Raw genomic sequence first — 144,179 nt, forward strand, 5'->3', positions numbered from 1 at the left:
TGGATGAAGTATATTTTATGTTTCTTTTTAGCTTCTCTTAAAATCAGAATATTGAACAGAATTCTGATACGCTGAATATATATAGTGCATGGCTGAAACTCCAGCACCAACTGGGTGCTTCAAATGAAGTCATAGAATAATTCTATCTAGAGCTGACAGAAATCTTTTCAGAGCCTTCATTATTAAATTTGTTATAGATTTAGTTATCAAAGACAGAGTTCTCTAATCTTTTTTTTAAGGCTAAAGTTCTCTTTATTTACATGTATAGGAAAACATTCTGCCTAAATCATGATGTTAATGAAAATCATATTGAGGAGAACTTGAACCTTATTAAATATGAGCTTCTAACGTAATTGACTAAAATGTGATTGTCATATATGACACAGATGCCGTGTGCAGATGATATCAAACCTAAAACCACTTAGCAATGTGAGAAGAAACAGAAAACATTCCAGTTACACTGGTGTAAAATTTATACTATTTATTAATGGCCCATAAGGGTCTCATTACTAAAACACTGAAGTGGGATTGTATTTTTGTAATCGTCTAATATTTACAGTAATAAACCTGTATCAGAATACTTTCAAATACTAGCTTTTGTGCTTTTAAAATAGGTAACAGTGAATGTTAGTATTGGGTGTGGAATGCATCAAGGACACAGGTTTGTAAACCATGACAATTCGGTTGTAAAACTAAGCCAAGTGCACCTATAGTGCCAGCTGCTGGGGAAGATCACTTGAGCCTAGGAGGTGAAAATTGCAGTGAACCGATATTGCACCATTGCACTCCAGACTGGGTGACATAGTGGGACCCTGTCTCTACCAATAATAATAATAAAAAAAAAAACCTAAAGCCAAAACGTTGAAATAAGTCACTGACATGCAAATTTGGAACTGAAACTACAACACAGTGCTGTATATCTCACTGTTCTGAAAATACACAGCTTCCAGAAATTCTAAGAATGGCCAAGATAACTCAAATAGGGGATTGGCTATATCCAGTAAAACAAAATCACTTGCAGTCATGTCTAAGGGAGATGACGGTCATCTGTTAGGCCATAGTCATAGACTTATAAAGAATACCACTTAGGATTCTGTTTGTAGCAATCAACTCTAGCTAACCTAAGCAATAAAGAACTTATTTGAAGGATGTAAGATCAAACGGAAGCTAAAGAACCAGACTCAGGTTAGAAACTTAGCTCCCAAAGATTTTTTAAAGCAGAAATTGCCCAATAATCTTGCTTTTATTCCTCATGGATTAAATTAACTCCAGCTGCTTAAAATGCCCATTCAAGATTTAAATGCCTGGACATGAGTGTGCAAACCTAGGTCAAAAATCACCCCTGGCAGTCTTGGAGCTCTGAGAGGACTCTACAGGAACTACTTTGGCTTAAATGGTTTGAGGCAAAGCAGCTGGGTTTACTGATTCATCAAGACTAAATGTGAAAGGAGAGGTAATTTATTCAAAGGAAATTGTGGGAAAGACTGTTAGACAAACAAAATCTGACAAATGACCAGGTGGTTACTTGAAGCCATAACATTGAAATATATTGGGTGTTGGGTATATACTAAATGAAGGGCAATATTATAACAAGTGGACATGCTGGAAGTATGAGCAACTTACGTATGTACTTTGTGTGGATGGGCCTTTAGGGACTGCTTCTTCAGATCCCGTAAGCTCCACTTCCGCTTGATGATGAATGCTACTTGGCTTGCCCAACTCTGCCTAGATGGATGATGAGCAACTCTGCATGGTAAGCAAAGGCTGTCTTGTGCAATTGAAATCTCTTAGGCAACAGCTATCAGAAGAATAGGTGACTGCCTGTGGTATTCTCTGTTTTAGGGAGGTGTCAGAGCTTTATCTTTAGGCAGATAAAGGGGCTTCAGAGCGAAACCTCTGCTTGCGTCCTGTTTACTTTAGTAAGGTAGATAGATGTAAATTTCCTTTAGAAATGGACAGCTTTTCAGAGCTATTCCTGCCTGCAGTTCTCGGAATAATCAACTTGAAATATGCCAAAGAAGTATATTCTGAGGTGGCATATTGTGGCTTCCTCTCATTCCATCAAACATTTAGACGTAAGAATAATTGACTGACCTGGTGTCTATCCAGCTTGCTGGTTTCCTACCTATAAGGAATGTTATGTTGCAGATCAGTGGTAGACCTGAAAGTTACATAATAGAACAAAAGGAGGATAAGGAGAAAATGAATTGCTGTTCCCAAGTAATCGAGATTTGTTTCTTCTTGCAGGGAAGATGATTGGGAAAATATTGTGACCTGATAAAAGTGTTGATACATTTAATAAGGGTTTGCCACCATCTGACTAAATGATAACATATGCCTTTCAGGGTCTTTTCTGAAAAATATCCTGAAACAGTTTGGCATACTCCCTCAGCAACACTGACATCTTCATGTGTTTACATAGACATATCCCGCCCACTTTGCCCTACTAATTGGCACTAGGAGCCACCAAGTAACATGTGGGGAGAAAAAAGGGGGCTACAAATGGCAGCTTTGAATTGGCTTTTTAAACCAGTTTTACTTGGGGTGAGGATCAGTAGCAAAAAATGCATGAAGCCTTCAGGATAGAAGAGAAGGAGGGGCTCACGGAAAAAAGCTGCAGGCCTGAAGGCTGCTGAAAGTTTTGGTGGGAACAGGTAACCCTTTCTGCATTAGTATAGGTACAGGGGTTGCTGAGAGAAAAACCCAACTGCTTCCAGCCCTGCTGGTAAAACTCCTTAGGGGCACTTAGAGAATAAGATCTGTTCCTTTGAAGAAAAGGGAACAAAGTAGCTTCATCTCAAAAAAAAAAAAAAAAAAAACCTGCTGGGCAACCCAGTAACTACCGAAAATGTCATTAAGTGCTTGGCTGAGACCATGTATCTTACACAGCTAGAGCACAATTTAGAATATGACAAGAATAGGCTGGGCATGGTGGCTCACATTTGTAATCCCAGCACTTTGGGAGGCTGAGGCGGGCAGATTGCTTGAGCTCAGGAGTTCCAGACCAGCCTGGACCACATGGTGAAACCCCATCTCTGCCAAAAAAAAAATACAAAAATTAGCCAGGTGTGGTATCGCACACCTGTAAGCCCAGCTACTCTTAAAAAAAATTCTTCTAAAAAAAAAATGGATACATATGCAGAACATGCAGGTTTGTTTCATAGGTATATGTGTGCCATTGTGGTTTGTTGTACCTATTTGACCCATCCTCTATGTTCCCTCCCCTCAGCAGCCCGCAACAGGCCCCGGTGTGTGATGTTCCCCTCTGTGTGTTCATGTGTTCTCATTGTTCACCTCCCACTTATGAGTGGGAACATGCAGTGTTTGGTTTTCTGTTCCTGTGTTAGTTTGTTGAAGATGATAGCTTCCAGCTTCATCCGTGTCCCTGCAAAGGACATGATCTCATTCCCTTTTGTGGCTGCATAGTATTCCATGGTGCATATGTACCACATTTTCTTTATCCAGTCTATCATCGATGGGCATTTGGGTTGGTTCCATGTCTTTGCTATTGTAAACAGTGCTGCAGTAAACGTGTACATGTGTCATTATAGCAGAATGATTTATATTCCTTTGGGTATGTACCCAGTAATGAATCCCAGCTACTCTTGCTTGAACCCAGGAGGCAGAGGTTGCAGTGAGCCAAGATTGCACCACTGCACTCAAAACAACAAAACAAAACAAAAACAGGGTGCAGTGGGCCTGTAATCCCAGCACTTTGGGAGGCCGAGGCAGGTGGATCACAAGGTCAGGAGTTCAAGAACAGCCTGGCCAACATGGTGAAACCCCGTCTCTACTGAAAATACAAAAATTAGCCTGGCGTGGTGGTGCATGCCTGTAATCCCAGCTACTCAGGAGGCTGAGGCAGGCGAATCACTTGAATCCAGGAGGTGGAGGTTGCAGTGAGCCAAGATCGTGCCATGACATTCCAGCCCGGGTGACACAGCAAGACTCCGTCTTTAAAAAATAAAAATAAAAAAGACATGAATAAGGGTAAATAGTCTCAATTACGATGTTCAAGAGAGTTGCTGCTGTCTCACTCCAATTATACAAAGTCACAAAGCCCTTAAAAGTTGTGTGATCAACCCACACCCAATGTTACAGGCAGAAAAAAAGCCTTCACTCTGATAAATTTATTAAAATAAGAACAAGCATCAGTTGTACATAGAAATAATCATTTGCACTAAGCATGGTACTAGAGCAGAAGAGCAGCTTTAAATGTATTATTTTTTAAATCACAAAATATATCGGTTAAGGCACTATAATCCTGTCTCATGTTTTCAATAAATATGCTGGGTTTTTTTAAAGGCAATAGTGAGTAACTGATTACATGAGTATAGGCACTATACTATTAAAGACAAACTGCTGTGGCCATTGTGTGTAACTTATTCTCAAAAGAACTTTTGTTAAGATTAGCATTTTTAAAAAATTAGAATATGAAAATTGTCAGTTTTCTCTTTCCAATTTAGGTCTCTTCCAGAGAGACCTGTATATTAAAAGGTGCTGTTTCTTCACATATTCCTTGGCAACAATGAATTATGCATAAAGTAAAAACATTGCCTCTCAGGAAGTAAAGCCATCAGAAGATGTCTCAGAACAGCTTGAAATCTTTGGAATAGCTTTTTTTTTTTTTTTCCAACTGCAATAAAATCAGTGCAGTTCAGAAAACTCGACCTTTCAGCATCCGAGAAGGCAGCTTTGTAAGCACTTTCTGTTCAAGGAACTTTGTTAAGCAGCTGAGGGGAGTCTGACCCAGCTCCTGTGTTGTCTGGTGTAGACAGGGCACCAGACTGGGAGTCAAGTGGCCTGGGTGATTCTTCACTGCCACCAGCACTTCCTAATAATGGAAAATTTACATTTTGTTCCGGTGCTCAGCAGTTTACAAAGCACATACATGTGCATCATCACAGTTTGTTCACCTGTAAGATGAAAGGGTTGAATTCTTTGTTTTCTGTGGTCTTTTCCAGTTCTAGTGCCTTGCTAGTCTGATAGTGTAAATTATTTTTTATTACAGCTGACGCTGTTGCTGCAGTCAAGGCTATCCTTTCTGCAGGACACAATGACCACAGCAAAGAGCGGGAAAGATAACTTTCCACGACATCGCCACATTTTTTGACGTCCTTTCATCAAATCACTGTATGCTATTAAAAGTCACCATGTAACTGGAGTTACATTATTCACAGAGGCCATTAAGACTTCTCTTCTTATTGGACAATATAACTTTTGTGACAGAAATAGTCTGCACAGATCTCTAAGATTAAATTCACGTTATTGCACATTTTGCTTCTCCAGTCAGGTCTTCAGCACGTAAGATAGGATTACAACATTAAGGCTTTGTACAGCATGAGGTAAAATATCAGGAAGAATCTTGATGTGAGCCACACCTCTTTCTTTTAGAGTGAGGAAAAAAAAATTTTTTTTTTGGGTCAATTGTACAGAAGAGGATGCTTAATCTGATGATATATTTTACAACTGATAAATGACATTGGAAGAGTACAGGTTGGCAAGACATGCTGGAAAATATATTCACTTTTCAGCAGGTAACTAGACACATGGTCAAACAAAGCCTTAAGAAATCTGGGACCTGCCTGCTCAGATGCAGTAGAAAATACACAGAGCTAATTTTATTCTGAACTGTTTAAGAATATTGCTTTTACCTGCTAAGATTTGGTCTTCAGTTTGACTTTGTATGTATATGTGTGTGTATATTTTTTTTATTATAGACACAACTTTTACTTCATTATAAAAGATTAAAATGCATCATTGAGAAGCAATTTAATACAAAGCATCTAATCATAAAAATAGAAAAGGTAATCAAAGAGCACTTCAGAAAGAAACTCTGGAGCCAAAGGCATTAGTTCTTCTCCAGGGACCTGTAATAATCTGTCAGGACCTTCCATGCTTTGGGGGCCATGAAGCCATCTGGGGGATTCTCTCCTTCCCGGGCGAGCTTCCTCATTCGAGTTCCTGAGATGAAGTCAAACTCATTGTGCCTGTTACAGGGTGGCAACAAAGAACTCAGTGTAGGTAAATGATATCTGCCTTAAGGATTCCTGGAGTAGGTTATAGTTTTTGAGACCCATGTTCTTTCTGTAAAATGCTGCATCTTCAAAAGTGGGCGGTCCTCTAAATAAATCTTCAGGAACTTGCAGAAGAAAAGGGAAATAATGGCAGCTATCTATCTATTTAGTATTTACCATGCACCTATACTGTTACTGGGAAGTGTCTTGAGGCCAGAGTCTGTCTTCTGTTTCTCTGCCTACTTCTGTGAGCCCTCAGCAAGGGGAGCAAGTGCGCCATAAATATTCATTGCAATCTCTTTCTATGTTGCTTCCTTTCGCTTAGTGTGCCAGGCACTCCGTGCATGCTCGAGAATGCATGTTGAAAGAGAAATATTTGTGGACCATCTACTATATGCAAAAGACTGTAGTACAATTATAGGGTTCATAAGATGTATAAGACCATGTCTTGACTCTCAAGGGACTCAGTCCACTTGGGAGCATGTGGCAATGCACTGGAGAGTTTTTCAAAGGGCCCAAATTCTGCCTCATCATTTCTATTATACAGATGTTGATAAAAGAATTTTCCTCTGAAAACCTACCTTGCTGGATCATAGAAGTCCATGGCTTTTTTGGCTTTGTTGTAGGCAGCCACTCGGAATGGAATGATTTCCACAGAGGTGAGGCCAGGGGCCATGCTCAAGACCTTGCCCCCATGAGTGGGTTCATACAGATCCTTCTTGGTTTCAGGATGGGGCATTCCTGCAGGGTCCCTCCCCACAATGTAGAAATTGGCCCCCGCAATCATCCGGGACCTGCAGTGCCACTGGACCTAGAAAATGTCCATAAGGGACATGCTGGTCATTGTGGGTCAAATCTGTAGGTCATGGTTTATGGAGACACCTTTATTCTGCTTTAAAAGTAATTCAGCAATGTGAGTCTACTAAGAATTGCAAGAAAATCACTGAGGTTCTAAGACTCCATGCACTCTTCATGCTTTGTTATATTAGGTAGGATAGGAGCTCTAAAGATAAGATTCCTCCCTCATAACTCAAGGTTGTATTTCTTCATCTCCAAACAGGCTAGCAGGACAAGAACACTCAAATCTTACTATTCTACAGAACTATGTGGATTTTACTTTCCAGTGCCTCCCTATTCACAATAAATTGCAGTTTAAAGGAAATTACAAACTCCAGTATCTCATTATCAGACTGCCATTAATGAGCTAATTACCTTTCACATGCAGATGCCGATTTCAGTTCAACATAACACTTGCCCTCTTTAAAGCTCAGATAGTGATACAAAGGATGGAAAGGAGAGCTAGGGGCCTGGAACTTTGATCTGATTGAAGAGAATTAATTCATTAAACTCAGTTTGGGGCATTCCAAAGGGTTGAGACCCTTTCTATTCATCATACTTGCGGCCAACTCGTTCAAATCCACTACACTGGTGGTGCAGTGGGACAAAGAAAATATCTGTTTGATAAGCTCACTGTGTTATGATAAAAGGGTGACATTTATCTTTTAAAGATATCTCTCCTAATGAAGCTCACAGGGCATGGAGAGTAACTGGAACTTCTGAAATTGAATATTAGGTTAGATACAACTTGCCCTATAGCCCAGTTAAGTTTCATTAGCCACCTCATTCACTTGCCAACTTCCATATTCTCAAAGGCAATGTATAATAGGTTTGATTTGATGTTTCTAGCATTTTTCTTTTTTTTTTTTTTTTTTTTGGAGACGGAGTCTCGCTCTGTTGCCCAGGCTGGAGTGGAGTGGCATGATCTCGGCTCACTGCAACCTCCACCTCCCAGGTTGAAGCAATTCTCCTGCCTCAGCTTCCCAAGTAGCTGGGATTGCAGGGGCATGCCACCACACCCGGCTAATTTTTGTATTTTTAGTAGAGACAGGGTTTCATTATGTTGGTCAGGCTGGCCTGGAACTCCTGACCTTGTGATCTGCCCACCTTGGCCCCCCAAAGTGCTGGGATTACAGGTGAGAGCCACTGCGCCTGGCCTTCTAGCATTTTTCAAATACTAAGTGGAAACATAATTAAGCTGGATAAAGAAGAGACACCAGAACATTCCAGAATCTGCTCATGAGGAAGCAGAAAGGATCCCAGAGACTCATTTACTCTTCTGTGTAAAGTCTGAGTCTGAATTCCTGAGTCTCAAAGCCCAGCTCTGGGAATTGCTCACCTCTGTGGGGCCAGCATATAACATGGGAGACGGAAAGATGGCAACAATGGTTGACTTGGGATCCAGGACCCCTTCCTCGAGCACAGCCGCGTGCTGCTTCATCCGCCAGTCCAGAGGCACATCGTCATCCTTGGTCCAGCCGCCCAGAGGGTGTAGCAGGAGGACCGGGTGCTTGTAGCCCCTCTCTAGGAGCCTGCGGCGAGTGTCCTGCATCAACAGAGCATGGCCATTGTGGACAGGATTGCGCAACTGGAATGCAAACACCGCATCTGGGAGAGGAAAGCAGAAGAAGGAAGGTCACAGAAACACATGGTGTCATTTCTCCACAAGAACAGAAAGGACAGAGCTCTGTTAATTGTTCCGTGCATTCATTATCCACTGGCTTTTTTTTTTTTTTTTTTTTTTTTTAAATAATCTCACTCTGTTGCCCAGGCTGGAGTGCAGTGAGCAATCTCGGGTCACTGCAACCTCCGCCTCCAGGATTCAAGAGATTCTCCTGCCTTAGCCTCCTGAGTAGCTGGGATTACAGGCATGTGCCACCACACCCGGCTAATTTTTGTATTTTTAGTAGACTTAGGGTTTCGCCATGTTGGCCAGGCTGGTCTCAAACTCCTAACCTCAAGTGATCTGCCTGCCTCAGCCTCCCAAAGTGTTGGGATTACAGGCGTGAGCCACTGCACCCAGCCTATCCACTGGCTTCTGATAATCAGCTGGAGAATACACCTGGGTCTTTAGAGGTGTTAATCCAGCACTAACCAACACCAGACAGCTGAGACAGGGCTGAGATGCAGAGGCAGGAAGCTGCTTAGGGAGAGCCTAACTCAGGAATGAAAAGATTTGTTGCCAGGACCTTTCCTGTACACCAAGGCTCAGGCAGGGCCGGTGTTAATTAGTCCTCTTGTACCAAGAAGCCTAGAGGGAGGTGAATAACTGTAAGGAATGTTTTCTGGGGCCTGTGGAAGGGGCAACAATCTAAAGATATAAAAAAATTTTGCCTTTAAAGAAATCTCCAAAACTACTCCACTTAGTGATGGACTCCTGAGAGCCTTAATTTTTTTTTCTGATAATGAAATAATTTTTATGTCTATAATATTGAAAATGAATACTTTCCATATTATAATGAAAAACAAGAAATACAGAAAAGCCCAAAATAGAATATAAAAATCACCAATCCTGTTATTACTTTTTCTCCCTCTTTTTCAAAATGTATACAATAAAGAGTAAAAATCTCTTAGTCCAAACTCCATCCCCAAGAGGTAGCCACTGTAATCTGCAGTTTGGAGCATGTGCTGCCACAGACTTTTCTGCCTCTATACACAGAAGTAGGTTAGGGATTTTAGAATTATGACTATATTTCATTTTGTTTTCCAGAACATGATTATGCTCTACATATTGTTCTGCAATTTGCTTTTTCACTTAATAAATACACTTTAGGTATCTCTATCAGTGAATATTTTGAACTGTTGAATAGTGTTCTAATATATGGTTCTAATATATAGTACAACTTTATAAAACTGTTTCCATATTATAGACATACCAATAGAAGATGTTTTCAGGTATTTTTAACTATAAAAATGCTGAAGCCAGGCATGATGGTGGCTCATGCCTGTAATCCCAGCACTTTGGGAGGCTGAGGCGGGGAGATTGCTTGAGCCCAGGAGTTCAAGACCAGCCTGGAAAACATAGTGAGACCCATTTCTACAAAAATATGTAAAAATTAGCAGAGTATGGTGGCATGTGCCTTGTAGTCCCAACTACTTGTGAGGTTAAGGCGGGAGGATTACTTGAGCCCAGGAGGTTGAGGCTGCAGTGAGCTATTGTCATGCCACTGCACTCCAGCCTGGGTGACAGGGTGAGACCTGTCTCTTAAAAAAAGAAAATGCTGATTCCTGGTATCCTTAATTCTTTAATCAGAGGGTGGTAAGGGAATATTAATAAATGCACTAGGGGCCGGGTGCAGTGGCTCACACCTGTAATGCCAGCACTTTGGGAGGCCAAGGTAGGTGGATCACCTGAGGTCAGGAGTTTGAGACCAGCCTGACCAACATGTTGAAACTCTGTCTCTACTAAAAATACAAAAATTAGCTGGGCGTGGTGGCAGGCGCCTGTAATCCGAGCTACTCAGGAGGCTGAGGCAGCAGAATTACTTGAACCTGGGAGGCAGAGGTTGCAGTGAGCTGAGATCGCACCATTGCACTCCAGCCTGGGTGACAGAGCAAGACACCATCTCAAATAAATAAATAAATAAAATGCACTAAGGCCAGCTTACATACCAGCATTCATTTCTTTACATTTCTGTTTGAGCTCCAGAGGTGTCAGACGGTATTGGTCCAGCCCATCATTCCACCTTATTTTCTCCAGCACCTGAAGGTCTCCACCAACTAGCCAGTCCCCACTTTCCATTACCATCTAGAAAGAACATTGTTATGATTGCTAATGATTAATTGTGATTTCTATTTTATCTGAAAATTTTTCTCCTTTTAGACCAATCTAGGGTTACAGTTAAAGAACTGCCTTCAGTTCTTTAGTATTTCTGGCACAGTATTTCTCAAACTTTTTGGTCTGTAGGACCTGTTATGTTCTTAAAAAATTATTGAGTATCCCCCACCATGAGCTTTCATTTATGTGGGTTATAGCTATCATTACTTTTCATATTAGAAATTTAAACTGAGAACCTTTAAAAATATTTATCAATCCATCTAAAGCTAACATTAATAAACCTATTGCCTATTAACATATATAACATTTTTAGTGAAAAATAAGCGAAATGTAGGGAAGTATGGTATTGTTTTACATATTTGCAATATTTTTAATACCTGACTTAATAGAAGACAGCTGGATTCTCATATCTATGTCTACATTTAATCTGTAGTAATACATTGTTTTGGCTGAAGTATAAAAAGGAAATCCAACTATAGGTAGGTAGCTGGAAAAGGGAAGAGGATTTGGATAGCCTTTTTGCACAATTATGGATATTCTTATTTGATACTACACCAAAACTCAACAAGTGTCAGTTTCTTAAAGGTTTAAGTTGCACTGTGGAATCTGAAGCCATATTAATGCACTTTTCATACTCCGTTACATTAAAAATCCATTGTGCTTTGGATGAATCATTTACCCATGAATGATTTTGCAATACCGTATATTGGCTAATTAGAAACTATGAGTTCACTGAGTTTGTAAGTCTTCCAAATGTTGACGTATTTCATTACAGGATTTTTAAACACACACATGTGTTAATATCACTACTAGTCTCATCACATGTGTTAATATCACTACTAGTCTCATCAAAAAGTTTTCTAAGTATTGGGAATCTGCCAAGTTTATGGTGGTGAATAAAAATTTTCCAAAACTGTTTTTCTTGAAACCTCAAGATTTATCATTGGCAATGAATACTCTTAGCAGTTTTCCTTGAATTATCAGGTTCACTTTGTTCATTTTGAAAAATATCTACCAAATAGTCATATCTGAATAACCATAGTTTATCACTCATGCTTTCAAGTAAACATGGTGATCCATGAAAAAAAATAGTGGCTAGTATTGCTTGTAGCACAAACCATTGTACAAGTACTTTTCCTTAAGACAACCATTGTACATTGGTATATGTAGCAGAAGTACTTTAATGTGTACTTCCTATTTTGTAATGGAATACTAAAAAGACGTGGACTCAAGGGCCAAGATTTAATAATCGCTTTTACAGCTTCATCAAGAACACTCTTGTGAAGCTAGCATTGCTTTCACTGCAAGTGCATGATGATGAATAGTGCAGTGACTATGGATATAGTTGTCATTGTCTCGAGTCTAAAGTTACAGCAGTTTTAGCCACTATTGCTTTTGTACCAGCAATTCAAATGTCAACACAGAGAAAAAGGCAAAGAATGTCTTACTATTATGAACACAGTTTTGAGCTTGGGGATTCACTAGAAAGGTCTTGGGGACACTCAGTTTTGTAAACCATACTTGAGAACTGCTGCTAGTACATTCCTAATACAGTCTGATGTATCTTAGACTATTTCCAATAAAGACCTAAATTAGAGACCCTGGGGGAAAAATCGGACAACTTGTTTTCTTCTGGTTAATTATTGTTGGGCACAATTTCTATGGAAATTCTCAAAAGAAGCAGCCTTCTTCAATTATGTCTGATTTTAAAACAAAAGGAAATCTCCAAAGAGCAGCAAAATGTAGCCAAATTCAAGTCTAAGGCTAAACATAGACTATAAGCTAAAACCCTATTTTTTAAAAATAATCTTTGACAAGGGTACCAGGACCGCTCAATGGGGGAAAGGACAGTCTCTTCAACAAATAATGTTGGGGAAACTGGATATCCACATGCAGAGGAATGAAGTTGGACCCTTATCTTACACCATATACAAAATTTAACTCAAAATGGATGAAAGACCTAAAAGTAAGACCTAAAACTATTAAACTCTTACAAAAAATATAAGGGAAAAAGCTTTATGACATTGGAGTTGGAAATGATTTATTAGACATGACATCAAAAACATGGGCAACAAAAGCAAAAAAAATTGCAACTACTTCAAACATATGTGCATCAAAGAACACAACAGTGAAAAAGCAACCTATAGAAAGTGAGAAAATATTTGAAAATCATATTTTCTGATAAGGGGTTAATATCCAGAATATATAAAAACTCCTACAACTCAATGACAAAAAAATTAACCCAATTAAGAAATGGGCAAAAGACTTGAATAGACATAACTTGAGATGATCTACAAATGGCCAAAAGCATGTAAGATGCTCAGCATCATTAATTATGAGAAATGCAAATCAAAACCACAATGAGATATCATCTCCCATCCATTAGGATGGCCACTATTAAAAAAACAGAAAATGACTGGGCACAGTGGCTCACGCCTGTAATCCCAGCATGAGCCAAGTCGGGTGGATTGCTTAAGCCCAGAGTTTGAGACCAGCCTGGGCAACATGGTAAAACCCCATCTCTTCATAAAATATAAAAATTAGTCTGGCATGGTGGTGCATGCCTGTAGTCCCAGTTACTCAGCAGGCTGAGGTGGGAGGATTACCTGAGCCTGGGAAGGTTGAGGCTGCAGTGAGCCATGATTGCGTCACTTCACTTCAGCCTGGGTGACAGAGACCCTGTCACACACACACACACACACAGAAAAGAAAAAAAACAAGTGTTGGTGTTGGCAAGGATGTAGAAAAATGAAAATTGGAACCCTTGTACACTGTTAGTGGGATTGTAAAAGGTGCAACCACTATGGAAAACAGTATGGAGGTTCCTCAGTGAATTAAAAATGGAACTACTATATGCTCCAGCAATCCTACTTATGGGTATATATTCAAAGGAAATGAAAGAGTCTTGAAGAAATATTGGTATACTCATGTTCATAGCAGCACTATTCAAATAGCCGAGGTGGAAGCAACCCAAATGCCCATAGACGGATGAATGGGTAAATAAAATGTGGTATACACATACAAGGGAAGATCATTCATCCTTTAAAAGGAAGGAAATCCTGTCACATGCTGTAACATAGCTGAACCTTGAGGACATTAGGCTAAGTAAAATAAGCCAGTCACAAAAAAGCAAATATTACATGATTCCACTTATATGAGGTATCTAAAGTAGTCGAATTCATAGAAACAGAGAGTGCAATGGTAGTTACCAGGGGCTGGAGGAAGGATGGTAGTTACCAGGGGCTGGAGGACAGAAGAAGAGGGGAGTTGTTTTTGTTTTTGTTTGAGACAGGTCTCACTCTGTCACCAGGCTGACATGCAGTAGCTCACTGCAGCCTCTACCTCCGGGGCTTACGCAGTTCTCCCACCTCAACCTCCCAAGTAGCTGGGACTACAAGCATGCCACCACAACTGGCTAATTTTTAAATTATTTTTGTAGAGACAGGGTCTCACTATGATAACCAGATAGGTCTCAACTCCTGGGCTCAAGCAATCCTCCAACTTTGGCCTTCCAAAGTGTTGGGATTACAAGCGTGAGCCACCATGCCTGACCATGGGAGTTGTTTAATGGGTATAGAGTTTCCATTTTGCAAGATGACAAAGTTCTGGAGATTTGGTTCACAACAATGTGAATATGCTTAACATTACTGAGTTGCACACTTAGAAGAAGGTTAAGATGATAAATTTTATGTTCTGTTTTTTACCCTAATTTTTTTTTTTAGAGGAACTACCATTTTTTAACTCACCAAGGATTTCACTGAGGTTAGTAGCAATCACTTTTCTATTCCCAGTCTCAGCTGAAAATGTGACTTCAGGAAAGGGTGGGTGTGAAGAGCACCTGGAGACCTCTAGGAGAACCATCTTCATAATGTCCCACACATTAGATGGCCCAACTCAGGCCCCCTTTGGTTGTGTCTATCTCATAAAGGCAAGGAGACCCTTGGTGGGAAGACCCACCCAGAGTCATCACCTACTCTTTCGATCATAATCAGGGTACCCAGAACTCTAGAGTTTCCTGCCCAATCAACTCTGAGCTTGCTGCTAGGGCCTGGGAGAGCTTCATCTCCCAAACTGTCTTTCCAGGGTGGACCACACACTCAGAGCAGCCCTAGTTCTGAGGGCGGGCCAAGCAGGGAGGGTCTGCAGAGGTTGTGGAGAGAGCTCAGCCATGCAGCCTGGGGTGCCCACAAATCAATCCAGAGGACCCACATAGCATAGGAAGAGGCCAAGCATAGAAGGAGAAGGGAGAGTTGGTGAAAGGCCAAGGGCCAACTCTCCACACACTACCATATTCTGATGCAGAACCCAGAAGTCTATATTTGAACCTGGCTTTCCAGTTTGTGATCAAGGCATAGTTGTCAAAGTGGAAGGATCAAACACATTTTATTTAGCAGTTTGTTAGTTATACATGTAACTTTTAAATATGATGTATGGATCTCCATTTGTATTCTTGCTCTGGGCTCCACAAATGTTAGGGGTGAGCCAGGGTTGAAGAATGGTCAAACTAATGAAAAAGAAAAACATGGCCAGGCATGGTGGCTCACTCCTGTAATCCCAGTACTTTGAGAGGCTGAGGTGGGTGGATCACGAAGTCAGGAGTTCAAGACCAGCCTGGCCAATATGGTGAAACCCTGTCTCTACTAAAAATATAAAAAATAGCCAGGCATGGTGGCGGGCACCTGTAATCCCAGCTACTCAGGAGGTTGAGGCAGGAGAATCACTTGAACCTGGGAGGCGGAGGTTGCAGTGAGCCGGGATCACACCACTGCACTCCAGCCTGGTCAACAGAGTAAGACTCTGTCTCAAAAAAAAAAAAAAAAAAAAAAAAAAGAAAAGAAAAGAAAAAAGAAAAGAAAAATATGGCAACCTTTGTTTTTTCTCTATAAGTTTAAATATTTTCCATCTGGTATTGAAGTATAATCAATTACAGAGCTGTGTCTGTCCTAGTCACTGACACAAATACAGCCCATCTTATTCCTCAGTCAAACATGTAATGGTTTTACAATCCTTCCCCTAATCAAACCCCATGTACCTTTCACCACTTTCCAAACACAACTTGGTTACCCGAAATGTTAGCAGAAAAGAGGGAGGCAAGAGTGAGTGAGAGAAAGCTGATTTGAAACACCTAGTAGGAAGACACGAAGATAGTGATGGTGGACCTGGTTCACAGTCCCCATTATGGCCAGATATTGGGGTTTACCATGACCTACATTCCAGAGAGGTTCAGAGAGTGGGGGATTGGGATAGAGCAGTGGCTCTAAACAGAGGCTGATTTAGTCACTCCTGGTGACATTTGACAATATCTGAAGATAATTTTGATTGTGACGACTGAAGTGCTATTGGCATCTGGTGAACAGAGGCTAGGGATGCTGCTAAATATCCTACATTGCACAGAACTGCCCTCTCAATGAAGAATTATCTAGTCCAAAATGTCAACAGTGCTGAGGCTGAGAAACCCTGGGGTAGACAGAAGGCAATTATGCAAGGTTTTTGGTTGTGTTTTCATGGCCTCTTTTCTAAACTCTGTGCTCAGTCAAATAATTCAACACGAATATTTTCAAATATCCATACCTATACATATACTTTCTCCTCATTGCTTAGAGTTGGACACAGCACAATTTTGAGAATTGACCTCCAAACCCCTAAGGATGCAGTAATTTATTCTGGACACTAGGGGTCCACCATATATTGCTCTTATCTATTGGTGAAGGGGGCATCAAACCAAATTCATCCACCATCCAGCCTAAAAACCTGTCTGTTTGAAGAGAAATGTTAAAACTATGTGTTTGGCATTTCTGGGATGGGGAGGGACAAGGGGCATCTCTATCCCTAAGGTGGTCCAATTATCGCCAGAACTGTGTCCAGCTGTCAGGAAGGGAGATCCAGAGGCTCTGCTTAATTTCCCAGGGTTTTGTGGCCTAGAAGTCCCCACCCCCTTCCAAGCGTCCTGCCAAAGACAGCAGGGGGGCCACAGCTAGAGGATTTGCAGAACTGGATGCACCAAAAGGAATGAGGAGCAGGCTTCAGGAGCCCAGTGAAGTAGCAAATAGGGAATTGGGCTCAAAATTACACACAAAAATGCATAAAGGAGAGGATAAGCTCAACCACTAGGGTAAAGACTAAGAAAGCTATGATAAATAGGGTCAAAGAGGCCAAGGAGAGGAAGACTCAAAAGAAACAATCTGGAGATGAGGGAATGCACTAATTGGAAAGGGAGGAGCAGCTGAGGGTGGGAAGGTGAAAACGCAAAAAGGGAGCAGAGAGAAGGGAAAGAAACCAGAAAGAAGGAAGGAAATGGTGGATTCAGGAAGATAAGGTCATGATGAAAGGGTGCAGAGAACAGAATCAAAGAGAAGAAAAACTAATGCCTACAAGAGGAGAATATATATATATATATATACACACACATTCATTTCTGTGATATCAGTCATAGTCACAGAATCTGGGGCTTTAAGGAACTTGGAGGTAATGTAGATTTAATGTCCTCATTTTCAGAAGAGAAGGCAGTTTTACAGAGGGGAAGTGGCAGAGTTCAAGTGCACAGAGCTTTCTTACCAAAGCCAAGACCCAAATCTCAGACTTCTGCAAACCAGATTCTTCTCACCACTGCACCCACTGCCTCTCATCAGTGGCCCCCATATTGACATTTCAGCTTCATCTGTCACAGGTGTGAAAGGGGCAAGTCCAAATTACTCTGGGAGGACAAAGATGGGGCACTCAGTCATGCTCATGTGTCATGGGACTCAGCGCTGACTTCTGAAAGGAGGTGATAAGGTCCGGAGGCAGAGGTGGAAGAAACAGCGTGCCAGGTTGAAGGATAAGTATGTGCAAAAGTCAGAGAGCACATGATCGAATGACCAGCTCTGGAAGGACTGGACAAGGGAATGTGTTAGCTGGTGGTGGCAAGAGGCTTTGCGGTAAATCGTATCTTAATAAAGAGGTTTCCAAAGAAAGGTTGAATAATTCACTCTAGCTAAAGAGTGGGAGATTAGGGGGGAGTAAGACATGAGAGAGGAAAGAATTGAAATTTCCTGACCCAAGATGGAATAGAAGAGGAGTGAACGAATTCAAGCAATACCTGAAAGCTACATTTAGCAGGACGTGGTGACTGAATGGACAAGGGGAAAAGAGAGAAGCAAGAATGGCATCCAGGTTTTGGTCACAGGCCACCATTTGGATGGTGAAGCTGTCACTAAGACAGGAGACATAGTAGGGGGAACAGGCTTGGGGGGAGGTTAAACATGTTGAGTTTGAGGTACTTGCAGGATATATGCAGGTGGGGCCATAAAGAAAATAGCTCCAAACAATTATCTAACTCAATAGTTCTCAACCTTCACAGCATATTAGAATCACGGGGAGTTTTAACTACCCACCCCTCAATAATCAGATCTGACTCAAAGCCAATTAAATGAGAATCTGTGAGGATGGGATCCAGTCATGGGTGATTTGTAAAGTTCCTCAGGTGATTCTGTTGATATAACTAACCATATGGTTTTCATTGTGGAGCTAAAGGCTATAAACTCTCATTCCCGTCTTTCATTGAGAAGTCATATTCTGTTCTCTTGGTTTGTACAAGAAAGTGTAGAGTGCAAAACAGGAGTAATGATTCTTACTTTCCTCACCAAGAGCATTGTGAAAAATAATTACTACTTGACAAATCTTTGGGAGACATGGATGAAAGGCAACAAAGCCCCAGCAAGCATTAGTTTTACAAGTTTCACCTGCTCCTCCTGATGATTTCATTTGAGTGCATGTCACATGGTTCTATATTTAGTGACGCCAAAGAGAGGCTTTGATGCCTTGAATGGAAGGTCAAGAATGACGTTGATGATAAGCTCTGTAACAAAGGCAGACCATTTCCTAGTGATTCTATTTTCCTTGCAAATATCACTCCCAGTGCCACATGGAAACAGAATAAGGCCCAGGATTATACTTTTGGAAGTAATTACTTTGGGAAGCTGTGGGGTTCTAAAAACCTATGTTAAAGTGTTTTTGTGGGTTTCAGAGTGCTAAAAAAGGACACAACAAAAAGAATTATTTTGCCAATAAAACTTGTGTGTTTGGTACATGGGACAATCTTCATCAATCTCTCTCACTTTTGCACAAAATGTCTGCAGGGTGAGTGGCTTTCTCTCTCTGGTTATCCAAGGCTCATTTCTCACCATTAGTTCCCGGGGAATGTTTATCGAGTCCTCCTAATAACCTAAAGGTACAGAATCACTGAAAATATTGTCAAAGACACAAGTCATGCCACCTTTCTCCTTGGCTTCTAAGAAATTCTAAAATTCTGAGTTCCATCTGCCAGCATGCATTGTAAGGCATGATGAAAAAAATACAGGCATACCTGAGAAACGTTGCAGGTTCAGTTCCAGACTACTGCAATAAAGTGAATATTGTAATAAATGGAGTCACACAAAATTTTTGGTTTCCCAGTGCATTTTAAAAGTTATGTTTACACTATACCATAGTCTATTAAGTATGCAATGGTATTATGTCTTTAAAATGTAATTTTAACTTTTCTTTTTTTTTGAGAAAGGGTCTCACTCCTATAGCCCAGGTTGGAGTGCACTGATGCAATCACAGCTCACTGCAGCCTCGACTTCCCAGGCTCAGGTGATCCTCCCACCTCAGCCTCCTGAGTAGCTGGTACTACAGGTGCACACTACTATGCCCAGCTAATTTTTTGTATTTTTAGCAGGGAGAGGGTGTCGCCATGTTGCCAAGGCTGATCTCAAACTCCTGGGCTGAAACAATCGGCCTCCCAAGGTGTTGGGATTACAGGGTGAGCCACCGCGCCCAGCCTATCTTAATTTAAAAATACCTTTTGGCTAAAAATGTTAATGATCCTCTGAGCCTTCAGAGTTGTAATCATTCTCCTGGTGGAGGGTCTTGTGTTAATGGCTGCTGACAAATCAGGGTGATGGTTGCTAAAGTCTGGGGTGGCTGTGGCAATTTATTAAAATAAGACAACAGTGAAGTTTGTCATATCAATTGACTCTTTGTTTCATGAAAGATTTCTCTGTAGCATAAGATGCTGTTTGATAGCATTTTACCCATGGTAGAACTTCCTTCAAAATTGGAGTCAATCCACTCAAAGGCTGTCACTGCTTTATCAACTAAGCTTACATAATATTCTAAATACTTTGTTGCCATTTCAAGAGCATCTTCACCAGGAGTAGATTCCATCTCAAAAAAACGATTTATTTGCTCATCCATAGGAAGCAACTCCTCATCCTTTCAAGTTCTATCATGAGATTGCAACAATTCAGTCACTTCTTCAGGCTCCACTTCTAATTCTAGCTCTCTTACTATTTCCACCACATCTGCAGTTACTTCCTCTACTGAAGTCTTGAACCCCTCAAAGTCATCCATGAAGGATGAAATCAACTTCTTCCAAACTCCCATTAGTTTTGATAGTTTAACCTCTTCCCACGAATCGCAAATGTTCTTAATGGCATCCAGAATGATGAATCCCTTCCAGAAGGTTTTCAGTTTACTTTGCCCACATCCATCTGAGGAATCACCATCTAAAGCAGCTATACCCTTACAAAATGTATTTCTTAAACAATAAGACCTGAAAGTTAAAATTACTCTTTGATCCATGAGCTGCAGAATGGATGGTGTTATGCATGAAAACAAATTAATCTCCTTATACATCTTCCTCAGAGTTCTTGGGTAACTAGGTACACGGTCAATTAGCAATGATATTTTGAAATGAATCTTTTTTTGAGTAGTCGGTCTCAATAGTGGGCTTAAAATATTCAGTAAACCACGCTGTAAACAGATGTGCTATCATCCAAGCTTTGTTTTTCCATTTATAGAGCACAGGAAGAGTAAATTCAGCATAATCCTTAAGGACCCTAGGATTTTCGGAATGGCCAATGAGCACTGGCTTCAACTTAAAGTCACCAGCTATACTAGCTCCTAACAGGAGAGTTAGCCTGTCCTTTGAAGCTTTGAAGCCAGGCATTGACTTCCATTCTCTAGCTCTGAAAATCCTAAGTGGCATCTTCTTCCAACAGAAGGTTGTTTCTTCTACACTGATCTGTTGTTAGTGTAGCCACCTTCATCAATGATCTTAGCTAGATCTTCTGGGTAACTTGCTGCAGCTCCTACATCAGCACTTGCTGCATCACCTTGTACTTTTATGTTATGGAGATGGCTTTTTTCCTTAAACCCCCTGAACCAACCTCTGCTAGCTTCCAACTTTTCTTCTGCAGCTTCCTCACCTCTCTCAACCTTCACAGAATTGAAGAGAGTTAGGGCTTTGCTCTGAATTAGGTGTTTTGGCTTAAGGGAATGTTGTAGCTGGTTGGACAAGACCACTCAAACCTTCTCCATATCTGTTAAGGAAACCAAAATATTTTACCCCAAAATATATTTCCTTGACACAGTTCAAGACGGCTATTCAGAAGGGCTGGAAAATACAAAAAGAGCTAAAAATCTGCCTTTTGTGGGGTACATTTGCATTTGAAGAGAAAATCTACATTGATACAGCCAGGCTTTCTCTAAGGGCCTTCCCTTGCTGGATCTAGGAAACATTAACTGAGACTCTGACACATTTAAAGGTCTGAAAGAAACATTTACCTCTAAAATGTCATTTCATCTATATAACAAGATCATCTTTGCTACCCAGGCCTTCTCTTCCCTCCCTCCCATAACCTGTCTTACCAGCATAACCTGATTTACTGCCATAACCTGGTTTTGGCCATCTTCTGAGCCTTCATTTTTTCTATAATCCCAGGATGGTATATAAGCTTCTCTACCCCATTGAGGTAAGGAGTGATCACTCTGCGATCTTCCCCCTGTGTGCACTAATAAATCTGGATGCCTTTTCTCATTAATCTGCCTTTTGTCAGTTGCCTTTTCAGCAAAACTTCAGGGGGCAAAGGGGAAGTTTTCCCTTGACCCCTACGTTGGCAATAAGGCTGCTTTGTTTTCTGATCATTTGTTAGCTCACTGCGTGTAATTTCCTCCGAGAACTTTTCCTTTGCATTTACAACTTGGCTAACTGGCCCAGGAGGCCTATTTCAAATTTCTTTTTCTTTTTTTTTTTTTTTGAGACGGAGTATCACTCTTGTTGCAGGCTGGAGTGCAATGGCGCTACCTCGGCTCAATGCAACCTCCACTTCCTGGGTTCAAACGATTCTCCTACCTCAAGCTCCCGAGTAGCTGGGATTACAGGCATGCACCACCATGCCTGGCTAATTTCGTATTTTTAGTAGAGATGGGGTTTCTCCATGTTGGTCAGGCTGGTCTCGAACTCCTGACTTCAGGTGATCCGCCCACCCTGGCCTCCCAAAGTGCTGGGATTACAAGTGTGAGCCACCGCACCTGGGTCCAGTCTCAGCTTTCTACATGCCTTCCTCACTAAGCTCAATCATTTTGATTTAAAGTGAGAGATGTGTGAGTCTTCCTTTCACTTGAACACTAAGAGGCCATTGCAGGGTTATTAATTGGCCTAATTCAAATATTGTTAGATCTCAGGGAATAGGGAGGCCCAAGGAGAGGGAGAGAGATGGGGGAATGGCCAGTGAGTGGAAAAGGCAGAACATACACAACATTTATCAATTAAGTTTGCCATCATATGGGTGCAATTCGTGGTGCCCCAAAACAATTACAATAGTAACATCAAAGATCACTAACCGTAGATTACCATAACAGGTCATAAGAATAGTGAAGAAATCTGAAATATCGTAAGAATCACCAAAATGTGACACAGAGACACAAAATGAGCACACGCTGCTGGGAAAATGGCACTCACAGACTTTCTCAGTACAGGGTTGACATAAACCTTCAATTTGTTAAAAAAAAAAAAAAAGAAAAGAAAAATCTGTGAAGCACGATAAAATGAAGCATAGTAAAATGAGGTATGCCTCTAACTTAAGAAACTCTTCAGGTTTTTTTAGTGCTAGTCCTGTGTATACGAATATCATTCCCAAAGGGTAGAAATAGCTGAGCTGACATAACCATAACCAAAGGCTGCTATTCTTTCAGTCACTGAGTAAAGATAAAATCCCAAACCTATATGATTATGACAGAGCAAGATTCCATCTCAAAAAATCATAAATAAAAATTTAAAAAAATAAAAATAAATAAATGAAAAAGCTGCTTTGCTTGCCATCGACCTTTTGTGTTCAGATAGAGAAGGTCTTCAGAGCCCACAAACAGGGGCCTTAAAAAGGTCTTTCCTATCTTGGAACATTTTGTAACAAAAATGACCAAAAGAAACCATCTCTTTTGACAGGGTCATGAGGCTGGAAGAGATCTTACAGTTATTTTGAGTCTGGCCTCTCCTTTTTTTTTTTTTTTTTTTTTCAGACAGAGTCTCACTCTGTCACCCAGGTTAGAGCATAGCGGCAGCTTGGCTCACTGCAACCACTGCCTCCTGGGTTCAAGCAATTCTCGTGCTTCAGCCTCCTGAGTAGCTGGGATTACAGGTGCCCACCACCACGTCCAGCTAATTTCTGTATTTTTAGTAGAGACAGGGTTTCACCATGTTGGCCAGGCTGTTCTCAAACTCCTGACCTCAGGTGATCCACTGGCCTCGGCCTCCCAAAGTACTGGGATTACAGGTGTGGGTCATCGAGCCCAGCCTGGCCTCTCCTTTTACACATAAAGAAACTGAGGCCCAGAGGGAGGGCATGGCTTGTCCAATCCCAGGCTTTTTAGAGTCTCCTGGGTCTGACAGTGCTCTCTCTTCCTGTGAACATGCTGAAGGGGACATGCTGGGAGATTTGAGAAGTCAAATTAGTAGTATATGACTTTTTCCATTTCCACCCTACTGCTCTTATCTTGGATGAGGGATGGTTTTAGCATTCAATCTCACATATTTTTCTTTGTGGGAAATGAACCACAGCCAGCAACTTCATAAAACCCCACCTCACCCCATCACCAACAGTAATTAGAAGCTGTGAAGGAAATCTGAGGAGTTAGTGTATTTTCCCTTTAGGCATGATAGACCCTACCTGATCCTATCAGATGAACACATTTTTTTCAATCTTAAAAATATCCACTGACAAAAATGTTATATCGTTCCTCTGGAAACTCTGCCACTATCTGTGCTGATTTTTGTTTACTGAGAGAGTATCATTGACCCCCTCACTGGCCACAGAGCATGAACTCTGAGTTCTTGTTTCAGCATTTGGTTGGGTCCATTCTTTATGAAGATACTTATGTTCCTTGTGCATTTTCAAGATGGACAGGGCTGCAAGCTCTGGTTATGGTTTTGTGCATAGCTACAGCTATGATTTTGTTCCTCTACTCATGTTGTCAGACTAAATTACTTATCTGATCCCATTTAGCTGAGGATGCCAGCCACTGCAGAATCTGTGCACTCAAGAGAACAATGAGACCAGACCTCAAACAGAAAGACATTTCTTTGCACCTTTCTAAAAACATCTCCCGAGGCAAAGCCTGCAAACCCTACCTTAGAAATACATTCTTCCACCTAATCCCAGTTTTTCTAAGTCCTTCACAAAGGAATTAAAAAGAGTTATTTTTCTTCTCAGTTTAAATAGCTCAAGAAAGTCCTTCCAAAGGTTTTGTGACTTACTTTGATATGGGGGTGTTTTGTACATGTTGTCCCCCAAACACGGGAACAGCGCTCCTCTTTTCTGTGTTCATAGAATTCAGCGTCTCGTAAGATAGCTACCCTCCGTCCACCATGTGCCAGGACAAACTTGCTGCACCCTTCCAGCCGTGTCTTATCCTCTGCAGAGACAGGCAGTACAATGGGGATGCTCATGTTGATCACGCCATCTGTGGAAAGAGCCACGTGATGCAAGAAAACTAGATATAAGGTGCGCCATCCTTGAAGCATGACTGAAATGTGCACAATGCCCCTTCCAAACATTGCCTTCAAGAAGCATTAAGACCCAAATCCAAGCAGTTGTGTTAGCTGCACCAGTTTCTCTAGATGCTATAATGACAAGTCCTTGAAGGGCTTCCCAAAGCAAATGGAGCATATGTGAAAAATGGGTTGAGTTTTAAATCATGGAGGTGGCCTCCATAAGTGATCTAACTTTGGAAACGCCTCTTTGTGGGTTCCCTTTTCAAATCTAAGTCCTGACCTCAATGCAGTAGGGAATTTAAAATTTTCCAAAACCCAATTAAATAAAATTAAGCTAGCAAAACAAACCAAAACTTTCTTAGAAATGAACCTTGTAAGAACGTTAAGCAAGTCTCTTATTTCATTATCTGTTTAGGCTCTATCTGCATACCAATACACTGAATTGGAAACAAAGAAAAAAATCAGATAATTGATATGAATCTATGGGAATGAGAATATGCATTTTTTGTATAGTAAGTTACCTATGACAGCTGTGTGTTTGTCTTTTTTAATATTAATCAACTACAATCTGGGTAATACCTCATTCACCTTTTTCTTTAATTTAAAATTTTTAACTTTCTTGGGCACATAGTGTATATGTTTATGGGGTGCATAAGATATTTTGATACAGGAATACAATGCATAATAATCACATCAGGGTAAATGAGGTACCCGTCACCTCAAGCATTTATCCTTTGTGTTACAAAAATCCAATTATCCTCTTAGTTATTTTTGAATGTACCGTTAATTTATTTTATTTTATTTTATTTTTAGACAGTCTTGCTCTGCTGCCAGGCTGGAGTTCACTGGCACGATCTTGGCTCACTGCAACCTCTGCCTCCCGGGTTCAAGCTATTCTCCTGCCTCAGCCTCCCGAGTAGCTGGGATTACAGGCATGCGCCACCATTCCCAGCTAATTTTTGTATTTTTGGTAGAGACAGGGTTTCACCATGTTGGCCAGGATGTTCTCGATCTCTTGACCTCATGATCTGCCCACCTCAGCCTCCCAAAATGCTGGGATTACAGGCATGAGCCACCGTGCCCAGCCGTTAAATTATTATTGACTATAGTCATCCTGTTGTGCTATCAAATACTAGATCTTATTCATTCTATTTTCTGCACCCATCTCATGCACTTGTAAAAAATGTATTTTCAGCCAGGTGCAGCGGCTTACACCTATAATCCCAGCATTTTGGGAGGCCAAGATGGGAGGATTGCTTCAGGCCAAGAGTTTTGGACCAGCCTGGGTAACATGGCAACATCTCATCTCTACCAAAAAATGTGTGTGTGTGTGTGTGTGTGTGTGTGTGTGTATACACACATATTTTTTTAAATTAGCTGGACATGTTGGCACGCACCTGTAGTCCCAGCTACTCAGGAGGCTGAGGCAAGCGGGTCACTTGAGCCCAGGAGTTTGAGGCTGCAATGAGCCCTGATCACTCCACTGTACTCCAGCCTGGGTGATAGAGCAAGACCCTGTCTCAAAAAAAACAAAACGAAACCCACTAATCTATGGGATCCCAAACCAGCAGTCCTCTTGATGTTATTCATGGTGGTTTCGGCATAAAATCACCTTTTTTTCTGCCTCCTGCTCCCTCTTTCCTAAATATTTTTTAGGATACTGGTAATCTCACTTATCTGGGAATCACAGGTCTTGCTAGCGCAACCACAGTTGAGAATCATCTGTCCAAAAACACAGAGGAGTGAAAAATGACATCAAGTCATTAACGCACATGTACTTTCTCTGGAGTATGACCCCCTCTCACCATTATGCTGAGTCTCTTGCTTTAAGAGGAATTTAAATAAACAGGGTGTTCTGATTTCTCAGTATACAGCACAGCAAATTAGAAGGCATCGAATGTGGTATTCAGAGAAGCCACATCTTTAGCAGCAAGAAATGTCAAATGACAGCTGGACCACAAAGGAAGAGACAGGAAAACTACTGAAAAAATACACATAGAAACTGTGATGGTTGATGTTATATGTCAACTTAGCTAGGCCACAGTACTCAGATATTTAGTCAAACATTATTCTAGATGTTTCTGTGGAGGTACTTTTTAGATGGGATTAACATTTAAATCAGTAGACTCTGAGTAAAGTAGAGTACCCTCCAGAATGTGATAGGGCCTCATCCAATCAGTCAAAGGCCTAATTAGAAAAAAGACTCATCTCCCCAGAAAAGGAGAGAATTATGCCAGCAGACCGCCTGTGGACTTGAACCGCAGGTCTTCTCAGGGTCCCCAGCCTCCCAGTTTTCGGACTTGCCAGATTCCACAATCACACGAACAAATTCCTTAAAATAAATCTCTCTCTTTCTGTGTGTGTGTGTGTGTGTGTGTGTGTGTGTCTATATATATAGACAGAGAGAGAGATTTATTATATACCTATATATAATACATAGATATCTATATATAACATACAGATATATTGTTATCTATTCAGATATATTTTTATCTATTCAGATATATATCAGAAATATTAGATAATTTAGATATAATATCTATATATTACATATAGATATCAATGTATAATATATAGAGAGATAAGGCTCTATAATAATAAATAAATAATTTATTAAAATAATGTATATATATAATTAATATATGTATAAATTAATATATGTACCTGCATATATAAATTTATTTAATTAAGTTACACATATTTTTATATCTGTCTATATAGAGAGATGCATATCTATATATAGATAGACACATAGATATGCATTCTGTTGGTTCTGTTTCTCTGGAGAACCCTGACTATGCAAGGTTCTAACACTGAAACTAAAATACAGAGTTATGGGGGTTCTTTAGTGTGGGAGCCAACAATCCCACAGGTCTCCCCATCTTCAGGGCACCATTACATTAGTGCCCAGTTTAATAACTGGTAATACTAATAATGACAGAGTCATTTTTAAAAGTTCCTTTATATTGAACATATTCTCTTTTTTTTTGAGTGAATACTTTTTTATTTTTTAGTAAGACTATTTTGAAATGTTTCTAAATAAGATAGTTAATGTGTAGTTGGTTTTCAGTCTGGGGCTTAAAGTGATAAAATGTGGCTTTCTAAAAACATCTCATTTCTCAATGATTCTAGATAATGTAAAAAGATGTACAAAACGGTGTTCCTCCTACAATGATGCCCTCACAAATATGCTAATCTCTCAATTATACTCTGAGATGAGAAAATGAGGGTTCATGGTTAAGCGTATAACACAAAAGAATATTAGGGACAATTTTGTGAGAGTTCTCAAGTTCAAGATTCAGAAGAGAATGAAAGGAAGGTGAATAAAGAAAACATTTAACTCCAGAGAAAACAAATGCAGTTATTTATGGACTTGAGGGAATGTGCCATAGATTAAGGAAGCCATTTAAACCTAACTTTTCAATGCAACATTTAGAAGGCCTCTGACAGAGTTAAAGATTAGAGTTTATTCCTTCGGGGCATAAGACTCCCCCTAGCAGCTATGAAACTAAACTTTCCAGGCATATCACTTTGCACCTTTTAAACACTCTCCAAAGGTTACTAGAACCTAAAGAATGTCACCGGAAATAGACAGCAACTGCTGGCAATAAAGGAATCCGGTCTATCATAAAATCCTGCAGTATACTTTGAGACCCTTTATAAACCACAAATTAGATACTGTGTACAGAAAGTAATGGTTTGTCATTCAAATAATTCTTTGTTTCAACGTTCTTGGGCAATTAGAGCAGCTAAGTCCTTTGCAGAGAACACTAAATTCAAAGTCAGGAGTTCTCCGTTTTACTATGTGTGTCATTCAACTTTTCTAAACTCAGCTTCCTCACTGGAAAAATGGGCTAATAAATGACATGTATCTCCGTGGGTTGCTGCAGGGGGCAAACTGTAAAGCACTATGTTAACGGAGGTTGCTGATGGAAGATAATTAAATCTACCGCATAGTCTAGTTGAGGAAAAGGGAGAGGGGCTAACAAAGAATAACCCCTTCAGAAATGCTGTTGTTCTCAGTAGAAAGCATGCTTTCTGTGGATTGCTTACTGACCACATTGCTGAAAGAAAGACCATGATATTTGCCTCTGCTTATAAAGAATGACTTGGCCGAAATAAAGCAAAATGCAAAGCAAAACATGGAGCAGGGTGCTGAAAGAACCTAGTGCTGCCTGCAACACGTCTGTAATGTTGCCTTCCATCAAGTACTCTGCCTTGAAATCCAAGGGATGTTTTACTGTTGCAGCCACCTCGTCTTGTCCACTAGATTCCTGACCAATGTAGCCTCTAATCTACCTTCACCTTGGCCTTGAGTGAAAATCTGAAATGAATAAATAACACTCCTTGGCAGGTTGTCTCAATAAGGAAGTGAATCCGTGGGATGTTATAGAAAGGAGTTCTGCCAAGTAATAATGCCAACTGATCTTATAAGCCTGTAGCTACAACACTACACGTGTATACACAGATTTACTGTAGTTTCCCTACCATCTTTATCAACCTTTCTAATACATAAACATATCCAACTATTACTAAGATGTTATACTTGAACTGTGCTGAAACATCACCAATGGCTTTCAACCCTGACTTGAGCTTTCAGCCTTTTCCTTCATGTGCTTCATTTGGCTCTTGTGGGAACTGCCTTGATTATTTTATTGTGGTATATCTTATTTTGAAAAAGAATATTGTGGTTCTTTAACCACAGTAAGTCCAAGAGATAGCTTATTGTTCAATGGAATGATTTTTCTTTTGCTTTCAATAATTTTCAAGCCTTCTGTGTTAGCCTTATAGATCTGCTTCATGGTTGTTTGGGACTGTTTCTATGCAAAACCTAAATTACTCTTTATTGCTTAACCAGGCTTTTAAAGGAAAAACAACAATGATGAAAGTAACACCAAAGATAGATGACATATTCAGAATTTTACCTTTTCATTCTTGTACAATGCAGAAATTTACAGTCACAGCAAATGTATATTTACTCCCAGTTCCATAACAAGCAATCATAATGGCTTGAAATTAAGTTCATGCATAATCATACATTGCAAACAAATGAAGTACAATCATACACAATCCAACCAGGTACATTCAGTTTAAATTGATTTATTCTTCATCAACTTAAAATCTTTTATAAACACCATAGGAAAAAAAATTTCCAGATTTGTGAAACTAAATGAGGACCAACAGTCATTGGAAGAGGACCATAAATGTAAAAGACTCAGGAACAAAATGTGCAATGATAATTTAGAAACAAGTTTACTTTTGTCAGCCAAATACTACGTCATACACAATAGCTACATCTGGTCGAGAAATTTCCTGTTGTTTGGACTCCAATCAAAAGAAAAATACAGTATTATTCTACTATAGCTGGTTGGATCATGAACCAATAGCGATTCCAACTGGTTAATGTAGATTTTCTTTTAGTTATGTTCTTAACCATTTCCATTTAATGTAACATATCTAATTATAATAACTTAGCTACTTGGAAAGTTAAAGTACATACCAGGAAGGGCCATGCCTAGGGAAATATAAACACAATTAAGAAACATTTTCAGCTCTCCACCAAACGAATCTTACAGCAACAATGTCAAAGAACAAATTCCTATTATGACACTTCACATATACAACATACAAATATACTAGCTTTGTCATGCTATTTTTAAAAATAGAGAGTATATAATAGCAAAAAGTTGGTGAAATCAGAACTTGTATGGAATGTTGTTCAATACAATCCAAAAGCATTGTTCAGATGTTTATCTGGTTTTCTAATTATTTATTTATTTATTTTTCTGTCCACTGGGAAGAGATATCTGTTTTAAAATAATTATAACATATGTTAACATCCCTTCCAGCTTCACCAAGAAGTTTTCTGTTGCAAACATGTGATCTTACAACCACTGTTGAATGGTTTCCAAACTAGGCTCTGGGAGCAAGTATAGAAGCAAACTGCCCTAGAACATCCTAGAATCTCACATGGTTACAGGACATGAAAATATGCTCAGCTGAACAAGCACCAGTGTTAGATCCAGGACAACCTGAATTTAAGTCTAGGCTTCAAATAAGTTATTTAACCTTTCTAATACATATTTTCTCAAGTGGACAAAATATCTTCACAGTGGTATTATCCTGATTAAATGTAAAAATCTATGTCAAACTCCAGTGTCAGAACACAGTTGGTGCTCATTAAGTGCTGGTGATATATGCAGAATGCTCTCACACCCTGCCTTGGAAAGTCAGAGCTGCGGAAGAATAGCCATTAAGTGATGGAGTCTCACAAGCCTCCCGTCTTGATCCTACTTGGATGCCATCAGTCAACACAAGCTTGAGCTTCCATTTTTAAATTTAGATGTGACATTTATGATCAAAGGGTATGTGACAACCCTGGAACTATACTTCTAGTGAGAAATAAAGTGATATGATACACTGATATAAAAGTAGATTCTTGAGTAATAATATGGAGTGGCTCATACTATACAATTATCATAAACTTTAACAAGTGATTTGGTTTTTGTTTTAGGTTTTTTTTTGGCTTTTGGACTGAGTAAACAGAACTATTTCATTTTTAAATTTAGGGGAAAATATAAACCTTTGAGAAAATTAAAACCAACAAATATTTTTAGGAGACACGGTCAGAATAAAAACAATGTTGCTTGCAGATTGTAGGTAATCAAGAAATTTGAAATTGTTTGAAGAAGACAAAAGTGGGCACATGTCTGTGGCTATAGACATCATTTCCAATTTTCAATGGCAGTGACTCAAACCTTCATAAATTGGTTACAATTAAATGATATCTATATGAATGATATCTTGCCCAACATTCTGACATAGAAATAAATCACTTTTTAGAATTTAACTCTGTCTCCTCAGTCCAAACACCATCAAGCAAGGCACTGTCAGGAGCCTCTGTTGCTGCGTTTCAAATGGCTTCCTCCTGATACCCTCCAGGCTGCTCTCCAGGTGAGAGGGAGCCCAAGCCCCGACTTTCCTTCTACTGGGGGAGTGGGGCAGTTCCATTTTGTTGTATATATTGCCTCTGATTTTTGAAATGAAATAAAGAATTCTCTGGTTTAAAAAAGAAAGTTTCGGCCACGCGCAGTGGCTCATGGCTCTAATCCTAGCACTTTGGGAGGCTGAGGCGGGAGGATCACTTGAGGTCAGGAGTTCAAGACCAGCCTGGCCAATATGGTGAAACCCCATCTCTACTAAAAATACAAAAATTACCTGGGCTAGGTGGCAAGCGCCTGTAATCCCAGCTACTTGGTAGGCTGAGGCAGAAGAATTGCTTGAACTCAGGAGGTGGAGGTTGCAGTGAGCAGAGATCGCACCACTGCACTCCAGCCTGGGCAACAGAGCGAGACTCTGTCTCAAAAAATAACATAAAATAAGAAAAAGAAAATAAAAAAGAAAGTTTCACAGCCACTGATGGGGGGGGCAGGAAGGACCTACTGGACTAGGTCTCAGAAAATGACTGTACTGTGTTTCTCAGCAAGCTCACCTGCCTTCATTACCATTCTATCTCCAGCCGCCAGACAAACCCTGGAACATGGGGGCACTCAGTGTATATCTGTTGGCTAACTGATGAACATCATATTTGTGCTACTTCCAAATTGATGTGACTAGGGATAAAGTCACTTAGTCTCTTCAAGACTCCAAGTTCTTTTATTTATGTATTTATTTTTAGAGACAAAGTTTCCCTATGTTGCCCAGGTGGGACTTTAGCTCCTGGGCTCAAGTGATCCTCCTGCCTTAGGCTCTGAGTAGCTGGGACTACAGTCATGAGCCACCATGCCTGACAAATTCTTTTAACTGTATGCAGAGTGGTTTGTTCATAATAGCTAGTATGTATGAAATACTGACTATTGAATCAGGCATTCTCTTAAACTTTCAACATCCAATGAGGTAGGTACAGTTATTAACATCCCCATTGTACAGATGAAGGAACAAAGCCCAGAGAGTTTAAGTAATTTGGCCCAGGTTCATAGCTAATCACTGACATACAAACCTAGACAGTTTGACTTCACAGCTCACACTCTCATCCACTGTGATATTCTGCCTCTGCTTAGACCCAAACTAAGTTAACATACAGCGAGTGGTAGGGGTGGGTAGCACATCATATCCCTGATTATCTATTTTTATTATCAATTTACACAGGCATTTAGGATGCTTCTGTGGGCTGTGCAGAGCTCTGAATCCTGATTATAACTGGGGTTGCATAAGTATGTCCAGTAGACTCTGTTTGCAGAGGTAGATGGTGGAACCAGCAGATAATTCCCACAGGGAAAAGAAGAATCTTACAGAAAGTTTCAGACACAGGCCCTGCAGCTTGGAAGGGGAAAGGATATGGAAATAGCAAAACATCTGATCTTGAACCCTCCTGACAGAGCCACACTGGAGCCACATGAGAATAAAGGGATCTATACAGCTTACAAGAGTTGCCTCACTCAATTCTCTAATACTGTGGAACTAAAGCAACCTCCTAGACAGTCTAACTGAGGTTAATGCAGAGGAAGGAAACATTTTTCCCACTTGAAGAAGAGTCCATAAACTGCAACAGCTCTACTGGCACCAAAACTTTGGTGGCTGGAGTGACCCAGCAGGATCTGCACTTCTGAGTACAGACAGACCCACAGATACACACAGCAAGTGGCACATGGCTGGGGCCTTGACTTAGGAACACAGGAAACGCACCCCTTGGGGACTCCCCAAAACACTTGGGTAGGCTTTGAAAGAACTGGGCTTTCTGCATGAGCAGGTAGGGGCTTGGAACTAGTAGGCTTCAAGTATTAATGGGAAGGTAACCTCATTTATATCCCCAGGCTGGTGGGTTTGCGGGGACAGATATCTGGATTACATGGAAAGTGGGAGCAATAATAAGTGCTTCATCCACCTCACGGCAGTGAGCATCAAATAAGAAATAGAAAATCAATGGTTTGGCAGGGTACGGTGCCTCACACCTGTAATCTCAGCACTTTGGGAGGCCAAGGCGGGCAGATAATCTGAAGTCAAGGAGTTCAAGACCAGCCTGGCCAACATAGTGAAACCCTGCCTCTACTAAAAATACAAAAATTAGCCATGCATGGTGGCATGCACCTGTAGTCCCAGCTACTCAGGAGAATCGCTGGAACCTGGGAGGCAGAGGTTGCAGTGAGCTGATATCATGCCACTGCACTCCAGCCTGGGTGACAGAGCAAGACTCTGTCTCAAAAAAGAAAAGAAAAGAAAAAAGAAAATCAATGGGTTTTGCAAGTTGCAGAACCCCCATAAAGTGAAATTGAGACAGTGTAAAAGAAAGGCTAGAGATTTTGCCTAAATAATCCAGATGGATTATCTGCATTAGCTGCTCTTCATCTTTTTGGATCGCAGACTCTTTTAAGAATTTGTTGTCTATAATAGCACTTTGCGAGGCCGAGGCAGGAGGATTACTTGAGGAAAGGAATTCAAGATCAGCCTGGGCAATACTGTGAGACCCTATCCCTGGGCAACATAGAGATTTGTCTTATCTCTACAAAACAAATTTAGAAATTTGCCAGGCATGGTGGTACATGCCTGTAGTCCCAGCTACCCAGGAGGCAGAGGTGGAAGGATTGCTTGAATTCAGGAGTTCAAGGCTTCAGTGAGCTATGATCACGCCACTGCACTCCAGCCTGGGTGATGGAGCAAGACCCTGTTTCTAAAAAATAAAAAAAAGGAAAAAACAGAATCTATCAAAAGCTATAAATTCTCAACCCAGGAAAATGCTCCTTCCTTCCCTTATCAAAACACAAACATTTTTACCTCCAGGATTTTTTGTTAGCCCACCCTGAAGTCCTAGATCTCAGGCTAAGGACCTCTGATTTCCATTAACACTGACCTCCGCAACAACTTCCACCACCCTGGTATTTTTCTTTATGAAAGGAACACTTGTCCAAGGTCAACAGCACCTTGTTGTCTGTTATGAGGCCCCCTCGTTCAACGTAGTTCACTTGTCTTTTGGCCACAGCTCTGTTCACATGCTCAAAATCAACCTCTTGCTCATGGCTAGCTGCTAAGTCCAACGACCTTTACTTCAGGCAGTCGGTGTTCAGCATGTGTCAAAATCAAGACATCAAGATAAAAGTCAGCCTTCCTTGTAGACCATCAGGCCTTGTAGATTCTATTGGAAAGGACATCAGGAGAGCAGACTGGTATGTAAGGAGCACTGGGCCAGGAGTCCTAAGATTCTGGACTCTGGTCTTGGGCTTTCACTTATGAATGTTATGAGCAAATCACTTAATCTAAGGCAGTTTCCTCATCTGTAAAGTGGGATAATAATTGCTGCCTGTTTTCTAGGGCTTTTGTGAGGATCAAATGAAATAATGCCTGAGAAAATGCTTTGAAAACAGAGACATGGTATAGAGATATGCATTATTATTTTTGTTGTTAAAGCAAGCTAGAAGTAAACTAAGTGTCTTTGGAGAATATTATTTAATCTGAGAAGTGAAGGATTCAGGTTGTGGGGTGTCATCTGTCACAGCAAAAGAATAAGGGAAGAGGGCCCATGCTGATCAGTCTTTGAGTTCTGATTCTGAGTTCATGCCCCATTCCCCAGGCAAAGGCACAAACACAGGACATGAACATCTTTCCCAAAAAAGGCCATCTTATTTGATTTTTCTTCCTAAAAGGCCTGGAGCCCTGCTCAGTATTACAAATTCAGTGTGACTCTACCCCTACTCCTTCCCCACTTAGCAGCCATTCCCCAAAGGTCTTGAAATAGATAAGTTTATTTGATAAGTTCAGGCAGTTCTAGGAAGGAAATGATCACAGAAGGGTCCGGAAGTCTTCTCAATAACACATGCTTCTGAGCTTGACCAGACTGGTTTTCTAAAAGCCATTCAGCTCGTGGCCAGAAAGCTGCCTTAATGCTCCTTTGTTAGAGTGGAGTGGATGAAACCATTTTAATATATTTCATGTGTGGGCATGAACATTGACACTTTAGCATGCACCAAAGAAAGCAGTTGTTGCAATAATGCTTAACATGAGCAACCTGGAGGGTGGAGGGTGCCATGGAGGTCAGCAACATGTGCTGACCTCATCTTGGCTGCCCTAGGAATGTCCCTAGCAGGTGGCAATGGTACTTCTGAGTGCTACCTTCTGAATATCAGCACCAGCAAAGAGCAAGTGGAAGTGAAACAGACTTGTCTTTCTCTTGGCTTTAGATCATTTTTCAGTTCCTTAGTTTTAAAGGAATAACCTTCGAGAACAACCAAAAAATCCTAAAAATGGAAGCTTAAACATAATAGAATGGAGCACACTGTAAATGATCCAAATAGTTTTGCAATAAGATTTGCAAACCAAAGACTAACTTCCTGTTCCTGCAAAACTTCTGGGAAAGATTTTTTTTTCTTTAACAACAAAGAGTAAGAAACAACAACAAAAACATACCATCTAGCAGGGTGTCAAAGTGCATAACCTGTAAGTACTCCTTCTCCCGCATGAAACCTTTGAGGGGAGTGGCCCAGCCTTCGCTCAAAACCTGGACCCACTGGAGATCCAGCTGCAAAACACAAAAAGTAGTTGAACATTTTCATAAGTTCTGTTTTCCAGGCATCTGGCCCCAGGGAAGTCCTTTCTTACTCAGTTAACAGGAGGATGAGGGCAGAACCTTCTATGTTTTAAGTGTCCCCACCTGTTATGCTAACCCATGATCTAAGGGCCAGAAATATTTAAGTTTGGAAATTTCCTATGAAATAGTGGTGAAAACATTTTGTATTGAGATGACTTATTTGAATATTTTTAGGTTGTATCTATTCTCAAAATGTGCAACTGAGTTGAAAATTCACTGTTTATTCTTTCTTTCTTTTATCCACAAAAATCCTGGTTTGGCTATATTTTCCTACCAGATGTACTTACTGGTACAATGACAGCTATGTAAAATTGTCCAGTGCAAACACAGAAGTTATTTTCCCAGTTACCTCCATACATGGCATTGATCAGCTGCCTTGTGGCAATTCTTGGTGAGAGATTTCTTTGGAGAAGAGGTTAAAAAAAACTTGGAAAAAAAGGAGTGTTTTATTTATGGACATTATGTGCACCTTATTTATACTTTTCTTATTGTTAAGAGTAATTGTAAATAGATTATAATGACTGATATTAAGCCTAATTATTTGACCAGTCTGCACCCACTTACCTTAGTAATTGATAATGAAGGGAGAGTTTCAGCCTCAGCTCGGACGTGGTCAAGTTTGTTTTCCGGCACAAAGAGTTCGTGGATATCTTTGATTATAGTATAGGGTACAATGTTCTGAAATGAAACAGCATCGGTAAAAACTTGAAACTGTAAAAAGAATGCTTCAGTAAAGAGGCATAGATTGTCTTTCATGATCTTATTAAACATATAAAAAAAGACAACCGGTTCACCTACCTGCTCTTGCAGAAGTTCCACTACCTGGTGGACACAGTCACTCACTGTGGACAAATTGGTTTTAAGCACACACTCAGGAGTTTCAGGTTTCTCATAATCAGAATCAATACCTGTAAATCCTGCAAAGCATATGGGTGACAATCATCGCATCTGTATTGACATAATAACCTTTTTAATCAATAAGGCAAAACACTTGTTGGAATAATGTATTAAACTGAAAATTCACATTTTAACAGAAAAGGTCAAACAGCCATCCTTGACTTCTAGCCGTAAGTAAGAAAATATATAGCTGTATTTCCAATATGGAGAGCCCCAAATTGTCAACAAAATCCGGCTGGCTAAGTTGAAGCCCTCTATAGATGATTACAATCAAAAAGGAAGACAAGAATAAGGAAGAACTGTGAAACACTCCTCTACACACACACACTCACATATAAATATCCATTCTAGTTCTCTGAACTTTATTGCATATGGCTGAGATGACAATTCTTAAAAATAAAACCCTACCTTTTAATAAGCCTCTGGGCATACTGAATATATCATGGTGATAAAAAGTTGTGCATGTTATATGCAGTTTTGGAAAACAGAGTTTGAAACTCAAGGCAGATTTCTGAGGACAGAATAAGGACTGACAGCCTACGTAACTGGTAAAGATGCTGCTAGCCAATTCTCTTACCTTTAATCTCCCCAGCTCTGGCCCTTTTGTAGAGGCCTTTTACGTCTCTGCTTTCACAAATATTTAGAGGTGCATCTACAAATATTTCAAAGAATGGCAGCCCTGCTGATTCATGTATTTTGCGGGCATTCTCACGATCCTGAAAAGCAGTATGATTAAGAATGTAAAAAGAGGTTTCACGGTGAAATTCTAAATCACAAAACACTGTGTACTTTGGTTTTCAATAGCCTTGAGATAACAGTGGGGTTTGTGCTTTGCAGAGTGCTTGAGAGAAAGTCCAGAAATTTCACTCTGGTAAACACAGCTCTCTCAAGGACTTTCACAGAAAACCATGGAAAATAGGCCCTCTTAGCAGGAAAGCACTGGCCATATGGGAGCATTTCATTCAAAGGATGTGTTCTAAGCTACATCTGATGTTTGGCTCCCAGAAATTTCCTGATTTAAAAGAAGAGTGACACTCCACCTCGGTGACGTCAGCATTAAACACATAGAACCCGAAGCTTTGGCCGTGAACTGCCCTTTTCTTTAGCTAGATCCTTTTTCCGACAACTAAAATTACAAAGCTTTAGAGTTTCTCTTGTTTAACTTTCTCTTCCCTTCGACTCTGACCAAATGTTCCTTATAATTGTGAACATGGAAGGGTTTATGTCTACTGGTGCCCTGGCATCTGGAAAGGAAGGAACTCTCTTTATGTAACCAATATTAAATAGAGGAAATGAGAGAGCCTGTTACTGGGGGAAGAAATAGTCGGGAAATTGAAAGGAGACATTCTTATGCCCTCCCTCTCTGATTCCTTCCCCTAGCTGTTGGAGAGCACTTGCACTGTGTGTGGGAATCGTGCGCAGTGCCCTTTTTTTTTTTTTTTTTTTTTTTTTACCTTTGCGAATGGAGAAATAAAGCTGGTAATGCAGACCAGACCAGCGTCAGCAAACAGCTTAGCCACCTCAGCAATCCGGCGGATATTTTCCTCTCTGTCCCCAGGAGAGAATCCGAGATTTCTGTTAAGGCCATGACGGACGTTGTCCCCATCCAGGGAGTAACAAGGGATGGCATGCAAGACAAGGTACTCCTCCAGGGCAAAACTTATCGTTGTTTTTCCAGCGCCAGAGAGACCTGTTCAGAACAGATAAAGCAGACTGACATCAGCCTGGATAGTTTAAGATGACAAACTGTGGACTAATCTAGTAATTTTAAATATAACTAAATCTTGAAAAAAAAAAGAAAGAAATCAGTGTAGTTGACTACAAGGCAAGTACTTACATTTCTCTCAAATTTTGAAATAACTATTTGTCCTGTGTTAGGATTATAGCTTTTCAAAGCAAGCAGGCTTCATGAATAGGGAGATTTGGGGGCTACATGTGGTCCTCGATGTGTTCTGTTTGGGCTGCAGAGTGTTTTAAAGATTAGAAAGCTGTCATACAGGCTGGGCATGGTGGTGGCTCATGCCTGTAATCCCAGCATTTTGGGAGGCCAAGGTGGGAGGATCACTTGAGCCCAGGAGTTCAAAACTAGCCTGGGAAACATAGTGAAACCCTGCATCTACAAAAAACAAAAAAAATTAGCGTTGGTGTGGTGGTGCACACCTGTGGTCCCAGCTACTCAGGAGGCTGAGGTAGGAAGACTCCTTGAGCCTGGGAAGTCAAGGCTGCCGTGAGCCGTGATGGCACCACTACACTCCAACCTGTGTAACAGAGCGAGGCTTTGTCTCCAAAGCAAAAAGGACGTTGTGTATACAAATCCAGATTCTGTATTCTCTTGAAAAAATCAAAAGATGTGGTGGCAATGGTCTCATATCACCTTCAAAGTCAGCAATCAGCTGGAATGGAGGGAAACAGCCAGCCCCTGCAGACCGGTAAGTCCACTTCCCTTGTGGATGCCACTGAACAACAGTCTCACAGAGCCCGCATGCTGTCCTTTGGCTTCGAGATGTTTCCAAAATGACTCTCAAAACATAAAGACAGGAAGCCGGCCTGAGCTAGGGAGCAGATGTATTTAGAGCTGCCATATGTCACACTCTAAGGTGTAAAGATTCTCTAGAGTCTTTATATGAGAAAAGAGTTACCATGTGGCTTCCACCATGGTTTCAAAGCACAATGATCAGGAACACACTTTGTAATTTCCATATGAGGAGGAACATAAGAAGAAAGGGAAAGAAACACAACCTGCCAAAATTATTTAACAGTTTAAATCTGAACTACCCTAAAGGCTAGCACTCTAAAAAAAAATGAATCCTTTAGGATTTTAGGATCTTTGTCTTAAAGATCTCTGAACCTAAGAATATTTCATGGTGCCAAGGCTCTGTCCAACAGCACCTGGGCATGACAGAGGAAAAAAGCCAAGAGGTTCATACAGAGAAGACAACAGGAGGAAAGAGGAAAAAAGGCAGAAAAAGCAGGAATGAAGGACAGACAGAGGAAGGAGGATTTGGTGGGGGGGGAAAGGTGATCTGCAAAAGGTAAATAGTCTCCACACTTTTAGTTATATTTTAAAGTCATGCCCTTGGCTTTGACAGAGGACCATTAGAAGAAACGGCTGTATGAAGAACGTGTCAATACTAACTTCATCAAATCATTTTTGAAGGTATTGTCTGTAATTCTGTTATTCCTTTTCATTTAAATAAAGACATAGGTGATAAATTCTTCTTAGTATTTTTGTCAGGTTGTGGGGTAGGGGAAGTGGCACTCCTGAATCTCTGGTGTGTTCTCTCATGTCAGAAAATGAGAGAAATAACAGAATGTCCTTCCATTTTGCTTCAGCTCTCAGGAAACTAAGAGCTCAATTACAGTAAGTATATGTAACCAGATTGTTGGCATGTGTACTTTCATACATTGAGGTAACACTAATTACAGTTACTGACAACTTAACTATGTGCCAGGCACTGTGCAAAGCGCATTTGTCTTTTATTGATTTAGTTCTAGGGACACCTCCATAAGTCAGGTACTGTCTTTATTCTCATTGTACAAATAAGAAAACTGAGGCTTAGAGAGCCTAACTGGCTTGTCCAAAGTCACACAGCTCATGGAGGTGGAGTTGGGGCTAAAATCTGAGTCTATGGATTTAAAGTATTTTGTTTCTTCTGGTCTGCCTGGTCAACAGCCTACCTTTGTAACATAAGAATAAAAAATAAATTAGAAAAAGATGATTTTTTAATGTAATTTAATTTTTTATTTTTATTTTTTGAGATGGAATCTCATTCCGTCACCCAGGCTGGAGTGCAGTGGCGGATCTCCGCTCCCTGCAACTTCCGCCTCCTGTGTTCAAGTGATTCTCCTGCCTCAGCTTCCCGAGCAGCTGGGATTACAGGCGTGCATCACCACGCCTGGCTAATTTTTGTCTTTTTAGTAGAGAAACAGGGTTTTGCTATGTTGGCCAGGCTGGTCTTGAACTCCTGATGTCAGGTGATCCACCCGTCTTGGCCTCCCAAAGTGCTGGGATTACAGGCAAGAGCTACCAAGCCCGGCCTTGATTTTTTTAAATGTGCCATCTATTCTTTTCTTCCTCTAATGAAGAAATAATTCATTTTAAGAGTAAAGAAGGAGAAAGTATACCCTTTAGATATGTTTCTCTTCTAGCAATTCTCTTTTTCTTTTCGAGGGGTGTCACATTAGAGAAAATGGACTTTGTGTGTATAGCCCAACATGAAAGTTGTTTTCACCAGTGATCTTCCCATGAAGGGAAACATATAACAGGAGGGGATCTTCTAGAATACAGCTGTACCTACTGCTCAAATTATGTCTCTTGGGGGGAGCTGAGGTAAACATTTCAGGAGTAATGGCAGAAGGATGGTGCATATTTGAGCACAGCAGGTTCCTTGCTCACTGTCTGTCCTTGCACTGGAGGCTGCAGAAAGTTGTTCTGATGCACAGTCCAGGCATGAATGAAACCAGGAAACCAAAGGCACAAGGCAAAAACTTGAAGAGGACAAGAATGAGGCCAGCTGGGACAGAAAAGGGCAAAGATTTAGGACGGCAAGAAAAGATGCAAGGCACGTCCCCACCTGCCAGATTGTTTAGAATGAGCTCCAGGTTAGAAAACATTATCATTTTATAACCTGAATAAACATAGTTTTGTAGGTGGGCTCATTCCATTTGAAAACTGTTGTCTATGAAATGAACTTGGTTTTTCCTTTTGAGTCCAGAAATAATTTTGTCTACCTTGGACTCAGAGTACAAGGTAACAGCCTAGGGCCAGCTATTGGGAGTCAGGTTCTAATTCCAGTTCTGTCACTAATTCTTAGCTTTGACATTCTGTGGCTATAAAAACACAAGGAAAGGGAGAGTCATTCAGTCACTTCAGCAGCAGCGAGTTATTTCTGTAAACAAGGGCAATCCTCAGCCAAATGGAAATTACTAGTTTTCCTTCTTGTACATATTCTTATGTTTGTTTGTTGTTTATATAGTAAGTGAAATAGTCTCCTAGGATGTCAAAACATTAGGCAACAATAATGAATATCTCTAAATATCCAAAACCTTATGGACAGCCAAATGCTTGATGTCAAATTAGGAAAGCTTCATTCATAACTGCCAGTAAATATGTTTAGGGATGAATATGAGAATTATTGAATCCCTTAGCACTGAAAGGGGATGTCATAATCATCTTGTCCCATCCTTTCCTGCCAAAGAGGAGAAAAGTGACAACTAGAGACTTTCACAGTTGACTTGATCAGACTCTTATTTCTATAGTTGACCTTGACTCTATTTCTCACTGATGGTAGGGTTAGGACTAACACCCAGGCTTTCTACTACATCTCCCAGCCTCCTTCTAATGACAAAACAAGCATGTAATACGTTACACTAATTTCCATAAAATTGTGTCACACATCAGTTTGCAATTTATATATATATATATATATCTGAACATGACATACCTGTTAGCCACACGGTACATCCTCGGAACCCACCCCTTGTTCCAACCACTTGCCCTCTCTTATTCCTGCTCACATGGTGGGCCTGATAGACTACATTGGTGGATTTCTGCTGGTTCTCCTATAAAATAAGACAAAACCAAGCACAGTATTAATAAAACACATATTCTTCACTGGAGCCAATATAAATCCATCTTAAACTTTTAATTGCAAAACTGATACATGTAACAACTTATATAAAAAATATTTTGAAAGAGACTCACCTTTTTCCATTCTAATATAATTTTTTTCATTTCTGCAGATTAACCTGAGCCATTAGCTACATGTATATATATATTTTTCTTAGCTGTGAGTCTACATACCTAAGTTACTCATTCTGCATTCACTTAATGTTATTCATAAGCAGTTTTGCTTCCATAAAATAATTATTTTTAAATTACAGCATCATATCTCATTGATTCATGCAACACAATCTGTTAAATAATACAATTATAATGCAATTGCATATTACATTAATAGTCTTCAACAACTGTATCTCTTCTATCATTGGAAAACAGAATAACATTTATTAATTCTATTAATTTAGAAATAAACATTGCCTTTAGAATACTCATCATGGTCCTTTGAGAGTATAATTCAAACTGGACAATTTTTGATTTTATGTAATAGTTCTGGTTGCATGACCTTTTAACATTTGCACCTTAGAGGAATGTCATCGTTTCAATGAATGCATGTTCTCCCCATATCCTATGGTCTTGAACTGAGAACCCAAATACTCCAGTAGCTGAGGAAATACTAGGGTGGGAGTGGTTGATCCCCAGTCCCTATAGAGCCAGAGAAAGGCCCAGATCGCAGTGAAAAGGGTGAAAGTCAGTAATATCCCTGTTGCTCCCATTCAGACATCAGAGACAAGGCAAGAGTGAAGTCCCTGAACACACAGGGCTACTTCTTCACAAGAACTAAACTCTGTTTCCACTTTCTCAAGGCTCAGTGTATGAACTTTTTAATCTTTCAAAAAGCCCAGCAGAAACGGAAATGTACTAGTTATTAGGTTTGGAAGCTAATTCAAATATCAAATGTCTTTATTTTGGCTGTAATAAAATCAGCTTAGTGAGGTAAGAGACTATCTGATCCTGATTCTAAACTTTGACTAGGAGGTACAAGTCTGATGAATAAAAAAGGTAAAGTGAGCCAACAAACACAGTTTTTGGTAGATTTAAAAGAAAATAACATGTGATCCAAGGGGGAAAAAATCCATAGTAATGGTTAAATTAAAAGGTTAGGAACTACCCATAGATGTCTGCGGTGTGTAATTGAATTTCTAATGACAGACAGAATCCAGGTTTCTGAACTGTAAAAATCTATGAGCCTTTTAAATATTACACTTGCATACCCACCAGAGCTAAGAAACCACCAACTTTTTTTAGCAAGAGCTAGAGGATTTTCGAAAACTCTCTCAGGAGCAGTGGCTTGTAATCCCAGCACTTTGGGAGGTCAAGGCAGGAGGACTGCTTAAGCTCAGGAGTTTGAGATCAGCCTGGGCAACATAGTGAGACCTCATCTCTATGAAAAATAAAAACATATTAGCCAGGCATGGTGGCATATGCCTGTAGTCCCAGCTACTGGAGAGGCTGAGGTGGGAGGATCACTTGAACCCAGGAGGCCAGGGTTGCAGTGAGCCATGATTGCACCACTGTACTCCAGCCTGGGCAACAGAGCAAGACCCTGTCTCAAAAAAAAAAAAAGAAAAGAAAAGAAAAAAAAGAAATGAAAACTCACCTCTTTTTGCTTTGGGAAATAGAAACTTTGGGAAAATAGAAACTAAGGAGGGACACAACTAGAACTGTTTGGCAGTTTACATAAGATGACAGATATGAACATGCAAATGGCAAAGTTCTCTATAAATGTGAATACAGATGATTCACTGTAGACAACCCCCAAACCAGATAGGCTGGAATCTGCTGGATTGGGACCAGGAAAATGGCTTCAAGACTTAGGGGGCCCTACCGGCCTTTCAGTGTCAAATTAGGAAAGCCTCATTTATAACTGCTGATAAATGTCTTTATATGAGAATTATTGAATTCCTTAGAGCTAGAAAGGGATGTCATAATCAACTTGTCCCATCCTTTCTTGCCTGGCCCTTTAGGGGTGCTAAGAAAGGCAGAGCACAGCTTGGGGATGGGCCTGCTAGTGAGACAGAGCCAGGCAGAGGGGCCAATGGTCAGGGAACAGGCATTATCAGTGTCAGAAGGGGCCAAAAGGAAGGTGGTTAAAGGCACAGTGGGATCAGCTAGGTGAAGTTACCTAAAACCCTCTAAAGCTAGATGTTCTGCTCATCCATTAAGCAAATCTGGTCAGAACCCAACACTTGGAAGTGGCTGTGCATAGTCCCAGAATGCAGCAGATGAGACAGCAGTGATGGCTTATACTAGAGGGCTCATAAACGGGGACAAATTAGGCCACTCCATGAGATAGTCTAGCAGTATCTCCCCTGGGTGAACAAATCCCCTGAAGGTATTCTGTTTTGGGCTTTGTTGTTGTTGTTGTTGTTGTTTGAGACAGGGACTTACTCCATCACCCCGACTGAAGTTCAGTGGTGCAATCAGGCCTCACTGCAGCCTTGAACTCCCAGGATCCAGCTATCCTCCAACCCCAGCCCTAAAAGTAGCTGGGACTACAGGTACACATCATCATACCTGGTTAATTTTTTTTTTTTTTTTTTTTTTTTTTTACAGATAGGGTCTCACCTTGTTGCCCAGGCTGATCTCCAATTCCTGGGCCCAAGTGATACTCCCACCTCAGCCTTCCAAAGTACTGGGATTACAGGCATAAGCCACCATGTCCAGTCCCCTGAAGGTATTCTGCGTCCTTGGTGCCAAGCATATGTGATACCTCAAGGATAGCATTTAAATATCCTTTTTTAAATTTCCTTGTTAATTAATGCCATTAAGTTCAAGAACATTGTGTCTGAATATCAGATCCAAAAGTCAGTTCACTTGATTATTCATTGATTCTTTCAGTAAATGTTTATTGAGCTCCTACTCAGTGCCAGTGGCAATCTGAAGCACTGGAAATATCGTACTAAACAAGGAAGAATCCCTGGCATCATTCTGGGGAGAAAGACAAACAAAAAGATGAGGTAACTGGGGCTCCGCTCCCTGAGGGAGAGGGTTTTATACACAAACACACACACACACACACACACACACACACACACACACACACACACATATATACCATGTGAAGAAATGTAAAGCACACTGGCAACTGAGTAATAAAAAGACAACCCGGCTGGACGCGGTGGCTCACGCCTGTAATCCCAGCACTTCGGGAAGCCGAGGCGGGCAGATCATGAGGTCAGGAGTTCGAGAGTAGCCTGGCCAATATGGTGAAACCCCGTCACTACTAAAAATACAAAAATTAGCTGGGCGTGGTGGCACTTGCTTGTAATCCCAGCTACTTGGGAGGCTGAGGCAGAAGTATCGCTTGAACCCGGGAGGCGGAGGTTGCAGTGACCCGAGATCACGCCACTACACTCCAGCCTGGGCGACAGAGCGAGACTCCATCTCAAAAAAAAAAAAGAAAAAAAAAAAGTAAACCCAATGTTTTAAAATGGAAAAAGATTTGAACAGTCACTTTACAAAGGAAGATATACACAAGGCCAGTAAAGAACCATGAAGTGCTTAATGTCATTAGTCATCCAGAAGAATGCAAATTAAAACTAAAATGAGAGGTCACTGATAACATCTAATGGCAGCAAGGATGTGCTCTCATATTTTGATGGTGGAGGTATGAAGTGGGACAATCATCCTGGGAAAAAGCCCTGACATTTACATTTACCTTCCCCATGACTCAGCAATTCCATTGATAGATATCTATACAAGAGAAATAAAATGTGTCCACAAAAAGACTTGCACTAGAATGTTCTTAGCAACTTTATTTGACTCAAAACTGGAAACAGCCAAGTGTCCATCAATAGGAAAATAGAAAATAACCCAACTCAAAGTGTAGAATACTTATATAATGGTTATACTATTCAATAATCAAAAGGAATGGACTATTAATACATGCAATATGGATGATAATGAATGGAAAACATTAGGCTGAGTCAAAGAAGCCTTATCCAAAAAAACTACATATTATATATGATTCTATTTGTATGAAGTCCCAAAATACAGAAAACTAATGCACTAATTCAGAACAGCCGTTGCTTCTGGGGTGATGGCAATGCTTTATGTCTTGATAAGGGTTTGAGGCACTCACGTGTATACATTTATTAGAACTCACTGAATGTATTCTAAATGCATATTTCATTGTAAATTTTACCATGTACACACACACACAGAGCTGTTTTGAAAAGTAAGCAAACAAGGCTGTGTGTGGTGGTTCTCGCCTGTAATCCCAGCACTTTGAGAAGCTGAGGTGGGTGGATCACTTGAGGTCAGGAGTTTGAGATCAGCCTAGCTGACACGGTAAAACCCTGTCTCTACTAAAAATACAAAAATTAGCTGTGCAGGGTGGTGCATGCCTGTAATTCCAGCTACTTGAGAGGCTGACGCAGGAGAATCACTTGAACCCAGGAAGCGGAGGTTGCAGTGAGCCAAGATTATGTGACTGCACTCCATCCTGGGCAACGGAGCGAGACTTTGTCTCAAAAACAAACAAACAAACAAACGAACAAACAAAAAAGTAAGCAAACGAGAAAATATACAGTAAGATTTTAGATGGTGGAATTATATTGTTCAATGCTGCTGCATTTATGGAAAAGGACTCTGATCCCAATCCCAACATACTAGACTAAGGTGCTGCTGCCCACCTGTGCACATGAACATCCACTAAAATTTAATTTGTCTATAGAGACAGTCTGTTTCCTCTGGTTTGGCTGTTTCTTCTCCACACAGGCAGAGATCTACAGTAAACTCCAAGCTCTGTTAATCTTCTAAGGGAACTTTGTAATGATCTTGATAATTGTCTCCCCAGCAAGTTCTTCGTTTTTCGAAAACAGTTCAAAATTAATTAGAAGGAACGACTCTAACATAGTATTTCATCTCTGAACTTTTGGTCTTTTTTTTTTTTTTTTGAGACGGAGTCTCGCTCTGTCACCCAGGCTGGAGTGCAGTGGTGCGATCTCGGCTCAATGCAAGCTCCGCCTCCCGGGTTCACGCCATTCTCCTGCCTCAGCCTCTCCGAGTAGCTGCGACTACAGGCGCCCGCCACCACGCCCGGCTAATTTTTTGTATTTTTAGTAGAGACGGGGTTTCACCGTGGTCTCGATCCCCTGACCTCGTGATCCGCCCGCCTCGGCCTCCCAAAGTGCTTCAGGGCCCATAACGCGGTAATTTTTTGTTTTTTAGTAGAGACAGGGTTTCATTTGGTCTCACTTGTGATCCACCCCTCGTACAAGCGTGAGCCACCGTGCCCGGCCAATAAATACTTTCAGATGGCCAGGTACTGGGCTTTTTTGGTTCAGTCAAATATTTTACTCCTATTTATTTCAAAATCACCCTTGAGATTTTGCAAAAGGCAAACAAATAGAAGCAGATATTTTGAATTATACTTGAACTGCAAGGGGGCAGAGTGGCCAAAAACTTTTCTTTTTCTTGTTGAAAGCTGTACTCTCTGCTAAAGAGCCTATGATGTTCTAAGCTTTGGAAAGAAAGTGACTGTCAGAAAAAGGATTCTCTCTATAGAAAGCAAAACACATGTTAAAGGAACAAATGTCTGTCTTGCTGTGTGTACATAGAGAACACACAGACATCCTCAGCATCCCATCTAACTCTGCCCCTTATCAAGAAGTGGCCCAGAAACCCCAAAGTTAATGGCATACTTCTATACTGGGTCCCTAAGACATATTTTGCAAAAATCCCTACCTTCTTCCCACTACTGGCCCAGAAAAACTCTCTGTAGCATGCATCGGAGTAGCATGAGTATGGATTTTGGAGTCAAGCAAACCTGGATTTGAAACCTGCTTCACAGCTGATTTGCTCTGTGACCTGGAGCAAGTTATTAACATCTCTGAACCTCCATATCTTTCTCTGTAAAATGGGGATAAGAATACTTTCTTCCTAGGATTGTTGAAAGGATTAAATAAGATAATTATCTATATAAAGTAGCAAAGAAAATACCAGACGCATGGTAGGATGTTGGATCTGATCAGTCCAGGTGGCATTTAATCTAGTCTGGAGAAGTGATGGTAGTTTGAATTCTAAATCACCCAGGTTTAAAAGGGTTCTGGGGAACTGGGTCCACTCCAACCCAAGTCTGGGGAGGATGTGGTACTCATGATCGAATCAGACAGTGGATAGGACTGCACCAGTTTTACACACACACACACACACACACACACACACACACACACGCAATGTTGTTGTCATTATTGCTGCTCTGATTATTAAAGCCCAGCCAGGACGTTGCCTACACTAAGGTCCACCAGTTTGCAGTGTCATTCTACTGCAAACCTACTGCCCTTGTCCTGGCTGTCACAGAGTCATGAACACTTCATTACCTAGATGGAGGATGGCCTTTGCCCTGGGTTTGACCCATTAGAGTCCAGGCCTTGTCACAAAGCCCAGGGTGGCATGTGTGTCTTTGCCAGGCCCACCCCTCACTCCCATTGGCGGCACAGAAAGGGAACTGCCGAAGTGGCTCCTAGAACTCAGGTGACATGCTAAGGGTTGTGACAGAGAGCCTCAGCCTTGATTTTGCGTGACTACAAGAGAAGTAACCTGGGGAAAAGACTAGATGGTTTCATGATGGGGCAGGGCATTTCAAGAGCCAAATCCAAGCATGTGTCACAGGGAGGAGTGTCATGGAAGGGAGGAGGAGTCTTGGGGAATGAAAAAGCTCTAAACCAGGTGTCTGGTGGAGCTTACCAAAGCCCAAAGATTTTTTCTTTTGAGATGTTCATAATGTCTCAACTAAAAAAAACAAGCACGTGCCCTTGAATCCCCTCTGCACCCTACTCCTTCCCAGGCAGTGCAAACAAATCCACTTTACTTCTCTCATTACAACTCCACTCTGCCCTATTTTAACTTGGCCCTCATTGCCACTGGTCTCTGCTGTCATTGCTCCCTTGCTGATTAAACGTGTTCCAAATCTTCCCGCTCCTCAGCGTGCAGTTTGAAGATTCATTTAAAGACTCATTTTCAGAAAGTTGCAACCCCAGTGATTGCCCTATCAGGCACATGGTAGGAGCTCCACTTCCACGTGCATTATCTCATTTATTGCTCAAAACCTGGGAGCTATAGAGACTGACCATTGTGATCCATTTACAGATCTGAAAACTACTGCTCAGAGATATTAGGAAGGGGGCTGAAGTCCCACAGCCAGAAGACACAGGATGTAGCCAGGTTTAAGTCTGGGTCTTATTCCTGCATAGACAGGACTCCTAGTTTCCAGTCCCAGTTATGTGAGCCCTTTGTCACAGCTTCCTCCCTGAGGATTGAAGGAGATAATATATAATAAGGCTTTTCATACTACACTATAATGTAAACAATTTAAAAATCATTCTCACTTCATCTTCATTACTTAACATGAGTAGCTTCAAATGTTTCACAACGATATATTTATTCCTTTCAGATTAGTTACTTTGGATATACAACCCAAAGTGAAATTATTGAGTATCAAAACTTATAAACTATTTTGTAGGTCTCATTGTATACTGCCAGTTCATTTTCCAAGTGACAAAACCAAGTTACCAGGCTACCACGATATACCCACTTCTAAATGTTCAATGACTTGTGTGTGTTTGTATTTTTACTGTTTTTCCCCCCAGGTTGATTTGTATATTTTGGTAAGAATATGCCTTTTTCTGTGTAATAAGTTACTTAGGACATTCGTGTGTTTGCCTCTTTGATATTAATTAACTACAATCTGGACAATGATCTCATCTAGTTTTTAAAAATATGTTCTGGGCTGGGTGCGGTGACTCACGCCTATAATCCCGGCACTTTGAGAGGTCAAGGTGAGAGAATCACTTGAGTCCAGGAGATAGGAAGCAGCCTGGGGAACACAGTGAGATACTATCTGTAGAAAAAAATTTAAAAATTAGCCGGGTGTGGTGGCACGTGCCTGTAGTCCCAGCTACACAGGGAACTGAGGTGGGAGGAGATTGCTTGAGCCCAGGAGGTCAAGGGTGCAGTGAGCCCTTATCACACTACTGAACTCCAGCCTTGGCAACAGAGTGAGGAAAGAAAGAAAGAAAAGAAAAGAAAAGAGAAGAGAAGAGAAGAGAAGAGAAGAGAAGAGAAGAAAAGAAAAGAAAAGAAAAGGAGAGAGAGAGAAAGAAGGAAGGGAGGAAGGAAGGAAGGAAGGAAGAAAAGGAAGGAAGGAAGGAGAAAGAGAGAGAGAGAAAGAAAAAGAAAGAAAGAAAGAGAAAGAAAAGAAAGAGAGAGAAAGAGAAAGGACAGAAGCAAGCAAGAAAGAGAAAAGAAAGAAAGAAAGAAAGAAAGAAAGAAAGAAAGAAAGAAAGAAAAAGAGAAAGAAAATTATTATATAAATAAAAACATATTTTGGTGCTTCTTTGTTCTATGCTTTGTATAACATTTTTATTAATTATATAATAATGTATACTTTTTGTTCACTTGCTCCCCACTCGGTATGTACTTTATTATATATCACATTATATCTATTATATCATATTAAAGAGTATTTTATGAATATACAGAAATATTCCTGTTGTTGGTGTCTTCCATTTGATCATTAATCATACATACCTGGGCCAAAAATACTCTTCAAACTTCTAGCTACATGGATACAATTAAACTGTACCAATTTTTAAAATATGAAATTATTATAATTTATTATTGGCTTACATGGATCAATTTTATTTCTTTTCCATCATTACATCCAGCGATCTCAAATATATTATAATTTATTTCCCTTCTACTTTGGATGTCTTTTGATAGTTCGAAACTATTTCTAGAATTCTTATGTAGCTATAATTAACTTTTCTACTTTTAACGTAGACATCTATGGTTCTGATAGCTGTTTTTCTAATGTGTTTTAAAATTTCAAAAATATAAAATTCATTCTTTTTTCTTTCTTTTTTTTTTTTTTTTTTTGGAGACAGAGTCTCACTCTGTCACCCAGGCTGCAGTGCAGTGGTGTGATCCTGGCTCACTGCCGCCTCCACGTCTCCGGCTCGAGCAATCCTCCCACCACAGCCTCCTCAGTAGCTGGGACTACAGGCATAAGCCACTGTGGCTGGCTAATTTTTGTATTATTTTGTAGTGTAGAGCAACTGCCATGTTACCTGGGCTGGTCTAGAACTCCTAGACTCAAGTGATTCTCCTGCCTCAACATCCCAAAGTGCTGGGATTACAGGCCTGAACCACTACACCCAGACAAAAAGCTCATTCTTTAAAAGAAAAGTTTCCATTTTAGTTCATTCCACATTCTCTCATGGAAATGAAATTATGCAAGTTTTGTTGCGAACATACAATGACTCACTATAATTTTCTCTGCCAGTTTCTCTGATTCTCAAATAATCTCAACATTATAATACAGAAAAATGAATCATTATCCAAGGATGTTCATAGCAATATTATCTAAAATAGTGAAATCAGAAACAAGAAAAATGTCCATCAATTAACTAGATTATGGTACATCCACATGATTAATAGGTAAGAAAACAGCTTACAGAGTGAGTTAACATTAATCTCGTTGTTAAAATATATGTATTTAAATGTATAAGGCTATATAGAAAAAAGTCTGGAAAATCATGGAAAAATGCTAATAGTAATAATAATCATCTTGAGGGTTAGGTCATTTTAGGTAACTATTTTCCTTCTCTTCTCTATATTCTAGTTTTCAATATTAAATTTGGAAATAAATATATATTTAAAATATAAAGAATTTCTCAACCAGAAAATGGCGAGGCCAAAATAGTTTGATTCTTTTTTTTTTTTTTAGTGGCATGACCTTGGCTCACTGAAACCTCTGTGTCCCGGGTTCAAGTGATTCTCCTGCCTCAGCCTCCCGAGTAGCTGGGATTACAGGAGCACCACCACGCCCAGCTAATTTTTGTATTTTTAGTAGAGATAGAGTTTCACTATGTTGGCCAGGATGGTCTCACTCTCTTGACCTCGTGATTGGCCTGCCTCAGCCTCCCAAAGTGTTGGGATTACAGGCGTGAGCCACCGCTCCCAGACAATGGTTTGATTCTTAAGGTTCAAGGGGATCGCAGATGTGTGGACACAAGTGAGTCCTGTAAAACAAGTTACAACCAACAGAACAATAACCAAATCAAACCAACAAATAAGAAAATACTATTAGCCAGGGATGGCAACTCATGCCTATAATCCCAGCAACTGGGGAGGCTGAGGTAAAAGGACCCCTCGAGCCCAGGAGGCTGCAGTGAGCCATGAATGCACCATTGCACTCCAGCCTGGGTAACAGAGTGAAACTTTGACTCCAGAAATATATATATATTAACCTTGACATCTTGAGAGCAAATATTTAAGGCAATGAATCCCTTTAAAATATATAATGAAATGCAGTGAGCTCTACACTGATAATCTTTAAAGTATAGTCCGTTTCACTTGATCATGTGGTAATTTGTGTTGGCACTTAAATATCATTCAGAGAATAAATGTCCATGAAGGTATAACAGCTTTTGGAAATTGATATGACAAATGGCAACCTCCCAGAGAAAGCTGCCCTAACAATATTTGTAAATTATCTAAACAGCTGAACAGCAAGAAGGCTGTTATTCAACTTTGATGCAGTCACCACCTACTGGACATTTAAGGTTCAATTCCAATACTATGGTTATTGGTAGATAAGAAAGTCTTAACTGAATAAGGTCATTAAATTAAAATTTCATAACATAGGGGTTTTATTGTTGTTTTTGATTATTTTTTAGAAATGAGGTCTTGCTATGTTGCCCAAGCTGGACTTGAACTCTTGGGCTCAATCAATCCTCTTGCCTCAGCTTCCCCAGTAGCTATGACTACAGATGTGCATCTCTGTGAGATAACATGTTTTAAAAGGGATTTAACATTAAGGAAAATATCGTTCATAAGTATTTTGTGTAAAGAGAGACTGTGAATAAAGGGAGCCAACAACAGATCATGCTAAATCCAATCCCAGGAATATAGTTTCACAATATGCATTTACTTATCATGCAAACAATGCCTCCTGGAAGCCTCCAACACTATAGGATTATACTATAATCCTATAGTGTTAAACTACTCTTGAGTTATAAGGGAAATAACCATATCAGGTAGACAGTGACAAAATATCAGCTGTGAAAATTGAGAGAAATGATTTGAGAAACTCCTGAGAAGAGCAAATTAAATCATTTGTCGAAGTTACTGGGCAACACAAAAATGATCCAAATCTGAAATTTATGAATTAAAATTGTGATCAGATAAAAAAAAAAGCTACAGTAGAATTTCTTTAAAACCAAAAATTATCATTTTCTTCAATTCCTGCTACAGAAGGTTATGTTAGATAGGTTAATGCTGTGAATGAGAAAACACTAAGAGGAAAACATACACACAACCAAGTTGATTTGACTTTTAGAAGCCACTAGTAGGAAATAAACCATAGACTAATGTCAAAGAGATAAGAATTTGAATAGTGTGAAAAAATTGCAACAATGATGACAAAGAAAAAAACAGATGGAGGTCATACTTATGGCATCTTTTTAAAAAAATTCCGCATGACTTTTTACAGTACTTAATTTTTTCCCAAAACATCTGAAAAACATGCAAATTGTTGGAAAACCCTAGAGGGCAAATTCAGACAGTTTGCAAGCATCATTCAGATGTTTGCCAAGAAAAATAAAGAAGCCCCTCTCCTCATGGGACTGTGCATGCTGTTACAGGTCTTGTATACTTCCGGTCCTCTATCTACCACATACGTTAGATGTCAATCCAGAGGTCTGTGCAGTGGTTACAAACAAGTCATTATCCGAAAGAGAAGAGACTACGGAGTTTCCATTGGATGATAAACCACCCAGCTCTGGCTTTTTCAGATACCCTGCAGGAAGGAACAGCTGTTTATGACACTGGAGAGCTTTGGCTGCATCTTTCACTCGGAATCATAATCATATGTTCTGTGCTTTCCATCTTGGTTCTGCTCATATGCTCTGGAATCTGCCTTATTTTCCTTGGACTGCTGCCTCTTAGTAAAATTGCTTGAAGCGGCTCTTCCTCTGGTTCCAGTCTCCAGCTGGTACAATTCTATGTAATCAACCTTGGACACACCCTGACGACAGCTCCTCGCTCCCAGAGCACAGGTGAGCCACCTTTCCTTGGCACCCTCCTTGGTGCCCTCCAGGTCAGCGGTCTGCGTCTGGCTGAGTTGGAACTTCACCTCTCCACAGTGGGTGCAATGCAGGATCGAGTGAACCCAGGTGCCAGGGTGGAAGCCCCGACCCCTCGTTGCCCCTTGCCATCATAGAGACAGTTGCTAGGAGTTGCCAATCGGCTGGGACACACACTAGGTTGACTGGATCCCTGAGCCTGCCTGACCTTCCTATTTGCCATAACCATGTTAGTTTTTTGCCTATTCTAATCACCAGAAAACACCACACAAACTCCAAGAGGGGCATTCTACAAAGTGTCTGACCTGTACTCCTCAAAACTGTCAAGGTCATCAAAACCAAGGAAAGTCTGAGAAATTGTCACTGCCAAGAGGAACCTAAGGAGACAAAACTAAATGTAACATGGGATAGGATCCTTGAACGGAAAAATATTAGGTGAAAATTAAGGAAATCTAAAGAAAGTATGGATTTCAGTTAATGATGATGTATATTTGGTTCATTCATTGTAACAGATGTACCACACTAATGTGAAAGTTACTAATAGAGCAAACTAGGTGTCAGGGTCCATGGGAACTTCTTGCACCATCTTCTGAACTTTTCTGTAAATCTAAAACTTCTAAAAAAAAAATAAAAAGTCTAATTGTTTAAAAAAGTGCATTTTAGTAAGATTTAGCAACAAACAAAATCATGAAAACCTAAACATTTCATAATCACTTCAGTTTCTGCATTGCTGGATTCTTTATCCTTCCTGATCACATTTCTTAAAATAGCTAACTTTATTATTTTACTTTTAATTTAAGGGTTAAAATTGCTTGGAGTTATATGAGAAATCCTTTCATAAGCATATCATGAAATAAAGCAGAAAAAAACACAAAAATTAATGGACAGGACACTGGTAGCAGCTGGGTGTGCATATAACAAGTATGGGCATATCTATGATATTTATGGACAACATTTAAAAATATCACAAGTGAGATTCTGGTTTGAGAGAAAGCCAGTGAGACCTAGCAGTGTTCTCTTCTGAGTCCCTTTTGTCTCTCCAAAGTGGTGGTGAGATTAATTTTCATTCAGCCCTCTGTATGTCCTCAAGCCTCCTATTATAACATACATAGCCTTTAATTTTCCATATAGAGAGAGCCCAGGAAATAAAGAGAAAGGAGGAGAAAGAAGGAGGTTTGAAACTCCACGGAAGGGCAAATACTCAAAAGAGCTATGTTTTTTGCTTCAGGAACAGGACAATGGAAGAAAAGCAATTAGACAGAGAATATTGCAGGGTAAAAGAGCAAATATTTTTGGACCAAATAATCCTGAAATTGCATCCTGCCCTAGAATGGACCCAAGATGGAGAATTTCATAGCTGAAGTTGGGAGTGTATATGCATGTGGAGCTATTCCCCAGGACCTCAGGAGAGGGGTTTCCACACCCATAGATGCTCGCAGATCTTCACACCTGGACCCAAAAGCCATCACGTGAAGCCAGATTTGGATGGAGATAGCAGGTGGAAAGACAGTGAGGCCAGGGGAAGTTTAGATTTCATGGCTATCCTGGGTGTAGCAATACTCCTGACCTGTGAGACTGATATTTTTAAAAAGCATCTCCTTATGGAAAAGGGCTCTTCATGATAAAACTTTTCCAAAGCCCAAATAACTAGTTTCCAAAATTACCCTTGGAACATGGCTTGCTCTTAAAATGATGACGAGGGCTTATAGGACCTACTGCTCTCCTTCCTCTCTATGTATCATTGATATAATTATGTATCAGCACAACCTGTTGAGTCTTTCTTCATGATCTCTATCACATAAGAACTTTCTTGCAATTTCCACTGTCAGCATTCTGACTTAGACCCTTCACGTCTTGGTTCCTGTGACTTCCACTTCAACCTTCAGGCTTATCCCACAGTAGGCGGTAAGCTGGCTGCCAAATGATGTTCAGCCTTGGTCCTGACCCAGGTGCCTCAGTTTGTGTCACATTCTATAGCAGAACTTGTTGCAGGTCCTCCCCTTGCCTTTTGCCCCCTAACCTGCTCAATTTTATGTACAGGCTGCTATGCTCTAATTATTTATGTTCCCTTTGCCCTTTATACTCACTTGTGAAAAACATAATGCCTAACGTGATAGGATTAGGTTGGGCCTTTGGCAGGCAATTAGGTCATGAGGGAGGAGCCCTGATGAATGGAATTAGTGCTCTTATGAAGAGGCCCCACAGAGCCACCTGGCCCTTTTTCCTCCATGTGAGCTTATAGCAAGAAGGCAGCCCTCACCAGACACTGAATCTGTCAGTTCCTTCCTCTTGGACTTCTCAGCCTCCAGACCTGCAAGAAATAACTTTCTGTTGTTTATAAGCCACCAGGGTATGGTATTTTGTGATAGCAGCCTGCATGGACTAAGACATTGCTGCATTTCACTCCTTAGACCCTCCTGATGCTATGAACTGATTTTCCAGCCCTGGCCTTTGCCTCTCTTTGTGACTATGCTTTCCTTCTAGCTACCCTGCCCTCTATTGCTGTGCATAAATATCCCCCTTGGCCTGGCCTAACTTTTTGGACCTATTCCTGAACACAGTCCCCCATGAGCCCTACTCCTTCTGGGTTTCCTCAAGGTTGTAAAGCAGCCAATACATCATTTCCCTGCCTGGCCCAGAGCCCCCTTTTACTGATTTCCAGCTCTATCACCTCTTTTTCTAGTTGACAATCAGGTTAATTTTCTAAAACACCCTTAAATCATGTTACTTTTATATCCAAAACTTGTAATGGCTTCCTATAAACCACAGAACAAAGTCCTAATTCTTAGCTTGGAACTTAAGGCCCTCCGCTAAGCCGGTTCCATTTACCTTTCAGCCATATTTTCTACTCTCAGATAACAGAACTTTTGTTCTCAGCAGCAGGTCTGTTTATGATTTCCTGGACACAGCTTGGTCATTCTGGCTTTGCACCTTTTCTCATTCAGCTCTTCCCACTGGAATCATCTCTCCATGCCCTCAACTATCCACATACCACCTGTTCTCCAAGCAGCACAAACCCCATGGGCGCTGGCTGCCTTCCTTGATGCTTCTTTCCTAAACTCCTGTAGCTATGAGATCCTGTGGCACTTTGCCTGGGTGTTGTAGACTTATGCCTTATGTTTTCTAGATTTATAGACTTAAGTCTGATGTTTTAGATATCATTGTCAACCCCACACAGAAGGGGCCATAGCTTATACAGCTTGGATTTCCTGATAAGATCCAGCTAAGAGGAAGTAATATAGATTTTAATGTTGGACAGTTTAGAAGCAGTTCAAATTCTGCCTCCACTAGAACCTTGAGCAAGCAAAGCCTGACCTCTCTAAATCTCATAAAATTGTGGGATTATAGCTCCTGCTAATGTTTGCAAGGATGAAAAGAGATGATGTGGAATACTTGGACTTATAGTAGGTATTCATTACATATTTGTTGAATGAGTAACAGAAGTTTAATAAATGTTTTGTTGATTTGTTAACTGATGTGAATATTCTTAAACAAACTCCTCTAGGGTCAGTACTCAATAAAATGACATGTTTCAAACTTTGGTAACAGTCACTTTTATGTTCTGTGCTAAAGATTTCTTTAAGTGAGACCTGCTGTGACCTGTCTTCTTACAGGCCCCACCACAGAAAAAGCTAAAGCAGTCCAAATGTTTAAAAGAACGAACTCCCATTCACAAATGCACTTGTAAAATATCCTTTGAAATCAGCATCAAATAATTATGTGCTATTGTAATTATAGTTCTGGTGAGCTCTCCATATTCTATGAGAATTGATTAAGCTAATGTGAACCAATGCATTTCAGTTAGTGCTGAAATCCAAGTTATCAACTAAATCTAAATAAATGACTGAACTGGACACTTATTTAATACACTGCTTTTATATGTCAAACGAGCCACATGCTCTGAGCACATTCTCAAGTAGGTTAGTCCACTGCTTCTTCCTCCACAAATATAAACAATCCAAAGATAGCTAATTAAAATATGTATTATTATGCACTGAAAGAGTCCTTCGGTTGGAAATGACCTGAAATCACCATTCTGAAAAGTCTACATCAAAAAGCTGGCATATGCAAAGGTTGTTCACTCTCTGCTGGGGAACAATTAAATTCAAAATTCATTCAGCTGCTACTCTGTCTAAACACCATGCACTGGAAAGGCAGATTCCTAAGGCTAAGAAAGACCAACAAACTCATCATGCTCTCAGGTAAACAGAATCACAGGACTTTAGCGTGGCCATGCCAGCCTGGCTCAAGACCTCATTTTACGTGTGATATTCTGATGATTCAATTAAAAGAACTCAGGAAACTTGATCAGAAGTCACAGTCTCCCACCCAGTCATCAAAAGTGGACCCAGGGAAGGATTCTGCCCCTTTAAGGGAGAGCAAAGCAAAGGGCATTTTTGGAAGAGTCAGATTAACGCCTTTCTAGAGACCTACTGTCATTATTAGTAGTACAGGACTCAATTCACTGTAATATGACTTCCGTGCTCACCATTATATTCAAACAGATTAAATTAATTACCACATGTAAGGTGTTTAAAACAGTGTCTAATCAACATTGGGGGTTGTTATGATGATTATTGGCAAGATCTTCAGTGTTTATCCTCTTTCCCCTGCACACTCAGTGATCTGCTCAGCCATAGCTACAGACTGAACCTCACGGGCTACCCTCTCTATAAAATGGCTTATTGCACTAGGTTGACCCAAGTGAAATCAACACACAAGATGAACCCATTAGATTCTCTTAGGAATTTAAGCTGTATAAAATCAGACAACCTGTCAGTTATATGGTTGACCGTTTAACTGGAGATTCATGTAGAATCTGGACTGGATTTGGCAAACCAAGGCATTAGAAGCAGAAAAAACAAGCAGCCAATAATCTCTAAAACAGCATCTCTCTTCCATTTCTTCCCATTGACCACTCTTTTCTAGAAAACGCCTCTTTCTTCAGCTTCCAAGATAACGTTGTCTCTCAGAGCTTTTCTGTCTTCTCATCGCTCTTCCAAACACTCCTTGCCATATTCCTCTCTTCCTCCATCTCTCTTTAAGGTCAGGGATCCATAGCTCTGCCTTCAGCACTCTTCTACTCTTCCTCCCTACACCCCTCAGTGATTCGCACCTGCTTCCAAGGCTTTGTCTACCATCCATATGCTGTGGGCTCCCAAATCTCTATCTTCAGATATCCAAATGCCTAGTACGTATGATCCCCCCAGAGCCACTGAAACTCAGCAGGATCAAGATGGAATTCATCTTCCTATCATCACCCTTTGCTCCTCTTCCCATATTCCTCACCACTAGCAAGGACCCACACTTCTCTCCATTTTCTAAGCTAGGAGCCATCCTATTGCTTGTCTCCTTCATTAAAAAAATTAATCTATCAAGTCTTGTAAATTTCAGCTAAACGCCATTCCATCACTGTTAGTTAGCTAATTGCTCCCAGAAATCTTCCTGACAGCCTTTGAACTGGACTCCCTGTCTCTCTTCCATGAAGCCATTCTCTTCTTTGCCAGTAGAGTAAAATTCCCTTTAATTTTGTTTTTCTTTTAGAGACAGGGTCTTGCTTACTCTGTCACACAGGCTGCAGTGCAGTGGCATGTTCATGGCTCACTAAACTCAAGTGATCTTCCCACCTCAGCCTTCCAAGTAGCTGCGACTACAGGTGTGCACCGACCATACCTGGCTAATTTTTAAAATTCTCCTTCCTTGGAAAGTCCTTTCTCCTTGGGCGCTTACTCACTCATTAAGAGGTGCGGCCTAAATATTGCTGTGAGGCTTTGGCTAATCTTCCCACCTACAGACAGACTGAGCAACTTCCTCCTCTGACCCCACAGTATCCTGTTTCTACTGATACCTCATTTCCCAAACTTACCTAATTTAAGACTCTCACGGGCACTTGTTAAAAATACACACTCCCAGGACCATCCCCAAGAAATTCTCATTCAAGTGGTTGGCGGTAGGGCCCAAGAAACTGTAGGGTTTTTATGTTGTTGCCTTTTTTTTTTAAGTGTCTCAAGTGATTTAGGTAACACTAACCAATATCAGAGAACGTAGGTTAAATATGGATTTTTGCTGACATGTCAGCCTCCTTCACCAGATGGGAACACCAGAGAGGCTGCTCTGCTCACGTTTATCTTTGAATCTGTGTGCCTGGAATACTATAGGGGTTCAAAATTTACTGAATGAATGTTTCTTAAACTAATTTGTCATGCCCATGATACTTCATAAACTTGGTTCGTTATTCAAATGTTTGTTATGGTCAAAGGTAGCGAGCCAGATGCTGAGATAGTCTTGGAAGAACATGGGTGCCAAAGTGGTGGATAGGTCATAAGAATGGGAAATATTTAAAAATAATCTTGGCTGAGGCACAGATTTGGGGGCAGCCATACTTGTTAGTACTGTAAGATGAGCTCTACAGAATTAATAAAATTCACTGTGTAGAAAGATAGAAGCTCTTGTCCCTCACCCCACCTCCCTCAGTTGGATGTATGTTCCCTTGAACAAGCAGAATGGTACAAAAGTTAAGAGCATGAACACAGGGTCATGATGGGTTGTGCATACTGATTCCACCAGTGGCCAACTGCTGTGTGCCCTTAAGTAAATTACTTAACCTCTCTGTTCCTTCACTTATAAAATGATTGTAATAACAGCTGCAGCCTTACTGAACTGTTATGAGAATTAAATAAGGAAATGTACATAAAAGCACAGGGCCTGGCTATTAGTTAAGCTCTCAATAAATGTTAGAAAAAGAAAAATAGTTGTTTTTAATGATAATTAAAATGGGTCTTTTCATCTCATCTCTTACCGCTCCACCTTCATATTCTGCACACCTGTCAATCGGACCCCTGAAATTCCCCCAGATATCCCTGTTCTCTCTGGCTTCTGGACCTAGCACATGCTATTCTTCTTTTTAATTATTTAATTATTGCATAAGTCACATCCACATGGCTCAAAAACTGAAAAGATATATACATAAGCAGGTATGCAGAAGACATGCTGCTACTTCTGCCTCCACCCCCATCTCTCTAGCATCCCTCCTCCTCACTTTTAAAAGTAGATGGTCATTTCTATTAGTTCCTTACATGCTCTGTCAGTTTTTTGTGCATAAATTTAAAAATAGGCATTTATTTGCTTAATCCTCCTTTCCACACTATTACACACCTTTTTCAGATCTGTCTTGGCAAATCTTTCCACATCCGTACAGAGAGTTTTCTCATTCATTCTACCCTTCCATAATGTTCCAGTGTATGAATACATATTTAACTAGCTCTTTTTTGATGAATATTTGGATGATTTCCAGTCTTCTATTATTACAAACATTGCAATAATTAATAACCTTATACTTAATTTTTTGCATGTGAAAATATATCTGTGGGATTAACTCCTAGAAGTGGATTACTAGGTCAATCAGTATGAACATTTGTCATATTAATAGATATAACTAAATTGTCCATTAAAGAAGATTACACCAATCTATACTCCTACCAGCGATAGATGGGAGTTTCAGTTCCCAACAGCATTGCCACAGAGTATATCAAGACTTTTGGATTTCTACCAATCTGATGAATGAACAATGGTATTTCAATGTGATTTTAGTTTAAATTTCTATTATAAGCTATATTGTACACCTTACACCTTTTATTATGTCTAGGACTGTATTTTTTCCTTTTTCTTTTTTGGACTCTCATTCATACTCTTTGCCCCTTGTTCTATTCCATTATTGGTCTTTTCTTATGATTTACAGGAGCCCTGAAGATATTAGGTAATCTTCCCATTTTTTTTTTTTTTTTTTTTTTTTGAGACAAGGTTTTGCTCTTTTTGCCCAGGCTGGAGTGCAATGGCACGATCTCGGCTCACCACAAACCTCCACCTCCCAGGTTCAAGCGATTCTCCTGCCTCAGCCTCCCAAGTAGCTGGGATTATAGGCATGCGCCACCACGCCCGGGTAATTTTTTGTATTTAGTAGAGATGGGGTTTCACCATGTTAGGCTGGTCTTGAACTCCTGACTTCGTGATCCACCTGCCTCGGCCTTTAGTTTAGTTTAAACTAAAAACTTTAAACTTTAAACTAATACAAAAAAATAGGCCGGGCGTGGTGGCGGGTACCTGTAGTCCCAGCTACTCGGGAGGCTGAGGCAGGAGAATGGCCTGAACCCGGGAGGCGGAGCTTGCAGTGAGCCGAGACCGCGCCACTGCACTCCAGCCTGGGCAACAGAGAGAGACTCCGTCTCAAAAAATAAATAAATAAATAAAATTAAAAAAAAAAAAGAAATTTCCATAGTTCTTCAGGGTTTTCCTCTGAAGAAGAAAGAGAATATATAATCTCAGTTACAAATGGTATATTTAAGGTTTTACCATCTTGAGATTTGATGAATTTATAATTATATTAAATTTACAGGTGTGTTTTATCATTATCTTTTGAAAAATAATAAACTCTAACGATAAGTTCCATGCCTAATTGTTTTCCACACTATTGCATATAGTCATATATGCCTAATTTTTAACTAGAATATTATATATTAATTAGCTTTTTATTTAGTGTTATTATATGTATTTTAATGAATTATAAATTCCTTAGAAGGCCTACAATAATTTTTACTTTATAGTAAGATTGCAGTTATACCTGACTAGTTAGTACACATCCATTTCTCCTTGATCAAATTCAACCCTGACAGAAATGGATATTAAATATACAGGACTTAATTGATTAGAACATTAGAATAAAAGTGTATATGAAAGAAAATAGGTGGCATTGTCCAATAGCACTGTTTAAATCAGATCATTTAAAAAATCATATCAAATCCAGATAAAACTATGGTTTAATTTCCACTTAATCATGATTTTTTGTATTCTTCTCTCTTGATTCTTTTTTCTTTTTAAGAGTTTTTTAAATTTTTAATTGACAAATAATCGTACACATATATGAAGTACAAGGTGATATTTCGATACATGTATACCTTGTGTAATGATGAAATCAGGGTAAGCATTCCATCACCTCAAACATTTATCATTTCTTCGTGCTGAGAACATTCAACATCCTCTCTTCTAGCTACTATAGGCACTCCACTGTGCAATGGAACACCAGGACTTACCCTCCTATGTAACTGTATTCATCCTCCCCTCCCTTCTATCGTCACCAGCCTCTGGTAACCACTATTCTACTCTCTATTTCTGTGCGATCATCTTCTTTAGAATCCACATATGAGTGAGAGAACATGCTATTTGTCTTTCTGCATCACTTTTTGAAATGGAAATAACCTTTTGTATATTTAGAATTTGAATCCTTCAACCAAGTGGGCTAGTCTATTGAGCAAATTAGCCAGTTAAAATCCAAAATAAGATAGTATTAGTCACAATAACTTTTTAAATATAGGAGCCTGTATTCCCACCTACATTATGAGCATCATCAGTTAGTCATAGTCCATACTTATTTTAACATTTTGATTAATTTTTTCAATATATATTTATTGAGCATCAACTATATGCCAAAGACTGTACTTGGGGCTGTGGGGATAGTGGTGAAAGAGACACACACAAGGCCTGCAACTCCTAAAGTCACCTCTGACTCTAACCATCATGCCCAAAGTACTCAGCAAATACGAACTGTTGAAATCGTGCTGAAAATATATTGCAAACCTAGTTAAAAAGACCAGATTTAACAAATAAAAATACAGGATGCCCCATGCAATATTTGAGACATACTTATATCAAAAAATTATTTCTTGTTTGTCTGAAGTTCAAATTTAGCTGGATGTCCTGTGTTTTATCTAGCATCCTACTAAAGGTTTACTTCTCAGAAAACAAGCCCTAACCTTGCATTTATTCCATGCCTAGGCCATGGGAACCCTGAAGATGTTTCTCACTGTTCCTCGTGCTATTTTGTACTCCATTTATAAAAATTCTCTCTTTAGGAATTCTTTTCAAAGGAATGTCCCTCTTCTCTGATGTTAATCAGAAGGGACGGTTTAAAAGCCTTGGTTCCGAATTGTTAGTCGGTAAAAACAATTAAATCACGGGACAACAGTAAGTGTCATCTCAGGAGTTGATAACCAGTTTTGAAATTGTAGACATAGCAATTTTTCAAAGTTCAGATAATTTTCTCATTAAGACCTAAGCACATTCAGATTTCACACACAACCTTGACATTAGTTATGAGGTGGTCCACTGGCTAGGAGGTGGCTGAATAGGATACAGAATCCCAGGAGCGGGTATGTGGACTGGGTGTGAGGTGAGCTATACAAAGACCTTGGAGGGGGAAGAGAAGGTGATTCCAGACTCCAGAATGACAGGATTCAGATGTTCCTAAATAGCTGCACCCTCCCCCCTATTAACCAATGGGTAAAAGGGCCTTTTTTTTTTTTTGGAAAGTTGCCACTCTCCTCCTGGCTGGCACTACTCACAGATTCCACAGTGGAAAGGAGTGTCTAGAAAAAAAAGGACAAAGTTCGACAGGATAGCTTGCACACTTAACTTTTGTAAAACACTTACAGGAAAAAAATTGTTTTAATCTATCTCTGTACATACATACACAACTACCTTTGCTGCTGAAAAAAAAAACAAACAAACACCTTCCACCCAGATTCAAAGGCTGCCAAAATCACTTCTTATTTTCCAGAGCAGGAAACCAGGTGCATGATTAGTCTTCTTGGGCTAGGGAACATCTGAACTCAGAGAAGGAGCTGGAGACCTCCTTCCTACTCTCTCGTCATCACACCAAAGGCCAGTAATACATTGGAAGATCCAGTAAACTTTGCACTGCTCTAAGATGGTCCAGGTGAGATGCAGAAGTAGAACATCTCATCTCCAATTGACAGCAGAATTTGGCAGTAGGTGACCCTATTTGTACCCTTCTATTTCCGGCCAAGGAGAAGCCAAGAACTGGCCTCACATGGACTCCTGACACAAGGCTAGGAAACTGATCTTTCCTTTTCATGTAAATCTGTACCCTCTACCTGAATGTTTCTGTGGAAACAACAGGAAGAAACATGCATTGTGAAAAAAAATTTTTTTTTGAGACAGGGTCTCACTCTGTCACTCAAGCTGGAGTGCAGTGGTACAATTGTGGCTCACTGTAGCCTCGACCTCCCAGGCTCAAGCGATCCTCCCACCACCGGCTTCCCGAGTAGCTAAGACTGCAGGCATACATCATCATGCCCAGCTAATGTTTTTATTTTTTGTAAGGATGGGGTCTTGCTATGTTGCCCGGGCTGGTCTCAAACTCCCAGGCTCAAGCTGCCTTGTCCTCCGTAAGTGCCAGGATTACAGGCATGAACCACTGCACTCAGCCTGACAATTTTCTAAAAAACATAAAATACGAGTTGGCAGTTCTTTTCCTACAAACATTAAAGAGAAGACTCCATACAGAAAATAAGAATCCTAATACAAGAAAAGCAAAACAAAATAAAAATGTAGTCCTCAGGTTTCCTCATACTCTGCATGAAAAGAGTAGAGCCTGAACAGTTAAAGCCAAAAATATACCAACACAGAGACAAGCTCAACTCTCCTCTCTGGGGTTAATTTGGCTTTTAAATATGCTTTTGAACTGGGGGGCCCAGCTTGAGCCTACAAAGGATTTCCCACGGATTCAGACACAGCAGGTGAATGAATTGGGTCACTGGGGACAGCCCTACCCTAAGCTCAGAAAACTGGATCTGAGAGCCAAGCTTTAGTCCCGGGGTAGAGATGAGTCCCTGTGTAACCTGGTGACCTGGATTTTTCCTTCAGAGGCAGTCCTTTAGAGGGAGAAAAGAAAGAGACAGATCAAAGAAGTGCTTCACTAAATAGCTCAGTCAGACATTGAGGCATAAAAGGGTGAGGATAGAGAGCCTGGGCTACCTTGGCTCAAGGTCTGGCTCAACCACAAAATGACCCATGTGACTTGAGGTAATCAATTCTAAAGCTACTCGGAGCTTCAATCTCCCTGTCAGCAAAATGGATGGAATAACAGCACCTACTTCACACAGTTGCTATAAATATTGAGACACCCAACTGCCCATCAGTGGTAGTCTGGGTAAATAAATTGTGATGTCTTTACTCAATGGAATACCACACGGCAATGAGAATGAACCAAGGACAGCTACGCACAACACTAAGGATGCATCTTACAAACACAGAAGAGTACACACTATACGATTCCACATATCTAAAACACAAAAACAAGCAAAGCAAATAATCTATAGCATTCAAAGACACTGCAGACATCCTGTGTTGGACAAGTCACACTGTGCACTGAACCTGTCATCAGCACATGTGAGCTGCTCCCTGAGGACTTACACAAAGCATTAGCTGTGGGGATGACAGCCTGAGAAATACAGCTTACCTTTGCAACTGCGAAAGAATAATGGCATGGCCTAATCATATTGTCTGACATGGTTTAATCACATACCCCATCACTGCTTTCATACATGAAGATGGAAAGAGGTTCCTGCAGCAATTATCCAGTCAGTCCAGCCAAAAACCTAGCTCCTAAGGGGAAAGACTAGGATTGAAACAAAACAGGATTAACCTGACCGGCTGGCTTCAATTTTCATTGGTCATGCATTAAAATTATCGTGCAACTCTTTATTTTGCCGTATTTTGTTGACAACACGTACTGGTACAGAGTGATTGTAAAAGAATTCAAAAAAGCTATGCAACAGGTGCTGGAGAGAAATAGAAACACTTTTACACAGTTGGTGGGACTGTAAACTACTTCAACCATTGTGGAAGTCAGTGTGGCGATTCCTCAGGGATCTAGAACTAGAAATACCATTTGACCCAGCCATCCCATTACTGGGTATATACCCAAAGGATTATAAATTATGCTGCTATAAAGACATATGTTTATAGCAGCACTATTCACAATAGCAAAGACTTGGAACCAACCTAAATGTCCAACAACGATAGACTAGATTAAGAAAATGTGGCACATATACACCATGGAATACTATGCAGCCACAAAAAATGATGAGTTCATGTCCTTTGTAGGGACATGGATGAATCTGGAAACCACCATTCTCAGCAAACTATTGCAAGGACAAAAAACCAAACACCGCATGTTCTCACTCATAGGTGGGAATTGAACAATGAGAACACATGGACACAGGAAGGGGAACATCGCACATCAGGGACTGTTGTGGGGTGGCGGGAGGGGGGAGGGATAGCATTAGGAGATATACCTAATGCTAAATGACGAGTTAATGGGTGCAGCACACCAACATAGCACATGTATACATATGTAACAAATCTGCACATTGTGCACATGTACCCTAAAACTTAAAGTATAATAATAATAAAATAAAATAAATTTTTAAAAAAAGCTATGCAGGCTACATGTCACTTCTCTATTTTTCTCTAGTATGGAGTAGATGCAGGATATTTCATCTGAGGCCAGGTGTGGTGGCATGCTTCTGTAATCCCAGCATTTTGGGAGGCCAAGGTGGGAGGATCGCTTGAAGCAAGGAGTTCAAGACCAGCTTGGGCAACATAGTGAGACCCCATCTCCACAAAAATTTTAAAAATTAGCCAAGTGTGGTTGGTGGTTTGCACCTGTGGTCCCAACTACTCTGGAGGCTGAGGCCGGAGGATCACTTGAACCTAGGAGGTTGAGGCTGCAGCAAGCCATGATCACACCACTGTATTCCAGCCTGGGTGACAGAGTGAAACCCTGTCTCAAAAAAAAAAAAAAAAAAAGATTTTATCTCAGTAAGTGGAAGAAACATAAAAGAGCTATTAGTGAGTCTGATCCCCTGACCATGTGTTTAAGCCTTCATGAATCCAATAGAAGACAAATGATTTCCAGCAATAATTATGCAGGATCATCATTTCTAGGAACTCTGCACGTGAATGCAAATTTAGACCACTGAGCTCTGTTTGGTCCTTGTCAGGTGATAGAATAGAGGATGAATATAAGGCATATTCCCTTGCACATACACAAGGTCCACATTGTTGAACTCATGTTCAAGAAATAGCTGTGGGCCAGGCACAGTGGCTCACGCCTGTAATCCTAACACTTTGGGAGGCTGAGGTGGGCGGATCACCTGAGGTCAGGAGTTCAAGACCAGCCTGGCGAACATGGTGAAACCCAGTCTCTACTAAAAACACAAAATTTCACCGGGTGAGGTGGTGCACACCTGTAGTCCCAGCTACTCGGGAGGCTGAGGCAGGAGAATCACTTGAACCCGGGAGAGGGAGATTGTGGTGAGCTGAGATCACGCCACTGCACTCCAGTGCCTAGGCAACAAATCAAGACTCTGTCTCAAAAAGAAAAAAAAAGAAAAGAAAGAAAAAAAAAGAAAAAGAAAGAAATAGTAGGGAACTCAAGTGGTTGTGGGCCTAGCTTGCATGTGAGAAGCTACACAACTTGGAATACTGTGCACTGCCCTCAGAATTTATGGGGAAGGCACACGCAGCATCTCCCACTTAAAACCTCCCTTGCTCTCTATGCTCCTTTCCTGGCGGAGAATAAAGGCTTCCAGGTGCTTCACCTTTACTGGCCAGCTCTGCCTTGAAAGGTCTCAAATCACCCATGTTTTTCTACATGCTCCTTCTTTTTATTGTACCGAGTCCCTTCCACCTATCTATGTAGGAAGGGATAAAAGGAAAGCATTGCGGCCACCTGGACTTTATGTGTTCAACATCTCTTTTAATACCTACTGTCAGCAGCAGCTTCATTTGATGCAGATGGGTTGAGGATGGGAATTTTCTTTACCATTTCATGATTATTTTTAGTGAATTTTTTTTCTAACATCTTTTTCGATGCCATGCTTCATAACTTTTCTCTAATACAAAATATCTGTGTTATTATCCTACATGTACTTTCCATTTTATGGACTTAACTAACACTCCAATTCAAGAAGGGAGAACAACTCCCATTGAGGGAAGGTGTTTTATATAGTACCAGGAAATCCTCTCAAATTGTAGATTTTTTAAAGTGCCTTGTTTGAATGTTAGTTATTAAATCTGCCAAAAACCAAGGGTCTTCCTGGTTCAACCGGAAAAATCAGCCTTAAGGCTATGCCAACTGGGTTTGTGCCTGCAAGACTGGGGAGGAGAGTGGGATGTTACCCTTTGCTCCTCTGTAGACCTTTGCTGCTCTATAGCCTAGCCGGCATGGCTATAAAATGCCTTTGAAATACTAGGGTCTGTATGGGTAAATGTCAGAGATCTCCTTTCCCTGTAAGTCTAATACTTCTTGTGTCATTCTTGTCCTTTTCCCTTCGTATTCTATTTTTTCAATCTCTCAAATTATTCCTCTAAACAAAATAGATCATCTGGCCCAGAATCACGTCCCTTCTTCAAAAGCCTACTTGTGCAAATCATTTATCTAGCCACACTTCAAAAATTCTTCGTGTCCATTCTTCGTAATAGCCCCAAAGTATAAGCAACCCAAATGTCCATCAACCTGTTACTGGATAAAAAATGTGGTATATCCATACAATGGAATTGTATTCAGCCATAAAAAGTATGAAGTACTGATACCTGCAGCAACATGAATGAATCTTAAAACATTATGCTAAGTGAAAGAAGCCTGTCACAAAAGACCACATATTTTATCATTCCATTTATAAGAAACATCCAAAAAAGGAAACTATCAGGAGACAGAAAGTAGACTGGTAGCTTCTCGGGACTTGGGGTAGGAATGGGAAGGATTGCGAATGGGCACCACAGATCTTTTTAGCATAATGAAAATGTTCTAAAATTAGAGTGTGGTCATGGTTGTAAAACTCTGTAAATTTTCTAGGAATCTTTAAACTGTACAGTTAAAATGGGTGAATTTTATAGTATATAAATTATTTCTCAATAAAGCTGTTTCTAAGAAAATTCTTTTCATTCTTTGATGAAAACCTTGACTTAGCCCATTTCACTTTCTCACTTAAAACCTCTTCAAATTCTTGTAGTAGTTCCAAAATGTACAATTTTTGTCTATGACCAAGACTATACATGACAGTGTATTTTGACTCTAACAGTTATTGTAAGCATTTAAAACTCCTCCTGTTTGGTAGTCTTTTTATTCTGATGGTGGTAAGCATGGTTTCAAGAACTTCAAAGCCAGGGCTGAGCTGCGTTATGCTCATGAATGCTCAAGTTGAGGCTCTAAGAAATACAGAGAAATAAATAGTGGTATATTCACACGATCCAATGCTATGCACAGCAGGGTTTCTCAAACTTGGCACTATTGACATTTTGAGCCTGAGAATTCTTTGTGTTGGAGGGCTGTCCTGTGGTCCTGTGCATTGTAGGATAATAGCAGCAACACCCCCTTCCCTTACTGTGAGTTGTAACAACTAGAAAAAGGTCTCCAGACATTGCTCAATGTCCCCAAAAGGGCAAAATCACCCCCAGTTGAGAACCACATATTTAATTATTCCAGCAGTGGAATACACTATACAGCAGTGAGAATGAACAAATTCCAATTGCACACAAACAATATGAATGACTCTCACAAATACATCTCGGAGCAAAAGAAACCAAACACAGAAGATTGTATAATGTAGAATTCCATTTCTAAAAGCTCAAAAACCAGCAAGATTAGTCAGGATGGTTACCGAGGAGAAGGAAGTAGTGACTGGAAGGCATTTGTGGGATTCAGGTAGTATTCTGTTTCCTAATCTGTGTGCTAGTTATGAAAGTGTGTTCCAGTACACAGATTAGAAAACAGAATACTACCTGAAATACTATCGCACAAATTCATTGAGCAGCACACTTAAAATTTATATATTTTTCTGTATGGACTTTATACCTTAAAAGTTTAAAAATGTGGGTCATGACTGCTGCGAAAACAGGGAGCATTCAAAGTGACTGAGGAGGGGCCCAGCACCTTTCTAACAGGATGCTAATTCATCTCTCTACAGACCCACCATGGCTCCTTCTGGCCCACCCTGAACTGTAAGACAGAAATCCAGTGTATTCCATTGATGAATGAAAGCTTGTTCCTGGGGTACTTGGTTATCCAGGTGCCAAAGCCAAGAAAGCACCCCACACCACCATTTTCAATTCATACTTGCAAAGCACAGACTTAAAATTGACTTCAGTGTGAAACCAACTTAGAGTGAGACCAAATAAAGGAAGGCTCCCTCCAGTGCTAAAGAAAATCGCAATGGGTCTAGTTCCCAAATCTGAGAGTAAGTCCCTCTTTAGTGCCCAAAGTGACAACTGGACAACTTGTTTGTTACAGAAGCAGATGAGTTGTGCTAATTTGTTTGAGTTCCCGCTCTTGGTTGGAAATCCTCCTGATCAATAACTTGTCCTTGCAGACAGTGGACCAGTACAACAGTGGAGATTGTGATGAGAGTGACTTTTTTTTTTTTTTTTTTTTGAGATAGGTTCTCATGTTGCTCAGGCTGGAGTGCAGTGGCACGATCTTGGTGGCTCACTGCAGCCTTGACCTTCGAGTCTCAAGCGATACTCCCACCTCGGCCTCCCAAGTGCCTGGGACTACAGGCATGCACCACCATACCTGGCTAATTTTTGTATTTTTTGCAGAGATGGGGTTTTGTCATGTTGCCCAGGCTGGTCTGGAACCCCTGGACTCAAGCAATCCACCTGTCTCAGCCTCCTGAAGTGCTGGGATTGCAGACATGAGCCACTGCATCAGACCTGCTGATTTTTAAAAATATTGATTTATAGGAGTTCTATATATTTTGGAAAACAGTCCTATGTCTCTTATGAGTTACAAATTATCCCCTAGGTTTTCGCTTGTCTTTTGACTTTTGTTTAAACATAAAAAAAAAAAAAATTTTGGCATGTAATTTTTAAAATGTTTGGTTTTTTATTGATACATTATATTTTACATACTTATAGGGTACATGTGGTAGTTTGTTACATGCACAGAATATGTAATGATTAAGTCAGGGTATTTGAAGAGTCTATCACTTTGTGCATTTATTATTTTTATGTGTTGAGAAGAATTCCAGTCCTCACTTCCAGCTACTTTGAAATATACGATACATTGTTGTTAACTATAGTTACTCTGCTCTGCTGTAGAACGATAGAACTTATTATAACTTTTATCTAATTGTGTCTGTACCTGTTAACCTATCTTTGTTCATCTCCCCACCCTAACCGATTTTCCCAGCCTCTAGTGTGTATCATTCAACTCTCTACCTTGATGATATCAAGTTTTTTAGCTCCTGTATATGAGGGAAAACATGCAATGTTTGTCCTTCTGTGCCTGGATTATATCACTTAATATAATGATCTCCAGTTGCATCTATGTTGCTGCAAATGACATGATTTCATTCTTTTTTATGGCTGAATAGTATTCCATTGTAAACATATACCACATTTTCTTTATCCATTTGCCTGTTGATGGACACCTGGGTTTATTCCATGTCTTTGCTATTGTGAATAGTGCTGCAATAAACATGTAAATGTAGGTATCTCTTTGATATACTGATTTATTTTCCTTTGAATAGATACCAGTAGTGGAATTGATGGACTGTATCATAGTTCTTTTTTTAGTTTTTTGAGAAATCTCCATTTGTTTTCCATAGTGGCTTTACTAATTTACATTCCCACCAACAGTGTATGAATTCCCTTTGTTCCACATCCTCACCAGTATTACTTTTTTTTGTCTTTTTACATATTAGCCCTTCTACATGAGGTGAGGTAATATCTCATGGTTTTGATTTGAATTTTCCTGACAATTAGTGATGTGGAGCATTTTTTCACATATCTGTTGGCCATTTGCATGTCTTCTTTTGAGAATTGTCTATTCATGTCCTTTGCCCACTTTTTGATGGAATTTTTTTTTTTTTTACACTCCTGGGTTTCTGGTATAGCCTGGATATTAGTCCCTTGTCGGAAAATAGTATGCGATATTTTCTCTCATTCAACTGGTTGTCTCTTCATGCTGTTGACTGTTTCCTTTGTTGTGCAGAAGCTTTTTAGTTTAATATAGTTCAATTGGTCTATTTTCGTTCTAGGTGTCTGTGCTTTTAAGTCTTAACCATAAAATATTTGCCTAGACCAATATCTTGAAGTGTTTTCCCTGTGTTTTCTTCCAGTAGTTTTAAAGTTTGGTGTCTTATATTCACATCTTTAATCCATCTTCAGTTGATTTTTGTATATGGTGGGAGACAAGGGTCCAGTTTCAATCTTCTGTGTATGGATAGTCAATTTTCCCAGCACCATTTATTGAAGAGGGTATCCTTTCTCCAGTGTATAGTCTTAGTGCCTTTGTAGAAAATCAGTTGGCTATAAATATGTGGATTTATCTCTGGGAAAAAAAAGTTCTTATATTGAAAAAATTTATAGTATCTGAATGTGTGTTATACTTAGAAGTGGTCTTCCCCATTCCATGATTATATAAGATTCATGTTTTTTTCTTGTAGTTCTATGGGCTTCTCAATGCTTAAATCTTTGCTCCATCAAACCTCTTCTTTATAAAATAAATTCTTAAAATGCCTATCTTTATTTACAAGGCTAAGCATATCTTTTTTAAAAAGATTATATTCTCAACTCTGTGATCGCAATTTTTAAAAGTCTCCATTCTCTGGCAGGTACTGACCTATGACCATAGTTAGAGAGTGGTTCAAAGTACATTCCACACGCATGCATGTAATATAAATCTTACATAGTGGGTGCTATCATCATATAAAGAGATAGTGGGGAGCTTTCCAGTTATAACTTGATAAAGAGTTTTTACTGGACAACATTTTGAAATCATACTGCCTATGAAAATGAAGATCCAGGAAAAGCACACAAAGCTTCTTAGAGGGAGGTGATTGTCTTAATTCTCCATGTTTCTCCTGCACGGGGCTGGTAACAGGGCTTGCTGTAGAATTGACTCCTCTTTCATGTCCACTCTGGTTACTAGATGTCAAGCAATTTTATCTCTGTCATTTTTGGTCCAAAAGTATCCTGAAATTCATTTTCCATTCTGATAGTTGCATAGGAGAATTAGAGGAAAAGGACAAATTGTAATTGCTTTTTAGATTCAATACATAGGGGCATATATTTTTCAAAATATTTGTAGTCAAATTCACTTCAAAATAATATAGAAGGAAGAAGAAAGTAAAACAAAGTTGCCATCCTTAAAAAGACACAACTGTAAATCAGAAAAAAAGAATTGCCATTGGCTTGAGTCATCCAATCTTTTAAAGCTTAGATATCTGCATTAAATGTCTGTCTTTTTATTTTATCTTATTTTTTGAGATGGATTCTCGCTCTGTTGCCCAGGCTGGAGTGTAATGGCGTGATCTCAGCTCACTGCAGCCTCTGCCTCCCGGGTTCAAGCAATTTTCCTGCCTCAACCTCTGGAGTAGCTGGGATTACAGGAGCGCGCTGCCATGGCCGGCGAACTTTTTTATTTTTAGTAGAGACGGGGTTTCATCATGTTGTCCAAGTTGGTCTCAAACTCCTGACCTCAAGTGATCTGCCTGCCTCGGCCTCCCAAAATGCTGGGATTATAGGCATGAGCCACCACATCCGGCCTTTTTTTTTTTTTTTTGAGACAGGGTCTCACTCTGTCACCCAGGCTGGAGCACAGTGGCACAATCTTGGCTTACTGCAGCCTTGAACTACTGGGCTCAAGTGATCCTCCCACCTCAGCCTCCCAAGTAGCTGTGTCTACAGGCATGTGCCATCACACCCGGCTTGGCTTTTATTTATTGCATTAAAGATGAATAATCTCTGTAAAGATAAGTGCTATATAACACAACATATTAATTTTATTTATTTATTTTTGAGACGGAGTCTCGCTCTGTCGCCCAGGCTGGAGTGCAGTGGCGCAATCTCGGCTCACTGCAAGCTCCGCCTCCCGGGTTCACGCCATTCTCCTGCCTCAGCCTCCAAGTAGCTGGGACTACAGGCGCCCGCCACCACGCCTGGCTAATTTTTTGTATTTTTAGTAGAGACGGGGTTTCACCGTGGTCTCGATCTCCTGACCTCGTGATCCGCCCGCGTCGGCCTCCCAAAGTGCTGGGATTACAAGTGTGAGCCACCGCGCCCGGCCTGCAACATATTAATTTTTAAAACTAATGAAATAAAGTTGATCAAAATTCATGATCAGATAAACCAAGTCAGGCAATCTATTAGCTTGTACGGAAAAGGTACAAAGCTTATGAGTTAATTTGATCCATTCTAAGTTTTAGGTGATAATTATGAAACATATAAGTGGGCAGGATTTCTGCCCTTGAGGTACTTACATATTTCTCCCAGGAATGCTAGAATTACACTGAAAACTCACAAAGGAAAGACAAGTTCGTTTTTGGAGGGTCCTTCCAAGGTGGGTCCCTATACTCATGTCTATCAAATGTGACAAGGAAATTATTTTGGATTTATTCCCATTGGAACATACAAAGTTCAACAGCAAGATCTGGAGATTTACACTCTAGAGAATTACAAGCTACTTTCTTAAGCCACTTCCTTAATTGTGATCTGGGAATGGGGCAAATTTCCAAAGATAAAGTCACCACCGTCAAGAACAGCTCACTAAGAAAGAATGGTCTTCAGATTTTTCCAGAAAGCTGTCTTCCCATCAGGTAATGGTAAAACAGGACAAGGATGGTAAGCTTTTAAACGTTCCAGCTACATTCCTCATGGAATATTTAAAATTTAATTTTAAATTTTAAATTAAAGAAGACTGCATTGGCTGGGAAATGGCTTTACATTAAAAAAAAAAAAAAATCTGGAAAGGGAAAACAGCTTTCTGAAGTAGAGAAAACTCATCTGTTACTAACTAGCCGGCAGCCCTCAGGCGTGTTACAATGCTCTCATTTGCATGGGGAAGGAATTAGGCTAGGCTGAGGTTCTCAAGCCTGGCTGAACCAAGAAACTTTGTAGCCAGTTTTTGAAGACTGCCTCCATTCCCCAACACCGATCCATTCAATCAGACTCGCTAGGAGTGCAGTCCAGGCATCAATATTTTGTGAAGCTGGCCGGGCGCGGTGGCTCACGCTTGTAATCCCAGCACTTTGGGAGGCCAACGCGGGCGGATCACGAGGTCAGGAGATCGAGACCACGGTGAAACCCCGTCTCTACTAAAAATACAAAAAATTAGCTCGGCGTGGTGGCGGGCGCCTGTAGTCCCAGCTACTCGGAGAGGCTGAGGCAGGAGAATGGCGTGAACCTGGGAGGCGGAGCTTGCAGTGAGCCGAGATTGCGCCACTGCACTCCAGCCTGGGCGACAGAGCGAGACTCCGTATCAAAAAAAAAAAAAAAAATATATATATATATATATATATGTTTTGTGAAGCTTAGCAGGGTGGAGAAAAACTGGACTACATAATCTCTAAGGTGGCACCCAGATCTCACTAAATTAGGAGATGCATTCAGAATAGCAGCGTAATGAATGGAACACAGGGAAGCATAAAACCCATGCAGGTATAAGTAAATCCTAACCAGGGACTTACAACACAACCTATTAGCATGAAATTACATTCTCAAATGAACCTTGGCCCCCCTATACATGAATAATAAATGTGCTTGACTTACAGCAACAAAACCACTCAAGACACAGAAGAATACAAAAGGGATTGTGTCATTAACTTACAGTAATATTTGTACTTTTTATCGAATTCCAAACTTACAAAATACACACATACCAAGTTTTGAAAATTCAAATATGTGAATCTTTTTAATGCAAACTACAATTCAAAGAGGGTGAAGAGGTAGATTTTCAATTTTTCACTGACAAATATCTAGTTGATATGGTATAAACCAAGAGAATGATTTAATAAGTACGTATACATTCCTTGTTTTTAGAAGAAAGAGATAATACTAAATGATAACAGTCAGTGCTAATGCTATGACTAAGAGCATGTTGTAAGTCATTACTAGAAAAGATTCATTTGAATAGTGTTTTAAAAAGACAAAATAAAGGACCTCCCTCTTAGGGCCCGCTGTTTTGAATTTTAGCCAATAGGGCATAAGATCTTAAACTGCAGTTCCTAGACATGAGTCTTGTAAGAGGAGTCTATAACTCCTTGAAACCATATGTAAAAATTGTGTATCTGTGTCTGTGTGTGCATACATGCATGTGGGCACACCCATGCACGGAGGTTTCTTACCCTTTTTGGAGTAAAAAACCCCTATGGTCGCCTATGGATCCCCTCTCAGAAAAGTGTTTTTAAATGCATAAAACACAAAGGATTGCCAATAAAAGAAAAAGAATTACGGTAACAAAATGCTTTTTAAAAATTATAACACAGTAATAAATATGCTTCTTTAGCAATGTATTAAATAACAAGAACTAGCTGTCTAGGTAGACAGCTATAATCTTAATTTTGAAGTATTTTTATAACTCTTTTATAGATCTTTCTATAGATCTTAGTTTTCTAGTGATAAAGAGCACAGATATTTTGCAATATCTGCAACAATATAATTTGATATTAAAGTATCTGTGGTTTCTACTGGTGACATAGTCACAAGTATTGCTAATATTGCTGTGGTTTGTTGCCTGTCTTCATAATTGAAGAAAATGCTAAATTTCTGTTACAAGTTATAAAAATAAATTACTGCTGGGTGCGGTGGCTCATACTTGTAATCCCAGCACTTTGGGAGGCCTAGGCAGGAGGATCACTTGAGGCCAGGAGTTCAAGACCAGCCTGGCCAACATGGTGAAATCTCATCTCCACCAAAAATATAAAAAATTAGCTGGGTGTGGTGGCGCACGCCTGTAATCCCAGCTACTCAGACGGCTGAGGCAGGAGAATCGCTTGAACATAGGAGGTGGAGGTTGCAGTGAGCCGAGATCGTGCCACTGCACTCTAGCCTGGGTGACAGAGTAAGACTTCATCTCAAAAAAAAATTTTTTTTTACCCATCCAAGTTCACAACCTTCCTGACTTCTCGGGACTCTACATACTAAAGAATCTCTGCTCTCTCTTTATCAGTCTTGAAGGGGTTGATTTGTAAGCCTGCAGGAAGGGTAGAACGTTAGACCACAAAGCACTCAACGAGCACTTCATGGACTGGCTCTAGGCCCTGCAGGCATAGAGCCCTGGACAGTCCCAAGATAACAGGCAGAAGGAAAAGGGCTCTCTGAGGTAGAATGGTAAAAGAGAGCTCTGGGACCTTCTAGAACAAAAATTCAGATACGTATTACTATTAATTTTATATTTTAATGTTCTGTAGAGTTCCTAAAAGTATTCAGTGACTTAGAAGATTCATAAAGCATAGCAAAAACTCATGAATCAGAAGTGGACAAGAAAAGGGAAAGAGAACAACCCAGGGGCATAAAACGAAGTGGTACCAAGCGTAAAGCTGGTGCAAAAAAAAAAAAAAAAGTAAGCCAAAAATTCACTTCTGAGCTTTCTGGCAGGCACCTTGAGGAGGAAAACCTGGATGGTCTCAAAATTCGCAAAGGAATTAGACACACACACACACACACACACACACGAATACATACACACACAAACATACACACACAGCTCAGAAAAATATAACCCTTCTGGTAGGAAAACTAGACAGCAATGTCTCCCTATGTATTTTTATAAAGAGAATATAAAGAAAATCCCAGGCTCGGCACAGTGGCTCACACCTGCAATCCCCAGCACTTTAGGAGGCCAAGGTGGGAGGATCGCTTGAGGCCAGGAGTACAAGACCAGCCTGGGCAACATAGGGAGACCCATCTCTACAAAAACAAAAACAAAGAAAATTCCAGAGATATTTATAAAGGGAATACTCTAATTAATAAATAATCTGAATAATATCATTACAGTAGACACACTAGTGAGTTCCACAGAACTTTAAAAAAAAATGTTTTAACAAAACAATGACAATACACTAAACACAGTTCAATGGGGCTCATGAAGTACAGCTAGTACTCAGCTCTCTGAATTCAGACACATAGAGTTACAAGCTGACAGGCCATGTGCCTAAGCATCTTCCAACTGAACACTGGCCCCCACCATATATAGCAGGAGGTGGCAAATTTTTCTTAAAGGATCAGACAGTATACATTCTCAGCCTTGCAGGCCACACAGAAATACCCATCCTTGCTGTAAAAGAAGCCACAACGTGTAAATGAATAAGCATGGTACGTTTCGAAAGCTTTATTTATAGACACTAAAATTTTAATTTCATATACTTTTCATAACACAAAATATAATTTTTCCTTTGACTTCTCCCCATCAGTCTTTTAAAAAAATGTAAAAACCATTCCTAGCTTATAGGCCTACCAAAACAGGCAGGTGACTGTGGTTTGGCTCACAGGATATGATTTGCTAACCCCTGGTCTACAGGACCAAATTTCCCCCAAGATATCTCATTGTCACTGTACCTTTCTCTTTCCTCAAGCCTTGGTCTATAACAACTTTTTTTTTTTAAGTAGTCACTGCTTCTACATTTGATCTGCAACTATACACAAAGGCAATCAGGATGACATATAGGCAGACATGGCCTCAGAATTTCTATGTTTAATGGATATAAAAAGGTAATCCAGGATGAACTAGCAGGAAAGAAATGGTGTAGTTCCCATTGTCCTCATTAAAATAAACACACACAAAAAGGGTAGAAAACCTTGAATGTACAACTTTCTCTACTTCAAGGATCACATATTAGTTTTTTAGAAGCATCCAAAAATATGTGTAACTAGCTAAATCACTTAATTCACATGTTACATCATTTATATCACTAGTTCTCCCAATGAAAATGAAGCCATATAATGTTTCACAGCACACAGTTAACTTGCTGCAATCCAAATAAGAAACCCTTCATTCCAAATATCATCCCAATATCCCTGAGCCTCTGTCTGTTCTCAGACAAAACATGGGACTCGGCCACCAAACTTGGCAAACTCGAGTGGTCTCTACTTTACATTGCCCCACAAGAAGACTGCAGGGAATTTACCTCATTTCTTTATTTTAGTGGCCTAATCTATGATTTGTAATACTTGTAACTACCTATTATGTAGAGCTACTAGGATAATTGATAACAAAGTATGAATAAGTCTTGATGAGCATGATGAAAGAAAGGTATTATGCATGCCCAGAGGAACTCCGCTATAATACAGGGAGGTAGCAATTACCCTTATGGCAATACCACGTGCATAAAATTGAGTCTCCTGAAATGTGTAACTGCAATCAGAAGATACTCAAAGCCACACAATTACAGTGTTCAACCCAGGTCTCAGCTGCCCCTCCTAACACTAGGCCTGTTGGTGTTCCACTGTAGGCTGTACATTGCTACCTATCTGTATTTTCTTTATATTTTTTCTCAATTGGTTCTGGTTATTAGGCTGTGTATATAAAACAATCTCCCTGAACCACGAAATATTAAAATTCTGTGCTGAGCAATGGAAATGCTGATGAAACCTCTAGTACATCCAGAGAACAGGCCCATAGCCTGTGGGGTTTTGGGAACTTGTAACTCGTGAATGCTCGACTGTGCAGCACTCACATAATGAACAAGGCTGGGTGTAGAGTTATGTGTAAGTCACTGCAATTATTTCTAAAATCACTTATTCTTGAGTGTATGCATTCACCCACTAGAACACTGAAGCCTTGTATTCTTAAGGTGAAATGTTGGGTTCAATTCGAAAGACTACTGTTCCTAAAACTGGCCACAGAGCCTCATCCAAACTAACATTTATTGCCTTTTAACAGCATTTGCTAAAATCCACATCTTCTAAAGATTACACAACATTACAAAAAGCCCCTAAGGAAATCCCTTTCAAAGTGCCTGCATCATCCTTTCAGTCTGCAAAGACAAAATTAAAATGCATGTTTAAATAATCAAAAGATCCTTTTGCATTCTCACAGTCATAGTATCCATTATATGTTATTTTAACTGAAGAAAAAAAAAGAATGATTGAAAACACGGCACTTATGTTTCAGCTCTGCCACTTAGGGTTATGCATCCTGAGGCAAGTTACTTAGTCTCTACAAGCTTCAGAGTTCTCTACTGTAAAGTAGGGATAAGAACTACTTCATAGGTTATTGTGAGGATGAGATGGGATACTGTATGGATAGTCCCTGGATAAATGCTTGTTCCCTTCTTCTATTTGGGGAACCCTGTTGGGTACACAAGGTGCCTTCCTGAATCCCAAGGGATGTTATTATGTCAACAAGGATTAATAACATAGTGTGATGTGTAAAAGGCTTTTTGAGTCACAGCCTCAACACTGAGAAGAAAATGGAAGAAACTGAGTATTTTTGATGACCTAGATTTTTCCATTCCCTAAATGTGGCTAACTGTGCAGAGACAACACATCTTTAGAGAATTTTGTATCCCACTGTGAAGACACAAATTCTGTGATTCAATTTCTATGCAGTCACCATGATTCTTTTTATTTAAATAATGCAGCTCCTCTCCAGTAAAAGACTTCAATTTCATCCCCTGAAATACACTCAGCCAATGCTGCTCTCCTCAGCCTGAGTGTGTGTGTGTGTGTGTGTGTGTGTGTGTGTGCGTGTGTGTGTGTGTGTGCGTGTTCCATCTTTTTATACAATCATCTCCTGAGAATGGGAATATGAACCTTCCTAGTACCTATCGCTGAAACACTAGCCCAGGATTGCTGAAAAACTTGGACTTCCCTTACCTATGTGTTAGAAGGAGACAACGCTCCCAAATTTTTCTTCCAAACACCTTTTACAATCCCATGATTTCTAGGCACTCCTCATTGATAGGTTGACAACATCCTTAAGCGTTGACCTTGAACTGGGTCAAATTTTTATGTGAAAAATGCACTGGTGTTCTAGTTTCTTTTTTATTATCTACAAATCATATTAATAATTACAACTTGGCTCAAGTATTGCAGCTAGTGGAAACAAATTATTCTGTTCACGTTTGCTGAATACTGACATAGCCGTAAGGCTAGGCAATAAAAACTATTACCCATACAGGTTGAGTCTGAGAACAAATAAAATTTATTTTCCAATTATTCACCTTATGTTACCACAAAGAAAGAAATGCGTGTGATAGTGAGGGTAACATGTATTTGCTAATTTATGCCACTTACTCTTTTTTAATAAAAGTGCTGGGGAATGTTTCTCAATAGAATTCATTATTATTATCTTGAGATACTAGCAGTAGACAGCTGCCAGAATATTTTACAAATGAAGCAGTAATACATTACTAGTTACCTAATCTAGCTGTGTTGGCTACATGGCATGAAGTCTCATTGCCTCTATGAAATAAACATCTTATTAACTACAGAGAAGCTAATAAGATTCTAACTTCTCCTTTGGGTAACTCTCTAAAGACCCATTTCAGTTAAATGAGTTCCCTTTGGACTATTTATTCACAAACTTGCTTCACGAGATGGTGAAGAGTCAATGAGTTAACACAGAGGTCGGTGCTCAATAAACCGTGGCAATGAACAGAATACAACAGAGTAGGAATTTTCTAACAAAATATGCTCTAAAAAAAGAAACTTCAGGCCGGGCGCGGTTGCTCATGCTTGTAATCCCAGCACTTTGGGTGGCCGAGGCGGGCGGATCACGAGGTCAGGAGATCCAGACCACGGTGAAACCCCGTCTCTACTAAAAATACAAAAAAATTAGCCGGGCGTGGTGGTGGGCGCCTGTAGTCCCAGCTACTCGGAGAGGCTGAGGCAGGAGAATGGCGTGAACCCGGGAGGTGGAGCTTGCAGTGAGCCGAGATCGCGCCACTGCACTCCAGCCTGGGTGACAGAGCGAGACTCCGTCTCGAAAAAAAAAAAAAGAAACTTCAGATAAATACGCACATTCCACAATCGGAATTTTAATGTCTAGGCTTTATTTGATGTCTTCTTATTCTGTTGGCTAACTTAAAGGTCAAATGAAAAATTATTTTAGTTATGATTTGGTTATTTTTTAGTAACTACTCAAAACATTGTTGTACTAGTGACCCAATGGCCCAAGAGCCATAATTACTCTATAATTTAGGAAAACACTCTCTATTGGGAGTCAGCAATTTAGGTCCTGGGAAGACCACACATGGTTACTATAATTGACTTCATAGTTCTTTGTGAACTTAGGAAGCAATGGAAATGGATAGATTTAGAGGTAAAATTGAACTGAGGCTTTGGCGTATAACTGAACTTGGTCCAGCCTTTACCAAATACAACTTTATCTGCACTGCATGCTATCTAATCCATGGCATCCCTTTTTTTTGATAAAACAATTAAACCACTTGAGAAGGTTTAAGGAAGACTGAGTGAGGTGGGAAAGGGTTGAATTTTCTAAAGAGAAACAGTCCGGCCAATCAAAAATATTTCAAAACAGTCAAGTTACATCTTTCAAATACTGCTTTTTGGTCTGTATTTTCTGTCCCCAGAATGCCACAACAAAATGCTAAAGCTAAGTCAGAATGTAATAAACCAACTGGGAGGAAGTTTCATGGAAAATATTTCTTGTTGAATGAAAGAGGAAACAAAGCTGTAGAAAATGGGCAGGGTCACTTTCAAAGGGCATGTGATAAAGAGAGAAGTGATAAGCGTGTAGTAGGGTGATCAGAGTTCTAGCTTAGTGGAAGTATCCCCACCCAGTCAACCCAAAGAATGGCTATAGAGCCTGGCACAGCTCTTAACGCTGTATATCAACTGTCATATAAAGAGCTTAAAGGTGAGCTCCTAATTTTCCTTCCAGAAGTAAAATACTAGAATTATTTTTAAACACACACACACACACACACACACACACACACACACACACATTTTTAAAGTAGAGACAGCCTTAATATAGAGTAAATAATGTTCAACTTAGAAAAATGAGGAAACATAAGAAAAGTCAATTGGGAATTTTATTGCTTTTAGTTCAAGGCCACTGCAAGACTTACTGAGCAGAACGTTGATAATATAAAGGTGCGAGTGGAGTGCTTCAATTAGAAAAGGCAAATGCTGTGTTTAGAATAGACTTAAAGACAGTGAATAGACTAAAAACTATAATTAAAGAATATAAGGCTTTGGTAGCTATTGTTAATTATGACAAATAGAGATCCTGGTTTGGTCATTCAATAAATATTGTTGAGTGAGTGAGGTAAACAAATATACACGTGAGGATTTTGACAGGAACTGAAAAAGGAAAAGATTTTAGAGAGCTTAAGGGAACAAAGTAATACACATGGGACCCCCAGCAGAGGGCCAAAAAGTTAATTCAGGTTTTTAACATTGGCAAATGTATGAAAATAAAATCATCACTAATGCTTGAGTTGCTGACTTTGCTGGAAATTGGGAAGGCACGAATTATTCATAAATTAATAATGACTGGAGGAGGGTGTAGATGAATAAAGTTTAGAGGGATAAAATCTCAGATTTTCTTCCAGGTGGTTTAAATCCATAAAGTCTACAAATGGCTTTAAAAGCACACACCCAACATAAAATTGTTTTAAAAAAGTAATTGTGGTATGAGACTGGATGTAGATGCTTGGTGGATAAAAATCAATACTTTTCATAATAAATCAATAATAAAATATAAAGCAAGTGTTAACAGACATTTAAATCAAATATTGACTAGCAGAGGAATTATCACTATGAATGATGCAGCATTTGACATAATATATTTATGTAACCGTTTTAAAAATCTTTATTGTCACAGGCTATATAGGCTTTCATTGCCAAAAGTTAGTATTTGATGCTATACAGATTGAGCTTGTCATGCTTATATTACAGTCATGCTTGCACGATATCAATTATAGCAAAATCAACTTCAGTAGTAAATTTGAAATGCAGAAAGGGATACTGATAAGATTTTAAAGGAAATCACATCAGTCAACTGATGGAATCCATTTTATACACTACATGTCATCAGAGGCAACTTACATTTCAAGTTTTAATACAGTGGCTCTTTTGTACAGAAAAAAATATTTTCATCTTGTACACCAATTTATTGTTTGTTTGTTTGTTTGTTTTGTTGAGGTTTTTTTGAGACAGGCACTCACTCTGTCACCCAGGCTGGAGTGTAGTGGCATGATCATGGCTGACTGCAGCCTTGACCTCCAGTACTCGGGCGATCCCACCTCAGCCTCCTGGATAGCTGGGACTACAGGCCCGCGCCACCACACTTGGCTAATTTTTTGCATTTTTGTAGAGATGAGGTTTTGCCATGTTGCCCAGGCTGGTCTCATACTCCTGAGCTTAAGTGATCCACCCACCTCAGCCTCTCAAAGTGCTGGGATTACAGGCATGAGCCACCACACCCAGCCAATTTATTGTAAATTTTTCAAAAATGTGGTGATCAAAAAGACAGGAGAAAGGAACACGAAGATAACATTTATAACAAATACAATGCTTATGATAAACCAATTAACCTTTCTGGAACACTTTAATCTTTATTAAAAGAGAAGCAAAGCAAGCTTGGGTACCAGTCTGAGTCTGAAACAGGGAGTAGTGTCCTGCCCCTGGTGCTGAGCTTGGGGAAGAGGGAGGCCAAATAGGCCTGAGGGCTCTGAAAGCAGAGGGCATTGGATGTGCTTCTGATCTCAGAGGAAAAGAGGGTGGGTTTCAGCAGCCCCCAGAGCTCCTCCAAGTCCCTGCATGGTCACAGCAAAGTAGGAACCTAGTTCCCACACTCCTGGGAGTAGTGGGGACATGTCAAGGACCTTAACTAGTCCCACCAAATTCATCCTCCACGACCTCAGAGTTGTGCTGGAGCAACAAAACGGCCTCAGGGTACCCAGGAGAGCATGAAAGAAGTAAGGAGAGTTGTTTAAACTGAAGGGGTCTTTCAGACAAGAACACACTTGAAATTGGACCAACACTAGGGATTGGACAGGACAATGCACATCTCTAAGGATGTCTGCATAGGCAGAGACCACCAAGACCAGGTGAGCACTCCCCACTCCACTCTGTAGCACATCCTAGGGAACAAGGATTAAATCAAAGATTTTTGACTAGCTATCTGACTGGAGTTCATGTTTATAAAGTACTGCTTTTATGAGAGCGACACAGGTCTGGTAAGGTATGATAGGAGATGTTAATGATTCACAGGAATCTAGAAAGGGTAGAGGTTTCTGTCTCCAGCAGTGATGGGTAGGTTATTCAGATTGATGTTTCCACTGAAAACAACTATAAATGCTAGTAATAATATAAAATAATCTAATTTAAAACAACAGGACAAGCACAGTGGCTCATGCCTGTAATCCCAGCACTCTGGGAGGCCAAGGCAGACAGACCTGGCCAACATGGCGAAAACCCGTCTCAACTAAAAATACAAAAATTAGCCGGCTGTGGTGGTGCACACCTGTAATCCCAGCTACTAGGGAGGCTGAGGCATGAGAATCACTTGAACTCGGGAGGTGGAGGTTGCAATGAGCCAAGATCACGCCACAGCACTTGAACCTGGGTGACAGAGCAAGACTCCATCTAAAAAAAAAAAAAAAAAAAAATTAAAACAACAAATAACTGATAAAATAGGAAGAAACTACTAGGCTAAAATCTGGAAGAAAGCAAGAACTCAAAGAGATAAGTAAGCAGAGAGGCACTTTTATCCTTACAGGGGCATATTTGCTGAGAGGAGCATATATGAACTGATTTTGACAGCTTCACTGAGAGGTGGAACAGAAATCAAAGCCCAGAACCCACTCAAGTGAAAAGAAAAAAAGGTCTTCCTCAAATTAAGCTGGGGTCCTAAACACTACACTCTAAAAATAAGGGTAAACCAGAATAAACCTGCCTCCCACTCAGAGAGACCTCAAAGACAATTGTCTTGGCATAGAAAGTGAGTATAAAAGGGGAGGGTGGTCCCTGGGAAGTTGTATTCACAAGCTGGCTCTCATGTGCAAAATAGCAATCCAAATTCACATCACCTAAGTCTTTAAAAAGTGGTAAATTCAGGCCAGGTGCAGTGGCTCATGCCTGCAATCCCAGCACTTTGGGAGGCCGAGGCAGGCAGATCACGAGGTCAGGAGATCAAAACCATCCTGGTTAACATGGTGAAACCCCATCTCTACTAAAAATACAAAAAATTAGCCGGGCGTGGTGGTGGGCCCCTGTAGTCCAAGCTACTCAGGAGGCTGAGGCAGGAGAGTGGCGTGAACCCAGAAGGTGGAACTTGCAGTGAGCCAAGATCACGCCACTGCACTCCACCAGCCTGGGTGACAGTGCGAGACTCTGTCTCAAAAAAAAAAAAAAAAGTGGTAAATTCAAGTTAAAGTAGTCCTAGGCTAGGAGTGGGGCCAGACACCTGGCAGAAACAAAAGCAAATCCTCTCTGAAAACAAAGTCATTCATCCTAGGCCTGAAAGAATCTCTACAAGTAATTTTTCAGCAGTAATGACAAATACCCAGTCAAAAATAACCAAGCACACAAAGAGAAGAGGGGGGAGTGAGGAATCTAGGAAAAAATGTGGATCCTAAGAGCAAATACATTCTCTAATGAATTCTCTAGCTATTTACTCATTTATTTATTCAATGAATATTGAACACCTAATCTGTGCCAGGATCATTGTCAGGTGCTGGGCATATAAGCTGTTTCAAGTGTCATATGAACAAATCGCCTAGGGGCTAAAAGACCAGTTGAACTAGTGTTACGTTTATTTACCTTTAGTTTCTGCATTTTCCTAAGACTTCCAAACACAAAGACTAATGAGTGCCCATTACTATTTAGTGATAGATTTTGAAATAAACAGAAATCTGCTAGGACTGAGATTGACATCCTTGATGCCTTTCCCAGACTCTAATTCTCTAAAAGTTCCATGTTAGAGCTAAGCCTAATTATCCCCTCAGCAAACCACAGAGCCACATGCATCAGCAGAAAAATGATAAAAGACAAAGATAACTATCTCAAAGAGATATATAACTGAGTTAACCACATTTATCTTTTAACTGCACCAAAGTCCAAACAGATGATCTAATAAATGGTGATGGCATGAATTGGGAAGCACTAATTTTAAGGTACACATAGGAATAGTTGAAGGCACAGGAAGGGTGGAGAAAAGTTAGTCCAATATTTACTTTATGCATGGATTATCTTTCTTGGCCAAAGCTGTTGGCAAAAACTCACTGATACTCTGGTACCTCTACACTGATTGTCAACCAGTGTCTTCTATTCAGCCTATCACAATAAGAATTCAAATTGTCACCTCTATATTTCTGCATTTGTTTTTCCTTATTAAATATTCTGGCTGGCCAAGCACAGTGGCTCAAGCCTGCAATCCTAATACTTTGGGAGGCCAAGGCAGGAGGATCTCTTCAGCTCAGCAGTTCAAGACTGGCCAGAGCAACATAGTGAGACCTCATCTCTACCAAAACAACAACAACAAAAACTTTAAAAGTTAGCCAGCCATGATGGTGTGCACCTGTAGTACCAGGTACTCGGGAGGCCGAGGCAGGAGGATCACTTGAGCCCAGGAGGTCGAGACTGCAGTGACCCATTATAGCAGCACTGCACTCCAGTCTGTCTCAAAACAAAACAAAAATATTCTGGCTGTTGTCATTTACTGAGCCTTCAAAACAGTATGTGTGCTGTTTTTTCTTTTTATGTATTGCCAAACCATGACAGTATAGTTTAATACAAATGAAATAGCTACTGCATATGAAGCACTAACTCTGGGTCTGGCACTGTGCGAGACAACTTTTAGGAGTTATTTACTTTTCACGACAATTGTAAGGGGTAAGTTATTATTACCCACATTTTACAGACGAGAAAACTTTGGGCCAGAGCAGTTACATCCTGTAACAGAAGTACGGGGGGGGGCAAGAGCGTGAGTTTTGATGCTGGACAGACCTGAATTTCAATAGTGCCCTGCCCCTGGTATTTCTCCTCCCCTGAAGACAAAGCTGTTTCCTGAGATGAGAGCTACTGTGGGGATGAGATGAAATCCAGTATGTCTGAGTGTCTGGCCTCTAGGAAATGCTTGTTTCTCCCTCCCTCCAGTGGTTGCTCATCTAGAATTCATGTCTTGCCTTCGGTAGTGTCTTTATATAGTTTTAAAAGTAATTACTTCTGGCTGGGTGCAGTGGCTTAAGCCTGCAATCCCAGCACTTTGGAAGGTCAAGGTGGGTGAATCACCTGAGGTCAGGAGTTCGAGACCAGCCTGACCAACGTGGCAAAACCCCATCTCTACTAAAAATACAAAAATTAGCTGGGCATGGTGGTATACACCAGTAGTGCCAGCTACTCGGGAGGCTGAGGCAGGAGAATTGCTTGAACCCGGGAGGCGGAGGTTGCAGTGAGCTGAGATCACTCCTCTGCACTCCAGCCTGGGTGACAGAGCGAGACTCCATCTCAAAAAAAAAAAAAAAAAAAAAAAAAAGTAGCTACGTCTAGAAAAATAATGTAATACTGTACACAGTTCTGAAAATAAGGAAAAGGTAATTAGCAGGGCATGATGGTGGTGCCTGTAATCCCAGCTACTTGGGAGGCTGGGGCAAGAGAATGGCTTGAACCCAGGAGGCAGAGGTTGCAGTGAGCTGAGATCATGCCACGCTACTGCACTCCAGCCTGGGTGACAGAGTGAGACTCTGTCTCAAAAAAAAAAAAAAGAAAGAAAGGAAATAAATAAGGGAAAGGCCAGGCGCGGTGGCTCAAGCCTGTAATCCTAGCACTTTGGGAGGCCGAGGTGGGTGGATCACAAGGTCAGGAGTTCGAGACCATCCTGGTCAACATAGTGAAACCCTGTCTCTACTAAAAATACAAAAAAATTAGCAGGGCGTGGTGGCGGGCGCCTGTAGTCCCAGCTACTCGGGAGGCTGAGGCAGGAGAATGGTGTGAACTCGGGAGGCGGAGCTTGCAGTGAGCCGAGATCACGCCATTGCACTCCAGCCTGGGGGACAGAGCCAGACTCTGTCTCAAAAAAAAAAAAAAAAAAGGAAAATAAATAAGGAAAAGGTTGATAATCCCTTACATCTATGGAGAGCGCTGTGGTTTTCAGTATCTTTTCACTCCTTTCCAATTGTTTTCTTATTTGATCCTTCGGAAATAACTTAATATCTCAGTCAATGTTTTCAGATTGGGTGTCTCCAGAACATAACAGCACTGTCTGTGGGCCTTGAAAAATGTTAATCCAGGAAACGATGTAAGAGGAAAGGCCCAGGCCTTTGCCTTCCCTTCTTTCCAGTCCCCTAGAGGCAGTTTGTCCCTTTCCCTCTCCTGGGTGTCTATGTGTGTGTATAGGGGGTGGGGATGGGAGGGTAGCCAGGGTTGGAGGTAAGTGAGGGGTGGAAGGGATGAAGGGATGAATGTGACTGATAGCTGTTTCTTTGGTTTCCATGGTAAAGATGCATAGCACAGAAGGAATGTACTACCTTCCTTTGTAAAAGAATACTTCATTTATTTTTTTTAAAGCTTATGAAAAAATCATCCTACACTCTTTCATTTAAACCAAAACTATCTACTCTTCCTAGAGTGGTCTGAACTGAAAGGCAATATTCATCCAGAGAGTGTGGCCAAAAAAACCTGGAAAAGAGGTATCTCCTTTTCCCCCTCCCCCACCCAGTATACCACCTGGCACACAGTAGGTGCTCAACAAATATTTGAAGTTACTGTAGTGGCTGCTGTGTGAATTAACTGTCCTCTGTTGACAGTGCAGTAAACAATGCGATGATTCCTATAAGACCATAAAAGATCAGCTCAGTCTCACTCCTAGGCTAGCTTGTGAGGTCAGCAATACTTACTTATCAAATAATTGATTAGTTCAGAGGTCACACAAGTGGACAGATTTTGCTTTGGCCTGCAAGGTTTCAAAACACATTTTGAATGAACATTCAAAGCCTGAGAGATTCCACATGCATTTACAGCTGGCTTGCTGTAAATAGTACCGATAGTACCTATCTAGACCTTTTGGGAATTTGGGTTGGTGCCTGGGTTATAACTGCGTTAGACTAAATCAAAATTCATAAAAGTTCTATTTCAGTTAGCTGTTTCAGGAGTTAATTTAATGCTGTATAAAACAGACACACACATACACCCACCCAACAAAAAATAGAAGGTTCAGAATGTGTAAATACAAAAACCAAACCCTCCGGCCCTCAAATTTCTCACTGCTTCTGACTGTGCAGAAACCCCGCAATTGATTTGTAATGACCCTGTTCTCAAACCCTCCTCTTCCTGGGCTCCTGCCGACTGGAGGCATCAAGAGGAGAGACCACCTCATCCCTTTCCAATGCTTGACAAAGTCCCCCATCACAACTGAGAAGGAATTCTTGATGCAAGCAGGAAGGTGGGAATTAAAACCCCATTGATATAAAAAGCTACTGGCACAGCGGCTTGCCATTTAAAAGACACTATTTAGGATTTTACAGAAATTAATCGCATTAAATAGGAACAAAATACAAGTGATTTTCATTTATTATTTTAAAAATATGTTACAACGCTGAGAGACCCCCACTTAAAAATTACTCCTGAGAAAGGCAGCTGGATTTTGATAAATGTCCCTTCCCAAATTGATGCCACCTACACCCTTGACCCTCCCGCTAGTCCAGTATGGTCCCTGAAAGCCACAGAGCCCCCACCCTGTTCTCTTGCTGCTCAAGTGACCCTTCTAGCCCTGCATAGCCCCTCCACACTCCTTCCCCACTTCTTGGCTTTATATTTTGTTTTTTTTTAAACCTCTCCCCGGCCCACCACAAATACACCTCAAAGATATTTGGGTAATACACATTATATAAGAATAAACATTTATGAGGCACCTACTATGTGTCCATTGCAAGTCTACCTACTAGAGAGAGGTCAACCCATTCAGTAACCAGTACAATCATCTGAGGCTTGCAGGGTGGTGGCTGACGATAGAATGTTCAGCGGCCGAACTGCTGAGTGGGATTTTATCAAGGCTTGCTGACCACATCTGACGTGGCCCCAATGCTGTCTAGAAGGCGCCATCCAACTCTAAGAGTCTATGATTACTGCTCCCGTTTTTTTTTTTGTTTTGTTTTGTTTTGTTTTCAGTTTACTGGGTTATAATTGACAAATAAAACTGCTGCCATTTTTAAGAATGCAAAATTTATAGGTGCCCACGTTGCTGGGAAAGAAACTTTTCTCTTTGACACGCCCTCATATTTCCCATTAAAGGAGGACAGCTCAGATTATTAATTCTGGGTAAAAGTGTGCCTCCTCATCACAATCCCCTCATCTTACTCCACCAAACCGAGGGGCACCCGCACCCCTCATTACTGAACTCGAGATGCCACCCGATGCCGAAATCGAGCTAGAGAGCTAAATCCCGCCAGTGTAGAAATGCAATTTCCTCCAGTTTGCTTCGATAATTGCAGTTTCCTCTATGAAAGTACGTCATTAAAGCCCACTCTAAGGAAGTTCCCATAGACAGAACCCCAGCGACCAGACCTGGCAGAACGGGAGTCAGCTCGATCTGCTCTGAGACCCTACAGAAGAAAAGGCGGGTCTGGAAGAGCTCCTGGGAAAGAAAGGGGATTTCCTGTCCCTGGTCCTGGATCTAGATCCGGACCCACTTGAGAAGCTCGGGAGGTCTCTCGCGGGCGCAGCGACCCCAAGGAGCGCAGATTCCCAGAGTCGCGGGGTGGAGAGGGGCTGCGGGGCGAGGGCTGCCCCGGGAATTCCACACAGAGCCTCTTTCTCCTGATTCCCTCCGTGGCCCCCTCTTACTCCTCCTCCTCCTCCTCCCGACGCCCCCTCCTGGGGAGGGTGGGACCCAAGTGCCGGGGGATTGGGGGGTGGGGGTCGGCGCTTGCAGCGCGGTGGCGGGGAGGGAAGCCGGCGCCTGGAAGCCTACCGTCTTTTGCTTCTTGATCCCCGACATGCTGGCTGGCTGCGGCGGAGCCCGGGTCCCGGGAGCAGAGACCGAAGGACGCAGGGACGGCGACGGCGGCGACGGCGGCGGCGGCGGTGGCAGCGGCAGCGGCTGCCGGACTCCCGGGAAGGAGGTATAAAAAGGCTCCGCAGACACGTCGCACTTCCCTTGACCAGCCCCCTTCTCCTACTCCTCCTCCTGCCACGCTCCTCTCCGCCCCGTCGGTTCCGCAAGCAGCGCCCAGCCTTGGGGACCCGGCCGCCGCCGCCTGGGCGGGGTCCCCGGCCCGGCCCCTAGTCGCGGGCGCGCGCTCCGCCAGCCCCGGTCCCCGGCGAGACCTTGCAGCGGAGCAGCAGATGGCACGCCCGGCACGCGGCCCGGGGTCAAGTTCACCTCGCCCGCCCCACCCCCAGAGGGTCCCAGAGCGTCCTCCACTCCCCTCACCAGCCTCCCGCGCCTCTTCAAGGAAGTGTCCCTGCCTCTAGGACCTAAGAGCTTATTTGGTTAAGGGCAAGGATGCTTGAAGCCGCCAGGTTTGTTGGCAGGATCCTCGTGTGCTGTAGTAAAAACGAAGATTCACACTCATGGATCCTTACAATGCACTCCGCTGAGCTCTGCCTTAATTCTCATGGGCCCCCTCCATCCTGCCCCGACCCCAGGCAGCAAGTCCTACTATCTTCCCATTTTACAAACGAGCAATTGAGGCTTTCAGACTTTGCCAAGATTATATTCCAAATGAGGGGATTCAAACCCAGGCTGTCAGCCTCCGCAGTGCAGGCTTTCTCCACCAGCGTCATCACACATGGTGGTAACTGGCAAGGCTCACAGCTTGTCTGTTCACCGTGCGTCGTGCTGAGGGGGTTACATGCACTTCCTCCATTCCCGCTCACAACAGTATCGTCAGGTTACAGGTATGGGCCTATGGAGGCACGGCCCCTCCTCACAACGTCAAGCAAGTGGCAATGGCCAATGGAAGCCCAGCGACTTGTTTCAGTCCACCCCCAAAGTAGCACTTCTGTCTCACTGGAATGGGCCCTGAGGAGGAGGAAAAGGAGGTACATGTTGAGCAGGCTTAGGCCTAGGGCTCCAAGATTTTACCAGAAGTCAGTATGAGGCTACCCTCTGAAAGAACCCAAATGTCAAGGCCAAGTAGAGGTGAGGGAGAGAAGCTCTAGTGACAAGCACTTTGGGGGCAGTCACTGGGTCTCACACCCCTGGTACCTTAACTGACTCCTTGTATAATGCCACAAACGGATGGATATGACCACACTCTCAAAAGAAGTAACGTGACATACAAGGGCCACACTTCTCATTCCCACTCTGGTGTTCCTGCTGTGAAAGAGTTGGAGTAATATTCTAAGGAGGTGAGGGATGGGACTTTTCTTTCATACCTAATTGTATTTCTGGAAGACTGCCAGCTTTCCAGACAGACACTTGATCTGAGTATTCATTGACTGCCCTTCGCCATGGGAAGGTGGGAAAGAAAAATAAATCAGGAGTCAGAAACTTATAAGGCAGCCTGCATGTCTGTACAGTCTAGAGTTGTCTGCTGATTTATTTTCTTACTCATTTTGAGTAAACTGCCACCACTCCCTTCCAATGTAAGCAGCTAGGGGCAAATACTGAGTTTGAGTTTCTGTTCTGCATACAAACTAGCACATTTTAAATGTATGTGAAGTTTAAACAGCAACATCCTATTCTTATTTCATTGGAAAAATCCTTTTATATTAGTTTCCACCATATCTTAGACTCTGCCAGATCTTGCCCTAAGAGAAGGTAAAGTAAGTGTGAATTGAAAAATAGCAATTTGTGGCCTGGCGCGGTGGCTCATGCCTGTAATCCCAGCACTTTGGGAGGCCGAGGCAGGCAGATCACCTGAGGTCAGGAGTTCGAGACTAGACTGACCAACATGACGAAACACTGTCTCTACTAAAAATACAAAATTAGCCAGGTGTGGTGGCATATGCCTGTAATCCCAGCTACTTGGGAGGCTGAGGCAGGAGAATCGCTTGAACCCCGGAGGCAGAGGTTGCAGTGAGCCGAGATTGCGCCATTGCATTCCAGCCTGAGTAACAAGAGTGAAACTCCATCTCAAAAAAAAAAAAAAGAAAAGAAAAATAGCAATTTGCATGTTTTTTTTTCTTATATTGCATCTAAAACAAAAGCTGTGTTCTTGAAACAGAGAAAGTTAAGGACAAATACGTAACCTACTTCCTGGGAAAGAAATACATGATTGTTTAGACCTGGAAGAGGTTTTGAGATCATTTGTCCAATTTCCCCATTCCTATATTTTACATATGAGCAATGTAAAACTGGCCCTCAGGGAAGGAAGGGCATCTGACCATAGTCACTAGTTAGGAGCAGAGCTGAGGCTTTAACCCAGGTCAGCCTGACTTCCCAAGTGCTCTGACGCCAAATGTCCTGCCCACTGAGTCACTCAGCTTCCACGCCAACTATTTCAATACCCCATGATAACTGTAAACGGGACTGCTTATCTTGTTTTAGATTTCATTCATTCTCAAAAAGTATTTTGGAATAGATATTCTTTTACTGTAAAAATGGAGGCCTCAGTTCTTTTGGACTCAAGCTAGGCTGTTTATGACCCTTTGATGTCACAGATCACCAATTTAGTTGTGATTCAGCATGGCAGTTTACTAAAAAGCAAAACACTCTTTTTTTTATTTTCTCAGGGTCTTTCCTTTTAAAGGCAATATCTTGATTTCTTTTTCATCTCACTACCCTCTTGCTCTTAGGAGAGGACATTCCTTTTGAAAAGATATGAGCAACGAGAAACTTAATTTTTGGAGCCTATCATTCTGACATCTAGGAACTGGGAGAAGACTCATTCAGGGGACAGAGGAAGGGGTGAGGTCTTCTGCGTCATATGGACACACAATCCGTAACTTCTTCAGTAGTGTTCCCTCCAAGACTTCCCTGAAAAACACCATAGATAACATTGTGCCAATTGATCATCCCTGATACTACTGATAACATTTACACGAAGGTTTCCCCTGTACCACCCCCTCCCCCACCATCTCATTTTCATTTCTTCCTTCCAGAAACTGTCTGGGCTTGCATAACTTAATAAAATGGTGATTGCTAGTTGATCCTTATATTGTTTAGAAAAGATAGAATCAGTCAGCTCCTCCAAATAAACAGGAGAAGGATATACAAAGAATGCCAGTGTCGGTGAGATGTTTATGCCACAGTTTCTCCAATGCATTTTAGGGAGGCTCATCACATTAGGGGCTCTAACTTGGAGGTAACACCACTGGGTGGTCATTACAAGGAATGTGACTATATTGCCCCCTCGTGGTTGTAATGCATAAATGCTGAACAAGACCTGAAACCCCCTAAACAAAAATAAGTGCAGCATTCCACTGGATGAAGAGCACTTAGCGAAAATCCTTGAGGATCTGAACACTTTTCTCAGGCACAGGTACTACTTAGATGAGCAAGATGTGGTCCCTGTCTTCAAGAAACTCACAATCTATTGAAAGAGAAAGAGGCCGGGCGCGGTGGCTCAAGCCTATAATCCCAGCACTTTCGGAGGCCGAGGCGGGCGGATCACGAGGTCAGGAGATCGAGATCATCCTGGCTAACACGGTGAAACCCCGTCTCTACTAAAAATACAAAAAAAATTAGCCGGGCGAGGTGGCGGGCGCCTGTAGTCCCAGCTACGCGGGAGGCTGAGGCAGAAGAATGGCGTGAACCCCGGGGGGCAGAGCCTGCAGTGATCGCGCCACCGAACTCCAGCCTGGGCGACAGAGCGAGACTCCGTCTCAAAAAAAAAAAAAAAGAAAGAAAGAGAAAGATACCCGACTCCCTTCCTGCCGCCCACTGGTTCCCCATCACTTCAATACATAATTGGTTGAACAGGTAAAGATGATACGTGCATGCCTTAGACATTTTATTTTTACTTAACACATACACGTCACTAATCTTTTGATATGGGGCCAAAGGCTTCTAATTGTGACATGAGTCTACTGATAGGAACTTCATAAACTACTTTCATTAGGCATCTTCAACAATTTCCAGGTTGGAATTTTATAAAGTGGACTTAGAAATTAACAGCACTTAAAAAAATCTGCCAGGAGATTCTTTCAAGATTACTACATACCCCTCCCCTATCCTTGTCTGTAGTTTTGCCTATGGCTCATTCAAAAGTACGATTTCTAGCATCTTATCTTTCCAAAGCATCTATCTGTTTTCATAGAAAACACGACTCTTTCACTCATGTGCTATTCACTCAAGTGACATCTAGGTAAATTACTTAATTAAACTAACAAGTACGACTGGCAGAAATAGGTTTGAGAACAAACAATGGATCCCAGCAAACACGCAGCTTAGGTGAAGAAGTGTCTGGGCATTTCAGTGCATCCTCCTGTTGAAGAACATTGAGTTCACTGTGGGCATCAGTCATTATTTTCTCTCAAAGAAACCCAGAATATGGATTAAACTGGTCAGTAAGTTAAAGGAGATTGTGAGCGCACAAAGGAGGGACATCTAGTTCGACTTTGGGAGGAGAGTGGGGACTGATGTCAGATTTTCTTGGGGAAAGATCATACATGAACTGAGACTTTAAAAAATGGTAGGAGCCAGGCATAGTGGCTCAGGCCTGTAATCCCAGCACTTTGGGAGGCTGAGGCGGGTGGATCATTTGAGGTCGGGAGTTCGAGACCAGCCTGGCTAACATGGTGAAACCCTGTCTCTACTAAAAATACAAAAAAAAAAAAAAAAAAAAAAAAAAAAAGCCAGGCGTGGTGGCACGCACCTGTAATCCCAGCTACTTGAGAGGCTGAGGCATGAGAATCACTTGAATCCAGGAGGCGGAGGTTGCAGTGAACCAAGATTGTGTCACTGCACTCCAGCGTGGGTGACAGAGTGAGACCCTGTCTCAAAACAAACAAACAAAAAACACAAGTGGTAGGGTTTTTGTCAGCACTCCCCTCTGTAAGATGGATGTGTGTGTAAACTTGAAAATTATAAAGCAGAGAGGTGCATGAAATAACATGGTATGTTCAGAAAATTATAAGTATCTGTATTGCTGATTTTAGAAAATGCAACTGGAGAGTAGGGAAAGTTGTAACTGAGGACCTACCTCATACAATCAGGTAGCAGCATGCTTTTGCACTTTCCCTTCTTCATGCCCTTCAGAGTGTGTTAGCCATGTGGCTGGCCTCCCATTTGCTCAGTAGTAATTAGGGACACTTCCCAGGTCCAAGAGGGAGAAGTCACTGTCCTGAGGTGCCCATGGTCTGATGTGGGAGATGGAGATGTACACAAATAATTCTGATTTTCTTTTTTTTTTTGAAATGGAGTCTCACTCTGTTGCCCAGGCTGGAGTGCAGTGGCACCGTCTTGGCTCACTGCAACCTGTGTCACCTGGGTTCAAGCGGTTCTCCTGCCTCAGCCTCCCAAGTAGCTGGGATTACAGGCACCTGTCACCGCACCTGGCTAATTTTTGTAGTTTTAGTACAGACGGGGTTTCACAATCTTAGTCAGGCTGGTCTTGAACTCCTGACCTCGTGATCCACCCGCCTTGGCCTCCCAAAGTGCTGGGATTACAGGTGTGAGCCACCGTGTCCAGCTGTACACAAATAATTCTAAGGAAATGTGATTAATTGCCGGAATAAAAGGATATTTAGAGTAATTTAAAAAGTACATAAAAACATAGGTGATGACTGCTGGACTATGAAGAGATCCTATGACTGGTGATATATAGCCTGAGTTTTCCAGGTTAAAAGGAAATTGAACAGGAGGGTGATCTGTCACCCCACTGATGGCCAAAGCTGCTTCAGCTGATGCCTCGGGCTGTATGAGGTATTCACCTCTTACCCTATTTCTGGTTCTTCCTTCCTGAAGTGCTCCAGCCTATGGTAAATACCCAGGTATAGTACACAGAGAAAAAGTGACAGGCAAACATTGCACTGGCAGCACTGACCCTATCACCAAAAGGCTGCCCAGAGATCTTAGGTGGCCAGTGGAAAAATCCTTACTCCCAGGCAAAAGTAATGCTCTTCTGCCTTTTCTTGAATGAATCCAGTTTGAAGCTATTATCTAGTTTTTGTATTCATGTAAAAAAAAGTATATTTATTAGTATACTCACACATTGCATAAAGGAGAAACAATATGGGTATTTATGGAGATACACTTCAAAATTCAACAAACCTTAGCGAAAACAACAGTTACACTTGTTTAGTGTCAGACAAATCATTTACTTCAGTTATTAATAACTAATTGGCTGAGTTTTTCAGACTTCAACAGTTTCTTTTTCTTTCTTTTTTTGAGAATTGTCTCACTCTTGTTGCCCAGGCTGGAGTGCAGTGGCATGATCTCATTGCAACCTCCGCCTCCCAGGTTCAAGCTATTCTCCTGTCTCAGCCACCTGAGTAGCTGGGATTACATGCATCTGCCACCATGCTCAGCTAATTTTTGTACTTTTTAGTAGAGACGGAGTTTCGCCATGTTGGCCACACTGGTCTCGAACTCCTGACATCAGGTGATCCACCCGCCTCGGCCCCCCAAAGTGCTGGGATTACAGGTGTGAGCCACCACGCCCAGCCAATAGGTTATTTTAAAAGATGTTTAGCAAGGTGAAATAGAGCTTAATCTATGTCACTTAGAAGTTTATTTGAAAAATATCCAACTAAAGTTAGCTATATTTTAAGAATTATATTTTAAAGAAAGGAAAGAAGGAAGAAGGAAAAGAAAAGGAAGAAATAGAAATTGTGACGTTTGGCCTAAAATTGAGCAAATATCACAAAACATTACATTCAGAGAAAGTAGAGTTGTCATTGAAGAAATTTATCTTAAAGTATGGAAGAATAGAAATATTCCGTTTAAGCCAGGTGCGGTGGCTCAAGCCTGTAATCCCAGCACTTTGGGAGGCCGAGGCAGGCGGATCACGAGGTCAGGAAATCGAGACCATCCTGGCTAACACGGTGAAACCCCGTCTCTACTAAAAATACAAAAAATTAGCTGGGCGTGGTGACGGGCGCCTGTAGACCCAGCTACTCGGGAGGCTGAGGCAGGAGAATGGCGTGACCCTGGGAGGCGGAGCTTGCAGTGAGCCGAGATTGCGCCACTGCACTCCAGCCTGGGGAACAGAGAAAGACTCCGTCTCAAAAAAAAAAAAAGAAATATTCAGTTTAAAAATAACTTATATGGGGTTATATCGTAAGTGCTTTATCTTCCAGTATACCTGAGAAATGTGGTGATACGATACATTTAATACTATAATTATTAGGGAATATCATAGATACTCTAAGTAGATAGTTAATTTCCAAAGAATAGAATACAGTATGTTGAGCATAATTTATTAGGGGGTCCCAAACCTTCTGGGAGGATTTCATAAATTTGGGTAGTCACATCATGGAAAGATAAGCAGTAAAAAAATAAAAATAAATCTTGCTGTCTCTCTGACACACGTGCGCTTGTTCTCTCTCTCTTGCTGTTTCTCTGATAAGAATATATAAACCCTAATGGTCCCCAACTCATGAACCTTTGGCTTCCTGAAAGTATTTTAAAAGAGGTTATATGGATGCTAAACATTTTCTGAAAAACAGTGAAGAATAACATTTGTATTCACGTAATATGTTATCAAATTCATTTATTGATTACATACTATTTTCAGTCACTGTATACTAAAAATACAACTACAATTATAGGGATAATCTCCTAAACAAAAGATTGGAGCCTACTGCCCATTATAAAAACACAAATATTGGGCCTAGTTGTTATTATATGCACTGTTAAACTTATTCTTGAACCTTGAGATCTCCCTATTGTTTGTTTTTGTTTGGTTTTCTTTAGTTTAGAAAGACAATTCTGCTCTGGACAGGGGTAAGGTCTTCACTGAAGCCCCAGAAGTTCTCAAACTTTGTTGTATATTATAATCGTTGGAAGAACCACACACTGGAATGATTCAATCAAAAATCAAAATCTGAGGGGTGGGTCCCAGGCGTCAGTAGTTTTAAAAGTTTCTCATTAAGAGAATCCTTGGTTCTCAAAAATTAGGGTGCCCCAGATCCCCTAGAGGGCTTGTGAAAATCCAGATTGCGGCCCCGCCACCACACCAGCACATCTCATTCAGAAGGTCTAGAATGGGACACAGAATTTGCATTTCTAAAGGTTCCCAAGGGCTGCTGATGTTGCTGGTTCAGAAACCATAATCTGCAAAACACTGTCCTAAATGTAGGTCCTCCAACTCATCCACGTTTTAATTTTGTAAAATAAATTTAGAAAATAAAGTAGAAAGAGAAGAAATGTATGTGTTGGGGAGACACCTTGGATAATATTGTAAAAATTCATTTATAATGTTTGACTGCAATAAAACATCTAAAAGAGTTGTGGGGAAGCAAATAAACTTTACCAAGAAAAGTTCTTAGGGTTGACTAGTCATTAAATTCACCTGGGAAGCTTAGAAAAAAAAAAAAAAAAATGTGCTGCCTGGCTTTTCTCACCCCATGCCAAAAACTTAAACCCTTAGGTGAGGCTACTGTGCAGCCAGGTGGGGAACATCTAGCCCACCGCCTCTCCAGCTCCAGCGTGCGCAAAGGTCCCCTGGAGTGCTTGTAAAAACACACATTCCTGAATCTTACCCTCAGAATTGCCCTGCAAGATCACTTAGCTCTAATTCCAGTGAACTCTTCATTAGGCCTAAGTGATTTTTCTCTGAAATGCTTTGTTTAGTCTGAGTTCTTTCTTTTATCTAAAGGCTTTGGTCTAACAAAAATCAGAAGACTCTAGTTATATTTTCTACTCTCCATGCTGAACTCAGAAGGGTCTTGCTTGAATGGTAGAGGGTCCAGGATGGGGGAATATTTGGTGTAAAAATCAGTTAATACTTTAAAAATATTGTTGGACCGTACCATTTTTTTCCTAACATTATTGATTAATCAATAATATTACTGGTTTTGTTATTGGAAAGGGATCCTGATCCAGACCTCAGAAGAGGGTTGTTGGATCTCTCGAAAGAATTCAGGGCGAGTCCACAGTGCAAAGTGAAATCAAGTTTATTAAGAAAGTAAAGGAATGAAAAAATGCCTACTCCATAGGCAGAGCCAAACCTTGAGCTGCTCGACTAAGGAGGATACTTAATGTTACTTCTTGATGATATGCTAAACAAGGGGTAGATTATTCATGAGTTTTCCCGGAAACGGGTGGGCAATTCTCAGAACTGAGTGTTCCTCTCCCTTTAAACCATATGGGGTAACTTCCTGAGGTTGCCATGGCATCTGTAAACTGTCATCGTACTGATGGGAGTGTCTTTTAGCATGCTAATGCATTATAATTAGCATATAATGAGCAGAGGACAACCAGAGGTCACTTTCATGGCCATTTTGGTTTTGGTGGGATTTGGCTGGCTTCTTTACTTCATCCTGTTTATCAGCAAGGTCTTTATGACCAGCGTCTTGGGCTGACCTCCTATCTCATCCTGTGACTTAGAATGCCTAACCTACTGGGAATGCAGCCTAGCAGGTCTCAGCCTTATTTTACCCTGCCCCTTTTCAATATGGAGTCACTCTGGTTCAAATGCCTCTAACAGTTTGTGGTTCCTCATGCATAATGTGTAATATTAGCTGGCAGGAGCTACACCTGGCAGTTGTTGGGTGCTAAATCCTTGTTACTACCCACCACGGAGCCCATGGAAGAAGCAGCTCAATTTTATAATGAACTCTTTTGCCCATTTGCCCTTTCAGACTAATTACTGATTTTTTTTCTTAAGCCCCCTGAACTGCTGCCTAATATTGTATAAGGCTTCTGATTGAAATTGTTAGTAAGTAAATTATACATTAATTTGGGATGAATTGATATAAAGATCAAGTTTCCTCTCTGCCACATGGTATCTCAATCTAGTCAGATTTTTTAGGTCTCATACATAAGTAATTCCTATTAAATTATAAGTGGAATTCCCCACTTTACTCCCCTTCTATCATTCTTGTTTTGGAGAAATGCTATGGATTTGGAGATATTTCTCTATTTGGTTACTTAGTTCATCTTTACTTAAAATAACAAAATTATATATTTACTTAATAAAATCACCCTTTTTTTCCCTTAATTTGAATGTTGGGGTTTGAGGAAAAGAGAGTTAACCGATAGTTCCAAGTAGCTGGTAAGCTGGAACAAGTCTGAAAAAATTGTGTGCATTTTGAAGGGCTTTCAACATTGGCAGCTCTTTATTTTAATTCAGTGGCTTGCCTTTCTTCTTTTCTGTCTCTCTCAAAAGCGTTTCACCAGGCTCGGCGCAGTGGCTCACACCTGTAATCCCAGTACTTTGGGAAGCCAAGGTGGGTGGATCACCTGAGGTCAGGAGTTTGAGACCAGCCTGGCCAACATGGTGAAACCCCGTCTCTTACTAAAAATACAAAAATTAGTTGGACATGGTGATGGGTGCCTGTCATTCCAGCTACTCAAGAGGCTGAGGCAGGAGAATCGCTTGAACCCAGGAGACAGAGGTTGCAGTGAGCTGAAATCGTAACGCTGCACTCCAGCTTGTCCCATGGAGCAAGACTCCATCTCAAAAAAAAAAAAAAAAAAAAAAAAATCCACATTCTGTGTTAAATCGCTTAGGATAAAAATAAATAATTTTTTTAGAGCCGGGTGCGTGGCTCACTCTTGTAATCCCAGCACTTAGGGAGGCTGAGGCGGGCGGATCACGAGGTCAGGAGATCGAGACCACAATGAAACCCCGTCTCTACTAAAAATACAAAAAAATTAGCTGGGTGCGGTGGCGGGCGCCTGTAGTCCCAGCTACTTGGAGAGGCTGAGGCAGGAGAATGGGGTGAACCCGGGAGGCGGAGCTTGCTGTGAGCCGAGATTGCGCCACTGCACTCCAGCCTGGGCGACAGAGCGAGACTCCGTCTCAAAAATAATAATAATAATAATAATAATTTTTTTAAATGAACATAAATGTATTATAGATGAATCATGTGATCATACTGAAGAGAGTGGCAAAAAAAAAAAAGAACTAACAAGTTACTTTAGAAAGCAGTATTTTAACTGGTCACTATAAGGCTAAAGACAAAAAGGACTGTACACAAATACTGCACTCTAGTTCACAAATTTGCTTTATTTTCTGTTTTGTTTTGTTTTGTTTTCGAGACAGAGTTTTGCTCTGTTGCCCAGGCTAGAGTTCAGCAATACAGTCACAGCTCACTGCAGCCTTGACCTCTTGGGCTCAAGTGATCCTCCCACCTCAACCTCCCAAGTAACTGGGACAACAGGCATGTACCACCACGCTCAGCTAATTTTTTGATATTTTGTAAAGGTGAGGTCTTAACTATGTTGCCCAAGCTGCTCTTGAACTCCTGGCCTCACGTCTCAGCCTCCCACAGTGCTGGGAATACAGGTGTGAGCCACTGTGCCCAGCCACAAATTTTTTCCTTACAAAGATATGGGTTAGCAATTCTGAAACTATTTTATATGTATACTAGGTTTGAATCAATAGGTAGGTATATTGCTGGTAATGAGAGCCAGCTTTCTGTCAGTGAAAGAAATTACGAAGGAGGAGGAAAAGCTAGAATAACCTGGTGGCATTAGACAGGGAATAGAGGTATCAGTATTGATATGGTTTGCTGTGTCCCCACCCAAATCTCATCTTGAATTCCCACATGTTGTGGGAGGGACCTGGTGGGAGGTAATTGAATCATGGGGGCAGGTCTTTCCATGCTGTTCTCATGATAGTGAATAAGTCTCACAAGATCTGAAGGTTATATAAGGGGGAGTTTCCCTGCATAAGCTCTCTCTTTGCCTGCTGCCATCTATGTAAGACGTGACTTGCTCCTCCTTGCCTTCCACCATGATTGTGAGGCCTCCACAGCCACATGAAACTGTAAGTCCATTAAACCTCTTTTCTGTATAAATTACCCGGTCTTGGGTATGTCTTTATCAGCAGTGTGAAAGCAGACTAATACAAGTACAAATGCCTAGGTTTTTAATATACATACATATAGGTAGATATAGATATAGACATGTGTATATGAATGTGCTGGTACACATGTTTGTATTTCCTAGCTCTGTCCACTGAGAAAGTCTAAAAGCAATAAAATTACAATAGCAATGAACACACCCAGTATTGAGATCTTGGTTTCTAAATACTATTCTTCAATAAAAGAAACCAGGGCTCCTTGGAGAAGTAATTGATTCCCGGGCTGAGGCAGGAAGAATACAAAATGAGGCTGGAGCCTCTTGTGCTAGAAAGTAAAGAAGTATTCAAAAAAAGAATGGGGTATATCAAAAGGCACGGAAGCCAGCCTGAAAGAACTCCCAGTTGCCAAAGCTAGAACAACTAGAACCACAAAATCTGTAATGATAGTATTGAATTATAACCCACAGAATAAAATAGACATCTAAGAGTCCATAATGATATAAATAAGTGATTGAATACATGAATACGTGGAAGAGAGGGATAAATCTTTCTTTTGGAGAGATTCCAATTAATCAATGTAAAAGGAATGAGAGAAGTGATAAATCGCCATTAGTAATTGTTGCAGACACAATCCATCAATGAACTCTTAAAGTCGTGGGAAAAAAATCAAGTAGAAAGAGTATATTTGTATAGTCTCAAAGTTTCTATCCCAAGATATTTACTGTTTACAAAGGGGGAAAAGTAACTTCACAGTGGACAAACCCAGCATTCCTTATCTTAACAATATGATCTAGGCTAACATAACAAACAAAATATGCACATCGTGTACCTTCTTACAGGATGTAATGAGAAGGGCATGTCACTTCTGTGGTATTCTTGTCAAAAATACATAACTTTAAACCAATAATGAGAAAACGTCAGACTAACCTGATGCAGAACATTTTGTAAGATAAACAATCAGTACTCTTCAAAAGAGTCAAGGTTATGAAAGAAAAGGACAAACTGAGGAACAGTCACAGACTCAAGGAGACCAAGGAGATGTGGTGGATAGACTTTAAAGTGGTCCCCATGGTTCCCCCTTCTGATATTCATGCCATTATGTAACCCCCTCCCCTTGAATGTGGGTGGGACCTGTGACTTGTTTAGAACCAATGGAATATGGTAAAGGCAATGCCAGGTATGTGATTGTGATTATGTGCATGTGATGACATAAGATTATAGCACCTGTCTTGCAAAAGCGTCTCTCTATTGCAAGAGGAATTGTGCTTTTTCTCCCTTCAATTGTGAGGTGTCCGCACTCACCCTGAGTGTGGAAGAAAGGAGGATGTGGTAGCTTTTTCTTTTTTTTTTTTTTGAGACAGAGTCTCACTCTGTCACCCAGGCTGGAATGCAGTGTCATGATCTTGGCTCACTGCAACCTCCACCTCCTGGGTTCAAGTGATTCTCCTGCCTCAACCTCCTGAGTAGTTGGGATTACAGGCACCCGCCACCACGCCCAGCTAATTTTTGTACTTTTAGTAGAGATGGGGTTTCACCATGTTGGCCAGGCTGGTCTCGAACTCCTGACCTCAGGTGATCCATCTGCCTTGGCCTCCCAAAGTGCTGGGATTACAGGTGTGGCCACCACGCCCAGCCAATGTAGTAGCTTTAGGTCCAACACGATTGCACACCCAGAACTAGGTCTTTCCACCATCCCAGAATAGATTGTGTAAAGAGAGCCAGGAAACTGCCCCACATTGGGAGAAGGCAGAAATTTAAATATGAGGCAGACAGGAACTCCATATTGGCAGCAGAAACTGAAAGACAAAGCAAGAAAAGCCATTGAGCAAATGTTATCAGGCAGTGGAATCCATGAGTAAGCAGAGCCTTTAGATAAAGAAGAGAAGCGTAGACACAGCAGAAGTGAAGACCTAGAAAAATTGTATCACAAGAATGTTGGAGTGCCTGAAGCACAGAACACTTGATGCTGGATTGGCAGAGGTGCTGGTATCCAAAACCCAGCCAGTGTGTACCTCAAAAGAATCCAAGTGGACATTGCCACCACCCAGCAGGCTCTTCTCGGATCAGAAGCTCCCGTATGTCAGCAGACATCCTTTCACATCAGCCCCCTGAGACACCAATCTGAGCCTTCCAAATGTGGCTCCACACACCTTGGGAAACTGTCCCACTCAGAATGCTGTCATTTCTGCAATACTATGTCTGGGGACTTTGCCTGGCTCAGGCCTTCCTTAGACTCTAGGCTGTGGCAGATTCCAAAGTATGCCTTTGACAGCAAAATTCATCAAATTCCACTTGAAGATATGTGAGAGAGTTTGCACAATAGTTTGTCTAAGGACTGTCAATTGGTGATGGATTGAGAGTCTGGTGAAGGGGATCAGAATACACCACCCCCAAATATGCCACATTGACATAAGGATTATTTTGAGGTTAAAGCAATTGAGAAATAGCAGATTCAGAAGGAACTCTCTACCCTCCCCTTTTCTGCCTAAAAGCAGGGTAAATATAACAAATTTCCATTTGTAAAAGTATCTCCCCTCCCCTCTCCCATACCAGAAGGCAGAGAACAACCTGTGTCACAGGAGCTGGTAAGTCAGCACTGAGATGAGTCTGCACAAACAAACCTTACTACCATAACCCTTTTCTTCAATGAGCTTCCCCCATATATTTACCCTCCCACAATGTACCACCATTAGAAGCCCAAGCCCCTTTTCCTTTGTCTTATCATTTCTCCAGAATTTATCACCCTTTGTTAAGATGATATATAAGCTCTTAGGCCTGACTGATTTGGGTTTTCACTTCTTTTCTGTGACACCTCCCTCCCTATGTGCATATAAAATAACTTTTTATTAATCTGTCATTTGTCAGTTTAAGTCACAGGCCCCAGCCCCTAAACCCAAGAGGGTATAGGAAAAGTTCTTTTCTTCCTCTACATCTGGAACCTCCCTGCCCATATTTCTTTCGGCTCTACTAAAGCTTCAGAACTTTCCTCATCAGTACTCAGGAGATTTTATCAATTATCATTGCCTTAGTGCAAACATGATAATGAATGGTAGTAAGCTGATGCCTATGCCTTCAATCAGGAGGTCACAACTTACAAAAAATGTCGAATATTCATACTCTCTTATAAATTCCACATAGCCAATTGATTCTCATAGAATGTTTTCCTTGATTTTTGCCAAATTCGTTAGTGCATAGTCAAGCTAGGGAATAATTCAAGCAGGATTTGACAAATAAGATTGTATCCTAATCTGCTAACCCTTTTTGCAATAAGTTTATTATCATTTCATCTGATATATGATCTGTTAAACTACTTTTTACCCTCATAAAAATTACATTCATTAAAGTGAGCCTCCTTTCAGCTTCTGCACTACTGTGCTGGAACTTCCCTTACTTGTTCATCAATGGCATGAGCAACTTCATTGCTGAATAATAGCTTTTGAATAGTGAAAGAATATTTCCTTGATTTTTTGTGTCATTCAGGATGCAATACTATAACCATGACTCATTTTTCAGGTTAATCTTCATTATTCCACTGGGAATATACTGATATGGCAAAAAAATCTAGCGATGAGTTAATTAACTGACTCATTTTACTGAATTCAGGAAGAATTCAAGAGTGATGCTTTATAGGTGTCAAATTCAGCTGTCCTTAATCCTTGGGCAGAGCCGATTTCTGCTAGGAACTATTTAATCTTGCATGAGGCTACAAACTCCTTCCTGAGACTGGTGCTAGGAGTCAGGAAAGGCATGTGTTTGTATATGTGGTCTGCAGCCTCTGAGATGGCCTTCACTATCCCCATCTCCTGCGGTGTCATCTTCTCCCCTTGAAAGTGGGCTGGGCTAATGACTGGCTTCTAGGGACTATAATATGGCAAAAGTGACTGGATGTCACTTCCAAGATTATGTTACAAGAAGACTGACTTCCATCTTCCTCACTCCCTCCTGCTGTCTCCCTGGCTCCCTCTGAGGACAGCCAGCTGTTGTGTTGTGAACTGCCCTAGGAAGAGGTCCACCAGGGAAGAAACTAATTAGTCTTCAATCAATAGCCAGTGACAGCCTGAGGCCTACCAGTAGTCACAGAGTGAGCTTAGAAGTAGATCTTCCCTCAGTCAAACCTCCAGATGAGACTAGATGTATTAGTCTGTTCTTACACTGCTAATAAAGACATACCCGAGACTGGGTAATTTATAAAGGAAAGAGGCTTAATTGACTCACAGTTCCACATGGCTGGGGAGGCCTCACAATTATGGCAGAAGGCAAATGAAGAGTAAAATCACATCTTACATGGCAACAGGGAAGAGAGCTTGAGCAGGGGAACTCCTCTTTATAAAACCATCAGATCTCATGAGACTTATTCACTACCACAAGAACAACATGGGAAAGACCCGCTCCCATGATCCAATTACCTCCCACTGGGTCCCTCCCACAACACATGGGAATTATGGGTGCTACAATTCAAGATGAGATTTGGGTGGGGACACAGCCAAACCATATCACCAGAGTCCTGACTGACACCTTGATTGCACCCTTGTGAGATACCTTGAGGCAGAAGCACCCAGCTAAGCCTGGAATGCTGACCTTCAGAAACTTCGAGATTTTAAATGTGTGTTGTTTAAACCATTAAGTTTCTAATGCTGCAACAGATAACTAACATGATATGTATTATTACAAATAGAATATTATTCCCTCCATTGTACAGATGAGGCAAACAACTGTTTGACTAACTTTCCCAGGTTTGCCTAGCCCTTGTATAAAGGGGCTCAGCTGAGATTCCAACCCAGGTGCATGCTCTCAATGTCACTCTGTCTGCCATCCATGAGTGGTCAGAAACAATAACATATTTCAGTTTTAGTCAGGGGGCCCTGATGCGATCCCTTCTGTTTCCCTTAGGACATTATGGTAATGGTTAACAATTTACCTCATCAGATCATGTACCTCATCAGATAAGTGTACCTCAGATCCATTAAATTGCCCAACAAATTACTCTCGTTTCCTTTTGGGCAAGCTGTTATCTCAGTTCTCTCTACACCTGCATTCTTTGCAATTTTATTTGCAAGGTCTTTTCAGAAGGACAGCCAGTTTTTTCAAAGGCAGGTAATCAAACATTGACTGTTTCTTTTTCTGGAAGAAATTCACCAAACTCACATATTCTGAGTTATAACCCAAAGTCTTTTGTTTTGGTTTTGGTTCTTTTGAGATAGGTTCTCACTCTGTTACCCAGGCTAGAATGCATCAACATGATCATGGTTCACTGCAGCCTCAATCTCCTGGGCTCAAGGGATCCTCCCATCTCAGTCTCCTGAGTAGCTGGGACAATAGATGCAGGTAATTTTTTTTTTTTTTTTTTTTTTGTAGAGGCAGGGTCTCACAATTTTGCCCAGGCTGGTCTTAAACTTGTGGGCTCAAGCAATCCTCCCATCTCAGCTTCCCAAAGTGCTGGGATTACAGGTGTGAGCCACTGCACCTAGCCCCATATTTTTTAAGTAGTTGAAATAAACGGTATTATTTCAAACTTGCAGCATAAAAAACTGGTGCATCCCATATTTAGTGTGAGTAAACCTTCTAGAATAAACAGAAAAGAAGAGTGAGCACATTTGCAGAAGTGGTGATACCAACAATATTCATTCTATCCTAAAGTGTTACCGCATTAAGAAGCATAAAAAAGGCCTTAGCAAAATGAAATTCTGATACTCCTCTCTAAATCAATTGTTACCACTTCCCTGTTCGAGCTGGAATGTGAAAATTTTGTCCCTATTAAAATGAGTCAGCCGAGTTGAGAATGTTTTTTGAGCAGAACTGAAAATAACATGCTAAAAAGCTGAATGTGTGTGTACTTGCATCCCAAAGATGCACTTGTATGTAATATGAGTTGTGAAATTACATCTAAACTTTAAAAAGCTATTATAATAGGAAGCATTTATTTATTTATTTTTAAGTACAATTTCCATTTTATTTTTCTCCAGAGAATAGTCCATCTTCAGTCTTTAAGGACCAAGCTCCTTACATGGGCTTTGGTGGGGGTCGTGGGGCAGCACCTGCAGGTCTAAATCAGGGTGGGGGTGTTCAGTCCTTTCGGGCTTCACAAGATCAATTCCTGACTACTTTGCTGTGAATTACACAACTCACACAGTAATGTAGCTTCGCATAGTGCTTGGGACGCACATAGGCATCAAAGATGCTCGCTTCAGAAATGTCCCTGACTGCTGCGGCCTCCACTATGTTCTGAATGACGAATTTCTTAATGGCCTTGTCCTTGGACACGCATCGGGCACAGTTCATGCAATGAATAGGCTGCACATGGATGCGGCCCTTTTTGGCATGACCGTTGTTCCTTCTTTTCTTTGTCATCTTGGAGGGATGGACCGGAGAGAGGGGAAGCATTTATTTTAATTCATTCGTCCCATTGCAGTTCTGGTGTGCTAGTCATACAAAATACAAATATTCCAAGAAACAATCTTAAACTGATATAGAGTGCTCTTTTCAAATAAACCTGGAAAGAAATTATCTGTGGAACTCTGTAAACTTTTTCCTGCCTAAAAAAAAGAAAAATTTCAACCTTAGCCTTAATTATCCATTCCATTCCTTAACCTACTTGGCCATGGACACCTTTCTTAGAATTCTGCTGAGAAAGTACCAGCTTAACCCATCCATGATCTAATGCTTGGGTTCTTTTGCAAATACAAATTCCCACGGTGGTACAACAAAGTGAGGTTGAGTTGTTCAGATTAATTTGTTGTTTGAGGCCCAGTGCTTAGTTGGCTAAGTGAAGACAATAAAGCTAATGCACATAGCACTTAATACTCTTCTGAGTACCTTACATATATTAACTAATTTAACTTTCATAACAACTATGAAGCAGGTAATATTGCTATTCCCATTTTATAGAAGAGGATATGAGGCACAAACAGTGTAAGTACCTACTAAGTAAAATGGCAGAGCAGGATTCAAACCCAGAGAGTCTGGCTCTATAGTCCACATTTGTAACCACTGTGCATGCTACGCCTCCCATGTCTGTGCATGCAATTAAAAAAAAACTTATTAGACAGAATAAAATGTTCTTTAACTTGGAGTTATTAGTAGAAAAGTCATTCTGTGTAGGAGGAGATCAAATGGTTTTAGAAGAGTACATCCATTTTTAAAATTTTAATGATTTAAAATAAATTGACTTTTTTTTTTTTCAAATACCTCCAACAACAGGAACTAACTCCTAGCTTCTGAACTATATTTACAGATTGAGAGCCTGCTAGGAAGAGGTATTTGCATTCATTAGCTCTGTCCACACATGTTCACCTGGTGAATTTCATAAACAACTTGTTTTTTAAAGTAGGTTAATGAGTCCATGAAAGCATGTTCATAATGTCAATTTGCTTAGCAAACTCTTTATTGGAGAAAATGCTTTCACAGTAATATCTTGAGTCTTGCCCAGGTTGAAAAAAATCAGAAGTTTCATATCAGTTGAGTCCAAAGGCAGAAGCTTGATATCAAAAAACACACATCAGAGCATTTTCTTGACCAGGTTTCTTTCTTTGTTGGCATCAAAAGAATGGAGAATAGACTAAGTATTATTTTCAGATCTTAAATCAACTCTCTTTCCTATTGGCCAGGATAATTTGAGTTCTTTAAATAGATTCCTACAATTTCAACCAAAACTCTCTAAATGGTAAAAGCTCAGCAAACACATGTCCTTTTCAGCCCTGCCACTGCCTGTGGTAGAAGGATGGTGTGATGGTTATTAGGTGTCAACTTGATTAGACTGAAGAATACCTAGATGGCTGGTAAAGTAATTGTTTCTGGGTGTGTCTGTGAGGGTGTTATCAGCAGAGATTGACAGTCGAGTTGGTGGACTGGAAGAGGAAGACCCACCCTCAATGTGAGTGGGCACCATACAATCAGCTGCCAGCATGGCTAGAACAAAGTAGGCAGAAGAAGATGGGATAACCTTGCTGGCTGAGTCTTCTGGCTTCCTCCTGATCCTCATGCCCTTGGATATCAGACTCCAGGTCCTTTGGTCTTTGGACTCTGGGACTTAGACTAGTGGTTTCCCGGGGGCTCTTGGGGCTTTGGCCACAGACTGAAGGCTGCACTATCAGCTTGCCTGGTTTTGAGGCTTTTGGACTTGGACTGATCCACTACTGGCTTCTCTCTTCCTCAGCTTGCAGATGGCCTATTGTGGGACTTTGCCTTGTAATCACGTGAGCCAATTTTCCCTAACAAACTCCCTTGTGTGTGTGTGTGTGTGTGTGTGTGTGTGTCTGTGTATAATGTCAGTTGAGTCCAAAGGCAGGAGCTTGATATCAAAAAACACACATCAGAGCACTTTCTTGATCAGGTTTCTTTCCTTGTTGGCGTCAAAAGAATGGAGAATAGACTAAGTATTATTTTCAGATCATAAATAAACTCTCCCTCCTATTGGCCAGGATAATTTGAGTTCTTTAAATAGATTCCTACAGTTTCAACCAAAACTCTGTAAATCGTAAAAGCTTAGCAAACACATGTCCTTTCCATCCATTTTAAGGATGGATTTCTTTAGTTGGTTTTGGGGTTTCTGGAGTTGGCTCTTTAATCTGATTAGACCTAAAAGTGCTAAGGACTCTACTTCTAATAGTATGGAGAACACTGATAGTTCTTGGTGTGGTTTAAAATTGTGAATAAATGCATTTTATACTTCTGATTCACTGTTCCTCAGAGTCGAGGGGTTTAGTGACTCTATACATAATAACTTTGAACATTTGCAGAGAACCAAGGAATATAATGAAGTTGGTTGGTTGTTCCTAAGTTCACTGGACAAGTGCTGACAAAAAAGGATGAGCTCAGGGATTCTATCTTCTGGCCTCAGAAGCACATATGTAGCCTCAAATCTACTATGATTGCCCTGGGTGAGAGTCTTATCTTCTGCAGACAAAGGGCTGAAATTGCTGAGAATCAGACATAAGACCTACAGCAAAAGGTGCATGCTCAGCCTTACCAGGTGTCCACTGTTAAAGTAAGGGCATTGGTAGGGAAGGAATGAGACCCTGTAACTTGGGACAGGGATGTGTGGGAGGACTCTGATGAATTTGGGGGCACTGAGCTCCTAAATTCTAATAAGCCTTTTTTTGCCAGAGGGGACGGCCTCCCCACTCACAGTGGTGGCAACATCCCCTCCCTGACCCAGGCTGCTATCAGCCTTTCTACATTTGTCTGAAGAGATTAACCCTGCATTGCCTGAGGAAACAGTGATGGCCCACCTGAGGCAGTTGCCAGGCAAGACAAGACCTGATTCTCCTCAGGACCCAGCCCCAACACCCACTCTTTGCTTCTATGCCAGTAACTAGACTCAAGTGCCAGCAGGTCCCTAGAGGTGAAGTTCCGAGTGTGACCCATGAGGAAAGAACTACTTGAGTTTTCTAATTTATAGAAGCAGAAATCTGGAGAACACATGTGGGAATGGACATTAAAGGTGTGGGATAATGGTGTGAGGACTAAGCTCTATTTTTTTTATCTTGCCCAAATTCCTATCTAAGGGGTCTGGGGAGTCACACCCTACAAATCATAAATTCTCATCAGATGGATTTTATTTTAACCCTATATATGGTAACTTACTTTCCAACCTGACTCTGGCATAACATCATGAGACGAGGAAGAAAATTAAAATATTTTACCCTAAAACATGTTTTTTTGCTAAATCTTGAAATGGCCCTGCAAAGCTGTCTTTTGTAGGGGGAAACTGGCATCTATAAGAATCTCTATTAACATAACTAGATCTTTTTCTTCCAGGCCCTCCCAGTCCTAAAGAGATTAACTAAAAGTCAACACCTTTCAAAGATCTGAGTAGGAGAAGCATTTGTCATCTATTGTCTCTAAGGGCAGCCACTGTAAGACTTCAAAAGAACTTTGGTCTTCACAATCTTTTACCTTAACGTGAACATTTTCTTTCTGTTGATCCCAGGTCTTTTTAGACAAACTCAACCAGTTGTCAACCAGAAAATGCTTAAATTTACCTAGGGCCTGGAAGCCGTGCACCACCCCCCCATCCTCCAACCCTCCGACCCTCCCTCACTTTTGAGTTGTCCCACCTTTCTGGACCAATCCAATGTATTTCTTAAATGTATTTTATGTCTCATGCCTCCCTAAAATGTATAAAACCAAACTGCACTCCAACCACCTTGGATACATGCTCTCAGGATCTCCTGAGGCCTGTGTCATGGGCCATGGTCACTCATATTTGGCTCAGAATAAAACTCTTCAAATACTTTCCAGAATTTGACTCTTTTCATTGACAGGTGGAAGGAACATAAAGTTGGATCAGGCTGGATTTATTAATATGGGCCCACTAAGCAGAGATTCTGCATTTAATGCTACAGCTTGGGGAGTTAGAAAAAGGTTTCTAATAGTTTATTTGCTTGTTTAGTTGAAACACGGATCAAAAGATGGTCCACTGTGCAAGCTGGAAATGCCTGATCTCCCTTGGTTTAATGTAGAGGAAAGTCCTAGCTGACTTGAGGATCACTTGGGCCTAGGAATTCGAGGCTGCAGTGAGCTATGATTACGCCACTGCACTCCAGCCTGGGTGACAGAGACTCTGTCTCAAACAAAAAGATTCTAAATTACTGAAAAGAATTTTGAAACTATGACAAAGGAACCCTCTCTAATGTCTTCCGCAGTCATCCTGGGTCCCAAGTAGCCAAGTGGCACCCAGGAAGGCTGTGAAGGGCAGGGCCTGAATCCTGAATTTACATACCAGGTGTAGAGCTAAGGACAGAAGACAGAGCTGTGAAGGAGAGGCCTGGAAGATGAAACCCCTCCCAGAATAGCCAGGAGGCAAAGCTGAGGCAGGTAAGAAGGGGCCATATTGGGCCTGATTCTGCCTGGTAGCTGCTGGTCTGGGCACTGAGAACATGTCCCCAGGCCTCACCATGGCCACCTATTCAGACCCCGAACTCCAGAGGCTCAAAACCAAAAATATAAGTTCACAGTCTGTCAAATCAAGCGTCTAATTATTTTCAACTGGCAATTTTGAATCCATTCCTGTTTTATCAACGATTTTCAAACTGGCTTTATTTACCAAATACTATCACATACACATAACACATATAGATATACAGACACACAGACAGAAGCAGATTTTATACCCTTTTCGTAAGGATTCTCATTTGCTAGCTTCGAGATAGTTTTTCTTTTCCCCATTCACACTATCAATCTTCCAATTATCTGTTTCATTGCCCTAAGTAATTGTTAGCTAGGCAACCCTAAACTTGCATTTCTGATGGAACAACTCAGGTGAAACAAGGTAGAAAGTTTATATCTCAAAAGCACAGAAATAAGATTTCAGACCTAAATACTGTACCGTCATTCACTCTAGCCAAGGAAAAAATAGTGTAAGTAAAAGTTTACTTAAAACAAGCTGTCCAGAAAAGTACCTTAAACAAAGATATGAGTTGTTATGTAAATTTAAAACAATGGTAAGTTTCTAATGCATACAGGCAGACACCCTTACAAATGGAGATTTCCTTTATAGATGTAAATTTCTTTTTAAAAAAGGTTTCAAAATAGCCAATCAAATGCCAGAAAGGTGTATTTTAGTTCTAGGAGTGGTGTTTTTTTGTTGTTGTTGTTGTAGTTGTTTTTTGTTTTTTGGTTTTTTTAACTTAGCTATTGTTTCTTAGCTAAAATTACTGAGTTCAGAGTGGAGCCTGTTAAGGAATAAAGCAAAGAAAGCATTCTCTATGCCTGGACTCAGCATGGATAGATCTGAAAAGGAAGCAAGTCTATTTCATCTCTAACAAGTCTACCAAAATGTTTTATAAACATTTTACCCAGGATAGCTTTCTTTTTGCCTTCAGGGTAGGATAGTAACTAAGCCAAACATTTAGCAGTTTTAATTCTTCTTATCAATTAAACAGTTAAGCTTTTTATTTGCCTTTTATAAAGAGTATTTTCTTTGAAAGCAATAAAAAATTGAAATCTTTTTAGAAGCTTCACATTAATAGCCATCATTGGATGACTCTAATTCGGGAGCCCTCATTTTAAAATTCAATTTTTTGTTTTCTAACAGCTCTTTATGGCCATCATCAAATGTATTTCTTAAAGTGCAGTATTGTCCATCTGGAATGTTCCATTGTAATGTTAAATTATCTTTGGTAAGATTTTGCCATTTCTATAGCATTTACTGCTTCTGGGACCTAATTTTTTTTTTTTTTTTTTTTTTGAGACGGAGTCTCGCTCTGTCGCCCAGGCTGGAGTGCAGTGGCGCGATCTCGGCTCACTGCAAGCTCCGCCTCCTGGGTTCACGCCATTCTCCTGCCTCAGCCTCTCGGAGTAGCTGGGACTACAGGCGCCCGCCACCACGCCCGGCTAATTTTTTGTATTTTTAGTAGAGACGGAGTTTCACCGTGGTCTCGATCTCCTGACCTCGTGATCCGCCCGCCTCGGCCTCCCAAAGTGCTGGGATTACAAGCGTGAGCCACCGCGCCCGGCCAATGTTTATACATGTAAATGTAGGCATAGTTGGAAGGTAGATTCTTTAATTTCTGAATTTCTGAAGAAATTAAGGATCTCATTTTTACCTTGAATCTTGGCTTTGGTTCTCATATTCTCTTAATCAACTTAGTCAATGATTTTTCCCTATTTAAAGTGTGCAAGAAAAAGAAAGGGGGTAGAACACAAAAATATCTGCAAATTTCCAAAAGCTAAAGTTTGCACCGCTGCAGTTTTGCCATCTACTGCCAGTTTCTGCCTGACTCCCTCAGGCATCCGAGGCCTCTAACTGGATCCAAGTCAGTTAATTATTGGATCCAGTTCAGTGCCTGACCCAGATCAGCTTTTGTCATGACTTCTGAATCCAGTTCAGATAAAAAATGTGCTCAACCTCAGATAGCTCAAAACACAAATCCGTGGAGCTCTGGAATCCAAGAGAGAACTTATGATCCCCAGTTGCCGTGAGACAGCAATGGACACAATGGGGCCCGGCAGGTCCCTGCTTGGTCCCTTGGTGCTCCTGGGAGACACTGGAATCTCTACTTCAAATTCTACTTTTGACACCATCTAAATTTAGACAAACTAAATTTAACAAAGTTTAATGAAGCAAAGAGTGATTTGTGAATCGGGCAGCCCCCAAAACAAAACAGGTTCAGAGGGTCTCCAGCAGCAGCCATATGGTTGAAGATTTATGGACAGAAAATGGAAAGTGACATATAGAAAATGGAAGTGAGGTACAGAAACAGCTGGATTGGCTACAACTTGGCATTTGCCTATTTGAACGCAGTTTGAACACTTGGCTGCCTTTGATTGGTCAAAACTCAGGGACTGGCACAAGAGTAGGTTACAGTCTGTTTACACATCCAGTTAGACTGCAATTCATTACGCACAAGAACACTTTACGCTGAACTTAAAAATGAAAACTAAGTTTAGCTTTAGGGTAAACAGTCATTGTTCCAGAAGTCTGCCTAGGCCTTCCCCTGAGCCTCTCATTTGATGCACAAATCACAATTGTCACACCAGATGTCTTTATTTTTGTTTACTCTTAAAATCTTATTTTGTCTTACTCTTACTTTGGTAAGTTCCTCAATGATGTCTTTTTTTTTTTTTTTTTTTTTGAGACGGAGTCTTGCTCTGTTGCCCAGGCTGGAGTGCTTAACTCAATGACTTAAATGTCCATCAGTAGAGGAGTGGTTAGGAAAATTATAGTATATCCTTATATTAGAATTCTATGCAGTCATTAAAAAGAACAAGGTAGAGCTGTTTGTTCTAATATGGAACACTCTCAAAGATATAATGTTAAGTAGAACAAATGCATAACAGGTGCATTGCTCTTACCATTTATGTAAAAAGAAAAAGGAGCTATGGCGATAAGTACATATTTGCAAATTTTATATATGCTTATGTTTGCATTGTATATCTCTGGAAAGATACATAAAAAATGATTGGCAGTAGTTGCCTCCATGAAAGAGGATCAAGGATAGAATAGAAGAAAGACTTACTGTTCATTATATACTCTTATGTACTATTTAATTTTTTTTACATATGCTTGTATTAAATCTTTAAAAATCATAATATAGAAATTTAATCACTAGGAAAAATCCTGCATTAAAGCGGAGTGTTAAATACTAGAATCCCTACTGCTCTTTGCTTTGCTTCTCTGGCAAGAGAGTTTTACAATTATGAAGTAAAATAGCCTGTGTTTGAGTTGGACTACTTCCCACATACTATAAAGAGAAATATTTCAACGGTCTTTCAAAGGCAACGTATAAATCAGTTAATGACAGTGCCTGGATTGGAACTGAGAGTTACAATGGTCATGTTCATGTATATTAATCCAACAGAAATTCTTACTTGACTCTAAGAAAATGAATCTGTATAAAGGCTGAAGAGGCAAATGGCTTTATAAAAATGACTTTATAAAAATAACCTCAAATTTTTGTAAGTAGCTGAGATTAAGCCAAGTATTTGAAAAACTAGGAGCCAGAATTTATAATCATAGAAATCATAAGTCAGGCTGCACCTGGGTAATCAGAATTGAGTGAGATTTAAGTTTCTCTATGGGGTGTGGGGAGTGACAGTTTGCATTGACCCTTCACTCATTCTACAAGCTTTACTGAGGCCCTACCCAGTTGATGCCCAGCGTGGTTCAAGGGGCTGGGGGCACAGTGGAGATTTCACTGTTATTTTCTCATCCAGAATTCGTTTCCCCCTTTCCTGGTGACAGCATCTTGATTGTCCTTTGGGAAACCACCAGTCCTACTCTTGGTGCATGTGGCTGTTCTAGGAGAGACCAGCCTTGCCTCCCTCCCCGCATGACTCCCACCAGCCACAGGAGGCATATCTGGCATATGCTAAGCCCCTGGCCACTGTGCGGTGCATGGAACACAAAGAAAAGCAATCCTGGGACTTCTGTGGAACTACTGAGAAGATTAATATCTCTCCCCCAGTGGAGACAGAAGTTGTAAGAATTTGAGCTTGAGGCTGCCAGCAGCCTGACAGAGGCCAACAGAAACCAACATACAGCTGAGACAGACAGACTCTGGGTAGAATCATTTGGACACTAGATCCAGCTACATCTGAAATAGATCTATCTCTGGACTTGGTAGTTCCAAGAATGAATAGTAATTTCCTTTTTGTCACTCGAAACCAGATACTCGGGTCAAAGAGAAGAGCTACAGGACTGTTGCTGCCCCCAAGGTGCTCCAGTCCATTGGAGAGGCAAACACATAACTAAGAATGACTCACCTTGTGATGGCTGCTATGATGAGGTTCATACCTGGTGCTACAGGACACAGAGAGGCATGATAATGTGGTAAGACATTAGAGTTGTAGAGGATCTTTGAGTTTATCTGCAGTAATCACCGTATTCGAATGGAGACTCTGAAGCCTAGATTCACCCAAGAGATGGAACGTAACTAACAACAGTTCTGAACTGCACTCTACCCCTCTTGCATTAAAGTAATTAAATAGCATCTTTTCCTGATTACCAAAAATTTTTTTCAATATTCATTTATTTGATATTCATTTCTATGTATTCATTGAAGAAAATTTATAAAATATTTTAAAAGCCAAAGAATGAAATAAAAATACCCACACAAGTTTGGTCAATATCCTTAGAATCTTCCTTCGTGAATTCTTTATTAATTTTCTTTAAAAAAAAAATACAATCAGGCTGGGCATGATAACTCACACTTGTAATCTCAGCACTTTTGGAGGCCAAGGCAGAAAGATTGTTTGGGCCCAGAAGTTTGAGACCAGCCTAGGCAACACGGCAAAACCCTGTCTCTACAAAAAAAAAAAAAAAAAAAAAAAAAAAAAAAATTGCTGGGCATGGTGGTATATGCCTGTAGTCCCAGCTATTTGGGAGGCTGAGGTGGGAGAACTGATTGAGCCCAGGAGGTTGAGGCTGCAGTGAGCTGTGGTCATGTACTGCACTCCAGCCTGAGCAACAGAGCAAGACCCTGTTTCTAAATAAATAAATAAATACATAAATAAAATAGAATCACTTTGTTTTGTAATCTGCTTCCTAAATTTAACACCATTGTTTTGTAATCTGCTTCTTAAATTTAACACTAAATTATAACATTTATCCATATCACTAGATACTATTTTACAAAGTACTTACTTGGCTATATAACTTATTAACCCAACATCCTTTTGGACAGTTAGGCTGCTTCCAAGTTTTAAAATTCTTATTCAGAGATGAATGTTTTTACAGATAAATCTTTGTGTCCATCCTATTTCCCTTGGACAAATTCTCATCAATAGAATTGCTAGATCAAGGAGTTCACATTTTAAGACAAAAGATCACTTAGCAATTTTAGGCCACATAGGTCAATGTTTTACAGCACACACTTAACCTTTACTAGAAGGGGCAAAAAACTCAAGTTAGCTGCATACAAGAAGTAACATGTATTATAATTGTAGGGGCTACCTTCCTAATGCAGACAGGAGAGGGAATAATTTCACTGAGCCAGAAAGCCTATCTACTGCGAGAGGAAGCAAGGCATGAATACACAACTTGTTCATGTTAATCTGTAACATATCATAAAATCTAAGGAGTAAGGTATTAAGAAGAAAAGTTATAAACACCAAGAGAACTCTGTGCCTTCACTCGCTCTTACTTTAAATCCATCCGTTACACTGCCTGTCCGCAAAGCACTGACCCCAAGCCAATGCGTGAATCAAGCCATGCATGTCCTTGCCCAAACCCTTACATCACTCTCTGCCTTCTCCCCACAATTCTTTAAGCTAAGAGACAGCCAAGTCTCTTAGCATGTGATTCACAAGCTGTATTTTGAGCCCTATCTCCTCTCCATTTACCTGTCCCAATGCACCCAATGCTGCGGAGATGGCCACTGTTCACCAAGGGGACCCTGCACAAGATCCACTCTATACCTTGATCCACATTGTTCTCATTTTCTACAATGATATTCTCCCCCCATCTCTACCTGTTGAAATTCTGCCATTCTTCAAGGCGTTCATCTGGTTTTGAATGACAACTACTAAACTGACTTAATCAAAAAAGGAAATTACTATTTGTTCTTGGAACCGCAAAGTCCAGAGGGACTTTGGGCACCTCACGGTCCACTATAACATAAGCCAATGGAAGGAGAAATTTGCTGGGATAAGCTTGGTAAGTTTGCAGAGGGGGTGGCATTGTACACAGCAGGCTCCTTGAGAGCAGGGATGGATCTCACCGAGCTTCCTCTGATCAACCAGCCCTAAGCCTCGCACAAACATATCGCCAAATAAATGTTTGTGGAATTGTGTTTTTCAGGAATTAAACATAGGTGAAATGACACAAAATTTACTAATCCAGCAAGATTGCATTTAATTGAATTATTCTCCTTTATGTTATTATATTGGCCATTCTGTTTTTGATCCCAACCTTCCTAAATAGTCAAAGACTCATTCTGGTGGCTTAACATTTTTTAAAAAGAGGCTCATTCTTAGTGGGTGGGGTGTTGTTTGCAATGAACTTCAGCTTGAAATACAGCCTTTCAGCATTTACTGGCAGTGTGAAATTCCATGTTATGGTTAGAGACTCTGGAAACTGATTTGAAGTTGGCCATTGTAGTTTGTTTCAGGGGAACATGAAAAAGGGTTGTACTAAAAAAAAAATTGGGCTAAATAAACCTGTTTATATTTTCCCCTCACACTCCCCCAGTACACATACAAATCTGTGTGTCAGATACTTTAACAGAACTCCATGAAATGAATCTCTAGTGTGCAACTGACAAAACAATTTTGAAAAGGGCTTTATAACAGCTTGACTTGGTGCTGAGACCTCAGGACAAGAGGAACCAAGAGAGCCTTGTCCAACTGTTGAATTGCTTTTTATGCACTTCACTCCACCCGAAGCAGCTGAAGAATGTTGCTCAGGGTGTTTCTGTATACACTGTGGGTAGCTGGTATGAGTGAGGTTGACATCAGATACTTGCCAATACATAAATCTCCAATATATTTCCTAGGCTGTTTCAAAACGTATGCTGTGCAGAAACACAGGTATATTCAGAATGTAGGGGTTTCAGAAAGCTGAAGTTGCCATTTGAAACTCTCCTAAGAAGAGCAGCACATCTGCATCCCAATGAGAAGCCTGAGAACCTCTTTCTTTTCTTTTCTTTTCTTCCTTTTCTTTTTCTTTCTTTTTTTTTTTTTGAGACAAGATCTTTACTCTGCTGCCCAGGATGGAGTGCAGTGACATGATCAGGGTTCACTGCTGCCCCAACTCCTGGGCTCAAGTGGGAACCTGGCTAATTAAAAAACAATTTGTTTTAGACATGGGGTCTCACTATGTTACCCAGACTGGTCTCGAACTCCTGGTCTCAAGCGATCCTCTTACCTTGCCCTCCCAAAGTGTGAGGATTATAGGCATGAGCCACCGTGCCTGGCTGTGAGAACCTCTTTTGCAGGTGCCTAGTTTAGGCTTTGAGCTGGACGCTGAGATAGAGACAGATCACACTCTATGTCTGTCCTCATGGTGCTCACAGTGCAGTGGGAAGGATGGACCTCTGTATGAATCACTGAATTCTGTGTAATCCACACAATAATAGAATCATACAGAGGTAACAGGGAAAACTGGGGGTACTCTGGGCCTGAGCAAACAGAAGACACTTCACAAAGCATATGCCCCATGAGTTGGATTTGGAAGGGTAAACAAGACTCTGCAAACGGACAGGGGCAAAGGGCAGCACGGCAGATGGAGCCTGTGTACAGAGGCACAGCAGCAGGGAAAAAAAACCTGCCCCGTGTGGGAAATCACAAGTGCTTCAGGGAATTATCTCAGAAACACAAAGTGGGAGGTGAGGGAGAGGCGTGAGGGAAGGCTGGGCAGAAAGGAAGGACTGAGGTCACAAAAGACGTGGCTGTGTGGGACATCTCCACCCCTGAAAGGGAGCTTGCGAAATGTCTTAAGGCAGTAGTAACATGGTGGGAGTTAGGCAGGGAAAATGCTTCTCGGCGGGAGAGTAACAATTGATGCTTGACAATCTTGACTTGATCCTCCAGATCAGCTGTTCATCCTTTCCCCTCTGCTCTGCCCTGGGAGGCTGACCTACACAGCCAGCATCTGTAGGCTCCCTTCCCCGCAGCTTGGTTGGTTGCATTTGGCAGGCACTGGCCGGAAACCAAAGAGTAGGAAGAGAGAGAGGCTAGGTACTGTATTAATCAGACTTCTCCAGAGACAGAGAACCAATGGGGTGTGAGTGTATATTTCACATATGTACATATACTATACTACAGAGAGAGGGAGAAGAGAGAGAGATATTTATATTAAGGAATTGCCTCACCAATCGTGGGACTGGCAAGTCTGAAATCTGCAGGGCAGGCTGTGGGCAGGCCAAAGATGCAATGTTGCAGTCATCAGTCAAAAGGCAGTCTGGAGACACTTCCTTCCTCCTCTGAGGAACCTCAGTCTTTTTTCCCGTTGAGGCCTTCCGTTGATTGGATGAGTCCCCCCACATTATGGAGGGTACTCTGTTTTACTCAAAGTCTACTGATTTAAATGTAGTCATATCTGACTAAATTTAAATTTAGTCATATCTGAAAAATATCTTCACGGCAACATCCAGACTGGTGTTTGACCAAAATCTAAGTTCCGTGGCCTCACAAAGTTGGCACAAAAAATTAACCATGACAAGCACGGTCCTCGTTCCTTCTGCGCCTGGCTGCACACTGGCGCTGGCCATGATTTCCTGAGGGTGGCCGTCCTTCCTGGTTGGTGGCCCTGTCTTTCAGGTGCTCTCTTTTCTTGGTCTTCAGGAGCAGGCGTGCTAGCAGTGTCCTGTTGTTGCTGGCCCTTGACTCTCTCCCCATCCCTTGTGTTTCCCTCAACCCTCTGCCCAGCTTTGTAGATTGTCTCTTCATTGGACTCTCCTCACTAACCCCAGGTCAGTATTTTGTTTCTTTCCTGTCAGGATCTTATCAGCGAATCCGTGTCCCCTTAGAGTTCCGTGGCCCAATGAGATACAAACCTGACCTTTGCTAGACTGTAAACTCTACAAGGGTGCAGATGGACCATCATGTTGTTCACTGATCTGTGTGTCTACTGTGTAGTAGACACTCAATAAATACTAACTGAAGAAATGAACAAATATATCACTACTTTTAGGAAAACATCTTTGAAAAGCTCAGAGAAGACAGATTAACCCATGGCTAGAAGTCCCCAGAGAGAGTATGTTCAACAGGGATGAAAATTTCTCAAAACGAAAATACTTAATCTAAAACTTGGAATCAGTTCAGTGAGAATAAAAGTAATTTTCTAGATCATTCTAAAGAAAATGAATGTGTAGCTACATTGGTAGCTTTCTGATGAGGGGACATTTTTGAAAGAACATGTACAAATGAAGCCTAGAAGAGGCAAGATGTGTTGCTTAATGAGGGACAAATCCCAGAAACTGTGAGGAAAGTACCAAAGAGACCATAACCCAGATCAAGTGGAAATACTACAGAGGACAGAAGGACCAAGTCAGCACACATTTGGAGCAATAGGGGGAATAAGGAAGGGCTAAAGCAGATGACGGGATCACTTAAGGACCATTTTTCGGTTGTCTTCTCAACAAGAGTCTTTAAGTGAGTGTGAAGAGCACCCACTATAAGGAGAGAATTGATGTTCCAGGTGCCAGGGAGAAAATGAGGACACTTGGCCATTTAATGGAATTTGTTCTTTGTCTGCAAGCAACTTGCAGACCAGGGAAATGGCAGATGTGATTTCAGAGCTGTTACTGGTTGCCTCTCTCATCTCAGGGGTGTTCGAATACTGTCCCTCTGCCTGGAACAGCATATGCAACCTTCTTACCTACCTCACCCCACCAGTCCCTCAGCATAGGTGACATCTCTTCTAGGAAGGCTTTCTGGGTACCCAAGATTTCTTAGTGCCTCCTTACCTGCTCCCCTATTGTGATCCTCCTCTGAAATGCCCACCAGATGGGTAAAATCCACTTACTACCACCCTCCAGGCAGAGTTCTTGGCTGTCATCTTCCTGAGGGCAGGGTCACCACAGTCTCTGCAGTGCTCAACCCCATGCCAGCAATTGCTAGCAATTATAGCAGCAGCCATAATCATTATGACCAAGATACTCAATTAGTTTTCCAGGGCTGCCATAACAAAGCACCATAAATTAGGTAGCTTAAAACCACAAAAATTTATTGTCTCACAGTTCTGGAAGCTGGAAGTCCAAAATCAAGATGTTGGCAGGGCCATGCTCCCTCCAAAACCTGTAGGGGAATCCTTCCTTGCTCTTCCTAGCTTCTGCTGGTGGCTATTCATCCCTGATGCTCCTTGACTCGCAGCTGTGCCACTCCAGTCTCTGCCTGTATCTTCACAAGGCCTTCTCCCTGTGTGTCTGCGTCTTCACATGGCGTTTGCCTCTTCTAATAAGGGCACCTGTCCTATTGGCTTACAGCCCACCCTAATGACATCACCCTAACTTGATTACATTGCAAAAACCCTTTTTTCTAAATAAGATCCATTCACAGGTACCAAGAGTTAGGACTTCAACATATCTTTCTAGGGGACACAATTCACCCCATAACACTGAGAGCTTGGCGTGGGCAGGTGCTGTTCTCGGTGTTTCACCAGGATTCACTCCCTTAATCCTGACGACACCCTTGTGAGGTAGCTATGATCACCATGCCCACTTGATAGACCAAGAAATTTGGGTAAAAAGAGGTGAAGCAATTCACCCACGTTTAAATTTGTATGCAATTTTGATAAGCTGAGAAGGTAGAACTTCTCTTTTTCTCGCCTTTCTTCCTCTTCTTTTCCTTCTTGAGTAATTAGAGGGCTAACTTGTAGGAACTGCATACATAGTGCTCCTCAGACTTTAATGTGCCTATGAATCATCTGGGATGTTGTTCAAGTATAGATTCTGATTCAGGTCTGAGGTAGTTCACTGGACTCTCCTCACTAACCCCAGGCAGGAGATTTAGCCTTCCCAAGTAGCCCCCAGGTGCTGCAGCTACACTTTGGCCACACTTTGATTACAAAGGTCACTTGGTTCCTAAGTACTAGTGCTATCAACCATTCGGGTGCTTTTGTTTTTTTGTTTTTTGTTTTTTTGAGACAGGGTATTGCTCTGTCACTCAGGCTGGAGTGCAGTGTCAGGATCACGGCTCACTGCAGCCTTGATCTCCCAGGCTCAAGCGATCCTCCCACCTCAGCCTCCCAAATAGCTGGGACTACAGGCACACCATGCCTGGCTAAGTTTTTGTATTTTTTTTTGTAGAGACAGGGTTTCAACATGTTGCCCAGGTGGTCTCGAACTCCTAGACTCAAGCAATCTACCCACCTTGGCCTCTTAAAGTGCTGGGATTACAGGTGTGAGCCACTGTGCCTGGCCTGGAGTGCTTTTTAATTACTACTTCTCAGGCCTCACTTAAAACCTTCTGACTCAGAGTCTCAGAGGCAAGACATGGAAATCTGTATTAGCCTTTATTTGAAAAAAGGTGATTCTTAAGGGCATCTAGGTTCGCAGACTACTGGCCTCGACAAACTAAATGTTGATTTGAATTGGCCTGTTATCTCTTGATCACACTGTAGTTAAGAGCAAGACATTTGAGTTAAATGATGGTAATTAGGACTTCAAAACTGGTTTAACTACATCCAAAAAAATATGTCAACCCAGAGGCAGTCCCTTAGATGAATGGTCTGATCCTGCCTTGGGGAAGATGTAGGTGCCTGACTTGGATGCAATCATATGCTTATCAAGTTTGTAGGTGGCAAAAGACTGGATGGGAAACCTAATGTGATTGCTAAAAGAAAATCAAGATTTAAGAGAGCATTAATAGGTTCAGACGCTGAGCCAAAAGAGTAACATCAGAAGTGGTTGTAACAGGATATGTCAAATTTATAAAATGAATTGTAGAAGTAAAGGATGGAGAAACCTGATGCTATGATTTGGATGTCTGTTCCCTCCAAATCTCATGTTGAAATGTAATCCCCAGTGCTGGAGGTGGGGCCCGGTGGGAGGTGTTTGGGTCATAGGAGCGAATCCCTTAAAAATGGCTTGGAGCCTTCCTCATGATAATGAGTTCTCGCTCTGAGTTCACATGAGATCTGGTTAAGAGTACGGCACCTTCGTTCTCACCATGAGAGGCACCTGCTTCCCCTTTACCATGATTGTAAGCTTCCTGAGGCCTCACCAAAAGCAGACGTCGGCACTACACTTCCTGTACATTCTGCTGGATTGTGAGTGAATTAAATCTCTTTTCTTTTTAAATATGCGGTCTCAGGTATTACTTTATAGAAACAAAAAAATGGCTCAACACACCTGGCTTGAGAACTATAGTATAATTAAACTAAAAGTATAATGCAACAACCTAAACATCAAGTGATCTTAATCTACATTTCTACTAATACAAAGAAGGTGACAGTCTCAGGGCTCCCTGCCTGGCCAGAGCAGAGGTGGTGTACCATGTTCACATTGGGATGCCATGTAGTAAGAGTGGCATTAGGCTGCACCCTGTGGAGAAAGATCAGGTTGGTGAAGCAAATGTAAGTCATGGCCCCCAAGACATGGATGAAAAAATTAATACTACCTTGGAAGACAGAAGACAAAAGAATACTTGAGCCCCATTGAAAATACTTGGGAGCTTGTTATCTGAAAGAGAATGACCTTGTTCTAAGTAGCTTCAAACAGGCAGAAGCAGGATAAGTGGATGGAAGCTGTAGGGAGACAATATTTTAGCCAGCATATATGGGAGAACATTCTAAGACCTGACCTGATTGATGATGAAATAAGATGCTTGAGGAAAGATCCAACTCTGTGTTCCTTTAAGTGTTCAAGGAGCTGTGTCATGGGAAAAATTCTTTTCACTCTTTCCAAGGCTGGGCTACATGGCCTCTTAAACACTTCCAGCTGAAGAGGGTCTGTGATTCCAAAAATGTGCAGAAAAAGATGCATTCATATACTATCAACAGTCTGCCTCATCTCCCAGAGGGTTTTTATTTTGTTTTCCTCTTTCTTAAAAATAGAAATAATTATGTCCAAATGTAAAGTCCTTCCTTTTTTTTTTTTTTTTTTTTTTTTTCCTGAAATGGGCTCTTACTTTGTCACCCAGGCTGGAGTGATGTGATCTCAGCTCACAGCAGGCTTGGTCTCCCAGGCTCAAGGAACCTTCCAGCCTCAGCTTCCCAGCTAGCTGGGACTACAGTTGTGTGCCACTATACCTGGCTAATTTTTTGTGTTGTTGGTAGAGATGGGGTTTTGCCATGTTGCCTAGGCTGGTCTGGAACTCCTGAGCTCAAGCAGTCTGCCTGCCTTGGCCTTCCAAAGTGCTGGGATTATAGGCGTGAGCCACTGCGCCCAGCACAGAGTCCTTATTTTAAAGTGCTTTGATATTGCTGAAAATAATGTCTTGTCATAGAAGAATTTTATTGTTTTGCTCATTTTATTCTATATATTGATCGAGTACCTAATATTGACAATAATTAATGATGATAATAGCTAACGTATAGTGCTACTTGTCAGTCACTGGTTTTAGCACATATTAGCCCATTTAACAATTGCTGCAATCCTATAAACCAGGTGATAGTATTATCCCTATTTTACGGATGAGGAAACTGAATCACAAAGACATTAACTTCCCTGAGGTCACCCAGAGGCCTCAAAGAGTAGCAGAGTCAGGATTCAAACCCAGACAGCCTTGCTCCAGACTCTGAACATCTATATTGTATTAGTCTGTTTCCACACTGCTAATAAAGACATAAGTGAAACTGGGTGATTTTTTTTTTTTTTTTTTTGAGACGGAGTCTTGCTCTGTTGTCAGGCTGGAGTGCAGTGGCACAATCTTGGCTCACTGCAATCTCCGCCTCCCAGGTTCAAGCGATTCTCCTGCCTCAGCCTCCTGAGTAGCATGTGGCACCACACCCAGCTAATTTTTGTATTTTTAGTAGAGATGGGGTTTCACCATGTTGGCCAGGATGGTCTCAATCTCTTGACTTCATGATCCACCCACCTTGGCCTCCCAAAGTGCTGGGATTACAGGTGTGAGCCACTGTGCCCGGCCGAGACTAGGTAATTTATAAAGAAAAAGAGGTGGCTGGGGAGGCCTCACAATCATGGCAGAAGATGAAGGAAGAGCAAAGGGACATCTTACATGGTGGTGGGCAAAGAGAGAATAAGAATCAAGTGAAAGGGGTTTCCACTTATAAAACCATCAGATCTTTCGAGACTTATTCACGACCACAAGAACAATCATGGGGGGAAATCACACCATGATTCAATTATCTCCCACTGGGTCCCTCCCATAACATATGGGAATTATGGGAGCTATAATTCAAGATGAGATTTTTGTGGGGACCCACCCAAACCATATCATTCTGCCCCTTGCCCCTCCCAAATCTCATGTCCTCACATTTCAAAACAGATCATGCCTTCCCAACAGTCCCCCAAGTCTTAACTCATTTCAGCATTAACTCAAAAGTCCACAGTGCAAAGTCTCATCCAAGACAAGGCAAGTCCTTTCCACCTATGAGCCTGTAAAATCAAAAGCAAGTTATTACTTGCTAGATACAATGTAGGTATAGGCATTGGATAAACACAGCCATTCCAAATGGGAGAAATGGGTCAAAACAAAGGGGCTAAAGGCCTCATGCAAGTCCAAAATCCAGCGTGGCAGTCAAATCTTTTTTTTTTTTTTTTTTTTTCTTTTTTGAGACGGAGTCTCGCTCTTTCACCCAGGCTGGAGTACAGTGGCGCGACCTTGGCTCACTGCAAGCTCCGCCTCGCGGGTTCACGCCATTCTCCTGCCTCAGCCTCCCGAGTAGCTGGGACTACAGGCGCCCACCACTGCGCCTGGCTAATTTTTTGTATATTTTTTTTTAGTAGAGACGGGGTTTCACCGTGTTAGCCAGGATGGTCTCAATCTCCTGACCTCGTGATCCACCCGTCTCGGCCTCCCAAAGTGCTGGGATTACAGGCGTGAGCCACCGCGCCCGGCCGGCAGTCAAATCTTAAAGCTCCAAAATGATCTCCTTTGACTCCATGTCTCTCTCACATCCAGGTCACACTAATGAAAGAAGTGGATTCCCATGGTCTTGGGCACTCTGCCCCTGTGGCTTTGCAGGGTACAGCCTCCATTCTGGCTGCTTTCACAGGCTGGCATTGAATGTCTGTGACTTTTCCAGGTGCATGTTAGATCTACCATTCTGGGGTCTGGAGGATGGTGGCCCTCTTCTCACAGCTCACTAGGCAGTGCCCCAGTGGGGATTCTGTGTGGGGGCTTGAACCCCACATTTCCCTTCTGTACTGCCCTAGCAGAAGTTCTGCATGAGGACTCTGCCCCTCCAGCAAACTTCTGCCTGACCATCTAGGCATTTCTACACATCCTCTGAAATCTAGGCAGAGGTTCCCAAACATCATCTTCTTGACTTCTGTGCACCTGCAGGCTCAACACCATGTGGAAGCTGCTAAGGCTTGGGGCTTGCACTCTCTGAAGCCACAGCCTGAGCTGTACCTTGGCCCCTTTTAGCCACATCTGGAGCAGCTGGGACATAGGGCACCAAGTCCCTAGGCTGCACACAGCAGAGGGGTCCTGGGCCTGGCCCATGAAACCATTTTTCCTCCTAGGCCTCTGGACCTGTGATGGGAGGGGCTGCCGCAAAGGTCTCTGACATGCCCTGGAGATATTTTCCCCATTGTCTTGGTGATTAACATCTGGCTCCTTGTTACTTATGCAAATTTCTGCTGCCAGCTTTAATTTCTCCTTAGAAAATGGGTTTTTCTTTTCTGTCACATTGTCAGGCTACAAATTTTCTAAACTTTTATGCTTTGTTTCACTTTCAAAACTGAATGCTTTAAACGGCACCCAAGGCACCTCTTGAATGCTTTGCTGCTGAGAAATTTCTTCCACCAGATATCCTAAATCATCTCCCTCAAGTACAAAATTCCACAAATCTCTAGGACAGGGGCAAAATGCTGCCAGTCTCTTTGCTAAAACACAGCAAGAGTGACATTTACTCCAGTTCCCAACAAGTTCCTCATCTCCATCTGAGATCACCTCAGCCTAGATTTCATTGTCCATATCATTAGCAGTATTTTGTTTAAAATCATTCAACAAGTCTGTAGGAAATTCCAAACTTTCCCACATTTTCCTGCCTTCTTCTGAGCCCTCCAAACTGTTCCAACCTCTGCCTGTTACCCAGTTCCAAATTTGCCTCCACATTTTCAGTTATCTTTACAGCAGCACCCCACCTTAGTGGTACCAATATACTGTATTAGTCTGTTTTCATGCTGCTGATAAAGATACACCCGAGACTGGGTAACTTATAAAGAAAAAGAAGTTTAATGGACTCACAGTTTCATGTGGCTAGGGAGGTCTCACAATCATAGCAGAAGACGAAGGAAGAGCTAAGGGACCTCTTACATGGCGGCAGACAAACAGAGAATAAGAATCAAGTGAAAGGGGTTTCCCCTTATAAACCATCAGCTCTCATGAGAGTTATTCACTACCACGAGGACAGTATGGGGAAAACCGTCCCCACGATTCAATTATCTTCCACAACATGTGGAAATTACGGGAGCTACAATTCAAGATGAGATTTGGGTGGGGACACAGCCAAACCATATCATATACCAAACTACCTTTTTCTTTTTTTTTTGCAGATGGAGTCTTGCTCTGTCACCCAGGATGGAGTGCAGTGGCACGATCTTGGCTCACTGCAACCTCCACCTCCTTGGTTCAAGTGATTCTACTGCCTCAGCCTCCCAAGTAGCTGGGATTACAGGCATGCATCACCGGGCCTGGCTAATTTTTGTATTTTTAGTAGAGATGGGGTTTTGCCATGTTGGCCAGGCTGCTCTTGAACTCCTGACCTCAGGTGATCTGCCTGCCTCTGCCTCCCAAAGTGCTGGGATTACAGGCATGAGCCACTGTGGCCAGGCCAAACTACTTTTTTCATATTACATAAGATACAGTCTTAGATCTGACTATTCATTAGGCACAATGCCTAGAACAGTAGTCCTCAACCTTTTTGGCATCAGGAACTGGTTTCATGGAGGACAATTTTTCCATGGACCAGGGTGGGGGATGGTTTTGGGATGATTCAAGTGCATTACATTTGTTGTGCACTTTATTTCTGTTACATTGTAATATATAATAAAATTATACAACTCATGATAATGTGGAATCAGTGGGAGCCCTGAGCTTGTTTTCCTACGACTAGACAGTCCCTTCTGGAGGTGATGGGAGATAGTGACACATCATCAGGCATCAGATTCTCTAAGGAGCACACAACACAGATCCCTCACATGTACAGTTCACAATAGGGTTTGTGCTCCTATGAGAATCTAATGCCGCCCCTGATCTGACAGGAGGTAGAGCTCAGGTGGCAATGCGAGCGATGGGGAGCAGCTGTAAATAGATGAAGCTTCACTCACTCACCCACTGCTCACCTCTTGCTGTGTGGCCCAGTTCCTAATAGGCTGATACTGGTCCATGGCCTGGGGGTTGAGGACCCCTGGCCTAGAACTCCACAATACTTTTAGGGGCCCACCAGAATGTTTTAATTTCTTTTAAAATCAAAGGAAAAAAAGTGAACTTAGGGTTAAAGAAATTTTTTTTTTCTTCACACCAGAAGAAAATAAAACATTTAGAGCCCCTGAAAATGGATGATGGATGGAGTGCAGCGGCCCACAAAGGCAAAGTACATAAGGCCCATGAAACTCAGTATGTGGCCCTGACAGTTTTACCTGCAGTGAATTTTGAAACACATTTCTTGGGGTGTTTTAAGCTGGTCTTGCCATCAAGCTGGTGCTCTCATCTGTGGTGGTGACACGGGGGAAAGAGAGTGCTGGAGAGGGTAACTCTGGCGTAGGCAAGGACTATCAAAAGTATGGAGGCCGGCAACCCAGCGTGAATGTGAGGAGCAGATGAGCGTGGCAGGTCAGAAATGATTTACTCAGTTTCCTCACTGGAAGAATTGGACCTCTAGAGAATCGTTAGGGAAAGGCAGCTTGAGTTAGGGCAAAAGAGTACAAAATCCATTTTGTACTGGAGAAGACAATCTTGTCTGGAAAGGGAAATAATTTCCACAGTCTGGCGAACGGAGCCTGAGGGGTTGGAAGCTATCCAAACTGTTTGTCAGGAAAATCACATTCACGCTGGGCTGGTAGGTGAGAAGAAGCAGCGGCTGCTATTTTGCAATGCAGATGTAAAATACTTCCTGGAAATGGAAATAAAGCAAGCAAGGAAGGATATCTTCTAGGGAAATTTGATCTGTTTCATGTGTAAAAGACCCTAGAAAAAGGATTTGCAGATGCGGAAGGCCTTAGAGCATACAAATGTGAGTGTGAAATTTGTCTAGAGGTTAACAACTCAAAGGATCAGGGTATATGAAGATTTTATAGCCTAGATTTAAAATCTCTATTTCTGCTGTACTCAGTTTCCCAGTTCAATAAGTGTGCATTTATAGACATTCCACAGGAGAGGAATGATATTATTAGAGTTCAATGAACACTAACGGCAAGCATTTTGAAAGAAATATTTTATTTGTAGTGATACCTGCCCTTACAGCAGGGCCTGAGGGGCCTCTGTCCCAGCCTTTCCTTTCCAGCCTTCCCACCCCCTCCAGTTTGGAGCACCTTCCTTGAAAGTCTTTTTTTTTTTTTTTTTTTAAAGCTGGAGGCATCACGCTACCTGACTTTAAACTATACTACAAGGCTACAGTAACCAAAACAGCATGGTACTGGTACCACAACAGAGACATAGATCAATGGAACAGAACAGAGCCCTCAGAAATGATGCCGCATAGCTACAACTATCTGATCTTTGACAAACCTGACAAAAACAAGAAATGGGGAAAGGATTCCCTATTTAATAAATGGTGCTGGGAAAACTGGCTAGCCATATGTAGAAAGCTGCAACTGGATCCCTTCCTTACACCTTATACAAAAATTAATTCAAGATGGATTAAAGACTTATATGTTAGACCTAAAACCATTAAAATCCTACAAGAAAACCTAGGCAATACCATTCAGGACATAGGCGTAGGCAAGGACTTCATGCCTAAAACACCAAAAGCAATGGCAACAAAAGCCAAAATCGACAAATGGGATCTCATTAAACTAAAGAGCTTCTGCACAGCAAAAGAAACTATCATCAGAGTGAACAGGCAACCTACAGAATGGGAGAAAATTTTTGCAACCTACTCATCTGACAAAGGGCTAATATCCAGAATCTACAATGAACTCAAACAAATTTACAAGAAATAAACAAACAACCCCATCAAAAAGTGGGCAGAGGACATGAACAGACACTTCTCAAAAGAAGACATTTATGCAGCCAGAAAACACATGAAGAAATGCTCATCATCACTGGCCATCAGAGAAATGCAAATCAAAACCACAGTCAGATACCATCTCACACCAGTTAGAATGGCCATCATTAAAAAAGCAGGAAACAACAGGTGCTGGAGAGGATGTGGAGAAATAGGAACACTTTTACACTGTTGGTGGGACTGTAAACTAGTTCAACCATTGTGGAAGTCAGTGTGGCGATTCCTCAGGGATCTCGAACTAGAAATACCATTTGACCCAGCCATCCCATTACTGGGTATATACCCAAAGGACTATAAATCATGCTGCTATAAAGACACATGCACACGTATGTTTATTGCGGCACTATTCACAATAGCAAAGACTTGGAACCAACCCAAATGTCCAACAACGGTAGACTGGATTAAGAAAATGTGGCACATATACACCATGGAATACTATGCAGCCATAAAAAATGATGAGTTCGTGTCCTTTGTAGGGACATGGATGAAACTGGAAAACATCATTCTCAGTAAACTATCGCAAGGACAAAAAACCAAACACCGCATGTTCTCACTCATAGGTGGGAATTGAACAGTGAGAACTCATGGACACAGGAAGGGGAACATCACACTCCGGGGACTGTTGTGGGGTGGGGGGAGGGGGGAGGGACAGCATTAGGAGATACACCTAATGCTAAATGACGAGTTAATGGGTGCAGGAAATCAGCATGGCACATGGATACATATGTAACAAACCTGCACATTGTGCACATGTACCCTAAAACCCTAAAGTATAATTAAAAAAAAAAAAACAAAAACATATTCAATTTATCCAACTGATCCTTGAAATTTTCTAAGTCCTTTTCAGTCTGTAATTCAGACTGGGACCCACTTGGCCACATCTACATTTGCTCCTCTGTGGAATGATCTCTCGTTCTCTGGCCCTCTGCCCCATATGTGTAAGGTTGACCAGGTGCCCCAGGAGCTCTGGGGCTTAACCTATGAAGCTTCCCTAGGGGCCTGTGGCTTGGGCCCAATTTCCGAGAGGTGGCCTAAATTGCTCTTGCCTGGGTTCTTTAATGAAATCATGCCAGAAGGGACCCAGGACTGCTAGAATAGTACTGGGGAACTAAAAAGACAAACAAAAAAACCACAAGTGTTTTTAACAGCCTCATTGAAGTATAATTCAGATAGCATACAATTCATCCATTTAAAGTGTACATCAAATAGTTTATATCAAAAATATTTGCTGGGCCTTGCATCTTCCAGAGGTGTCCTTGCTTATAGACGAGAAATGTTGAAATGAGTGCACAAGTTGAGGCAAAACTACTTTTTCCAGAAGGAGTAAGAAAGAGAAGTTGGGTGAGAGGAAGGAGAAGATTGAAAAACTACCTATCAGGTACTATGCTTATTACCTGGGTGATGAAATCATCACACCAAACCCCGTGACACAGAATTTACCCATGTCACAAACCTGCACACGTACCCACCAAACCGAAAATAAAAGTTGGAAAGAAAAAAATAAAGAGAAGTCAATTGAACCTCTACCAGACAAGACAGAACCTGTATCTACAGACAGGAATTATAGTACATTGTTATCAATTTGTTAACAAATTACAAAGTTGTTAAAATTGCTCCCATACATTCCGAATCATACAACCTAGAGGGGTTATCCTTTAGAGTGTAGAACACTTTCAGCACACTTTGATTCTTTGTCAGCCTTTCCTTGTAATATTGATGATAGTAATTACAACTGAGTGCCTGCTATGTACAGGCAATGCATTAAATGCTTCAAAAACATTATTTCATGTAATTCTTAGAAGAGCTTTATGAAGTAAGTATAATCATCCTCATTTTACAGATGATAAAACTATGTTCCCTCATGTGACAATGATGGGAGTGTTGCCTTCTCTCTTTGAGAACATAAGGCCCAGATGAGAGCACTAGCTTGATGGCAAGGCTAGCTTAAAACACTCCAAGAAATGTGTTTCAAAATTCACTGCAGGTAAAACTGTCAGGGCCATATACTGAGTTTCATGGGCCTTATGTACTCAGAGAGAAGACAACACTCCTATCATTGTCCATCCGGCAAGTGGCACAGAATTCACAGCCAGGTCGAATGCCAAAGCCCTTGCTCTTATCCTGGGATCTTCTCCTTGGGCTACTTTGTCCCTCTAAGTCTGCTATTGGGGGTTCAGCTTTACCCAAAATCATGACTACAGGCCGGGCATGGTGGCTCATGCCTATAATCCCAGCACTTTGGGAGGCCAAAGCAGGAGGATCACTTGAGCCCAGAAGATCAAGACTAGCCTGAGCAACATAGGAAGACCTTGTCTCTACAAAAAATTTAAAAATTGACTGGGTATGGTGATATGTGCCTGTAGTCCCAGTTACTCAGGAGGCTGAGGTGGGAGGATCACTTAAGCCCAGGAGGTCCAGGTTGCAGTGAGCTGTGATAACCACTGTACTCTAGCCTGGGTGACACAGCAAGACTCTGTCTCCAAAAAAAAAAAAAAAAAAAGCAAGCAAGAATGAAAAAAAAGTTAGTGACTACTGGATATTCAAGAGCCCTAAGCCAGTCCCACCATCTCCAGCCATTCATGCCTGTCTTGGTAACTGGGCTCCTGGCTTATTGCCTATGATTACATCATGGCCTTGTCCCCACTTTCAGGCAAGGCACCCTATGTAGTTCCCCACTCACTCTCTCCTGTTGTTTGTTGTCCCACCCATACCTCTATTCCTGCTTCAGGGACATCAGCTGATGTATCAGCCCTTTTAGAACTCAGGGGGCTCGTTCTTTGTATCTTCAATTTTTCAGGGACTCAAGTTTTGTTCATTTGCCTTCTCCTGCACTTACCTGCTGGCCTGGGCTTCCTCCTTGTATGTAGTATGGGATTGTCCTCTAGGCATATGCTTGTTCCAGGCCTGGCAACTCTCCTTCCAAAAAAGGCCTTCTTCTCAGATTCTCCTGTATTAAAATTGAAATGTAGATATTTCTTAGTTACTACCCTTCTCTCCTCAAAAGCACAGTAATCTCATGCCAAATGCCACGCTCAGGTATCTGTTTCTACTATCTCTCCTATTGCTGCCAGCCAAGACTTGTAGGGAGAGGAAAGGGAGGGGGCAGGAAGTAACAATGCCCTTTATCCTCTGTTTTGCTGACTTCTTGCTCTCCTCAGCAGGAGGCCCCAGTGGTAACACAAGGTTAGATCCATTGCATTGAGTGATATTATACTACAGGAAGGAATGATTATCCGTGTACAAAACATGGGCAGGTATGTAATTTCATGTCCTGTGAAACAATAGGAATAGAGCTTAAGAGTAAATCTTGGAATTTTCTCAGTTCTGGAAACTTCTGTTTAGCCAACTGAATCCAGCCAAAGCTTTCCTGGCTCAGGTCCCACTCACCCAGTGGGTGAAAAGTCTCTTGAATTCCTAACTACTTCTCAGCTCACAGGCAGAACTCTTTTGTAGTCCTGATCAATAAGGAAACCACATCTTTGTCAGGAAAGCCAGCCCCTGTCAAATTCTTCTGAGCTTTCTAGCTGGGTGAGAAACGATCCTTTCCGGGACCCTCAGTTTGAATGGTTCCTCCTCTCTTTATGCTTCATACAACTTTGTTACTGGGCTATAACACTTGTTAAAGTCTGTTTTCCTTCACGGTTGTTTATTTACTCTTCACTAGATTGTGAGCTCCTGCCTTACTCCTTTTTATATTCCTGGGAAGCCTAATCCAGCGTAATAACTAGGGTCATGAATGAACTGGAGCTCGGAAATACAGAATACTGGCAAGAATAAGAAAACGGCGAGGTCAATACAGACACCATTTAGACCTAGTCACTGGCATTTCTATAAGAATTATGGATTCTGAGATAACACAGGAAATCTGTGATACAATTTAAAGAATTGTTTTGGAAGAGGCAGCACACAGTCCAAATTCTTGGAGCTCAACTCATGATTTCTGCAATCCATGTCTTTTTTTAAAAGTAATTTTACAATTAGGAAGGAATACGGAGTCACTTAGATTAGCTTTCTGTATGCAAAAGAAGGACAATAAGTACTATAGTGTTTGTTAAAATGTATTTTTCTCATATTTGAATCACTTATTTTATATTAAGGGTATTTTTTAAAAGTTCTTATTTAGGAATTCAGAAGGATCTAATAGTCAATGTCTATCTACATACTCAGTTGGAACCCATCATTATTATTAATACACTTGATTCTTAAATTTGTACCAAGACAATGACATAAGATCTCACTTGCATGTGGTGTCCTCCAAAGAGTGGTAGATGCACATTTTACAATGTAGATTAAAAAACTCCCAAGGAAAACTTCGTCTAAAGCAACTTTTTATGCCCGCAGGTGCCTGGGAGAAACAAATGCAAATATTTCCTAGACAATGTGCCCTCAGGTGAGGCCTCAGGCAACTCCCAGAGAAAGCACAACAAACCTGGGCTCACAATTTTGAAAAAAATAATCAAAGAACATTCAAGAAAATCAGCTACCATAAATGAGAGACAGCAGAAAGAACAAATGATAAAAATATCCCCATAAAGACTTCACATATTAGAATCATTGGAGAAAACATTTAATATTCTAGCAGAAATAGAAGTGATGACAAAAGAACAAGAAGTTATACAAATGATCAGTTTCATAAAAGAATCAAATGGAACTTCTAAAACTGAAAAATACAGAGGTTGACCTAAAACATGGAATAGAAGCATCAAAGATCAGAATAGCCCTCACTGGTGCTGAAACAGAGACCACCCAAATGAAAACAGAGCCCATGTATTTGGAGATTGCTATAGAACAAAGGAGTCAGCCACCACCACTTGAGTTTGGTAAGCAAAGTCTAAGGCAGGCAGGGGAGTGGGAATGCTTTCCACTAACAAAAAGTGAAGGCTGCAGGTGAAGCCGCTGATTGGAGGCTTTGGTGTTGGGGCAGTTAGAGGTGGGCTAACTAGAAGTGAGCATTTCATGTGATGGGTTTGGAGTGGATGTCTGGACTTCTCTGGTTGGTGATCAGTTGGAGACCAGAGCAAAAAAATAGGAAAATTGGGTCTGATCATGGTAGCTCAAACCTGTTATCCCAGCACTTTGGGAGTCTGAGGCAAGAGGATTGCTTGAACTCAGGAGTTCATGACCAGCCCGGGCAACATAGCAAGACCGTCTTAAAAAACAAAACAGAAAAAAAATAAAAAATAAAAAAGGAAAGTTGGCTATCACTGATTAAGTCTTGCCTGTTCCGGACAGATTGCTACAGAGGTTGTGGGTTGGCTGCTGGGGCTTCCGTGTGGATCAGAATCCTATTTTGTGTGGTCTGGCCATTGGCCTTTGTACATTCAGTCTCTCCCTGGTGAAGAAATGGTGAGCTAGAAGACTGATCTGAAAAAAGTACGCAGAACGCAGCCCAGAGAGACAACGAGATGACATAGAAAAGAAACAGTGAGATGGGGAGGGTAGCAGGAAAAGAGCCAATTTATGTTTTATCAGATTTCTAGAATGAAATAAAGGGGAGAATGAGTGACATGAAATATTCAAAGAGATAAAGGCTGAAAGTTTGTCAGGACTAATGAATGATTCAGGTTTAGAAGGCCCAATAAATCCCAAGCAGCAGTAATACATGTAGATGGGAAAAAGGTTCATAACATAAACATTGCCCATGGTAAATATAAATTAATGTTTCATTTTCGGGGTAAAAAGAGTAAGAAAGAAATAAAAGTCTGGACAATAATAGTATGTACCCTAGAGGTGGCTGTTTTGAGAGTCAGGCATTCTAAGGTTTTTTTTGTTTGTTTGTTTTTCATTTGTTTGAGTCAGGGTCTTGCTCTGTTCCCCAGGCTGGAGTGCAGTGTCATGATCATGGCTCATTGTAGCCTTGAATTCCTGGGCTCGAGTGATCCTCTCAGTTCAGCCTCCAGAGTAGCTGTGACTACAGATGCATGCTACCACACCCAGTGAATTTTTAAACATTTTGTAGAGATGGGTCTTGTCGTGTTGCCCAGGCTGTTCTCAAACTCCTGGGCTCAATCCTCCCAGCTGGTCCTCTCAAAGTGCTGGGATTACAGGTGTGAACCACTGCACCAGGCAAAGTACTTTTAAAAAGAGAAACGTATTCACCAAATTTATACTTTAAGTCTATATGTTAAATTCCAAGAATAACCACCAAAATAATAAAGGGGAGTTTATTAAGTATTAACTCACATGATCACAAGGTCCTACAATAAGACATCTGCAAGCTGAGGAGCAAGGAAAGCCAGTCCAAGTCCTAAAACTGAAGAACTTGGAGTCCAACGTTCAAGGGCAGGTAGCATCCAGCACGAAAGAAAGATGTAGGCTGGGAAGGTAGGCCAGTCTAGTCTTTTCATGTTGTTTTGCCTGCCTTATATTCTAGTTGCCCTGGCAGCTGATTAGATGATGCCCACCCAGATTAAGGGTGGGTCTGCCTTCCCCAGCCCACTGACTCAGATGTTAATCTTCTTTGGCAACACCCTCACAGACACACCTAGAATCAACACTTTGCATCCTTCAATCCAGTCAAGTTGACACTCAGTATTAACCATCACAACCAATAAAACTGAAGAGCTGACATTTCTAATACTTCCTAGTATAAGCTTTTCAGAAAAAATTAAGTCCTCTTTAAACAACAAATAAACTTGAGCTATGAAAAGATTATTTTGTAAATTAATGTTTGGAAATGTTTTCGTTGTCCTGTAGTCTTTTTTGTTAAAATTACAAACGTGTAACACCTTTTAAAAACTCTCATAGTTGTACTTTTGAAAACTTGAAAAAAAAAAAAAAGAATTTGCTAACTTGTTTCAAAAATCTTCTAAAGGAAATCTTTACCGGGTTTTGTATACGTGTTACAAAGAAAAAAATGCAATACCTTATACTATTGGTCTGCAAGAACAACTCAGACAACATAGAAGATGGAAACTGGCCAGCCAGATCTCCAGCCAAACATTTCCAGAATTGATGGATGTGACAGAAAATGATTAGTAAAGATAGACAATGATTCATTTTTGTATATGATCTATGAATCTTTTAAGTTATCTTTTCAGCTGTGACATACATTAAAAACCAAGTATTAGGACCTATAGACCCATGGAATGAAAGTGAAAGTCCAAAAATAAACATGTGTATTTACTGTCAGTTGATTTTTGACAAGGGTATTATAAAAATTCAATGGGGGAAAGAATAGTATTTTCAACAAATGTGCTAGGACAACTGGCTATCCACACCAAATAATAAATTTGAACCCCTGCTACATACCACATTACAAAAATTAACTCAAAATAGATAGGGATCTAAATGTAAGAGCTAAAGCTATAAAACTCTTAAGAGAAAGTATAGATATGAATCTTCCTGACCTTGAATTAGGCACTGTTTTTTTAGATGTGATACCAGTAGCACAAGCAACCAAAGAAAAATAGGTATATTGGACTTCATCAAAACGAAAACTTTTGTGCTTCAAAGGCCACTGTCAAGAAAGTGAAAATAACCCACAGAATGGGAAAACTGTTTATAAATCATATATCTGATGAGGTCTAGAAGCCAGAATACATAAAGAACTCATACTACTCAATAATTTAAAGACAAATAACAATTTAAAAATAGACAAAGAATTTGAATAGACATTTCTTCCAAGAAGATATATGAATGTTCAATAAGCCCCTGAAAAGATGTTCAACATCATGAGTGATCAGGGAAATATAAATCAAGCCACAATGAGATACTACTCCTATCCAATAAGATAGCTATAATCAGACAGACAATGACAAGTAATGGCAAGGATATGGAGAAATTAGAACCCTCATCTATTGCTGTTGGAATTGTAAAATGGTGTAGCCACTTTCTAAAACAGTCTGGCAGTTCCTTAAATGGCTAAACAGAGTCAGCATATGACCCAGCAATTCCCTTCCTAGGTATATACTCAAGAGAAATCAAAACAAATGCCCACACAATAATTGTACGTAAGTGTTAATAGCAGCATTATTCACAATAGCCAAAAAGTAGAAACAACCTAAATGTCCATTAACTAATGAAGAGACAAAGAACTTGTGGTCTATCCACACAATGGAATAGTAGTTTATTTCTTTTTATGGTCAACTACTATTCAAAAACATTGTTACATGAAGGAAGCCAGGCACAAAAAGCCACATATTGCATGATTTATGAGAAATGTCCACCATAGGCAAACCCACAGATACAGAAAATAGATTCATAGTTGCCAGGGGGTAGGGGTAGAGAGGAATAATAGTGACTGTTAATGAATATGGGTTTCTTTTTGGGGTAATGAAAATATTATAAAATTACAGTGTGATGTTTACATAACTTTGTGAATATGCTAAAAAAAGACCCTGAAATGAAGCCTCAATTAAAAAATGTTTTAAGAATATTGTAATAAAATGAACTGGTCCAAAATTTTGAATCAATGTTATCACAGAGTGAGGAATCATGGTTTTTTTTTTTTTAAAGAGAGAAGTGTATTTAATCAAATTACTCATTAGCAAAACAGTGGCTTTTGCACTGTTATTAGTTTTTATGTCATTTTAAGATAGTTTAATCTTTATCTTATCCTTTGAGATTTAATTCTGGCTTTTTATTGTGCATAAATATTAATGTAGTAGTACAGAGAGATAATTTGTAAATATATAAATATATATTGGAGATCTATGTGCAAAGTTTTTATTGACGGGGGATGCAACCAACAAAAGTTTCAGACCATTTCTTGTTAGGTATCTTTACATGACAGAAAGGGAAGAAACTTAGGGAAATTAATGTAAGAAAATCAGCAAGAGGTGGGGATATCCCAGATTTTATCTTATATTAAGAATACTGAGGCCAGGTATGGTGCGTCATGCCTGTAATCCCAACACTTTGGGAGGCTGAGGCAGGAGGATCATTTGAGCCCAGGAATTCAAGAGCAGTCTGGGCAAC

General features: G+C 41.0%; 1 protein-coding gene and 1 pseudogene across 2 annotated transcripts; both read right to left on the reverse strand.

Annotated features, from left to right (window-relative positions):
* Positions 1 to 4,115: 4,115 nt before the first annotated feature.
* PAPSS2 (3'-phosphoadenosine 5'-phosphosulfate synthase 2) lies at positions 4,116 to 93,295 on the reverse strand. Of its 2 annotated transcripts, none has more exons than XM_058436240.1 (12): positions 93,133 to 93,295; positions 42,344 to 42,461; positions 38,354 to 38,589; positions 37,477 to 37,615; positions 36,801 to 36,919; positions 36,567 to 36,680; positions 35,822 to 35,933; positions 24,188 to 24,345; positions 10,467 to 10,602; positions 8,194 to 8,462; positions 6,599 to 6,828; positions 4,116 to 5,990 (listed from the first exon to the last, which is right to left on the reverse strand). In XM_058436240.1, exons 1-12 carry the CDS (start codon positions 93,157 to 93,159, stop codon positions 5,852 to 5,854), a joined length of 1,797 nt encoding a protein of 598 aa, XP_058292223.1. In that variant the 5' UTR covers positions 93,160 to 93,295; the 3' UTR covers positions 4,116 to 5,851. The 2 variants fall into 2 exon arrangements, with proteins under 2 accessions (XP_058292223.1, XP_031993342.1); XM_032137451.2 differs by having other exon boundaries at positions 24,188 to 24,393.
* Positions 93,296 to 111,022: 17,727 nt separating this feature from the next.
* Positions 111,023 to 111,370, reverse strand: LOC116478787 (small ribosomal subunit protein eS26-like; annotated as a pseudogene).
* Positions 111,371 to 144,179: the final 32,809 nt, after the last annotated feature.

Source organism: Hylobates moloch, unplaced genomic scaffold (genome assembly GCF_009828535.3).
Source record: "Hylobates moloch isolate HMO894 unplaced genomic scaffold, HMol_V3 SCAFFOLD_3, whole genome shotgun sequence".
In the NCBI taxonomy this organism is placed as follows: domain Eukaryota; kingdom Metazoa; phylum Chordata; class Mammalia; order Primates; family Hylobatidae; genus Hylobates; species Hylobates moloch.

What these genes read in the sequence shown, in the direction of transcription:
- PAPSS2 (XM_032137451.2), bottom strand. Translation starts at nt 93,159, where the DNA reads ATGTCGGGGATCAAGAAGCAAAAGACG. An exon ending in TTATTTCTCCATTCGCAAAG is followed by an intron (nt 37,616 to 38,353) that starts GTAAAAAAAAAA and finishes ACTGCTTTTCAG; the next exon opens with GATCGTGAGAATGCCCGCAA. An exon ending in TGGAACTTCTGCAAGAGCAG is followed by an intron (nt 36,681 to 36,800) that starts GTAGGTGAACCG and finishes GTTTCATTTCAG; the next exon opens with AACATTGTACCCTATACTAT.